At 47.4% G+C, this 121,798-nt stretch overlaps 2 protein-coding genes across 4 annotated transcripts in view; one reads left to right on the plus strand and one right to left on the minus strand.

The window, feature by feature from the left end:
• The window catches only part of LOC119169444 (carboxypeptidase inhibitor SmCI), a 39,856-nt gene extending 20,182 nt beyond the window's left edge, over window positions 1–19,674 (plus strand). The window contains exons 6-7 of the mRNA XM_037420510.2: window positions 13,897–13,936; window positions 19,406–19,674. Of these exons, the coding sequence (XP_037276407.2) occupies window positions 13,897–13,915 (19 nt within the window). The 3' untranslated portion in view covers window positions 13,916–13,936; window positions 19,406–19,674. The remainder of the gene's footprint in view (window positions 1–13,896; window positions 13,937–19,405) is intronic.
• A 9,811-nt stretch (window positions 19,675–29,485) lies between these two features.
• Window positions 29,486–120,706, minus strand: LOC119188023 (putative exonuclease GOR). 3 transcript variants are annotated; one of them, XM_075886629.1, is made up of 9 exons: window positions 120,580–120,706; window positions 120,428–120,516; window positions 104,672–104,815; window positions 85,483–85,596; window positions 72,194–72,273; window positions 68,947–69,063; window positions 43,880–43,995; window positions 40,883–41,142; window positions 29,497–30,007 (listed from the first exon to the last, which is right to left on the minus strand). In XM_075886629.1, the coding sequence occupies exons 2-9, from the start codon at window positions 120,441–120,443 to the stop codon at window positions 29,919–29,921; spliced, it is 936 nt and encodes a 311-aa protein (XP_075742744.1). In that variant the 5' UTR covers window positions 120,444–120,516; window positions 120,580–120,706; the 3' UTR covers window positions 29,497–29,918. The 3 variants fall into 3 exon arrangements, with proteins under 3 accessions (XP_075742745.1, XP_075742744.1, XP_075742743.1); XM_075886630.1 differs by lacking the exon at window positions 120,580–120,706 and having other exon boundaries at window positions 29,486–30,007; window positions 40,978–41,142; window positions 120,428–120,566; XM_075886628.1 differs by lacking the exon at window positions 120,580–120,706 and having other exon boundaries at window positions 120,428–120,566.
• Between the last annotated feature and the right edge of the window lie 1,092 nt (window positions 120,707–121,798).

The raw sequence follows: 121,798 nt of genomic DNA on the forward strand, positions 1-121,798 counted from the left end.
TGGAACGTACGTAGCCACTAGCGATAACAGCCGAATGTTCAATGACAAGTGTATAAATGCCGACATGCTTCGCCGCTTGTCAGTTCATCGATGGCCGATGGTCGGTTCGCCGCTATCGTGCCAGTGTGTACCGCTTTAATCTAACTTCTCGTTTTTTGGCCACAAGTTCGGCCCGAACAAAGAGTTCAATCTGATCATCGAGACTGCTGCCTTGGTCCACATCACGACCTCGTGACAATAAAAAAGAACACATCAGAGAAGCGAGTCAATATCTGAACGGCACGTTGTTGTGTTTATTTGTTTCTAAATATTGAGGGGACACAATTGATAAACTAGGTTCGCATTTAGGCAAAAAACGAACAGATGAAATTCAATGATCACCAACACTCGTAATCACTCCGCTCCCGATGCTGACCCAGACGACCAAGCGCATGTGTATTTAAACGCAAATATCCACGTTTTGCGATTAAACGACCACCAGTGACGCGCGCGTAACGATGTAGCACACGAAGCTAACAGCCATCTCAGACCTGCGCTTACTTCGGGTTTAGCAGCTACAGCCGCCGCTGCGCGTAGTATACGCACGGCCAGGCTGACTAAGGTCACGCTCACCTGTCCCTTCTTTTCACAGCACACATGCCTAAATTCCTCGCCCTCTCTTTCCCATTTCGCCCGTTTTTCCGCGATGATAAGGTGTGCATTAGGACACACTGCCTTTCTACTCAAAATCGCGCACTTGCCCTTTCGCCAACAGCGTATGTGTCGCAATCCGTAGTCAATATGCCAAGAAATTTCATTCAAATGAAAACAAACAAACAAAATTTAAAGCCAGCAAGATAGTAATGTGTGCTGAGAACCTCGGCTACTTTCGCCGATCCGTTCATCAGAAAAGCATAAGAAACATCACACTGAAAACAAAACAAAAAAAGCTCCTAACTTTGAGTTCGGGATAACTCGAATTATACGGGTTCATAAAAAATTGCTTATCCATGCTGTTTTGCTCTCGGCTGCAAAAATTTCTTGCGCGGATATTTACAACCAATTTTCAGAACTAATTGAACTCATCAGCTCAAATATTTGGCCGTAGCGTCCAATCTTTTTATATAGAACCGTAGAAACCTAAACAATTCGCATCGTGCACGCTATGTGGATGCAACAATAGAAAACACCCGAGAAAGTTCCAACTTCCGAACACTAAAGGCCGGTACACCCAAGTCTCTACAAAACATGTGGCACTGTTGAACAAATAAATGTACGCATCTCACTAATACACCTATGGTATAAATAAATGTGAATGCTATATAAAAGACTGTGTTCACTGTAAAACGTTCAAAATCAATGAGCGTTCCGGGGCTGAGTGAAATTAAGCTGCATGCTCGGCGAACTCGTTCGGCCACTCTCTCATCTCAGCCGATGGCATCCCGAACATGAACACGTATTTCTGTTGTTTTTGTGCGTGCGCGCAAAATTACTAGGTGATAATGCGGTCAGAACGTAAACATGAAGGCTTGCGACCGTTTAAGAGAATCCGAAAAGGCAATGCTACAAGTATGATGGAAAAACATACGGGCGCGCCACGCATCTCCACGGGTACACGAACCACATAGATCAAACGAAAATGTACGAGAATTTGTCATACGCATAATCGCGCGTTTATTTAGCTTTAAAAAGGGTTGCTTTGGCAAAAACGCCTGGCCGGCGCGGAAGGCGCAGCGCAGTCACAGTGAAAGCTAGAAGAGTGGCCTTTCAAAGCCCTTTCAAAACACTTATTGGGTAATTACTGCGCAAGCACACTTGCTTGATACCCACTAGGGCAATAATAATGAATCTTTGGGTAGTAAGCCGGCATTCACTAGGCTATTTTTCGTCATTCTTCTGAGAAGCGTGTTATCCGCAGAACACTTGCAAAGAGTTTTGTGTCAATTGTTCATTCAGTGGCTGACTACGATGAGGAAATATGGCTGAAGTGGGTGTGCACCATAGTTAATATAGAGGAACACGAACAAGCTTTTGCAAAGGGTTGGAGCATTTTCCGACCCATGCGTAGCGCTATTCACATCGCGCGACAACTGGCTGATCTTTAGCTGTTTTAAAACGCTTTATACGTCATATTAACGCAATTTCTTCCTCGACATCAAGCCTGCCTAAGGCAGGTTTGCCAACAAGTCGCAAACACCGGCGGAGCGCAGTGGTGGTATATTGGATTGGCACCCTGTGGACCTGGCCTCGAGCACCGCTGTGTCATTGATTTTTGCGCGATGTGGTTACGGACACCGGCGGCGGCGGCGGCGGACAACTGTGCGTCACCTGAGTTGTGATCTCATAACAGCTTTCACTGTAAAACTATCTACCTTACAATAGTACAAGCGCGCATTCTCGGGATTTAGATACGTAACTACTCAGAGCTTCGGCATTCATCGAGCGGGGAGAGGAGTTACCGGAACTCCCAGCAACTGCACAATCAAACCAATAAGTGGTCAGTTGCCTAGAATTTTCACCATCACAGCAGTACATGGGACAGAAGAACATGAAACGTGGTAGCTGCTTGTTTCATGGAGACAAAGGAACTTTGTTCCAAAGAGTTCGACCGTTTTGCTTCGAAATTGCTACAGTTGCAAGGACAACGTATAGACGGTACCTCGGATGACGACGAGTGCAAAAGAGACGTTCAACTTTTAACGAACTCACAGCAAGTGACGCACAAGCTAACAAAACAACTAAAACGCATCGCCACGCGGCGAATAAGCACCAGCCAGTTCCGGTGAACTTGTTCTAGTCGCGCCTGTGGAGGAAAAGGGCGCGCAACCACTGGCACGCGTCAACCGCGTTGACGCCCACACGTCCAAGGCCGATGCACAATGTTGCTTGATCTTTTGGCTTAGAACTTTCCAAGTTCAGCACAGAACGTCCCGTTCTTAACTAGAGCGGGGTTTGTATGTTTTAGAGGATATGAGAACACGTTAAAAAATTGGTAGTGCTTCACCCACCACAGGTTAGACTATTTTAGAAGTAATTGACATTCCAATGCCCCAAGTAACTGCAGCGGTATGCACCAGAAATCAACATCGGGGCGTGCGCCTCTCCCGCGAATGAACATTCGGATCTAGGATACTGTACTTATATCATAGGCTCCTTAAGGGGGGGATAGTGTACGTCTATCAAGGTTCTCTTTGAGGGGGGGGGGGGGGGCAAAAGTTAGTCGCAGTGCCCCCTTCCTGTTATGTCCATGTAGGGGCTGACTTAGCGCACCCTTTCCATTATGTTATTATATGGAGTTGACATTGAGCCTCCCCCGCTCCTCTCTTCGGTGAATGAGGCGGCGACTGCCCTCCTAATCAGGTTTTTCAAACCACGGGGTTTCTATACCTGCACTACCAAATTTATTAACAATATCGTGGATATGCTGGTACCTTCAGTACATTTACACTTCATACTTTTGAGCACTCAACTTAATAATCACGCCTGAAACTTCATGATCTGACAGATTTAAGTCATAAGACTACAAGCCGAGCCAGAGTAGCAGGCTTTCGACTGATGTGTGTTTTGGAAATATCCTCTTATGCAACAAATCACACCTGGTTCTTAATTATACAACTGATATTGGGCATAAAACTACAATCGAGGCCAGAGTAGCAGGTTTTCGGCTGATGTGTGTCTTAGAAATATCCTCTAATGCAACAAAGCACATCTGGTTCTTATTGACACAACAGATATTGGTCATAAGATAGGAACCAAATACTGCGTAGAATGCCCTTGGGCATTTTCCATAGTCGAAATGTGCTCTAATGCAACTAATTGTGCCTGACACTTCATGATGTGACAGATATAGGTCATAATATCGCAACTGAACCCCGTATGGAAGACTTCTGGATGTTGTCTTCTGTCAAAGTATTCTCTAAAGCAACGAACCGCACCCAACTGTTCATGAAGTCACAGATAATGGTCCTAATATTGGAACTGAACCCTGCATGGAATACTTCTGGACGTTGGCTTTAGTCAAAGTATTCTCTAGAGCGACAAAAAGGCATCCAACTGATCATGAAGTTGCAGATATCGGTCATAATATTGGAACTGAACCTTGTATAGAGGACTTCTGACGTTGTCCAGAAGTCTTCCATACAGGGTTCAGTTCAACAACAACCCGCACCCTACTCTTCATAATGTGACGGATGTAGGTCATGAGGCTGTAATTGTGCCCTGTGCGGAGGGCTTTCGAATGATAAGCGTATTAGAAATATCCTCTAATGCAAGAAACCGCACCTTGTTCTTAATGATGCAACAGATACTGGTCATAAGAATGGAACAAAGCACTGCGTAGAATGCCTTTGCGCATTTTTTGTAGCCAAAATAAGCTCTAACGCAACTAGCTGTACCTGAAACTTTCAAAAGACAGATATTGGTCATTGTGATGGTTAAGGACGTTCGTCACTATGTTTGTTGATAGCGGACGAAAAAGGATTAACATCAACAATGGATGCGAACAAAAGAAGCGTTATATTGTACACTAGAGAACGAAGTGGCAGGTGAAAATAAAACTATATGTCCAACCCTACACGCCAAGCGTCACGCAACATGCACGAGAGTCAGACCTCTATTATGCGGAGAGCTCGCGGCTACGCTTACTCCGAGTCTAGCGCGTAGAGTTCTCAGTTCGCAAGAGAAAAACGCTGCCTCACAGTTTGGGTCCCCGTCGTCCCGACATGATGCGATCGTCGAAGTGCGCGAGGGCAAAGGTGGCACGGCTGGAGCGGCTGGAACGGCTGACGGCACACGGATGCGCTACCGTGTGCAGCGCCGTTTAGTCAGACGTCGCGGCCAGCAGTCAGGCTCGCAAACTACTGAGGTTCAGGGTCAGGCCCCAGCTCACGAGGACCACGCCCGGTAGGCCTCTCCCACGAACCTGCTCCCGGCCACTGCACCCAGGCAGGAGCCGTTCAGCAGGCCCCGTCCTTGCACCTTGTACAGGCCGGCGGACTCGACCCCGAACGAACACGCCGGAGCTCGACCTGGCCGACACGTACGGGTCCCACGTCCGGCTCAGGAACGCTCCCAGGAACTCGTCCTCTCGAGCGGCGCACTGCTTCGTCTGCCTTCGTGGGCTCCACGCTCGAGCTCTCTTCGCACGTTCCTTCTTCTTCTCCTCTTCTTTTTTCATTTCTTGTTATCGCCTTCGTGCCACCTGCCCTCCGCTCGTCTTCTTCAGTTTCGTTTTGACGTTCCTCGGCGCTTTTAAGTCTTTTTAGCCACAAATCGTACCTGAACACAGCACTTTTGGTGTCCTTTCCTTACAGTCATATTACTGCAACCTGAACTCTGTATGGAACACTTCTAGACATAGTCTGTAGTTAAAGTATTCTCTAAAACGACAAACCGCACCCAACCCTTCATGAAGTCACAGATATCGGTCATAATACTGGAACTGAACCCTGTATGGAAGGCAGCCAAAATGTTTTCCAATGCAATAAAACTCACCCGACACTTCATGATGCAACCAATATTAGTGATCATATTGGAACCTTGCACAGCATAGAACACTTTAGGATGGTATATTTATTGATTTTCAAATATGGCAGCCCAATGTGAGGGTACTGCAGGTGTGGTGTACATATATACAAATGAAAGCATTTAAACAGTAATATCAAAATAAGTGTGCCAACGTAAACACATACCGCTACTCCCTGAGTGAACCCCGGTAAGAAATGAGAAATAGAGCATTATTATGATACAAGTGCCTCCAAAAGGCAAACACACTGGTATTAGGAACCAAGCCAAGTAGATCATTCAGTGTTGATAACTTTATTTGAACGTGTTAGAGAGCGCTACAAATGGCTTCTAAGCTAGATTGTGATTGCAGATCAGTGCTGTGTTGAAGGTTTCTGCACTTTGCTGCTAGTTTAAATATCTTTTAACATCTACAAAATGCATCTGACACTTCTTGATGAGACAGACATTGGTTTTGAGATTGCAGCCAAGCACTGTGTAGAAGGCTTTCACGTGTCATCAATAGTCAAAATACCCTATATTGCAATAAAGGATGTCCTAACTTTTTGATGGGACAGATACCTGTCATGCGATTGCACCAGAGCACCGTACAGAAGGTTTTGGCAAGTTTTCTAACATAGCTAAACTGAATATCTTGATATTTTTAATATACTTAAGTGCATGTATATATTGCCCAAGTTAATGTGTATACTAAAAAAACTGAACAGAAATGAAGCAGCCCTTGGAAACACATACAAATATTCAATGTTCGAAACCATCTAATAATATCTTCAGCTCATTACACTCTGGAGGAACAGATAAATACATGCACAGTATGAAAGGTCGCAAGTCACATGAGGTACTTATTGCATTTCTTCTACACAAAGTGCAGTACAGTACTAGCGCACTTTCATTCATTCTGTGCATATATGTGGTGACCTTCTCGTCCTACTATCGTGCCATCGTACAGCTGATTTGAAATCATGTGCTTCTCACAAGGTTTTCAGTTATCTGTCCAGCTGTAAACAAAACGCGTGTTATATTATGGTAAACTGTAAAACGATGGAAAAGCGCCATTGTATGCCTATTGCTATGAGTATCAGAATCAAAGCCCAAACCTCATAAGCGTGAAAATGCACGTGACAGCGACGAGCGATGCGACGTAGATCGTCTTCGCGCGATCAGTCGCTAGCGCAGGCAAACCTCATTCACGCGACGGCTTCGGCGAGCGAACTCCACTGTTGCTGGCATGAGGCCGTCTACTCGCAGCAAGAAAACCGCGTAGTGAGCATTATGCAATTTAAAGATAAGATATACTGTTGTTTAATGGAACGGAAAGTGTTTATGAATGCCTTGCAGCACGTTTTTTATATGCACATGCGTAAACATTGTGTTATTTTTTTTTTTGCGCACACATGACTCGGGCAGGGTCACGTGCAGTGGATCCGGGGCTCACCGGCGAAGCAAAACACCTAGTAGTCTTCGACCTTTCCGGTTTTTCGCTATTGGCTGCTTGAGCTCAGCACTTCCGGGTGATGAGCGACGGTTTCCAAATCTGGAGAAGCGAGCGATCGCGCGAAAACGAGCACGCGCGACACGTCGCGCGAACGCCCCGTTTCGTCGCTCATTGCATCGCTCGTCGCTTTCGCGTGCATTTTCGCACTTATGAGGTTTGCTTCGAACTATTAACTAAGAATGTGCGTGTTAGAATGTCTCCAAACAACGTATCTGCTACTGAGCGTGGCAGAGAAGCAGAACCAGCGAGAAGTGAAATAGCAGGCAATACCAGCAGCACTTAAATCATGCATTTTTTTTTTTATCACCACAGCAACACACGTTCGATTTTCTATCTTGCTCACGAATGGAAATGAGACCGCTGACAGCTCAATGTGTCAGCGTCGCTGGTACCCGACACGAAGTCCGATCTCACTGCTACCAACCAGCGCACGCTTGTTATTAGCTTGGCAACGCACGAAAACGATTGGCACCAAATCCAACGAATGTTTCAGCGTCATACAATTCGCGAATACACTTATATAACGGAAACTACCGTAGATTTTTTTTTCAGCCGATCTTCCTCGCATGTGCTGGTTTATACGAACTAGAGGGTAGAGGCCTACGCTGGATGCAGATGACACCGTTCTGAATTGCCTCCGCGGTAGGCGAGGGCTCATGCTCAAAGCTTCGAACCTCCGAAGTCTGTTTACACTCGTTTTTTGCACAGGAAATCACAGATCAAAGCACAAGAACACCGACATGCTCCAGTAGTCTGTGCGATGTTTTCGCTCGGCCGACGATCGCACTCGGGACCGGCGCAAGCATAGCCGGCCGGCATTCGCTGTATTTGTCGGCGTCGCTAGAACTCGGCCCGAAACCGCGTCACGTTGGAAGCACTCGCAGTCGTTCGTCGTTTCGTCGTCGTTCGAGATTACGAAGCGGTCATTCAGGAACGTTTGGAGCAGTTTCCGTGCTTGCTTCCAGCACTCGGCTGGGCCTTCGAAGCGGCGGCCATTAGGCATAACATTCGGAGGCATCGCGGCCTCTGGTTGATTGGTGCACGGCCTCTGGCTGGTTGGCGCCGTTGTACGCGTGGTGACGTAGCGTACGCGAGGCAAAAATATCAAGCCCGGCTTGATCTCTCGCGCCTCCTCGCGTATGCCCCTTTGACGCCGAGAGGCGCATTTGACGCTTTTGACGCGTAGACGCGAGCATACGCGTGCCAGTGGTTGGCACTTTAGAGCAGAGGTTCTGCGCATGTGCCGTCATGACTTGGCTGTCGAAGACGAGAACATCGCTAGCGCCCCCTAACGTATAGACATTTTTGTGGGGGGGGGGGGGGCGTCGTTTTGCGTGCGGGCAGCCTTTTTCTGGTCTGGCGACCCATCTGGCATGCGGGAAGCTCACTGTTTGCATAGAAGGTAAGCGTGCGGCTGCGTTTTTATCGTTACTTTATTAGTTTTTACACGGCGAATTTCGACTGAACTGATGCAGGTTCTTTAGGAAATGATCCTGTCATTCGTTCTGACAAGGTTTCAAGTCGTTGAGGGTCAATTGTTTTATTTTGCAGAGCCTCGAACGAGTCCGCCTCTGTTTGTGCAATATATTCACAGCACCGACTTTCTGGTCGGAGAATGCGCAGTATTTTCAGGTTTATCTTTTCCAGAATGAGCAGCACTTCAAGAGCATAGTAAATATCTTTCTTGAGCTGTAGTCATCCGCTTTTTCAACAAAATTTCTTTGTGCCACGCCATTACACCGGCTACCGCTTTTGCATGAAGCCGTGCGTCGGAGTGTGGTAGTTCATCTTTATTTCGTTGCACCGACGGTTTTTGTTAACTGGGCCTTAGCTGTTGTCTTAATTGTTTCTCAATTCTGAAGGAGTTACTTTATCTTGCTTGCTGCTTTGTTTTCACAGGTGTTCACTTAGATACAGCACTTACATCAAAAGAGGTTGACGTGTCGGTGCCCCCTTTTTATCTTCTTTTTTTTAAATTGCGATATTTCAGTGATTATCGGTACTGGGTTACTTTGACCTGCGATAGAGAGAAATATTACGGGGGGCTGTTCCTCGGGGAAATATTGTCATCATTTGAATATCTGTAGGCTGCGTACCTTCCGTTCGTAGCCGAGGTCGAACATCAGCGTCGAAGCCGTTGCGGTTCGTTCGCCTGAGAAGAAGTGCTTTGAACATACCCGAGTACCCTCGGAAGGTACAAAGTTTTTTCTGTTTAAGTTTGCAAGCCATAGAAGCCGCTGCTAATCGTCAACAGGAAAACAACGCAACTTGAAGAGTCCACAGCCGGAAAAACTCTGTGGTTGGTGATGCACATGACATGATGCTCGCTGTACTCCACAAGCGTACAGACCTTGTTCCAAAATCTTTAAAGTGGCAGCTATATTACACAATAATTCAATGACGCCTTCACTGCTGTATAATGGTTTGGGAGTGTACATCTAAAAATAATCTTGTTAGGCTAATAGGATTGCAGAAGAAAGCAGTACGATATGTAAAAAACCTCTCATAGAACGCCCACAAAGGTTCATACTTCTTAGAACACTCTGTTGTAGAGGTGAATCAATTATACGAGTTTCATTTGCTCTCTTATGTTTTTAAAGAAATCGAGCTTAATCTTTCTACATATCTTGAACTGAAATCTAGTAGCAATGGGCCTTATGAATTAAGATAGGACAATTATAGGATTCCGCTTGTCCAAACCACCTATGGAACGCACGCGCTTACATATTTACGGCAAGGTGGCAAGTTGGGCTGGTTGGATAACGTTCATGATTGAACATTTTTGTTGAAGCACACTGAAGACAGACGGACAGTCCTTGTCAGCCTCTTTTGTCTGTCTGTTTTCAGTGTGCTTCAACAAAAATTTTCAATCATGAACTTACATATTTACTCCCTGCAGTCTTCTCAACAAATGTTCACATGTTATAAAAATCGCGCAGAAATCTTTGTCTCTGAAGTCTTTCAAAAATATATGAAAGCTTACCTTCTATCCTGTTCTCAATATTGATAAGTTGTGTATATAGCAGTCTTATGTTAACGTTGGCCTTGGTGATATTCTTATTCAGTGGCAGAACAGAGAAAAAGGCGCTCGTCTGTGTGCTCTCTGAGTGTGTGTGCTTTTTAGTGCATGTTTCATCATGAAGAAAAAGTTATCGCTTGCGCAAACCACACCCTGTCGAAAGCCGAGTGTAATTATTCAGCTACATAAAAGAAATGCCTCACAGTTATATAGGCCATCAGTAAGTACCGCCCGTACTTATACGCTAGACCATTCCTGGCAATCAGTGACCATCGCTCATTGTTTTGGCTCGCGAAACTCAAGGACTCTTCTGGAAGACTTGCTAGATGGAGCCTGCATCTACAGGAACATGACATCACCGTACAAGTCCGGCCACAAGCACATTGACGCGTATTGCTTGCCACAAGCACCAGTCGAGACTTCATCCTCTGAGCATGAACAAGATTCCACATTTCTTGGAGCTGTGAACGTGTCGGAAATGGCTCATGATCAATGACCAAACCCAGAATTGCTCCTTCTCATTGAATACTTAAAGGAGCAGCAAGTCAAAATACCGCGAGTTTTCGTCTGTGGATTACGTTCCTATGCCCTCCGCAACAACTTTCTCTGCAAGAGTAACTTCAAACACACCGGTGAGACGTTAATGTTTCTCATGTCATAGTCACTGCGAGTGGAAATCTTAGAATCGTGTCATGATGACCTAATGGCAGGTTACTTGGGCATCAATAGGCATTTGGTGAGAATCCGCCAGAGATATTGTTGGCCCAAAAAGTATGGATTCTAGAGAATTATGTCAGATCATGCCAGGAACGCGAAAGGCGCAAAGTACCACCTCTGAAGCCAGCAGGTCTTTTTCAAACTGATAGGGCTACCGAAAGTTCCATTTGAGCAGGTCAAAATGAATTTGCTACGACCATTTCTGACGTCACTGTTCGAAAAGCGGTGGATAGTTTTAGCAACAGCCTACATAATATATTATGCCGAAACGTCGTCTCTCACAAAAGGAACGGCAAATTAAGTGGCTCAGTTTTTGTGACCCAGACAGTGCTGTGACATGGTCCACTTAAAGTCCTTATAACTGACACAGAAACTGTGGTCACTGCCAGGCTAGTACAGTCTGTTATGAAACTAACGCACACCGACCACAAAAGAACTACAGCGTACCATCCGCAAACTAACGGTTCAACTGAAAGACTAAACAGGACGCTCGCTGACAAAATCGCAATGTATGTGGAGGTCGAGCATCGCACTTGGGACAGCGTATTACGTACACTGCACTTGCGTACAATAAGGCAGTACAAGAGACAGCCCACTTCACGTCATTTCAACTTGTTTACGGCCAGACAGTAACAACGACATTAGACGCGATGTTGCCTGTCAACAACACGAATGAAGAGAACCCCAACATCATGAAATATGTAGAAAGAGAAGAAGAGGCGCGGCAACTGGCATGACACCGCACTATTATAGAGCAGGACGTCGACGCGCACCGTTACAATCTAAGACAAAGGGACATAAAGTACTCTGCTGGAGACCAATGGTGGGTCTAGACGCTTGTACATGCACGTCGCCTATCAGAAAATCTTATGTGGCGCTATTTTTGACCCTAACAGGGTACTCCGTCAGCTGGGCCCATTAAACTGCGAAGTGATCCTTGAAGGTGAAGTATGAAAAACACGACGCAGGAATCTCCCAGAAGTTGTACATGTATGAAACCGTAAAACGAAAGGAACTGAACAACCGAACTGACTCACGTGCTCTAACACCAAGACAAGTTCTATTCTGTGGAAACTGTCAGCCAGCTGTACGCATCGGGACGATGCATTCTATAGGAGGGGGACTGATTCCGCAGTTCGACATTCGCAGAGGATGCGTGCAACAAGTTGCGTTCGTAAAAGCCCCACCACACAAGTGACAAGAAAACGCCATCCTGCACGCGCCACATTGCTAGGCCACGGGACCGGCCCGAGCCTCGAGGGGTGAAAAAGAGAGGCCGACGAAGTTCGAGATAGCGAGCAAGGCACACTTTTGGCCGACCATTTAGTTTTACGTTTACGGACACAAGTTCGCCCTAAATAAATAGTTGTTATACTACAAGACGCTATATTTATTGGTAACAGTATTATATATAATTAAATGTGTGTATGTATGTATGTATGTATGTATGTATGTATGTATGTATGTATGTATGTATGTATGTATGTATGTATGTATGTATGTATGTATGTATGTATGTATGTATGTATGTATGTATATATGTATGTACGTACGTACGTACGTATGTATGTATGTATGTATGTATGTATGTATGTATGTATGTATGTATGTATGTATGTATGTATGTATGTATGTATGTATGTATGTATGTATGTATGTATGTATGTATGTAAGTATGTATGTATGTATGTATGTACGCACGTACGTATGTATATTGTGAGCGCTGACTATGTACTTCATCTTCATCTGTATGACCGAAGCATTCTAGTGATCATCATCGTATGTCACGCGGGCTGGGGCTCTTTGGCTCATGCATCTGGATTGAAAATATAACCTACTGCCGTACCGTACGTGGTCTCATAATCTATCTATCCATCTATCTATCTATCTATCTATCTATCCATCTATCTATCTATCTATCTATCTATCTATCTATCTATCTATCTATCTATTTATCTATCTATCTATCTATCTATCTATCTATCTATCTATCTATCTATCTACGTATACTTGCTCTCAGAACTGTTTTATTAACTCTACAAAAACAGGGCGTTAGGGAATGTTGCTAATTCATCATACTTCAGAAGCACGGCAGAAGCACGGCCACTGGATCAAGTGCGTTATGATCCAGCGGCTGTGGCAGAAGCCATACCGCAATAACAAACAACGGACAAGAAGTAGACTGGACAGTCTGCTTTTTTTCCATTGCTCGTTATTATGTTCATGTGCATTCATCATGTGTTCGTTATTGAGCTATAGCTTCTGAATTACAATTATTAACTCTAAATATCTCTACATGAAAATTGGGACTAGCTGATATGAGTGTTGAAATAACATAAAGGGTCCGTCACAGTATAGAATACAAATGTCAGAAATGCCATCTACATCATGGTTAACATCATACATGACACCGTCTTGGCGCTGCAGTGGCCGTCGCATTATTGTAACGTACGATCTAGTCGGCATAACAGGACACGAGTACATGACAAAGTAAAGTACAGCTTGTAACGCGCGTATGAAGTCACGAACGACATGACACTCGTGGCAAGGTCTTTGTGCTACCGTGATCGCTTCGTTAACTTCGTGTTTAGCAAAACTGTCATAGTCTGACGTAAGTGCATGACTAAAATGTATTGTAGGTCATGACATGAATAGCGTCACGTGCGTGTCATCCGTCTTGGAACATAATTACCACAGATTACATGATACAAGCGTCGTAATGTCGTTACAGTGGTTTCATTGGCATGGTATATGCCAAAAGGTGCGTGCGTGTATAAAAAAAGTGTGAATGATATATCTTGATCCGTCCTAAAGCAAAACAATGTTTCATATTGAGATTAATTAAGGCCACTTGGTTCATGATTGAAAATGAAAACTAGAAAAAAAACCTACCGAGAAACAGTCAGCTTTGTCCTGTCGCCACTTTTTTCTGCGTCTGTTCTTTGATCATTGTTTTGTTCTCTTTTGGTTCCTTTTGTTAGTCTTTTTTGCTCGTTTTAATCGTCAATACGGTGTATGCAACTCCTCGTTGTCTGGTTTTTATCACATTTATTCGCAAAATGCATGGGATTTGCGGGGTTTTCAGCACTTAGCCCATTTTTTTTAAACACTCATGTTAAAACAGATGTCCTGTTAATGACAATATATCTGTTTTATTTTGCAGCGTTGTTTTCGAAGGGTGAAAGTTTCAACTTTTCAATCAGGTAAGAGATCAACATGGGATTAAACAACCTTGGCAGTAATGTATGATGTCATGAAAATTGAATCAACTGCAAGAAAATTACCACAATAATAATACTGAAATATCTCTTCTTTTTTACTCATGATATTCTTGTTAGAACTTCAGAACTGCACACGAAATACTAAGACCTTCATTTTTGTTACGATAGCAGCGAGAAATAGCGAGAAAGGACATGCTAAAAGCCGACACACAAAACAATACCCCTTCATATGGCCTTTCTTTGTAGCTTTCCCTTTTAACTATTGTGTTTCAAACCTAGGTTCAGCAACAGCTGCTAGAAAAACAGACGCGAGAAAAGTGGCCCCGTACCTGAATGCTTCGATGCCGAAGACATCAAAAGACTCTTGCGCGTGGAGGCACTGCGTGTGTTATGGACGCCATCTGGCAGTAATGTCGGAAAATAAGTTTTTTTTTTTTCATATATAAATCAGAGCAACCGGTAGACGGCAACACCATATCGATTTAGCGAAGCATAGGAAACACCTGCTTTTTTGTTTATAGCATCGTATTGTCAGCGCAGCGTAATTAACACTGCCGTCTTTATTCATGTTTCAAATAAAGACGCACAATATAAAAAGCTCACGTATTGACGTAGCACCCAAATATGCGCAATATTTGCTTCTTGATTAACAATGTTCGTTAGTGTAAAGGCGACCAAAAGATCAAAATTGGCCGGCGTTTAGCAAGGGGTTAAACTTTTTTTTTACTCGGTTGGCTGAATCTATTGACAGAAAGACAGACAGAAAGACAGACAGACAGACAGACAGACAGAAAGACAGACAGACAGACAGACAGACAGACAGACAGACAGACAGACAGACAGACAGACAGACAGACGGACAGACAGACAGACAGACAGACAGACAGACAGACAGACAGAAAAAAATTCTGCGTTGAAGTATCTCGCGAAAAAATATCGTCTTTAAAAAAATTAAGCTTAAGGTTAGTTTATTTCCCTTTTAAGAGGGACACGTAGGAAAATCTCAGCACAAACAAAGCAATAAGATACGAAGAGCGTTCCACGCGTCTTCCGTACTGGGAACATGCGTCAATGTTTTAACACTTCGAAAGAACCCTTAAATTCTACAAGCGTGCAATAGAAGAGAGCACGCCTTGTTGGAGTGATTAATAAAGCACGACACGGGTAATTCAGGTATGTGGGTTCACCGACCACTTCCAGCACTAACTTACCGCTTTGTTCACTGCTTCTTTCCCTACTCCGATTTCGCGGCCTTTCACTTAAGCAGAAAACTGAGAGGACTTCGTATAACAAGCTTTGGTGTGATTACGACTTCCTGAAATTTAAGAAAATCAGATTCTCTTGCTATGTTCACTCAAAAAGTTTCTAAACAATACATTGAGTACTCATACTAATTAGGAGTTTTCGCACCGAAGAAAAAGCTAACAATTGCCTATAACAGGTGATACGAAGACGAGCCAATGTTGTCATTGTGCATTAATTAACTCATTAATTCACGAATACTGCAGGTTTCTTTCGGGCACCAGCAGGAGTGTGCACTTCACTTCAAAACAATCTGACAAGACACCGAGGTGCATGGAAGCACACATTGCATTTTAAAATCATTGTTAATTGCTGCAACTGAACATTCAAAGCAACATCAGGAGCGGGTGAATTATGCACACGTAGCAGTTCACTGCATTTCGCATTTGAGGCATTATAAATAACACAAAACGCAAAGGTGTACTGATTATTTACTTTCAGTACGTTGTCGTATATCAGTAGTTTTATCAGTCACAAGGTAAACGGTTGATCCCCCTGTCATAGGAATCAGTGTAACATGAAAGTAAGAAGTAGTTGAATATTTAGTGTGCCCTGATATAAGAGGACTTGCACAATGTCGCTCGGTGTTTAATAGTTTGATTCGCTTTACAGGGGCGGATCCAAAGGGGAGGGGGTAAAAGCTTTCTCGCTCACCTCCAAAGCCTGTCAGCTCCCCTTCCCCATCTCTTCAGTGCCTGCCGTCCACCTGCTATCATCAATCAGAACAAAATTAGTGGGACACCATTGAGCACACAATAAGATTATTTATGGTATGATAGAGTTTTTGTGATAGTAAAAACAATGAAGTAATGACCACGCCCCCTCTCAAATGTTACTACAAGCGACCGTCCACCCCCCTCCCACCCCTAAAATGATTGTCTGTATCGGGCGCTGACCCTTTAACGTTGACGCAGCGACGCCGTTTGGTGGTACATCCCGACGACAAATGTACCGATGATTAAACAAACGTTTATCGTATCTGTGGCTATTAACTGAGAGAGCGAAGTTAGAGGAAGGGGTGACACAGCCAGAAGAGCGTCGCTGATTGTCCGCATAACTTCGGCAATGGTTGTCTACTCGTGGCACGTTAAATAGTTCCGAAACACTATGGCCCGAGTGGAGAGAAACGCAGTGCTCATTGTGTAGCTCCTGTTGGCGGGCCGCTATTTTAGGCAAGGGGTGGGGGGGGGGGGGGAGTGAGCGACAAACGAGGCTAATGTCACGCTAGAGGCGCTACAAGTACATTCTAGCCAGGTTATAAAACTCTACTTCAGAAGTTCTCTTCAGCACTGTGGAGGCTACAGGATCCCTCAGAAAGCACGATTAGCCCCTCTACATATATTCATTTGCCAGGTGTCGTCTGTGTATTGTTTTCGCGGTGTATGCTTCCCGAATTGCAGTTATTATGGCAGTTAATATGCCAGTTAATTAACTTGAAATTACAGTAAAACTTTTCAAGTGGGCCAATGGATGGAAATCTCGACAGCCGCTGATGCCCAATAGCAACGGCGCGTGCAGCCTTCACCGCCAAAACAATTATGACAAAACTGTCTCGGCAGCTTCCCCTATCGTACCATATCCCGTTGGCTCACTCTGCTGCTGCTGATTACCGTATCACGCGGTGAAAGAAAATCAAAAGCACACTCATAAAGCTCTCGCTCTTTTCGCAGTGAAGTTCGAGAAGCGATGAAAGTTCCTTGCCCTTTTCTGCCGGCCCCTGAACGGCAACGTTTTGAGTACCTCAAGCAGGGCCTGCCGCACCTGTTACCATATGTCGGGCAAAACCTCTTGAGCTCACTCAGGCTCACTCATTAAGTACCCTTTGTTCTTTAGACTCGCTCTGAGTCAGACTCACTGAAATTTTCCTGGGCCAGACTCACTCGGACTCAAACACACCAAGATATTACTCACCCGGACTGCATCATATTCTGACTCATGGCTTGATCTGAGTCTAAGTGAGCTCGACTGAGTCGACTCATGAGTCTGCTAGCCTAGAATCAGCTCTCTTGACAAATGTTTCAGTGCTCTTTAACACCAACAACTCACGTAATCAGTGTGCTTTGTAGCGCCGTTTAATATAGCACCATCTAATACGAGTTACGAAGGCTCGCAAACCATTTAGGTGATTTTCTTTAAAAAAATGACGGCATCATATATATATATATATATATATATATATATATATATATATATATATATATATATATATATATATATATATATATATATATATATATATATATATATATATATATATATATATATATATTGAATTAACTTGCAGATAGCACATAAAAAAAGGATCGTATTTACTAACGTTTCGGCCGTGGCACGGCCTTCGTCAGAGTCAGGTGCCACGGCCGAAACGTTAGTAAATACGATCCTTTTCTTATGTGCTATCTGCAAGTTAATTCAATATAGAAAATACCCGGACCTGTCGTGCCTTCCCTTCAAGTTCTATATATATATATATATATATATATATCAAGACTTTCCCTGGTAGAGTTGGTTCTCCCCCTCCCTACGTGATTTGCACGACTGATCAATATTTATTTAAATCGTGTATGAATGATACTACTTTCGAATACGTGTGAATAGACATGAGTACAAACGTTAACTTGGGTAAGGTTGATAGAAGGGCTGCTACTGAGTAGATAGCTGCCACAAAGACGTTCAGCAAGAGGCTGTCATGCAAAGGTGTCGTGGCACAAACTTCATCTCACGATCTTCCGTTGTTTTTTTTTTTTTTTTTTGAGAAACCCATATTCTTTTCTTAGGCGTTGGCGAATTCCAGTGCAGTGGCTATCCTTTCATCGCAGCCACTATTAATAGCTCTCGTATAAATTGCTGCCCTCATTAGGCCTATCGCAAGTACGATGGATTTCTTCCGTTTCGTCGACGTCATTCTACGCGTTTTATGCTGTTTTCCTGTGTGTTTGTACTTCATTTTAAATTTTGGCGTTTACCGTTGCGCTTTTCGGGCTTGTCTTCGCAGAAATATGCGTATACTAGCAGAAAAGCAGGACCAAATGCCGATGCCTCTCCGTCCCCGTCGACACTGGTTGGGAAGACGATGGCGATGCGGCTGAAATTGCCACACATTTCAATCTTCTCAAAGCACGTGATAAAAAGATTTGTTTTTATTTATTTATTTACTGCGCACGCACAAAACTGCCTCTACCAGAGATGGAAAAAATCGCGCCTTTTCCAACCGATCGCAACTGCGGGAGTCTGCACTCTGTCTGAGATGACCAATATTAGCGTAAATTAGTGTAATTTAGAAATACTATTCCGTCATTATATGCATCATTTTGCTGTTTACACTGAATCTGGATCGTCTTGAAATTTCCACAGATAATAGTAGATTGTTGAAAATCTACAATGCAATAAAAATGAAAATCACTTCGGTAAAATTGTCACTTTTCAAGGTCACATCTCTTATTAGGATTCAATTAGGTTTTTCTGCTCTGTAATATTTATTCTTTATATTGCCTTACATTAGTCTTCTTATTTGTGAAGTTGTGCTTAACGTATAATCCATTTTCCCACTTGCGAATATCACTGAAGTTGCTATGGACTGCATACAACTAGGAAAACGTGGAGACAGGCAATCATTATGATATGAATGCCGCACATTGTACTTGCAATGAAACAACTGTTAATTAGGCAAGTGAAATTTAAAATTGGCATACTTCCAAGAATCGCGCACCACTGGGGTAGCCCAGTTGCAATACCACCACATTTTCAACTATGGGTCATGCGTTCTGCGTTCAATACTGTAAACAGCGCCCACATTACCGCAAAAACGTAGCGCAAAACAATTGAGTACCGTTAATTTGGTGTACATTAGGCAACCCCAAGCAGCCGAAGTTATTCCATCGTCTCCATCATGGCAGTGCGCCTGGCTCATAAGTCTGTTAATGAGAACTAACAACGATTGTGTCTAACTAACATTGTGTCTAACTAAATGAAACGAGCCCTTAAACGTCACCCTTCTGTTTTTTGTAATTATGTTGTACTTCGTGTCTTAAACTCCAGGTTTTGCTACTCTCGACGAAGTAGATTGCACACACCAGCTACACCTGCTCGACAAAGAGCTAAGCTTCACTCGGTAATATCGAGGAAACTGTGAAGGACTTTTTTCCGCAGGGCCACAGAAGCGATGTGGGCCTCCAGTGTGGACCATCTGGACGACCTTGCACTACCATCGCTCATCTGGGCCAGAACCTTGAGCAACCACATTCAGCACTGACTCACGTCACACCATGTCTGAGTGACGTATGATTACTGTGCGTTCAGAACGTATTTATGAAGAACTATAGATAAAAATGTGTTTAATACAGTTTGGTGGGGCGTTTTTACGGCCCGTTATCTGATTTCATGGCGATAATGCTCATTAAACCAATTTCTGAAGTGCAGATGGTTTCTACTTGTCTGTGTGCGTAGTTTGCGTAAACAAGAGCGTGACCCTCTAGCTAGATATTATATGTAGTGTTGAACCTTTATTTATTGAAGTCATTAGGACTCACAAGGTATTTACCCAATTCTCGAATTTCCTTAATTTGACAGAACGGGACATTTCGTTCGAGACGACATATTTATTGCCCAAGAAAAGAGGTCACAATTTTCGCCTACATGCACTTTGCGAGTAGTGGGAGCACAAAATTCACATAGCTAGCCGGTGAAATTGAAGCATCCTCGGCACCTTCATGTGCCCCAGTAAACCACCTCAGAAGGTCAACGGCATCCATCACCTGACTTGGTGGGGGCATGGAGGCGTCGACAGTGCCGGGATCGTTCGGTGCTTCAGACTCATCTTCTGGGCTGGGAACAAACCGCCATATCTCCTCATAGTCGAGAACTTCTTCTGCATCAGTGTGCGCGTGCACTTTCCCGTTGTCGTGGAAGTTCTGATCTAGGACCGCCCCTTCAAGCTGACAAAGCTCCTCCCGATAACTGGGCGTGTCTCTTCCTGCTTGTATTACAAGCATCTGGTTCCCGACGCAGCCTCGGAAGTGGAAGTTGGAATGACCAAGTTTCGCCTTAATGTGCAATTTCTTTCGCGTGTGTCTATCCCTGAACTCTGTCAATAAGTCCCGAACTTTCGTTTAAGGATAAGTCTTAGTTCTAGTGCCGAGATAGTTACAAATGTATCTGCAGACTTTTTGTGGACGGACGCAGCAGCTTCTCCGCCAGCACGTGCCCTTGGCACCCAGAACCTAGCACACTACGACATGCTGTTTGAATGTGTAGTCCGTGCATAACAGTGAGTAGAGCAAGACAAGGACGGGGTCTTTGTGTTTTCTCAGATTTTTCAGAGCGTTTACCACATTTGGGAAGTCTGTGTGGAACTTGGTTGTCTAAATTGTTTAATGTGTTTGACGGCTGCAAATATTGCGTATGCTGCTGTTGTGAACATGCTTTAATTCGAGTACAGTACCGCGGTATATGAAATGGATGGTCCAACCACTGCATGAGACACGGCACTGTTAAACTTCAAGGGCCCTTAAAGAATTCAGCGCACGTGTACTTCTGCTGCGGTTCGAGAAAGTATGTACGGATATGCACCTGAGGGATGTGTTTCAAAACTTTTTTGAAGGATACGTCACATTTTATAAATTGTCATTGCCATGATGGCAGATATGCAGCGGGGGCTATTAGAGACTGTTCATGGATTGACAGGCCCATTTCCTAAGCTTGACCCCTCACGTGGGGTAAAGCTGTGTAAATTAAGACCGGTTATCAAACTGGGCAGAAATGGACAAATCATGTGTAGTTGAGTGTGAGAGGTGTTTCTTTTCTGTGTTCACTTTTTCAAAATATGCCAAGGACATATAAAAAGCGACCACTGATTCAATTAAACGTACAGGCCTCGTCCTGAAGCCTTCAGTGGCTAGACGGATGCCCAAACTGTGAATTGGTTCAAACATTTTCAGAGAACTTGGCGCGGCAGACCGATACAGCACCTTACTACGGTGGTGCGCAAAAAAAACATGAAGGAAGACATACAATATCCGTCATTGTGTCAGTAACAGGCTATTAGGTCACGAAGCTTCGCTAAAAGGACAGCCGTGTTCTAACCTTTGTCTGTACTGTTGTGAATGCAGCTGTGCACCCTTGTTTGGCGATACACGACACTGAAATCTAGATTCAAGAGTATAGGGTATGTAGCACATGAAATCGAAGAAGCTTATCTCATAAACAATGGAGGCGATGTATATGTCATGAGACTTTCGGTCGTGTTACTTGCCGCTGAGTTATGTTTTCTGGAAACATATGACAACTTTGCCTTATCGTAGTTTTTTAACATGGTGCTCATTTAATCGCATATATGCGTATGTCTGTTATTTCCCTAAGGTTTGAGTTGATACTGTGCGCGATGTTTTGTACCCTTTCCTTCGTGTTATCATTTTGGCGCACGGCAGTTCTAGTTTAAGTAACTAACTCACCCAGCAGTCCGTATACTTCAAAAGTGATACAGCACACTGACGTACTCCAAGCGCGTCCTAACAAGACTGTTCATTCTATCGTTTCCCCATGTCGTGTGCGACATGGTGAAGTGATAGAATTCAGGATATTTGTTGTTTTTGGCACTTTTATTTAGGGTGCTTGATGGGAGGAATGAAAGACAGTCTTGAGTCAATGATAGCGCCCAGAAACGTATGTTCTATGTTGATCTGTATGTGTTGTCCATCCAGCGTAACCTCAAAAATAGATACAAGGCCTCTTTTTTGTTTTTGTTTAAAAGCACAGGAGGTTTCAAAGAGGTTTATCTCAGAACCGTTTTCATTTGACCACTTTGATACTTTGTCCAGGACAAGCTGAACTGGTCGTTTTACGAACTCGCCTTCTATCTCTTACACCTCCCTCTCGCCATGACCTCGGAGGATGCACTGCCCTGTCTCCGTGTGAGCCTGACGAGCTCTGACAAGGATCTTTCCGGTAGTTTCAGTCAGAGGACGACAGAGGATGACGGTGCAATATTGTGGGAAATTCTGTGGTACATGCAACACGGCGTACTCGGTTAGGGAACGGCACCGTCGCGCACTTTGCCTTTTCTCCTCGTGTTAGGGCGTGACGCCTCGCTGTCAAAGTAACTAGTCTTCCATATGCACCAGCGGTGTTCCTCCATCGCTGCCTGTGTAGAGAGGAAGAAGAATATGTGCCGCAGTGGGTCACGCCTTTAGCAAGAGGAGCCGAGTGCGAGCTGTTGCCCCAAGCGTTGTGTTTCCTGCGTCGGTTCCTGCCGCCCGCTTTCCGCATCAATAGACCGGCTGTGCAAGTACTACTTGCGCCAATAAACTCGGTTCCAGAGGGGTGGAGGTGCGGGGTAACTCAACCTGGAACTCCGCAACAGGAAACTACCTGCCATCCCAGACATGGCTGAAGAAAACACCCAGCAAGGTACGACCCAGCCTCCGATGGTCATCGTGCCCACTGCGCTACGCATGCGCGATCCACCTTTTTCCGACGGTACTAATGAGCAAGACGTAGAAGATTGGCTGTCGACATTTGAAAAGGTAGGCGCAAGCGACAAGTGGGACGACCCTTCGAAGCTGCGATATGTACCCTTCTACCTGAAAGAGGTGGCGAGTCTCTGGTTTAACAACCACCAGTCGGAATTTGCCACTTGGGGTGCCTTTGAGCTACGCATTACCGATGTGTTCGGTCGCCCCGAGGTACGCAAGCTCCGTGCCGAACAGCGCCTACGGGGACGCGCACAGCTTCAAGGAGAAGGCTTCACAATCTACATCGAGGATGTGCTCGACTTGTGCAAGCGCCTTGACCCTTCAATGATCGAGGCAGACAAGATCAAACATATTTTTAAGGGGATAGACGACGACGCCTTCCAGATGCTGCTGGCCAAGGGCCTACTTACCGTGTCCGAACTCGCCACTCTTTGCCAGAGCTTCGAGGAGTTGCGCAAACAACGGGTCATGACATGGCGTCCAGCGGCTACCGATGAAACTCTCGCGGCATTGAGCCTGGGTGGAGACCACAGCGCAATCATGTCCGAAATCAAACGATATGTGCGCGAGGAGGTGGCCCGATAACTTTCGTGCCTGTCGTATCTACCGGCAACGGAACCCTCTTCTGAGCGTCTTGCGCCCGCCATCAGGCAGGTAATACAGGCGCAGGTCTCTGAGGCATTGCCGTCCGTCTCTCAGACAGCACCCGTCACTGCGCCATTGACTTATGCTGCTGTTGCTGCTACTCCGCCACGACCTCTGCTTGGGCCGACTCCCCAGCCTGTACGAGTATCAACGACGCCATTTCCAGCAACACAACAACGCTATAACAGAAACCCTTGGCGCACAGTTGACAATCGCCCGATCTGTTACGCATGTGGATATCCAGGTCACGGGGCGTGCTTTTGTCACCGGCGCTTCGCAACGGGTCCGGCTGCACCTCCGAGGTACCCTGACTACTCTTTACCGGCCCCGTACAACGCGCAACGAGAACTGCCACGTCAATGCGACCGACAATCAGTGGAACGCGACCCGTCACCAACCGAACTAGACCACCGCCCTGCTGCCGACTACCGATCATTCGGTCCCCGTCGCTCATCCTCACCACGCCGCTACCGTTCTCCGTCCCCTCTGCGTCGCCGACCGAACCCTGTAGAGGCGGAAAACTGACTGCTGCAGCTCCGGAGGCACGAGCTGCGAAATCGTCGCATTGTACAAGTCCTCGCCCATCCCCCACAAACGTTCTGGAAGTGTTTGTTGAAGGTCTACGAACTCTTGCGCTTGTTGATACGGGTGCCGCCGTATCTGTGATGAGTCAGAAACTCTGCCGTTCGATACGAAAAATAACGACGCTGCTTTCCAACGTTTTGCTGAATACCGCGAGTGTGCAACCAATTCGACCAGTCGGAGCATGTACGGCGAGAGTAAACATTCAGGACGTCCTGTACCACATCGAGTTTCTCGTGTTGACCACTTGTGCCCACGACGTGATACTTGGATGGGATTTTTTGTCACGCCACCACGCCGTAAATGACTGCGCTCGCGCGCAGGTGGAGTTATCTGTGTTTTCAGATGCGTCATCTACCAACAATGAGCGCACTCCCCTGGGCAAGCTTCTTGTTGCTTCTGACGTTGATGTTCCTCCTCTTAGTGCCATTGTTGTCCCCGTCAATCGCACTGAATTATCTGGCTCTATCGTTGTGTTCTCCCCATCTGACGTTTTCAGTCGCCGCCACGGTACGTCTCTGCCATACGCCGTTCTGCCACCTCACCAGGATACTTCCGGAATTGTCGTTTGCGATCCTAGCTCATGCCCTCTCACCTTAAGAGCTCACGAAACACTGGGCTATGTTCATCCTGTTGATGAAAACGTTATTGTGCCTATTGAGTCCCACGACCCTGGCCAGCAACTTCAACTGAACGCCGTTACTCCTCTTTTTACGCGGGATGACTACTCCTCGGATATCTTCAATCGTTCCATCGACAGCAAGCTTCCTCCGGATCAACAGGACCAGGTAATGACCCTTCTCCATGAATTCCGAGATTCATTTGACCTTCCTCAAAAGGCACTGAGTCAAACTCACACCGTCGCTCACACAATCTACACTGGAACGCACCCTCCTTTGCGGCAACGCCCCTACCGTGTATCACCCAAGGAACAAAGTGTAATTGCAGAACAGGTGGATGATATGCTTCAGCGCGGTGTCACCAAACCACCTTCTAGCCCCTGGTCTTCACCTGTGGTGCTAGTGAAGAAAAAAGATGGTTCGATTAGATTTTCTGTCGACTACCAGCGACTGAACAAAATTACACGGAAAGATGTATACCCTCTTCCCCGCATCGACGACGCTATCGATTGCCTACAAGGTGCTGAATTCTTTTCTTCGCTGGACTTACGTTCAGGTTACTGGCAGGTTCCGATGGCAGAGTGTGACCGTCCCAAAACAGCGTTCGTTAGGCCGGATGGCCTATACGAATTCATGGTTATGCCATTCGGTCTGTGCAATGCACCTGCAACGTTTGAGCGAATGATGGACAGCATTTTACACGGCCTTAATTGGCAGATATGCTTATGTTACCTCGATGGTGTTATCGTATTTTCTCCTGATTTTTCCACCCACGTCGACCGTCTGCGCACCATTCTTCAGCGTCTTACCAAGGCAAACCTCCAGCTTAACCTAAAGAAGTGCCGCTTTGGGGCTCGCCAACTTACGATACTTGGTCACGTTGTGACAAAGGATGGAATTTGCCCCGACCCAGACGAACTTCGAGCCGTAGCCGACTTTGCGAAGCCGACTTCACTCAAAGAACTTAGGAGCTTCATCAGCTTGTGCTCATATTTTCGTCGTTTCGTCCACAACTTTGCAACAATATTAGCCCCACTTACACAACTACTGAACGGTCCAGCTAATCTTTCTAACTGGACCCCGGCATGCGACGAAGCTTTCCTTACACTGCGCCGCCTACTTACGTCCCCACCGATTCTACGCAATTGCGACCCAAGTGCCCCCACTGAAGTGCACACAGATGCCAGTGGCGTTGGTCTGGGAGCAGTACTCGCGCAACGAAAGCCAGGTATTCCAGAGTACGTCGTCGCATACGCAAGCCGCGCACTCACGAAAGCGGAGATGAACTACTCCGTAACTGAAAAAGAATGCCTCGCAATCGTTTGGGCGTTGAGCAAGTTTCGTCCTTACTTGTACGGACAGAGTTTCAACGTTGTGACCGATCACCACGCACTTTGTTGGGTGGCGTCGCTAAAAGATCCTTCAGGTCGCCTTGGACGTTGGGCTCTTCGACTACAAGAATTCGGCATTCGTGTCGTCTACCGCTCAGGACGAAAACACTCTAATGCGGACGCCCTCTCACGATCACCAGTGAGATCCACCGCAGACCTGCATTCGGACACCAACTTCTCCATCGCTCCCATTTCCGTCACAAGCATGTCGTCTGAACAGCGGAAAGACCCATGGATAACATCTCTCCTTAACATTCTTTCCGACTCTTCAACGTCTGCGTACCCACGCGCTCTTCGCCGCCAAGCCACACATTTCGCGATACGGGACGCACAACTATACCGCAGAAACTACCACGCGGATGGTCGTAAATGGCTCTTGGTTATACCACGCCACATGCGATCTGATGTCTGTGCGTATTTTCATGCCGACCCACAACATGCTCACGCTGGTGTGTTAAAAACATATCAGGGGATCTGCCAGCGTTACTACTGGCGTGGTATGTACACTTTTGTACGAATATACATTCGGTCTTGTTCATTATGCCAACGACGAAAGACAGCTGCCCATTCACCCAGATTATTACAGCCTCTACCGTGTCCGGCGCACCCTTTCGACCGCGTTGGTATCGATCTATATGGCCCCCTTCCTTACACTGCCACTGGAAATCGATGGATCATTATCGCCGTCGACCATTTTACGAGGTATGCTGAAACAGCTCCACTACCTACGGCTGGTGCACGTGACGTAGCCAATTTTGTTTTGCGACGCTTCGTACTGTGTCACGGGGCACCACGTGAACTACTAAGTGATCGAGGGCGTGTCTTTATCCGAAGTTGTACAACAACTCCTTCAGGCATCCCGCACGATGCACCGCACCTCTACAGCCTACCACCCGCAGACCAACGGTCTAACTGAGCGCTTCAACCGAACGCTAGGAGACATGCTCGCCATGTATGTCAATTCCGACCAATAAAACTGGGATGTCATTCTCCCATTTGTGACCTATGCGTACAACTCCGCGACGCAGTCAACCACAGGCTTCTCGCCTTTCTTCTATATGGGCGTGAGCCATGCTCCACCCTTGACACCAATCGTCCCGACGTCTCAGAGTTCAGCCCTCTTTCTGAAATTTTGCACCACGCTGAAGAGTGTCGTCAGTTGGCCCGATCATTCACTTCGGACAAGCAAGCATTCGAAAAAGACCGCCACGACCGCTACCAGCAAGGCGAGACTTTTGCCGTGGGCTCGCTTGTCTGGCTCCGACTGCCCTTCCACTCCCCAGGTCTGTCCGCTAAGTTTGCCCCCAAGTTTCACGGTCCTTATCGCGTCGTCGAACGTCGATCTCCTGTCACATACGTGATCGGGCCGGTCACGCCATCTACAGACAGGCGATGCCTTGGTCGTGAGACTGTCCACGTGAGTTGTCTCAAGCCATTTCACGACCCACTCCTAATCTCATCCCCTTGACTTGCCAGGATGACTCGTCTTCGTCGCCGGGGTATTGTAGAGAGGAAGAAGAATATGTGCCGCAGTGGGTCACGCCTTTAGCAAGAGGAGCCGAGCCCGAGCTGTTGCCCCGAGCGTTGTGTTTCCTGCGTCGGTTCCTGCCGCCCGCTTTCCGCATCAATAGACCTGCTGTGCAAGTACTACTTGCGCCAATAAACCCGGTTCCACCTGAATAGTGTGCGATAGCATCGACTGATAAAACTGCTCAAATAAGGACCACAACAAGGCAATAGCGTAGGCGGGTGAATGTCGTGCAAGAGGGTGAAGACACACTTTAGTGGGAAGCAGAACGCCTTGACGCTTTCACGGCTCAAGCTACGAACTCTGTTCTTGAAGCGCTTTGAGACACATGCATTAGCACAGGTGTAGGTTACCCTATCGCTGGAGTGGGCAGAGTTTCTCTCTTCAAATGAATATATGCGGTTAAAATGAGTGCACACAGAGTTTCTCAAAATGCCCACGAAGGGCTAAAAATGTGTTTATTATGAGCATGTTATGTGCTTGTTGTACCAGTCTCCATTGGGTGCTAGTTGATGCCATCTTTGCATGGGATTTCCCAGATGTCATTAGGTGTATGTAAGCTATTCACAGCTCTAAGACAGTTTTAGTCATCATCATGGATGCTAGCCCTCGTGATACTTATGTGTCACATGATGTCAACGTGGATGAATCAGGGTCAAAAGGTGATACAGCTGCCGTAAATCAAAAGACATTGTGCACATTCTCCGATATCAATACGATAAACTGTGTACTACACTGAAGTACTACTCTACAGAGGATTAACTGCCACCATAGTGCTCCATAAAGAATGCGACAGTATACCAATCAAGAAGGGTGCAATACAATGAGATACAATGTCCCCAATAGTATTTACCGCATGCTTAGAGGTTTTCAGAGGCCTAGAGTGGGAAGAGTTAGGAATCGGAGTTAATGGAGAGTACCTTAGTAACCTGCGCTTTGCCAAGGAGATTGCATTGCCAAGTAACTCAGGGGACGAATCGCAACTCATGATTGCGGAGTTAGACAAGGCAAGCAGAAAGGTAGGCCTTAAAATTAATCTACAGAAAACGAAAGTAATGTACAACAACCTCGGAAAAGCACAGCGCTTCGAGATAGGTAACAGTGCACTTGAAGTTGTAAAATACAGCGTCTACTTAGGACAGATAGTAACCACGGAGCCGAACCATGAGATTGAAATAACTGGAAGAATAAGGATGGGCTGAACCACATTCGGAAAGCATTCTCGAATCATAACTGGTAGATTGCCACTATCCCTCAAGAGGAATGTATATAACAGCTGCATTTCGCCGTTACTTAGCTGCGACGCAGAAACCTGGAGGCTTACAAAGAGGGTTCAGCTTAATTTGGGGACGACGCAGCGAGCGATGGAAAGAAAAATGGTAGGTGTAACCTTAAGAGAAGAGGAGGGATCAGAGTGGATCATGGAACAAACCGTGCTTAAGGATATCATAATTTAACTCAAGAATAAGAAAGGTGCATGGGCTGAGCATGCAGCGCGTAGGCGTGATAACTACTGGTCATTAAATCTAACTGACTAGATTCCCATAGAAGGCAAGCGGGTTGGTGGGAGACAGAAAATTAGGAGGGCAGAGGAGATTAGGAAGTTTACGGGTACAAATTGGCAGCAGCAAGGACAGGACAGAGTTGACTGGCGGATCATGGGAGAGGCCTTTGTCCTGCAGTGGACGTAGTCAGGCTGATGATGATTATGATGATGACTCTGAAGTCAAGGTGTTAATGGGGTTCTTATGACAGAGGAAGCAACCATGCTTTTTTTTTCATTTCTTGAGCCTTGCTTCACTTGCTGCCTGCCCGAGCTCATTTCCTCATTTCCAAATCAGTTTGAGGAGTTTTGTACCTCACTTTGTCATTCAGAATCTGAAGTTTGAAATGTGGTACACCGTAAGCTTTTTTAGTATAGGAATCTGCTATATATCCGGCCTGTATTTTACATGAATAGAAGGGTCGAATTACCTAGCTGATCTAAGGACCAGCCTTGAGCCTGATGAAATGCGAAAGGAATTGGCAACTGTACCTAAAAGCAGATTCTTAGAACGCATTTAGTCTAAAGAAATGAAAAGTCTCTGCTGGCATTTTTTTGGTGCTTTCGTGGGAGGCTGCGATCTCCCAGCCGGACCTGGTCGAGCAGCGTCAACTCATCGCTCGAGCTCGGCGGGCTGTCCAAGCCAGAGGGTTCCTGGAATAAGGGACCCTCCCACCTTCACTCACAAGCTTATTTCAATAAATGTTTTCTCTCTCTCTCTCTCATTTATTTCTACGTCGCAATTGAAGCGACTTGTCAAAAGTAATCCCTGTCGAATATGCAGGCTTTCCAAGGAGATGGTACACTTCTTTCGCTGCTAAGTAGAATAATGCGATTTCTTCTTTCTGGTGGCGGAAGCGACAACAGTTGACATCAGCGCCATCTTAAACTTCAACATTCAGGCCTTCGCCCACTTTCCAGAGCATGAGTTCTATACAGGCAGCTGCATCTTCCTGGCTGTTATGACCGCCGCCTGCACACATTTCAAAAAGTAATGCTATCACTTAGGCACAGCTGTGGACGTTCACACTTTGAACTAGAGCAAAGCATCCAATAACTAAGTTAAGAGAAATAACTTACTGGATAATATATACACATATTGAGGGCAGAAATACATTAAATCTGTATCTGTTCGAGAAACTGAAGCAAGAGGAACGGGCGTCGAGGCTTGATACATTCATGCTCAGCTTAAAACTTCGCGGTAGTGCTTGCACTTGGTAGAGAAGCAGTATCAAGCTTTCCAGGCTATCATCATTATTATCGAGACCCTACTGCCGTCTTGTAAATTTAAGCGCTCATTCTGTTTATTTAACCCAATACATTATAAGTAACCGATAGTTATGCAAAAAAAGAAAGCCGCCCGCATCTTCCCACGGGGGAGCTCGAGTAAATGCGTCGCAGAGTGATATAGGGGTATCGCGTAGATGTTGCGTGGCTGGGTATTGAGTGGAAGTTCCGCTATTCTGACTTTTTAAGCTACTCTACAAGGAACTTGTCAAAATAAGGCTTAAAGGGACACTAAGTGTAAAGGAAAATGTATATCACAGTGAAAGCTCAAGTTATGACAACGTATAAAATGGCAATATTAAAACAGCAGTGCCTTACTTGTCAAAAAATTAACCTAAATATCAGATGACGTGCACCACGAGTGGTACATTTGCGCAACAATCCAGATCGCTTGAATGCGTCCGCCCCCAATTAGTCACAAGTAATCAAACTAGCTGCAATAGGAAAGAGCTTTGTCCGTTTCTGTTTGATTTATAAAAATAAAAAAAGCATCTGGCGTTACTACGGGGAATGGCACGAATAGGTGAAAACTCTAGTTTTTGGCTTGTTCAGCTGGATAGCACCTCCACCAGATGTCACGGGGTCGTGACGTGGCCGAAGACAGGAGACTTCGTGTTAGGATTTAACTGTTTATTTGGGCGAACCTGTGCCCGGTAAACTGAAAGTCCAATTACAGCAGCAGTCTCGCACAGATAGCAGTCTCGGACTGATAGCGGCGAACGGAGCGTCGGCCTTCGATCAACAACTGACAAGAGGCGAAGCGCGTCGGCATTTATACCCTTGCCATCGAATGTTCTAGCGTTATCGCTGGCGGTGGCGTAGGTTCCAGAACAATCTGTACCGTTCGCACAGTGGGCGTGATCTTATCGAAATGATCTACTACAGTCCGGAACCTTCTCGAAACCTGCAGGCGCGGTTTGCGCCGAGAATCGTGTGGTGTTTCGGAACGATAACAAAAACTTGTGAAATGGAACGTGGCAATATCATCTAGTGGCGCCTGCAGTTACCTCCGAGATCGCAGAAAAATGTTTGATAGCCGTTGTTGCTATTGTGGCTCCTCCTACCTTCGCTCTGTTGCTACTGATGTCGGCGGCCGCGTACTGCCGGCGGGTAACGTTGGGCACGTGAACAATGACGTCTAAGAGTTCGCTTTAACACGCGGGTGATTCGAAATGCTCTAACACAATGCGTAGCATTAAAGCGAGATTTTATTTCAAAATAAGCACTCCTTGGCGAAAAAAACGAGCACTACCAGGTTTTTGAAATGCTAATTCAACAATCAGCATCGACTTAATATTTGTCTGCCGCCATGCTCGGCTTTCGGGTCTCTACATAGGACTGAGCCGGGTGCGTGACCATATTCGCGTTCCGCAGGACCAAAATAAAGTTATTTTTCTTCCTTGCTTGCTCCCTTCGTTCCTTCCTTCCTTCCTTCCTTCCTTTAGTGTCGCGACAAACTCTAGAAGTAATTAGCTACTTCAACAACATAAAGGCAACTGAAAACAAAAGTAACCTATTTTTCCGATGAGCACTAACCGAGTGTTCGAGTCTGCTGATGCTGAGGCTGTTAATACAGCTGGCACTTGGCAAGCTACTTGTTTCTGACAACCGGTTCCTTGGTGAGGTTATTGCCTTCAAATTTTGCAGGGCTAGGTTATCCTGCAATACACAGGATTCTGCTCCTCATGACTGGTTTTCATTCACGCAACCCGTACTTGCCTGAGCTGTGGATACAGAATATTCGCTTGGGATGGGTGGAGATCAAATAATTTCTTGATCATGCTGCACTTGCATTAAACCTGGAAAGTTTTGAGTAACCCGTACCTTTCGGCTTCGTATCCATGGTTGCGTCTAACAAAAGGAAACGAGCTCTTGATTCGTTTCTGATGTTTAGAAAATGATCGAGTTTCCATGCGGACATCAAAATCACATCGTCAGAAAACATCCGAGCATTTGATGTGAAAAAGGCGGAAATGAGTTGTACCAGACAGGTGTCACATAATCCCCTGGAAGATGTGATTAGCTTCATAGGTGGCACATTAGGATTTTTAATACGATGGCTCGCTGAACAGGCGCATGCTCTCCCTAGTTTCTCTCGATACGCATATGTTGCATCATGTGATAATAATTTGTATAGATCTCTCTCTCCCTGTGTGTGTGTGCGGGCGTGCGTGCGGGAGTGTTGTGGTTAGACGTCCTATATATCCTATGCAACTGTGAACTATAGGTGTGTGAATAAATGAGTTATAAGCGAATTGAATAGTTATGTACAATCAAAAACGCATCTAATGCTGTTCGAACAGTTCGAATAGCAATAAACTTTAATTAAAGCGAGTCCAGCACCTTCCTCCTGGTGAGATGGGGTGAAGAAGGAAACAATTTTCAAATAGGCCCTGAAAGACTTTTTCAAGTAACCATAGAGTGCATTTAGTAAAACAGCTTATTGCCTCAAGATTAAAACGCCGCAAAAGCTTTAAGAATCCATCCAGTACGAGCGGAGGTACAATAGTTTGTCGCATGCTGCAATAGCATTCTTCTTTCTTCCCGACGAAAGCGCTGTATGCTACGCACGGAGGGATGTCATTGGCAAGAAGATATGTCATGTACGCCTCGAGCTTCTGTTTTTGTTTGTTTGCTTGTGTTTGTTTGTTTGTTTGTTTGTTTGTTTGTTTGTTTGTTTGTTTGTTTGTTTGTTTTGAAAACGGGTTTATTGGCGACTGTTGCGACGGTGGTCCTACGATGAAACACGATCGAGAAAGAGCAACGGTCAAGCAGATGCCGGCGATGATCAGCACGAGCCGAGCGAGCGAAGCCCAGGACCCAGTACCCAAGAGGAGGCGATGTTGCTTGCCAACGATGCGTTTTCTTCTTCACAATTTTCCCCCGCCGAAAAAGAGCCATCCTGGCGACCTAAGAGTCTGGAGGCAGAGGGCTATAATATGGCTTAAGGTGGGCGACGTGGACGATGTCACGTCCACGCCGGCGCATGTCGTCCGATGAGGAAAGTGGCTCAATGAGAAAATTCACCGGTGAGGTTTGCTCCTAAACGCGGTAACGACCCTCGTACTTCGGGACTTGTTTTGAGGAAAGGCAGGGGGTTTGGTAAGGAACAGCCAGCCATACAAGTGATCCCGAGGAATAGCTGGGGCTTTGTGAAGAGTCGGCGTTGTTTTCTTTCTGGCGCTGTTGTTCTTGTGACGTAAAGGTGCGTGCGAGTTCACGGCACTCTTCTGCTTTTCGGGCAGCTTCGGACACAGAGGGGCATTCGGATGCGTCAGGACGGTATCGAAGGAGAGTGTCGATGGTGTGGGATGGTTCGCGTCCGTGAAGGAGAAAGAAAGGTGAAAATCCAGTGGTGCACTGTGCCGCGTTGTTGTATGCGAACGTGATGAATGGAAGAATGCGATCCCAGTTAGTATGATCAGATGTCACATACATCGCGAGCATATCGCCGAGTGTGCGGTTAAATCTCTCTGTGAGCTCGCTAGTCTGCGGATGGTATGCCGTGGTCTTGCGATGAACAACATGGCATTCAGAAAGCAGAGCCGTGACGACTTCTGATAGGAAGGCTTGTCCTCGGTCACTTAGTAGTTCTCGAGGAGCACCATGTCGTAGGATGAATCGATGGAGGACGAAGGACGCTACGTCCCGCGCAGTGGCACTTGGAAGGGTGGCAGTCTCAGAGTAGCGTGTTAAATAATCCACAGCGACTATGATCCACCGATTTTCATCTGATGTGGTCGGTAGAGGGCCATACAGATCAATTCCGATTCGATCGAAAGGTTTGGCAGGGCACGGAAGCGGTCGAAGTGCACCGGACGAATGAAAAGGCGGTGATTTGCGGCGTTGACAGTCAGGGCAGCCCATAATGAATTTTCGAACAAAATTATACATTCCGCGCCAGTAGAAGCGACGGCGAATGCGTTCGTAAGTTTTGAAAACTCCAGCATGGTCACATTGGGGATCGTCGTGAAAGATGGTGCATATCTGTGATCGCAAGCTGCGGGGGACAACCAAGAGCCGCTTACGACCTTCAGGGGCGTAGTTGCGTCGGTGTATCAGCCGATCACGAATGGCGAAATGAGCAGCTTGACGTCGGAGAGATCGTGATAGCGCAGTGGTTGACGATCCAGAGAGACAGTCAAAAAGGGAAGCGATCCATGGGTCCTTGTGTTGTTCACTGGCAAACGAGTCGAGGTCGAGAGATGCGACGGAGTTGGTACCAGTGGTTCCGCAGGCTGACTCGGGAGACAAAGGCGAACGGGACAGGGCGTCGGCGTCAGAATGCTTGCGTCCGCTGCGATAGATCACGCGAATGTCGTACTCCTGGATTTTCAGTGCCCACCGAGCTAAGCGGCCAGAAGGATCTTTCAATGTGGCGAGCCAACAAAGTGCATGGTGGTCCGTTACCAGGTCGAATGGGCGACCGTACAAATAAGGGCAACTTGCGAAGCGCCCACACTATAGCGCTAAGCACTCTTTTCCAGTGACGCTGTAATTGGCCTCCGCTTTGGTGAGCGTGCGACTCGCATAAGTGACGACGTATTCGGAGTAGCCTGGCTTGCGCTGGGTGAGGACAGCACCAAGACCAATCCCGCTAGCGTCTGTGTGAACTTCCGTTGCAGCTGTTGGGTCAAAATGCCGTAGAATGGGAGGATATGTTAGCAGACTACGGAGCGTCGCGAACGCGACGTCGCAGTCAGGAGACCATGGTGACCATGGTGAGATCGACGCAAAATTTTGAACGAAGCGCCGGAAGTACGAGCATAGTCCGATGAAACTGCGTAATTCTTTCAGTGTAGTAGGTTTCGGGAACTCAGCGACTGCTCGCAATTTTGCAGGGTCGGGTCGAACACCATGCTTGGACACGATGTGCCCTAAGATGGACAGCGCTCGCGCAGCGAAGCGGCACTTTTTGAGGTTCAGTTGGAGCCCAGCGTTGGTTAAACACGTCAGAACCTATTGGAGCCGAAACAGATGTGTAGGAAAATCGGGAGAGAAAACGAAAATGTCGTCGAGGTAGCATAGACACACAGACCACTTCAGTCCACGCAGTGTGTTGTCCATGAGTCGTTCAAACGTGGCAGGGGCATTACAAAGCCCAAAAGGCATTACGTTAAATTCATACAGGCCATCTGGTGTAATGAACGCAGTTTTCTTGCGATCAGCTTCTGCCATAGGGACCTGCCAGTATCCAGATTGTAAGTCTAAGGAGGAGAAGAATTCAGCTCCTTGGAGGCTGTCAAGGGCGTCGTCAAAGCGCGGTAATGGATAGACGTCTTTTCGCGTCACCTTGTTTAATCGCCGGTAGTCGACGCAAAATCGAATTGATCCATCCTTCTTTCGAACTAGAACGACAGCAGCTGCCCATGGACTGTGCGATGGTTGAATAACGCGACGACGTAGCATCTCTTCGACCTGGTCGTTGATGACGTGACGTTCTGCAGCAGAGACACGGTACGGCCTTTGACGCAATGGCTGGTGCGAACCAGTGTCAATGTAGTGGTGCACTGCCGAAGTACGACCCAACTGCGGCTGAGAAACGTTGAATGAATTCGCGAAGTGCTGGAGGAGATTAAGAAGCTCGGCGCATTCTTGAGCAGTTAAGGTGTCGGCGATGGAACTCGAGAAGGTGTCACTCGACGAGCATTCCAGTGGGGAAAGGGCATGGAGTTCGGTAGAGGCGCTACTGCACTATTCGTCTGGCATGTTAAGGAATAAAGAAGAATCAAGGTAATCCACTCGACCGAGACATTCGCCGGCAAGTAGCGTAAGCGGTGCAGAAAGGGGGTTGTGGACGAAAATATTGCTTCGGCCAGCAGTGACGTCAAGTGTAGCGAAAGGCAAAAAAACGGCTCTGCGGCTCATGAAAATGTCGGAAGGTGTAAACAATACCGTAGCATCGTTATAGTCATCGCAGCAAACCGAGACAACGGCAAGAGAGGCTGGCGGAATTTCAGTGTCCTCACGCACGACAACTTTTGGCGACCGCTCAAGGGTTTCGTGCAAAGGTTCGTCACACAGGTGCGAAAATTGAACTTCAGCGAGTGCGCAGTCGATGATGGCATGATGATTTGACAGAAAGTCCCACCCGAGGATAACGTCATGCGAGCACACCGAAAGGACGATGAACTCGACAACGTACATAGAGCCTTGGATGAATATGCGGGCCGTACAGGTGCCGAGAGGCCGAACTGGTTGTGCGCTAGCTGTACGAAGCGATAGTTCAGAGAGCGGCGTGGTCACTTTGCGTAGGGAGCGGCAGAGCTGGGCGGCTATAACAGAAACGGCAGCACCTGTGTCGACGAGGGCAAAGGTAGAAACACCATCGAGAGATATGGCGACGACGTTAGCTGGTGAAGTGCGAGGACTTGAGCATTTCGACGACGGCGCAGTTCTTGCCTCTGGAACTGCGGCGTTCAGTTTTCCCGGTTGGAGGAAGCGGGTCTAGGACGCATTGGGGACAGTGATCGCCTGCGAGGAGATGGGGAGCGGGGAGAGTGAGTCTGAGGTGAGGGCTGGGGTGACCGAGACTCAGGAAGGTTAGTGTATCCATACTGCGGTGAGGGATAGAGAGCAGGTATGTGCTTGGGCTGTGGGTCATACGGTAACGGCCGAGTAGCGTCGTGGAGTGGGTGGAAGCGACGGCGACAATATCGTGCCACGTGTCCTGGAGTACCGCAGGCGTAGCAGATCGGTCGATTGTCAGAAGTGCGCCAAGAATTGCTGACTCGTGGTGCGGCCCAAGGTGTCGAAAAAGGAGCGGAGTGGGGAGCAAGTGAAGACATGGGTGGCAAATGCTGCTGGCGGGGTCTGCTGCGTACCACCTGGGCATACGTAAGAGGCGCGGCCACGGGCTGCATAGCCGGCGCATGGGCAGCAGGCGTGGCTACAGGCTGCTGGTGGGCAGCGGCGGGAACAGCCTGAGCTACCTCTTCGGCAATAACGTCGTGGAGTGGTGAGGGCAGACGAGAGGACGGCGGCTGCTGCGTGAAGGGAATCAACGACAGTTGCCGATCTACTTCTTCACGCACGAAGTCTTTAACCTCTTGCAGGGTTGGTGAGTGATCGGGAACGGAAGTGAGACTGGAGAGCGAGTCGGCGTGTGAGGAAAATGGCCGAGTCAGGGCGCGCTGCTTGCTCAACTCGTCAAAACTTTGACACAAAGCGACAAGTTCCGCAACGGTGGCAGGATTACGGGCCAGGAGCAGCTGATATGCACCGTCATTTATTCCTTTGAGGATGTTTTGAATCTTCTCCGACTCGGGCATGGTGATGTTCACACGGTTGCAAAGACCAATAATGTCTTCGATGCAGCTGGTGAAAAATTCCGTTGGCTTTTGTGCGCGAGTCCGCAAGCGTTGTTCGGCTCTGGACTTGCGGACAGCGGGTCGGCCAAAAACGTCAGCAAACAACGTTTTAAAGATGGACCACGTCGTAATGTCGGTTTTGTGGTTGTTATACCACATTTCGGCCACGTCAGTGAGGTAAAAGATGACGTTAGTCAATTTGTCCGCGTCATCCCACTTGTTGTTTGCGCTCACCAGTTCGTAGTTAGCGAACCAGTCTTCCACGTCAGTCTCATCAGCTCCGCCAAAGGCCTTGGGCTCTCGCAAACGAAGAACGCCGGGATTGCTGGGGGATGGAGTGGAAGATCCAGGTTGCGTGTTGTTGGTAGCCATGATGGGAGGTAGCGTTCGGTTGCGCAGCTCCAGGTTTAGGCGACGGCGAATGGCAGCACCCAGGTTAAGGCGACGGGGAATGTCAGCACCCTCCACCAATTGAAAAAGGGTTTATTGGCGACTGTTGCGACGCTGGTCCTACGATGAAACACGATCGGGAAAGAGCAACGGTCAAGCAGATGCCAGCGATGATCAGCACGAGCCGAGCGAGCGAAGCCCAGGACCCAGTACCCAAGCGAAGGCGATGTTGCTTGCCAACGATGCGTTTTCTTCTTCACAGTTTTGTCTGTCTGTCTGTCTGTCTGTGTCTGTCTGTGTCTGTCTGTCTGTCTCTGTCTGTCTGTCTCTGTCTGTCTCCGTCTGTGTCTGTCTGTGTCTGTCTGTGTCTGTCTGTCTGTCTCTGTCTGTCTGTCTCTGTCTGTGTCTGTCTGTGTCTGTCTGTGTGTCTGTGTCTGTCTGTCTGTCTGTCTGTCTGTCTGTCTGTCTGTCTGTCTGTCTGTCTGTCTGTCTGTCTGTCTGTGTCTGTCTGTCTGTGTCTGTCTGTCTGTGTCTGTCTGTCTGTCTGTCTGTCTGTCTGTGTCTGTCTGTCTGTCTGTGTCTGTCTGTCTGTGTCTGTCTGTCTGTCTGTGTCTGTCTGTCTGTGTCTGTCTGTCTCTCTGTCTGTCTGTCTGTTTGCTTGTTTGTTTGTTTGTTCGAATACGTGGCGTTTTTAGTATGATCATGCGTACACGCGTAGACAAATCACGGCCTCTCGCGGTGATCCTTGTAACAACAAAGCGGGCCATGTTCCACTCAGCCAATGGCTGATAGATGGCCTTGTACGAGTGATTTTTTCAGCTTACTCCGTCATTTGTAGAGAGAATCAAAACCAATTTTTAGCTTACTTTGACAATTTATTGTAATTTCAGGCCACGTGCGGCGCCATAATATTTCGCTAGCGTTTTCTCAGGAGCCTCTACAACCTATCAGCAGCGTTTTCTGACCATGCCCAAAAAGTCTTGCAGGGCCCATTTAAGACAAACCTAGAGTTCGACGTTCTTCTTTCAACGATTACTCACATACTTTAACGGAGTAACAATCCAGTGATGAGTAACATCATTTAACCAGAAAAATACCACAACTGTTGAAAGCAAGAGAACCTTGTGTGTAGTAGCGACGAGAGAATCCGAGGTATTATAATGTACAGGATGAATAAGACGGCTATTTCGGCATTTGGGGTGGTACTCAGCCAGCAGCTTTTCCACGATACAAACTTTCGTTAAACGTTTCATGAATGAGCGTACGCGATGAATCACATGATAGTTATAGATGACTGAGGACGCATTCGCTTGGGCCACGCGTTCACCGCAAAGAATACATTTCCGGTGGTCAGTTAATATTAGATAGTACCGCAAAAGCTTGTACTATACATGTACCTTGCCAATTCATATACAAAAAAAAATAATTGATCATTCGCTCCTCTGATATGTTGTTATTTGTATGTTTTCCCGCCGGTGCTGCTTATTTTGAAATTATTCAAAAAATAAGCATTCATTTGAATATGGTCTACTTTAGTCATGCTCCATACTCGGCTGCTGACCCACAGGTCACGGGATCGAATCCGGGCTGCGGCAGCTCCATTTCCAATGGAGACGGAAATGTTGTAGGCCCGTGTGCTCAGATTTCGGTGCACGTTAAAGAACCCCAAGTGGTCGAAATTTCCAGAGCCCTCCACTACCACATCTCTCATAATCATATGGTGATTTTGGAACGTTGAACTCCACATATCATGGATTCATGCGCCGGATCTAATACGACTCTATTCTGCTCGTTCATCAAAATTTTAGAATATTCGCGAACTAGAATCGCCTAATTTTATCGACAAGCCTCTATGATTATTCAGAAAAGCGGATATGTATGCTCGACCGCGTATACTTGGAATCAAAACAAGAGTCGCTATGCTCGTGCTACTAATAGCTGTCATCCACCGAGCAGACACCACCGCGGTAGTTCAACGGTCAAAATGCTGCACTACTAAGCTCATGGTCGTAGGCTCGATTACTTTTCGTCAAGGTGGCTTCATTTAGATGGAGGCAAAACACCAAGACACTCGTATGCGTACTTAGGTCAGCAATAAAGAACGTTGTAGAAATAAATCCGGCTCTCTCATTACGACTTGCCATAATCACATCGTAAATTAGGCGCCAGAAGCTGGCGAACTATTTTTTTTTCATCAGTTAAATACCACGATGATGTAAAAGCTATGAATCTGTGTTCACAACGGCTGCGCGAGAAGCTTGTCTGAAATATTGTGTACAGTGTAGCCAAAATTTAAACAGTTTTCTTATATTTGATTTACATTTCGTGTAAATGCACCAACAGCTCAGTTTATAAACACTGACGAATAAAAGAACAAAGTTAAATAAACTTAGGCTTTTTCGGTATTTATCGCACTAGGTTCTAGACTGAGCGAGGAACCAATAAAAAAACTTGTTAAATGCTACCTCTAAGGCGAAAATCCTAAACCAGCACCTAAAACTGGCATCCTACAAAGAAGTCAAGCCCGCAAGTGATCCACCACGCTATCTTACGGTGTCGCGTTCTTAAGTTCGAGGGCGTCGATGCAATTCCCGCCTACGACAGCTATATTTCTATGCAGCCAAAATGCAAAGTCCACCCGTGTGCCTACATTTAAGTGCTCGCTAAAGAACCCCTGTTGGTCGAAACTAATCCAGCTCCCCTCACAATGACTTACTTATATAACCAGCCGAGATTAGCTATCAAGCCTTAGAGTGTGTCAGGTTAGCGCTCTAACTTGTCCAACCTTTCCTGACATGGTAAACGTGAATTATTTCGAACCACCTACAACTAAGTGCGCCAAAAATTCTTAACCAAATCACCTCCATCCTGAATGGACTTGTCCAAGTATTGCTTGACAATGCGGCGCAACGCTCGCTTGAAAGGGAAGCCCTTGTAGTGCGGAAACACGATGCACGTGTCGACGACATTTGTGTGAATTAGCCGCAGTGCTCGAAAGTCCGAGTCGAGGCTGTGACCAAGGAGCAAGGTTTCGGCCGAGAAGCGTTCGAGCAGGGCTACCTGCACGTCCCTCAGTGTCGTATTCACACCGACCATGTGCTCCTCCGTCAGGCCGTTGAACCTGTGAGGCAAGGATGGGTGCATAGGAAAGTAACGGGGTGTCACACATTTACACGGAGAATTAAAGTACACTCGTTGTACTTAGACACGGGTATCGGTAATGAAATTTCTTTGTACTGTGGTAAAGCCGTTATCTTTATTTCGATGATAAACAGAAATGATATTGTGAACTAAGAAAATGATATATTTTATTTGTTTACAACCACGACGAAAAATGGTCCTGCGTTTCTGAGACAAATAATTGAATTCATCTTACGCAATATGGCTATAAGTTGCATCATTTCTATGTCGTGACTACTTTCTTTTCTTTTTCTTGTATTGTATTTCTTGTGATCACTTGTATATGGTATTGTCCCTCCTTCATGGGCCAGAGTATTGGCCGGCAGTATTAGTAAATAATAAATTATAAAACACCGGGGTCCTTGAGCTTCGCTTTTAAATGTTGAACGCGATAATGATATTTTGTTCCTAGTGCTAACTTCAAGCATTCAGTGTGTCAAATATTTTTGAGCTTGCTATTCACCCACTACGTGAACTGAACGGTGTCGTATATATAGAGTGTTTGCCTTTTATAGTGGGTTACTGGCTTTAAACTACAAAGTCATTATGATAATTCCATGCTCTGACACCCATGGCAATGTACGCTTGTATCACACATCGCAATATTTTATGTTACAATATTTATGTTGTATTGTGAAGCATGTACGACGGACGCGTGCGTTTCTAAAGCATGATAGTTACTTTCCCTGCATTTTCAAGCAGAGGGAGCTATTTTCACTGTATTCGCAAGCAGACTAGACTTCATCCAAGAGACATTTTCGTGTCGTCTGTTAATTGTCCGCTCTGTGACGTGCCTGAAACAACTGAACATTGTTTTGTAAGCCGCAAAGATGCAATCTTGTTTTGGGAGGTGCTACAGCGAACTCTTTAAAAATTCTATGCGATATCTACGGCCAGCGAGTTACAATGACGTATCATTCTACATGTTTCTACTTGTTAAAACGCATTGCCCGTGGAAGACGAGCATATTCCAGAGAAGTGCCGAGCCAATGATTCCTCAGCAACCTACTTTATTCAAATGATAATTCAAATATGCGATGTTCACGAGAAAATGTACTTTCAGCCAGAATGGTATGTTACGTTGGTGAAGCGTTTACCCTTACCCATTCTGGGGTATGTGGGGAAAAGTTGATTGCTAGATGTATTTGTTCTAGACATGGTGAACTCTTGGGTGTCGTGTGTTAACCATTGTGTCGCAATAACATAAGAATGAGCATATTACGTACTTCTGTGTATTTGTTTTACAGCCATGTTTAAGTTGAATAAACACAGAGGGAAAAAAATAGGCGCGGTTTTGTGGTGCAGAACCCACTTGCGCCCGAACGACTCAGGTTCATTCCCCACTGAGACCCAGAATTTTTTATTATCTATCTTATTTGCATCTTTATCGATATTTCGGTCATGCAAAGATGACTTTTTGCTCACAATCAGCGACGCTGATGCCGACACCAACGTCTGGATCTCGGCGAAATCAGCTCTGTATCGCTATCACGTTAATAATAGAAAGCGTGTCAGCGCTATCTGCCTCTTGCAGTTACTACTCATTTCGTGCCTAATAAATTATTTTTCGTGGTGCCATGGAGGAATACCTACAGTGATGCATCAGCAAACTCATTCAGACACAGACTAAAGGTTCTATCTGAGGCTAAGTGAGTCCGATTGAGTAATACCTTGGTGAGTTTGAGTCCAAGGAACCCCAGTTGAGAGAAATATGAGTAAGTGTGAATCCGAGTGAATGTGGTAGAGGAAAATTTCAGTGAGTGATGATGAGGATGTAGGTAAGTCTGAGTGAGCCCTTGTGGCAAAACATATTCCCCGAATAAGTGAGCTACCCGCCTTTTGTCGATCTATGGTCGCATCTACGCAACTTCACCTGTACTACCAGCCTTATATGTCGGCTCACGTTTCTGCTCACATCTACTCACTCCAACGCAATATTAGCTGCTATACACCAGCCCATTACTGATCGTAGAGAGAGGGGTAAGTAATTTCTTTTTTTCAAAAAAAAAGTTCTTACTGGATTACAACTCCCCGATATCTTGTGCTTGAAAGTGCGACATCAAAAGGCGCCAGTTATTTCCCCGATTATATAAGATAGTGGTGTTATAATCATTATTGACACTATGGTCTTAGAAGCCGATTTGGTGCTAACGAACTCGTGAGTCGATTTCCTTACTCAGATGGAGCCATGAGTCCAAGTAATACTTTATTTACTTTAAGTCAGAGTAGGCTCAGTAGAAAAACATCTAGCCAGTGAGTCGGACAGTAGGTCCGGTTTATACAAATTTTAGTGAGCCTGAGCCCAAGTGATCCATAAGAGAAAATATAATTCACGAGTGAGTGTAGGTGAGTTCCTCGTCTCTAGGCTATGTAAGCCCACGTTGCATAGCATTAACATCTACTGCCCCGCCGTGGTTGTCTCTTGACTAAGGTACTCGACTGCTGACCAGCAGGTCGCGAGATCGAATCCCGGTTGCAGCGGCTGCATTTTCGATGGAGGCGAAAATGCTGTAAACCCGTGTGCTCAGATTTGGGTGCACGTTAAAGAACCCCAGGTGGTCGAAATTTCCGGAGCCCTCAACTGCGGCATCTCTCACGATGATATGATGGTTTCGGGACGTCGAACCCCGCATGTCATCAGCATTCACATCTACTTTCTTTCTAACGCACGCACTCACTCTGTTTTGTAGTCCAGGATCTTCCCCTGCGGCTTCACAAGCGTGTCATACACGGGCACGAAGTCCCAGCCGAGTACCGACACTCTGATCACCTCGAAGCCCTTCGCCGTACAGCACTGCACAAAGAAACGCTTTCACACTCGAGCCCTTGGGTATGAACAGTGTGTGCTGTGAAATTTGTGAGAGTTGAAGCTTCCCGGATCGACCCACAGGTGAATGCAATTCATAAAGAAGCAAGCACACGTTAACACTTACTATGGGTAAGCAAATAGGAATTTCATGGAAAGTTGTACACCAATCAATTCAAAACATTACGAATAATAATGGCTGTTTTCACGAAGCTTTTTTGAATATTCCTACACTTCAATCATTCATCCCTCGCTTGAGCTCAAATTCCAGTATTAGATGCTTCCTGTGCGTAGAAAATAAACAAGTGTAAATAAAGACTGGCCACTGGGAAAAGGCATGAATGCGCAGATTGTTTTGACAATAATCCGCCTGGATATCTGTTTCGCCGTACTTGGGAGCGTCCTGCCGTGAAGCCTGTCATCACGGCACAGTTTCCATACCACACGAACGCGACTATTCACGTAGTTTTGAAGTAACCGCGAATATATATAGGCGTGTGCAAGCTCCGGCATCAACCAGGGACAAGAATGATCGCTTAAATTCATGTGATACTGTTTTCCATCACATCGAACAAGAATAAGTCATATTAGAAATCCATGTTGATGCCCTACAGTATTCAACGCGTTAGCCAACTTAAAATCACGTGCACTCTATGCAAAACTGAGTGAAGTATTTGAACACACAATTTAATCATTTTCCCATGCGTATGACTCTTTCCAGAGTGCTAACAGCTGGTTTTCGAAGTTTACATGCAAAATTATAGCAATTTACATGCTATGTGGCCAGAACTGGTATGGCATATGGCACCGTACTTACATCAGCTTTATGTACATGCGTGCTTTTAAAAGACGAGCAACAGCGCGATGCACTGGAGGAAGGAGGGTACGCACAAAACACTGTTTCGCCTGTAGCCTCCCTTCCGTAGTGCGTTGCCGTCAGGAACAAGTCAGTAACGGTTACTGAATCTTTGGTAGCATCATGCACTATATATTCAGTGCGCATGCTTCTGGACTCAAACTATTCAAAAATTATTAGGACAACCACTGTAGGTGCGAATACCGACCATTCGAAGCGAGAACTCCTGAATCACGTAAGATGACATTGAATTCTTCATTAAATATTTCAAGTACCTCCTCATTAACAGTTTAGTTTTGTTGAAGCCCTACTTGCTTCTTTTCCAAAGCAGACTATATGTAATTGTATGCGGGAGGCAAGTCTGAAGGTTGCCCATGTCAATACGAGTGCCTGCTTACGAGCAGAGCAGCATACAAAACACACACACACACACACACACACACACACACACACACACACTCGCCAACAAAAGTAGGGCAAACCCCTGTGTCTAATAACAATAGCATGAAAACAGCATCTATCCTCCTTACATAAATCAATCGCGATGGTTGCGGGAAGATTGATCCCGAACCCTTCTAACTTCCCTTGGAAAACTACAACAGTTCTTGTGAAAGTCTACACTTGAAAGCTATCATTGAAGACGTTCCACCCAATTTCTGGCTGGAATGGCAGCGTGGCGCCGAGGAACAGCACCGTGGCTGACTACTATTCTTTTCAGGCTATAGTAGCCAGGGGATGAAGGGAGTGCCATCGTGGTACAAGTACAGTAGAGGTCACCACGCCCTCCCCCCTAAAAAAAACTATGATGAAGGGGCGTTTCACCGAAAATGAATAATGAAAATAGATGTTTTTCGTACATAATCAAGATTTTCTGCAAGTGCTCCCCCCCCCCAAAAAAAATGCTGGTTACGTGCTTGTTTGTTCCACGACAATAAAACAGGTTTGGCCCTCCTGAAGACAGTCAACAGTCATCAGTGTTACCTCGTCTTTCAGGTCATTGGGGCCCATCTTCCCACACCAATCAGTATTTACTTTTACACTTACAAACAATTACATAATTACAGCAAATACATTCTGCCGCCTCACTGCGTTGCAAAACACACAATACGCCGAAAAAAGAAACAATTACCTGAAGCGAAGGAAATTGTGGGGTTTAAATAGTGAGCTCCGCTCACAGGGCAAACAACACAGTCACGCCGTCGGGCAACCAACGCTAACACGTGGACATGTACTAACTGCTTTTCAACGTATGGCGAGCTCGGCGTCCGAATCGAATTAGTCAGCTGGTAATAAGACGAATGTCCCAAACGCAATGCACATACAACACGTAGAGAACAGCGGAAGACTTACAATGTACTGCGAATTCAGCGTCACCGCCTCACCAAGAGGCCCCACAGAATCGTGCACCACTGTGAGCCATCTGTCCACGCACACTGCCAAGCCCCAAAGAGTTTCGGGAGACTATTTTCACCGCAACAGCTCGGTGTCACGTGACCCCAAATTACAGCGTCACATATGACGTCATTGGTAAAGCGCTTGCCTTCAACTGGCTACGAGTTGTCAAGGGGCTTTAAGCAGGGGAGTAGCCAGATTTTGTATCTTTTTTTTGTGAGGGGAAGGGGTTGGGAAGGGGCAATACTTTGAAATGATCTCTTTTTTTTTTGCTTTCTGTGCTATGGCGAAAAAATTTTTGGAATAGTGGAGGGGGGCACGGATCATGTGTGCCACCACATTGTCCTGGCTATGCCCTTATTCATGAAACAAAACAAAAAAGGGTGGTAGGAAGGCAGGCCGTCATTACGCTTCGACGCTGCGTGTTCTAGCAGATTGAAGAGCCCGGCAAAGGAAGCCCGCATAATCTATATCATTCCGCAGCAGCGCTTGTGGACATGCCATACATGTAGGTCGTTGCGTAAGTATGAGAGTAAGTGTCGAGGGGAGTGCCAAGTGTGTAAGACGAAGTGTGTTAATTGATTGATTTGTGGGGTTTAACGTCCCAAAAGCACCATATGATTATGAGAGACGCCGTAGTGGAGGACTCCGGAAATTTCGACCACCTGGGGCTCTTAAACGTGCACCCAAATTTGAGTACACGGGCCTACAGTATTCTCGCCTCCATCGAAAGTGCCGCCGCCGCAGCCGGGATTCGATCCCGCTACTTGCGGGTCAGCAGCTGAGTATACCTTAACCGCTAGACTACCGCGGCGGGGGCGTATTAGAACATCAAAGTCGTCACACAATGCGCATCGTGTAACGACTGGGTCGGCGAATTCTCTAACCCTATTACAAAAAAAAGAAGAGTAAAATCTGGTACACACCACGCTGGTGGATTGGCAAGTAACCGGGCAGTTCTAATCAAATACTTCTACTTTATTGGCTTACGTCTTTTAAACTATAAAGAAGAATTAAGGGAAAAATAATTTGTAAAACTGACAAGGAGAAATCACGGATATAGAAAATGAAGCTGATAATTTTATGAGCAACAATAATATATTGTTACGGTGCATCATCGACAGGAGCAAGCGTGGCACTTTGCGAAGATGAAGAAGACGCCTATGTGTTAGGCGCTTGCGCGAGATCTAATTTCTCTTTATTTTTTAGCAAGCGTTGTAAAAAATGATCTATTATGTGGTACAGTGTGGCCAATCCCCCATGTGGGTATGAGCCAAGATCTCCTAGGAGACAACACAAGACGAGAGGCAACTCAGACATCTTGTTCGGCTGCCGATTCTCGGTGGACGCTATCCATAAGCCTAGACATTGCCCCGTCACACTGGTGGACGTGCTGAGTAACCGCCTCGCAACGGAACTTCGCAGCGGCCGTCGTTTGAAGGGTCATTCCACAACGATGACGAAAAGTACGGCGTCTGCATCTGCTCCTGGTGTTCCTGCGGCCGGAGATGATGCGGCAACTACATCTCCTTCTGTGACCACAACCTTCCTGCTTGAACCCCCGCGAGATTCTGGCACGTTCACCGGTTCCTGCGATCCAGATGAAGTTGACGTTGAAGATTGGCTGGCAGAGTACGAACGTGTGAGTACTCGATACCTATGGGGCCCGACTCTTATGCTGGCAAACCTGTTATTCTATCTTAGGGGAACAACCAAATCGTGGTATGAGAACCATGAAACAGAACTTGGGAGTTGGGCAGTGTGTAGGGAGAAAATGTTGGACCTGTTCGGAAAGCCGATTGGAAGGAAAATGGCCACGAACAAAATGCTCGCGTCTCGGGCACAGACCTCGACCGAGTCTTACGTCTCCTATATAGAAGATGTGTTATCGTTGTGTCGCAAAGCCAATGCCGAGATGCCGGAGGCTGACAAGGTTGGACATATTCTTAAGGGGATTGCGGATGACGCATTCAACCTCCTCATCTGCAAAAAGTTTTCTACAGTGGACGCCATTATAAAAAAATGTCGGTGCTTTGAGCAAGCGAAGAGCCGGTGGATTAACAGCGTGTTTACCCGCCTTCCGAATACGGCTGCAACGTCGTCTTGCGAAGACCGTGCAAGAACACAGCCGCCACCTCTAGATTCATCTGATCAGGTGACCCGAATCGCACGGCGCGAACTTGAAGCCATTGCCTCTGCTCCGGCTCACACCGCTGCAAGTGACACGACCCCACTCACTGCTAACAAGGTTCAAGCCATCGTCCGCCAAGAACTCGCCAGCATAGGTATTCCCTCGGTGTGCGCTTTGCCCAGCCCGCAGCTAGCTTCATGGCGTCCACCCTCGTCCCATCACGAGCAGCAGTTTATGACCAGATCTCGCGACCCTGCTGCGTGGAGAACCGTCGACAATCGACCAATTTGTTTTCATTGCCACCGTATCGGTCATGTCGTCCGTTACTGCAATTAGCGCTGGTCCTCGCCACCTCGGACTTCATCTCAACCTCACTACCGACAGGACAGCACCCGCTTAGCATCTGCCGCGCAGCCTTCTCCGCCAAACAACTACAGAAGGTTCAACAGCCGATTTCCGTCACCGCATGGTCGTCAGTCGCGTTCGCCTTCAGGACGTCGCCATTCATCTCGCTCACCGCAGACTCGCAGGCCGTCGTCCCAATTCAATCCCGCTCCTGCCTACCCGGAAAACTGAACGGTGCAGCGCCCGGAGGTCACGCTGCATTTTCGACTTCCTCCACAAATCCTCTCTCGACACTTCCGACGAGACAAAATTTGTTCGACGTTGACGTTGACGGTGTGCCTATTTCTGCCCTTATAGATACTGGAGCGCACATTTCTGTAATGAGCGCGAACCTTCGCCGACGCCTACATAAAGTGCTCACGCCTGCCGCTTCCCGCACATTTCGAGCCGCTGATGGGAGGACCCCTGACGTTCAAGGGATGTGCACGGCCCGTGTGTCCATTGCCGGTCATCCTACATTAGTTCAGTTTGCCGTCATTGAAATGTGTCCTCATGACCTAATACTTGGTTTGGACTTCCTGTCACGTCATTCTGCGCTCATTGATTGTGCCACTGGAGCTCTTCAGCTTGAACTGCCGCAGTTTGCCGATTTTTCAGCCCACTATTCTCCCCGTTTATGCTCTCGTCACCACGTTCGTTTGCCTCCGAAAGCTGCTACATATGTCACTTTGTCATGCTCACGTCACGTGCCCGATGGTGACTACCTCGTCACTCCTATAGTCGACGTACTGATGGCCCGAGACGTCGCCCTTGCTCACACTGTTGTCGTCGTTGCTAATAATACAGTAATTATACCACTACTCAACGTGAGTCTCTTGACTCAAGTTATTCCGCAAAACATGTCTTTGGCCACCCTATCTCCACTTGACAGCTGCAACGTTACTGGTTTGGACACCGATACTACATCCCCCTGTCTTGGCCGCAATTACGCTCTGCCTGCAGATGACATTAACAAGATGATTGCTCCCGACCTCACTGCAGCGCAAGCTGCCAGCCTCCGTTGTCTGCTAACATCATACAGAGACGTTTTCGACTTTGACCACTGCCCTCTCAGCCAAACAACTGCAGTGACTCACCGGATCAACACTGGTGATGCCAGTCCTATACAGCGGCGTCCATATCGCGTATCTCATAAGGAACGCCAAGTAATTCAGAATGAAGTGGACAAAATTATTACTAAAGACGTAATAGAACCATCATCCAGCCCCTGCGCCTCTCCAGTCGTGCTCGTTGAGAAGAAGGATGGCAGCTGGCGCTTTTGCGTGGACTATTGCCATTTAAACAAAGTGACCCACAAAGATGTCTACCCTTTGCCCCGGATTGATGACGCCCTCTATTGCCTCCATGGTGCCCAATACTTTTCGTCCATCGACTTTTGGTCCGGCTATTGGCAAATTTCCGTCGACCCCATGGATCGTGAAAAAACCGCTTTCGTTACGCCCGACGGCCTCTACCAGTTCAAAGTCATGCCGTTTGGACTGTGTAACGCGCCGGCAACTTTCGAGCGCATGATGGACTCCCTTCTCCGAGGATATAAGTGGACCATCTGCTTATGTTGCTTGGACGATGTCATCGTCTTTTCACCTACCTTTGACAGTCATATAACATGTCTGTCAGCCGTTCTGGATGTTTTTCGAAGAGCTGCTCTCCAGTTCAATTCTGCAAAATGCCATTTCGAACGTCGCCAAATCACCATACTCCGTCACCTTGTCAGTGCCGATGGTGTTCAACCAGATCCCAAAAGGTGCGAGCAGTACAACAATTCACTGAACCACGCTCAACCAAGGACGTCCGAAGTTTTGTAGGGCTATGTTCCTATTTTCGTCGATTTGTCCGCAACTTCGCCGACATCGCTCGACCGCTTACTGATCTCTTAAAGAAGGACGTTCCCTTCGCATGGGGCATCGAGCAAGCGGACGCCTTTTCGGCCCTTATCCATCTGCTGACTACGCCACCAATACTGGCCCATTTCGACCCTGCATCACCTACAGAGATTCGAACCGATGCCAGTGGCCATGGAATTGGAGTGGTCCTTGGCCAACGACAGCACGGGAAGGACCGCGTGATTGCTTACGCGAGTCGTCTTCTTTCACCTGCCGAACGGAAGTTCTCCATCACTGAGCGTGAATGCCTAGCTTTAGTGTGGGCCGTGGCGAAATTTAGGCCTTACCTGTATGGCCGAACTTTTTCCCTTGTTACAGATCATCACGCTCTTTGCTGGCTGTCATCACTAAAAGACCCATCTAGATGTCTCGGTCGCTGGGCGCTCCGTCTGCAAGAATACTCATTCGTGGTCCACTACAAGCCGGGACGCCTGCACACAGACGCAGACTGTTTGTCACGTTATCCGGTTGAAACGCCCGACTTGACAGACCTTGATTCAGACCCCTGCGTTCTCTCCATCCACGCTTTGGCTGATATCTCCACCGAACAACGACGTGACCCGTCGTTACTATCCATCATCGAGCGTCTGACCTCTGCTCCAACAGACCCTTCCGTTCGCCTGTTCGAACTGCACGACAACATTCTGTACCGTCGCAGCTTCAACGCTGATTGCCCGGAATTACTACTCGTGCTTCCCCATCACCTGCGTACCAGCGTTCTCGAACAACTACATGACGTACCTACAGCCGGTCACCTAGGCGTCTCTCGTACCTACGATCATGTGCGACGTCACTTTTTCTGGCCCGGACTGTATCGTTCTGTGGTTCGCTATGCCACTGATTGCGACCGCTGCACACGCCGCAAGCGCCCCTCTGTGCTACCGTCTGGCCTCCTACAGCCCATTGACATACCGACGGAACCATTCTTCCGTGTTGGCCTTGACTTGTTGGGCCCGTTTCCTACGTCCACCTCCGGAAATAAATGGGTTGCAGTCGCCACAGACTACGCCACACGCTTTGCCATCACTAAAGCACTGCCGACAAGCTGTTCCACTGACGTCGCTGACTTTCTCTTGTATGAAGTCATTCTTCATCACGGTGCTCCGCGGCAGCTGCTTACTGATCGAGGAAGGTACTTTCTTTCACGTGTTGTGGATGTCATTCTCCGCGCCTGCTCCACTGAGCACAAGCTTACCACCACTTATCATCCACAGACAAATGGATTGACCGAGCGTCTGAACCGAACGTTGACGCAGATGCTGTCAATGTACGTTTCGCCAGATCACCGTGACTGGGACAAAGCACTCCCCTTTGTCACGTTCGCGTACAATTTTTCACGGCACGACACAGCTAGTTATTCGCCGTTTTATTTCCTATTTGGCCGACATCCAGCCTTACCATTTGACACGCTCCTTCCTTCGGCTGCCCCCTTGTCTACTGAGTGCGCCAGCGATGTCGTTTCTCGAGCCCATGCAGCCCATCAGCTTGCCCGTGATCGGCTGCACTTGTCGCAAGCGCACCAAAAAGACCGCTATGACAGTCGCCACCAAAGCGTGCACTTCTCGACGGGGTCTCTGGTACTTCTCTGGACACCAAACCGCCAAGTCGGCTTATCAGAGAAGCTACTATCACACTACCATGGCCCCTACAAAGTTACGACAACTTAGTGACGTGAGCTACGAGATCGCACCTCTAAACAATGCCTCTTTGACCCCCTCACTCCAGACAGACGTTGTACACGTTGCCAGACTCAAACCGTATCACCCTCCTCGCTCGTCGCCGCCGTACTAAGCGCCGTGACGGCGCTTCCGTGCAGGGGAGTGATGTTACGGTGCACCATCGACAGGAGCGAGCGTGGCACTTTGCGAAGATGATTGATTGATATGTGGGGTTTAACGTCCCAAAACCACTATATGATTATGAGAGACGCCGTAGTGGAGGGCTCCGGAAATTTAGACCACCTGGGGTTCTTTAACGTGCACCCAAATCTGAGCACACGGGCCTACAACATTTCCGCCTCCATCGGAAATGCAGCCGCCGCAGCCGGGATTCGAACCCGCGCCCTGCGGGTCAGCAGCCGAGTACCTTAGCCACTAGACCACCGCGGCGGGGCTTGCGAAGATGAAGAAGACGCCTGTGTGTTAGGCGCTTGCGCGAGAGGCAACTCGGACATCTTGTTCGGCTGCTGATTCTCGGTGGACGCCATCCATAAGCCTAGACCTCGCCCCGTCACTATATCTATCTATCTATCTATCTATCTATCTATCTATCTATCTATCTATCTATCTGTGCGTGTGCGTGTGTGCGTGTGCGCGTGTGCGCGTGTGCGTGTGCGCGTGTGCGCGTGTGCGTGTGCGCGTGTGCGTGTGCGCGTGTGCGTGTGCGCGTGTGCGTGTGCGCGTGTGCGCGTGTGCGTGTGCGCGTGTGCGCGTGCGCGTGTGCGCGTGTGCGTGTGCGCGTGTGCGTGTGCGCGTGTGCGTGTGTGCGTGCGCGTGTGTGCGTGTGCGTGCGCGTGTGTGCGTGTGCGTGTGCGCGTGTGCGTGTGCGCGTGTGCGTGTGCGCGTGTGCGTGTGTGCGCGTGTGTGCGTGTGCGTGTGTGCGCGTGTGCGCGTGCGCGCGTGCGCGTGTGCGCGTGTGTGCGTGTGCGTGTGTGCGCGTGTGCGCGTGCGCGTGTGCGCGTGTGCGCGTGTGCGCGTGTGCGCGTGTGCGCGTGTGCGCGTGTGCGCGTGTGCGCGTGTGCGTGTGTGCGCGTGTGCGTGTGCGCGTGTGCGCGTGTGCGTGCGCGCGTGTGCGCGTGCGTGTGTGCGCGTGTGCGTGTGTGCGCGTGTGCGTGTGTGCGTGTGTGCGCGTGTGCGTGTGTGCGCGTGTGCGTGTGTGCGCGTGTGCGTGTGTGCGCGTGTGCGCGTGTGCGCGTGTGCGCGTGTGCGCGTGTGCGCGCGTGCGCGCGTGTGCGTGCGCGCGTGTGCGCGTGTGCGCGTGTGCGCGTGTGCGTGTGTGCGTGTGTGCGCGTGTGCGTGCGCGTGTGTGCGTGCGCGTGTGTGTGCGCGCGTGCGTGCGCGTGTGTGCGCGTGTGCGCGCGTGCGTGCGCGTGTGTGCGTGCGTGCGCGCGTGCGTGCGCGTGTGCGCGCGTGCGTGCGCGTGTGTGCGCGTGTGCGCGCGTGCGTGCGCGTGTGTGCGTGCGTGCGCGTGTGTGCGTGCGTGCGCGTGTGTGCGTGTGTGTGCGTGTGTGCGCGTGTGTGCGTGTGTGCGCGTGTGTGCGCGTGTGCGCGTGTGTGCGCGTGTGTGCGCGTGTGTGCGCGTGTGCGCGTGCGTGCGCGTGTGTGCGCGTGTGTGCGCGTGTGCGCGTGCGTGCGCGTGTGCGTGCGCGTGTGCGCGCGTGTGCGCGTGTGCGCGTGTGCGCGTGTGCGTGCGCGTGCGCGTGTGCGCGTGTGTGCGCGTGTGTGCGTGTGTGCGTGTGTGCGTGTGCGCGTGTGTGCGTGCGCGCGTGTGCGCGTGTGCGTGTGTGCGTGTGTGCGTGTGTGCGTGTGTGCGTGTGTGCGTGTGTGCGTGTGTGCGTGTGTGCGCGTGTGCGTGCGCGTGCGCGTGCGCGTGTGCGTGTGTGCGCGCGTGTGCGTGCGTGTGTGCGCGCGTGTGCGTGCGCGCGTGCGCGTGTGTGCGTGCGCGCGTGTGCGCGCGTGTGCGCGTGTGCGTGCGCGTGTGCGCGCGTGTGCGCGTGTGCGCGTGTGCGCGCGTGTGCGCGTGTGCGTGCGTGCGTGCGTGCGCGCGTGTGCGTGTGTGCGCGTGTGCGCGTGTGCGTGTGCGTGTGTGCGCGTGTGTGTGTGCGTGTGTGCGCGTGTGCGTGTGCGTGTGTGTGCGTGCGCGCGCGTGTGCGCGTGCGTATGTGCGTGCGTATGTGCGTGCGCGCGCGTGTGCGCGTGCGTATGTGCGTGCGTATGTGCGTGTGCGTGTGTGTATGTGCGTGTGCGTGTGTGTATGTGCGTGTGTGTATGTGTGTGCGTGTGCGTGTGTGTATGTGCGTGCGTGCGCGGGTGCGTGCGCGTGTGCGTGCGCGTGTGTGTATGTGCGTGCGTGCGCGCGTGTGTGCGTGCGCGCGTATGTGTGCGTATGTGTGCGTATGTGTGCGTATGTGTGCGTGTGCGCGTGCGTGCGTGTGCGCGTGCGTGCGTGTGCGCATGTGCGTGCGCGTGCGCATGTGCGTGCGCGTGCGCGTGCGTGCGCGTGCGCGTGCGTGCGCGTGCGCGTGCGTGCGTGCGTTATGACGTCTGGTTTGAGACAGCGTTCATTCAGCCCAAGGGCTCAGCAAGGAACGTACAGACCGAGACCGATTGTGCACACACCCGATGATTATTGTGGTGACCCCCAGTGAAGATGAGGACAGTGACCCAGACGGATGATGATAATTAAGATAATACATCTATAAGAAGCGCATAATGAATGCCCACACAAATTCCCCCCACATCGAAGCGGCTAACCTGGCCGTAGCAAATCAATATGGCAGAGAACTTCGCCTGAAAGGGTTCATGCGAGACACGTGCACGATCTCTGTGGAGCGGTGACGGCCGTCTGTTGAGACGACAAGTGGGACCACACGATAATTAACGGGCGAAGTCTGTTCGATAACTAACAAGTCTCTTCGAAGTCTGTTCGAAGACCTAACTAACAACAAGTAACTAACAAGTCTGTTCGAAGACCTAACAAGACTTCCAATAAGGCTCGTGGAGCACGAACCTCTTGTGGCTTTTCTGTCGTGGCAAGATCCTTCGCAGGCCCGTTCTAGTCTCGCCTTCAAGCTTGCCCGTGCTCAATCTGCTGGGGTGTTCTTGGCTGAGGATTGAGTGGTTTTAACTTTCTGTCTTAGAGTCCGATTCTATAGTTTATCTGTTTCTGAGTCTAACCATATCTCTAGTGCTCACGTCGACTACTACTCCTGGCCAGGCGCGATCTGCCTGGTCAGCGTCCCTGCCGTCTAATGAATTACCGCTAGACTCCTTTTTCCGCAGTGGTATCGACAGCATTCCCATGGCACTGGTACCTACAAATGGAGGCTTCATCAGACTTACAAACTCTCAGGCGGTTCAAAAGAAACTTAAGACAACTTCAAACCATTTCCAGACCATCACAGATGTGCACCAATTCGGGCGAGGAGGTATCGTGTGTAGGTCGCCGGATCAGACGTGCGTGCAGGATCTTCTCAAATGCACCTCCTTTGCTGCTACCCCGGTGAGTGCTTTTATTCCGCCTCACCTTGCATGTACCAAAGGCCTTGTACGGGGAGTCGACTCCAAGCTGAGTCCAGCTGAGACCCTAGACAGGCTCTCTGGAGCAGGCGTAATTTCAATTTACCGGTGTAATCACCTAGTCGACAAAGAGAGGGCACCAACCGAATTTGTCATCGCGACATTTGTGGGCACAAAATGCCCGTCGGAAATAAAATTATGGCCACTGATCTTCCGAGTAGAACCCCTCGCTTCTCGTTCGATTCGGTGCAAGAACTGCTGGAGATTCGGCCACAGTGCGAGATGATGTAAATCTAACGTTCGTTGTAGCACCTGCGGAGAGAGCCATCATTCAAGCAAGTGTACTGCAACAGCGGGAAAATGTTGTCTCTGTGGGGGCAGTCACTGCGCCTAAAAACTCTGACTGTTCCGCTCGTTCCCGGGAGGTTCAAATCCTAGAAGTTATTGACCGCCGCCGCCGTTCTCGAAGGGAAGCCATTGACATAGTTGGAGACAGGGCTTTTGGATACTCTGGTATTACAGCGCGCTGCACTTCCAGTATGGACTCAAACCTATCGCAGGCTATTGAAACTGCTGTGGAAAAGGCAGTGAGTAAGGCAATGGATAAACTCATATCTAACCTTTCCGACTGTTTGGTGCAAATTCTTTCAAGTCAGATAGGACAAACAGTACAGACTAGTACAGAACCTGCAGTATTAGATATTACCAGCGATGCCACACAGCTACGCAATGTAGTGTTGGACGAACTTTCTGCATCTGCATGCAAGGCTAAGCAGTCAGGAACACAGGTGCACTTGGACCGACATTTCTCTCAGCCGAGCACAAGTACTGCTACAGATATGGAACTCGATATACGAACTAATAAACGTACCAAGCTCAAGTCCAAATCTGAACGGAATGAATCAGCTATTTCGCGTGAAGATGCTAACAAGGGCGCGACATGCGCCTCTGCGGTGCGCTCAACACCATAGGTCAGTTGAGGGTACTACAGTGGAACTGTCGTTCTATATTCTCAGCCTCAACCGACTTACATTACTTTTGCAACAATTTTAATCTTGATATTATAATTCTCCAAGAAACTTGGCTCACACCAGATAAAAATTTCCACCTTGCAGGTTTTCGTTCTTTTCGATTACATCGCCCATCACGTGGTGGTGGTTTCATGACTCTTGTATCAAGTAAATTATGCTATAGGGCGAAAATTTCTTTCAGAATGTTGGACTTGGATTGTGAAATAATAGCATTAGACTTGTGTCTCCCCGGATACCACCCTTTTTTAATTGTAAATTGTTACTTTCCCTGCGGTGTGCAAAGCACGCGTTATCTTGACAGCGTTTTGGTAGCATGTAGAAAGGAAATTGTACTCACAGGAGACTTTAATTCACATCATTTGTCTTGGGGTATAAGGACAGATTCTTGTGGTAGGTGACTGTGGGAATGGACCATTGATCACAACCTCTCCTGTCTGAATAAAGGTCATGTAACATTTGTCCGAGGTCAAACTAGCTCAGTATTGGATTTAATGTTTTGCTCCAATGCAATCAAGGTTCTGTCATGGGCTGTTCTGGATTCAGTAACTAACAGTGACCATCTTCCTGTAGTTTTTGACATTACTTGTCCAACAATAACTTTAGATCAGCCAAAACGCACATACATCAACCATAGCAAATTTCAAGCCTGCCTCTGTTCTGCCATTTCCAAGCTTGAAAATGCCAGTACTAAGGAGATTGCTTCTACGATTGGTTCAATGCTGGAGGGATCTAGAAAAAATTCTGAATTTTCAATTCCATACAATAAACAATCCTCCTCTCATTGGTGGAACGATGAGTGTACGCGCGATTACAGAAGACGAAAAGCCGCTTGGAAAAACTTCTTAATCAGAGTCCAACAAACTGGAAGGACTATCGATTCCTTGCTGGCGTATTTAAGCGTACAGTGAACCGCGCGAAAGAAGAATACGACAGTAGACATTTTGATTATCTTTCTAAATCAAAAAATAAGCGTGCTTTGTTCACTTATCTTCGGACAAGAAAAGTACTGCCAGCACCTTTAACGTTGCAGTCATGTGTCTTGACGCCCGTAAAAATGAACACCTCTCTAGAAGACATAGCGCAAGGTTTAGAACACCACTTCACTGCTAATGTTTTGGCTATTCAGTCCGTTCTGGTAAACTTGCATTAATTTCGAGAAGTTTCTTTAGCTGAATTGAGTCAGACAGTAATATGCTTAACGAACTCAATGTTACGAACTTTATGTTGAAATGTTTACTGCAGGAATCGCCTAATCTTTTGCTAGAACTAGTGAATTATTCGTTAGGGAACGCATGTATACCTCCAGAATGGAAACTGGCCAAAATTGTATTGTTGCTAAAAAATGAAAATTATGCATACACGTTGGATAGCATAAGTCCGATCGCACTGACATCAAACTTAGTGAAATTGGTTGAAAGAATCATCAATATACGAATTAATGAACTTATTACCATGAGGTCCATTCTAAGTCCCTGTCAAATTTGGTTCAGGGCTGATTGTTCAATTTGGGATGCCCACGTTGGTTTAGAAAGTCGGCTTCAATTAGCTCGGCTACATAAAAAATATGCAGCTTTAGTTACCTCAGACATCCCTAAGCATATGATACCGTGGAGCACTGTATTTTGATAGATCGATTAGAATACCTTGATTTTCCATCATACATAGTAGCGTGGGTTCACAATTTTCTTGCAGACAGAAAATTTTATTGTTTCAAAGATGGGTTTTCATCATCTACTCATACCCAAACGAGGGGAGTACCGCAAGGCGCGGTGCTTTCCCCGGTGCTATTTAATTTACTAATGAGCACCGTCCCACGTAAACAGGATATAACAACTTATGTTTATGCAGACGAAATCTGCATTTTTTGCAATGGCAGATAACATTCCGACTTTATGTGAACGGCTGCAGACTTACCTTACTATATTGGAGAGGTGGCTCGATGGCAACAGCTTTTTACTTAATCTGAGTAAATGTGCCCTCCTTGTTTTCCCGCTGCAATACCCTATGAACATCTCTCTGTCTTACCATCATGAGGATATACCACAGGTGAAATCTGTTAAATACCTTGGAGTAATTTATCACACATCGCTTAACTGACAACCTCATGTCAAATATATCGCCGGAAAAGGTGTGCGGGCCATTGGCATATTACGTAGGCTAAGCAACTACCGCATAGGTATGAGAAGAGACACATTATTAATGATATAACACATGTAAGTTCGTTCCATTTTGTAATTTGGTTGTGTACTTTTCTCTGGAGTTCCAGCTTACAAGTTGCGGCCTCTAATTCTTCTGAAAACAGAAGCTTTGCGCTTATGCCTTGGCCTTCCCAAAACAGTTGCCAACAATGTGTTGTATCTCGAATCGATTGATTGATTGATATGTGGGGTTTAACGTCCCAAAACCACTGATGATTATGAGAGACGCCGTAGGGGAGGGCCCTAGAAATTTCGACCACCTGGGGTTCTTTAACGTGCACCCATGTATCTCGAATCGAGGGTCCCTCCGCTTTCTTGTAGAATTCGCCGTCTGACTGTTCAGACATTCTTAAGAATTTATGAATCACCATTACGACATTCAGAAACAGCCTTTATTTCCACCCCGGAATCATTTTTTGCTACTAGATGGCCGCGATTTCACACGCCACAAATTGTATTTGTGCAAAATTTACTGGAGCCTCTAAACGTACGTATATGCGACATCATGCCGAGTCGTGATAATTCAGCCCCGGTGGAAATTCAATTCGACGACAATTTTCCTAATAATGCCAAATTACTTCCCATAATCTTTTGGATGGTTTACTACAAGATCACCTGTGCCGTATTATAACGAACGTTATTATTGCTACAGACGCATCGCAATACGACGAAAAGTCAGGGGTTGGTATTTTCAGCCCGATTTTAAATTGGATTTATTCCCTTCGACTACCCGATTTCATACCCGTTTTTGTGGCTGAGTTTCTGGTAGTAGTGCTTGCCTTACGCAAGTTAGATACAGCCATTACATCACCTGTCATAATAACAGATTCCCTATCTCTCTGTGCGGCACTTTCTGTTGGTGCTGATAATCACGTAACAAAGGCGTTCCGTGCACTAGAACCTGCGCATTTGACAAAAGTACGATTAGTTTCGGTGCCTGGACATAAAGGTTTGTTTCTAAATGAAATAGCCGATTCCTTAGCTAAGTCGTCAAACAGCGAACCAATTCTACCGCTCTGTCCATCATCCGCTTATGTGACTGCTGCTTGATTCCGCAGACGTACGCTTATGCAAGTCTTTAAGGGTTCAGCGCTAACAAACTCTACAGAATATCGCCATTTATTATATCCCTGGCGAAGAGACTTTTGCCGCACTCGAAAACAAGAAGAAGGTATCACAAGGCTGCGTTGCCGGGTACCAAATCTAAATTTCTAGAAACACAGGTCTGCTCAGGCACCTTCGCCACTGTGCGCATTCTGTGATAAACTGGAAACAATAGACCATTTCTTTTTGACCTGCAGGCGGTTTAACACATTACGAAAAACCATATTAGAAATACCTTTACGTGGTATTGGTATGGACTTATCTCTGCCTGTCATTTTGTCTTTTGGAGCTTCCATTTCTGGTTTCTCTAATGCGACAGTATGGGCGGCCGTCCGGGACTATATTGATGAAACTAATAGGTTGACCTACCAGTTTACGTAGGTATTACTGATAGGTAATACCTACCAGTTTCATTATCCTAACATGTCCACAGAATTCCATACGTATAAAATCAGATTATTGCTCTATTCTAAGAGTAAATTTGTTTGTGTAAATATTTGTATGCATTACATTAAGCACCAAACTTTCCTATAGGCTATCGGTAATCTTTCTGTTATACCTCCATCATTCCAAATCTGAACAGTAAATTTTAAAACCACTCGATTCTTGGCCAATCCCCCACAGTGGGTATGCGCCACTAACAATAGGAGAACAACAGCAACAACAACAACTATGCGAGGCCCAATGAAGTGTGGCTGGAACTTGTCACACAGACCAGGTGTACGAATAGGTGTGAACAGGAGCCCCTCGTCACCAGGTCGGAAGAGTATAAGGCGATGGGATGCGTCATAAATGACTTTTCGATCTTGCTGTCGCGTTTTCATTTCATTTCATTTCATTTCATTTATTTATACTGTTAGCCCAGAAGTGGGCCGTTACAGGGTGGAAGTACAAACAATTATTTGCAAAAAAGAAGTACCGTACAGGTCTCGAGATAATTTCTCGGTATTATTGTGACCAGCAACTCGAAGTTATACATAACATACATAAATGGAACACACATGCGATGCAATACATACGCGCAGAACAGCACATGACGCATTTGAGGCGGCACTTTTGCACCGCGCTGAAGATTTGAAAGACAACTACTGCAGAATCATGCAACCAACGAAAAGTACACACACACGCCAAAAAAAAAACATATGTCACTGTTATTCGGAAAATAAACGTTTTAGATTCTGTTCAAATGATGTAAGCGAGGAACAACCAATTATAGACTCTGGCAGCATATTCCAATCTTCAATAGCACGTAGAAAGTAACTGAACTTAAAGCAATCGTTACGTGGGACTAGGGGTGGTATATACATATTATGGCGATGTCTGGAGTGTTCTTGTGTGTTGACCTGGAAGTAATCTGAATAGTTTAGTTTAAAATGATTATGAATTAACTGGAAGAGGAATTTCAGACGCTCAATCCTCGTCCTAAGTTCAGGACTATCCAGTCCAGCTTTTTTACAGAGTTCAGTAGGAGAATGATGTCGGCGATATTTATTAAAAATAAATCTCGCACCAAGTCGCTGTATTTTTGTTATTTTATTGCAGTTTGTCTTTGTGTAAGGGTCCCAGACAATTTTAGAATATTCGATAATAGATCTGACAAGAGTTTTGTAAGCAAGACACTTTATATCAGATGGGGCGGTATAAAGGTTACGTCTAAGGCTATACAATGCCTTGGTAGCCCTGGAGCATACATTATCAATATGAGTGTTCCACCGGAGGTCGGGCGTGAACCATAATCCAAGATATTTATAGTTTTGTACACGCTTGAGGAAAGCATTGCCAATCTGGTAGTTGTAATCTAGAGGTGCTTTCTTTCTAGTTATAGTCATAAAGACTGTTTTTTCTGTGTTCAAACTCATTTGCCATTCTTCGCACCAATCCTTTATTCTTTGAAGATTGTTGTTTAGATTAACTTGGTCATGTTCAGTATCGATTCTGCTATAAATAACACAGTCATCGGCAAACAACCTTATCGGGACCGTAACGCGGTTTGGTAGGTCATTTATATATAACAAAAACAAAAGGGGACCCAGCACACTCCCCTGGGGAACTCCAGAATTCACTGCAACTGCTCTAGACTGCTTATTTTTTATTTGAACAAACTGCTGACGGCAGCTGAGATAGGATGAAAACCTATCCTTCCGTGTTGATGCGAGCTCAATGGCGACACCGAGCTAGTCTTGAAAATTCCTCGCTGGAAGACGGAGACGAGTTGACGTCACTGTTGAAAAAGGAAACTTCGAGGAAGAAAGTGGGGGAACGTCCATAAACGAGGTAGAACGGCCAATAACCGGTGGTGCGCTGAACGGTCGTGTTGTAAGCAAAGGTGAGGAATGGTAGGAGAGTATCCCAGTTTTTGTGATCTGGACTGATGTAGATGAACCTCAAATGGCGTTGTGGGGCACGGAATTGGCTGTAGAGGCCCGGCCGGTGCAGTTGTCTGGATTTTACGACGCTGGCACGGGATACAGAAACCGACGTAGCGCGTGATGCTAGTAGAAATACCAGGCCAGTAAAAGCGACTTCAAATGCGATCGTGAGTTTTTTTAATACCAAGATGTCCGGCAGTCAAATCATCGTGGAAGGCTTTAAGCACGTCAAGTCGAAGAGAGTGTGGTAACACGGGGACCCAGCGTTGACCATCAGGGTGGTAGATGTGACGGTACAGGACTCCATTCTTCAGCTTAAATCGCAAGCGTTGACGACGGTGCCGCGCGTTAAGTGGATGGGAAACTCCTGAGAGCTGGTCCATAACACGCCTACAGCACGGATCAGACAACTGGCAGGAGTGAAGTGTGCGCTTGTCGTCCGATAATAGCTGGTCTATTGAGGCGAGTGCAGGCGCTACAGTAGAAGTGATGGCCGAACTTTGACCGATGCTGAGCTGGGTATTTGGTAGCGGGCAGCGCGAAAGGGCGTCGGCGTCTTGGTGTTTTCTACCTGACTTGTAACTGATATCGAAGTCATACTCTTGTAAACGTAGAATCCACCGACCCAAGCGTCCAGACAAGTTCTTCAACGTGAAAAGCCAGCATAGGGCGTGGTGATCCGTAACGATCGTTAAATGACGGCCGTGGAGATAGGGACGGAACTTTTGCACTGTCCAGACTACAGCCAAGCACTCCTGCTCAGTTATGGTATAGTTCTTCTCGGTCGCAGTAAGTACTTTACTGGCATATGCGACTACTCTCTCTTGTGAAGAGGTGTCACGTTAGAGCAGAACGGCACCTATACCACGGTCACTAGCGTCCGTATGTAGGATGGTCGGTGCGGCCTCATCATGTGGCGGAGTACAGGTTCGGACGTGAGGGCACACTTTAACAGGTCGAATGCCGTTTGACATTCTTCTGACCATAGAAAGGGCACGTCGGAAGCTAGAAGATGGTGCAGTAAAGCCGCTATTGATGCTAAGTTTCGTATGAAACGGCGTAAGTAAGAGGCGAGATCAAGAAAACTTTGCAACTGCTTCGACCTTTCGGGGCGCGGAAAGAAAAACACTGCAGCAATTTCGTCCGGATCTGGCTGAATTCCATCCTTGGTCACGACGTGGCCCAAAATCTTGATAGCTTTTGTGGCGAAACGGCAATTTTTTTGTGATGAGTTGGAGACCAGCGTCATTCAAACGTTGCATGTGCTGAGGAAACGACGAAAAAATGACGATGTCGTCCAAGTAGCAGAGACAGGCATTTGAGACCGCGTAGCATGGTATCGATCATGCGCTCAAATGTAGCGGGCGCGTTGCACAGCCCGAAAGGCATAACGTTGAATTCGTATAGACCGTCGGGGGTTGCGACTGCCGTTTTCTCTTTATCGTCTTCGAGCATAGGAATTTGCCAGTATCCGGATCGCAGGTCAAGGCTGGAATAGTATTTCGCTCCTTGTAGAGAATCAAGGGCGTCGTCAATGCGAGGCATTGGGTACAGATCCTTGCGAGTGATCTTGTTGAGCGCCCTATAACCGACGCAAAAGCGCACGGAGCCATCCTTCATGTGAACCAGAACCACCGGCGACGACCAAGGGCTAGATGAAGGGCGAATTACCTCTCGTTTGAGCATGTCAGCTACGTTTTCTTCGATGATTTTTCTCTTAGCAGGAGACACGCGGTAGGGCCGGCGGCGTACAACAGATGTTCCGATTGTGTGGATTCGATGCGTTTTAGTAGTAGCACGGCCCAACGTCGAGGAGTAAACGTCGAAAAAACTTGCGTGTTTCTTTAACAAAGCAAGTAGCTGTTGCGTCTGTGAAGGCGTCAAGTCGTCGCTAATGGCTGCAGTAAAGGCAGAAGAAGATGCAGGCTCACCCCTAGGGCTGTCGCTGGAGGAGACGGCATGAAGTGGCACGACACACGCAGGCTCGGGATCCGTCACGCATGCCACCGTGGTGTTCTGGGGAAGTAGAACTTTTTGCAGATGTCGTATTCACAGCAGTGATAAGTGCGGAACCATTGAGAAACCGGACTACACCGGAAGCGAGAATGATGCCTTTACCGACACATTTAAATGGTGGTGAGACCAAGACGTCGCCATGGTCGATGTCCTTGGAGGTAATAGTTACAATTCGCTCTTGACCTGGTGGTAATTCGGTATCTTCCGCAGCTGTCAAATGAAGTGGCCTCTGGGGGTCGTCGCTGAGCGTGCAGTCCGTGTCGGTGAGGTGGACGACGCGTTGGCCTCAGCAAATAGCTGCGGAGGCAGAAAAAAGAAAATGCCATCCTAAAATTAGTCGGCGAGAGCAGCGGGACAGGACAGCAAACTGGATATGATGGCGGATGCTGTCGATGAAAACACGCACAGTACAAAACGCGGAAGGGCGAATGACGTTCCCCTGGGCAGCGACTAACATGGGACCATCGCAAGGCGTCGTTACTTTCTTTAAATGTTCACACAAATCAGCACGTATAACAGACAATGTCGCACCTGTGTCCACCAAAGCATCGACTCGCACTCGTTCTACTTCCACAGAGACCATGTTACACGGGTCTGATGGAGCAAATTCAGTTCTAATTGCGAATGCAGTTTTTCCTCCACAAACTGCATCATTTAGTTTTCCGAATGAATATCAGAAGAGAATGAGGCGAACGAAGTGGAGAAGTGGAACGGCGAAAGGGCGAAGGCGAGCGGCGTCTCGTGTACCGGCTGTTCCAGGGTGCAGTCGATGCCGGAGGAGATGGAGACCGGTGCGGGGGAGACGAATAACGTCGACTTTGATAAGAGGCCGCACTGTAAAAATCCCGTTCACGCATGTCGTTCCGACGCTCATCTTGCTGGCGCTTTCGGCAGAAACGAGATATGTGGCCGCGATAGACACAGTAGTAGCATACAGGGCGGTACGAACGCCAGGGCGGGGAGTAGAAGGCGTTCGGGGCCCCTGGAGATAGCGCGGTCAGGTGGGCCCAAAAAGGGTCAGGGGATATCGGACGGTAGTACACTGGGGGAGCGGCAGCGACCGACGCGTACGATGCTAGCGGCAACGTCGTGTTTACCTCGCTGGGAGGCATAGCAGCGACCTGCGCGTAGGTTCGTATGGGCCGAGACGAGGGTGACTGGACGTGAGCCGGAGAGTTCAGAGATGTCAGTTCCTCCCTGATAATTTCGTGTAATGTCGCTCCCGTAGACTGTGGAGAACACGGTGGAGAAGATGGGAAACCCATGTTCTGCAACTCTTCACGTATTATGTCTCTTATGAGGTCCCGGAGAGGTCCGTTGGATTGTTTGCCTATGTCTGGTTGTAGACGAACAGAGTCCAGAGTATCGAGGCGCTGACATGTCATGACGACGTCGGCTATGGTAGCCGGGATCTGAGTAACCAGGGCATTGAAGGCCACAGGGCCTATACCCTTCCTAATGTGGCGTACTTTGTCGGACTCCGGCATAGATGAATTGGCCCGCCGGCAGAGCGCAAGAACGTCCTCGATGTACGACGTGTACGACTCACAGGAATGTTGTTGATGAGTGTTGAGGGTTCTCTTCGCGACTGCGGACCGAACCGCCGGTGTGCCAAAAACGTGACGTAGCTGCTCGAAGGTAGCCCAGTCGGGTATGTCGATTATGTGGTTAAAGTACCACATCTTCGCCCCACTGGTCAAGTAGAAAGATACGTAATGGAGCTTGGCGCTATCGTCCCAGCGATTAGCAACACTCACGCGGCTGTACTCATCGAGCCAATCTTCCACGTCTTCGCCGCGACGTCCGGCGAAGAGAGGGGGATCACGCTGGTGGCTGCGTACGTACACAGGAGGCGCGGCTGAAGACGGCGGGGGAGAGATGGCAGCAGTGATAGTAGCAGCGCCGGCAGGCTCGTTCTGTGACATGCTGCCAGACAGTGGGGGCAATCGGCGGCCTGAACGCAGCTCCAGGGAGTCGAGCGAAGTGGGAGAGGACCGAGGACCGAAAATCCACCTCCACCACGTATGACGTCTGGGTTGAGACAGCGTTTATTCAGCCTAAGGGCTCAGCAATGAATGGGCAGACCGAGACCGAACGTGCACACACCCGATGATGATTGTGGTGACCCCCAGTGAAGATGACGACAGGGACCCAGACGGATGATTATGATAATGCATATATGAGAAGCGCATAATGAATGCCCAGAATATATATATATATATATATATATATATATATATATATATATATATATATATATATATATATATATATATATATATATATATATCCATTTTGAAACAATTTAGGAGTAATATTCAGCTCTACAGAGAATTTCTTCGAACCTTTAAATAATTGCTGCAATACATCGGCAACATTCCTGTCACTGAATAACATAGAAACAAAGCCCCCCCCCCCCCCCAAGAAAGTACATTTGGAGTGTTTATAGTAGAGCGGGGTAAAATGAGGCACCGATCAAAATGCGACACCTTGATTTTGCCGGCCTCAGTAGCTGATACAAAAGTGGTTTTTCTTAGTTTCTCCTTTGCAGCGATAAGCAGTGGCCCTTGTATATCTATTGTTGTTTAAGTGTTTATGATTACTCACTGCGTATGCGTGAAAAAAATTACGCGGATGGTGTCAGTGTGTTCGCGACTCGTCAAAAAGGACGTAATTAGGCTCGGCCAAATTCAGGATCCGTGCATGAAGCTACTCCTGCGTCAGTACAACAAGTTAAATATATTGTTACTTTAGACTATACGAGCTAGATAACACCAAAAGGTTATTTCATTTGGTTCTCGGGAACAAAGCGGGAATTTTTCTGTATTCTGGCATGTGAGGGGGGAAAGAGGGCAAATTGCGACAAAAAGTCATCTAATTGCCTTGGAGAGTGTCTTAATAACTGTACCGTTGCTTACACTCAATATTTATTATTTTTCTTTGTTTGAAATGCTTCCTAAATGGAAGATAATATCACAAAGAGCTTCCCAAGAGAAAAACGACATGAAAAAGTTCTGATTATCATTAAAGGCAGGACTCCCTCCATTCTCACTGCATCGAGGTTTTTCCGTGTTTGCAAGGATGCTCTCAAGAGACGCATAAAAATGGCGGAATCTCCAAGTCATGTCATCCACGAAGACGTCTTGGTGTTGCGTTTTAGTGACCTTTTTTCATTATCCTACTAGCGTTCCACGGTGGTCGTCTGCTCGATGCGCTAATCGTGGGGACACGAACGCATGCGAAAGGCCCGCACATTAGCCCCACATATTGTTGCAATTTACAGAGAAAAAAAGAAAAAGAAAATACGTGCATATCCTCTTATTGCGTCTCATTATTTATCTCAAATTTTATTACCGTCTTCAAGCAACGAATTGCACAAACTACGCATGCATTTTATTAAATAGTTTGCGCAATGTCACGTGTCACTGTTTGCAACGTCAGAGCAGAGTCGTTTGTCTGCGTAGAGAACCAACGCCACTGCACTGCCGTGTACGTAGGGAAATTCTTACGTACACGGAATTCCCTCATTCTCTGGGCGCGCGCCTGCGAAAGGAAGAGGGAGCAGGGTTCATCTTGAAATTTGACCAATTTCTGCGGCCCGTAGCACTGCGAATTTTGGGAGACGTGATCGTGAACGCCCGATCTGCGCATTGCGCTTGTCAGCTCAAAATCGTCAAACTGTATGAGTGGTCCTTTAAGGTATGATTCTTCATCTTCGTCAGCCACAGCATAAAAACTTACACAAAATTCTTTGCAAGTGTGTAGCGGGTACCGAAGAAGAACAAATTATGGTACAGGACCCAGAGTGGATCTGAACCATACATTTAGGCCATCATCATTATCATGAATGCCTCCCTACTAAACAAAAATTATGATGATTTACATTGCAGTAGGTACACTGCTAGTGTGCTTGTGGCAGATCTAATAACCAGTTATTTTTAAAGATCTGGTTATTTCATTGAATGGAATACTTTGTCACCTGTTTTATTATTTCTATCATTGAAGTGTGGGGTTCAGCATCTTGCTAACAAAAACGCCGCTATAGTTCGTTTTCTATTAGATAGGCTGCCAATGTTAGTTTGTTTTAGACAAAACATAGTACACCACTGTTTTCGCATTGCGAGCCCTAGAGTGTCATATTGTAAAAGAGCTATAGCGATATATCCTACTCGCAATCCGCTAAGCAAGCCTTGAGACGCATGTACTCGACCCAATTAGAATTTCATATCACCCAGTAACGGAATTTTTTTAATGGCTGCTGCACCTTCTCGTTCGCCAATTTCGAGCAGCACTGCCCGTGAAGCTGAAAGTACTTACCATTTCGCAGTCGATTGCATAAACCCCAGGGCAGCCGCCGTCGGGTTGTGGACCCTTGGCAACTGTCGACACAAAGCCCGTCAAAAAACTTGGGTCAGGCCCATCGTACACGTGACCCTGTGAAAAGTAACAGTAGGTGCAGATGAGTCAGTGGGGTACACCAGATGGCAAAAAAGTAAACGTGTCTCATAAATTTTCTAGCACACATTGAGGTCATATACTACGAGCTTCCTTGTGTAAATCTAATGGACAAGTAATAATCTAGATAGAAATCAGAATGGAGGTTGGTTGACAGAAACTTAGCATCTATTTTGATAAGGTACCTTATAGGAAAGTATCGTTAGCGCAGAATTCATTGAGTTCATAGGCCTACAAGGTATTAAACAGCAATCGACGCATGACCAGAACATTTTTGGGGGCTGAAATACTAACCGTAACTATATTCATGCTTCACTAAGCCGGTTCGAACAGAGAGGTACTACGCTTTACCAACAACTTTGGCAGGACTATATAAAACTGGTGGTCACCTAATTCTTTACGGAAATTGTAAAACACACTCTTGCAGCCAACAGGCTGCAAGCACAGAAAATATTGCGCTAAGTACGACCAAGCAGTAAGGTGCGCATTTGGGGTGGTTGGTTCATAAAACGGCGCTAAAGGAGACTGGACAAGACAGGATGCGAGACAACGGCACTGACTAAAGATCAAATGTGTTCATTTTTTTTTTCGGACCGCATATGGGCCTACACACTTTACTGTTATCGCAATGAAACAACAGAATATTTAAAACTGAGCCTGTGCAGAGGCCATGCAGTGATCATTAGGCCAGCCATTCGATCTCGTTCGAAAGGCTTACAGGTGCTTCGCCGCTATTGTCTATACGATAAGCATCTGAAATGTATTATCTTTAAAAAATGGCTTATGTTGTATCTTTAAAAGATGGCTGGCAACCACAATCGTTACAGAGGAGTGATAATTTACTGTCTGTAGATTCTTTTTGAACCTTATTTGAACGCTTACGCATCCGGTCATTAGCACTTCATCCCGTTTCACTGACATAATAATTCCCGCAAAAATAGAAATCTTTATCGATGTACTATCGATGTATACTGGGTGCTAGAGAACACGCACGAGAATCAGACGGGGACAAGCGCAGCATACCACGCTGTATACATCGATGATTAATCACCGACTGGCCCAATCATCCACCTCGATTGACCTCTATATTGACATGCTACCAAGTATATAAAATTTGACCAGAAAACGAAAGTCTAATGGTTTCCCTGCCGACAACGTTCTTGAGATTCTGCAGTATACCTTGCGCTGAAAAGGGTATACTCACTCAAGTTTGCTGCGAGTACGTCCCGTGTGGAACAGAAGCTGAACGCTTGTTTCTAAAACCTGCCACACGGCCTTCGACAATGTTAGTCGAAAACGTTGCTGAGAACCCTGCAAGCTTCAGAATGCCACTCGCGAAAGAAAACTTACTTCTCATTGGTGGTGACAAGACTTGTCAAGTGCTATCTTCTTGCAAGCTCTTGCAAGCTCTTGCAATGCCCTATGTAACGATCTTCGAGTGCGCAGAGGTAAAAGGGAGAAGGCTCTTTTGAGACCTTCGCGCGTAGCCCCAACAAACATAGCGCTTTGAGAACAAAATATTCAAGTCTGAGTGACGTCTAATGATGCTCAGTGGTCAGTTTAACAGTTCTTATTTCTTTGAGAAACACGTCTTAAATTTTCATTCCAGCTGCCAGGATTTTGAGTGCTGTAAAAGGCTCAAACGTCATGCACGCATCGGATGACACATACCGTGCTCGTCTGACTTGGCTTGATCTCAAAAATACTGCCATAGCCGGTTAACAGAATGTGACTGACGATGGGGGTGATGCGTGAACCTGTGGGCCCACCTGTTTCGAGCCTATGCTCGCTATGTTTTCTCAATGTGCACACTATCCCACCTAGTAAAATCCTTGTGTTAAGCATACTGAGAAGTAAACCGTTGCGCGAAGAAAGAAAGACGTTTTCTAGAGCCGTACCCTTTCTTCTGCTGGAGATACGTACCTTTTTTTCACGCAGCTGTTTACTTCGAATACATTTTCAATGTCCATCTCCATCGCTGCTTATCGGTCGGGCAACATTGCGATCATGTTGCGAAACTTCGAAAAGGCGGACAAATTTACATCTGTCGCATTTCAACGAACCAAGTCCGAATACGCAACAGATTATAACGGCAGAAAATTCCGACGTCTACAATTTTTGGACAGGTCACATTGCTTCTACCCTGGCATCTATCGCGACGAACTCTAACAGGTCTGTTGTGTCAAGAGGTTTCTGAAGTGCCGCAACAAGTTTTTCGCGTCATTTTATGGGCATTTGTGTTGCAACCATTTGATGTCTGTTCCCGGCTGAACTATAAACCATTACAGAAGTCTTCCATCTTTCTGTTTTAACTAAACACAAATGTTTCTTCGTGCACACTTGCATTATATTTACTTCTAAAATCCCCTACACTTTCCTTGGTATCATTGTCTGCTAGTTCTCACTGATGCCTTCAGCTAGAGAGGCGTAGCATTCGAGAGATTAGTGCTCAGCTTCGAGCTCGTCTTAAGATAACGGGCTGCATGGCGCCAACAGAAAAAAAAGTGTCCCACACTCGCCGTACTGGCTACTGGCGATGCTGACTTGCGCCCTCGCGTTTAGGTGCACATATATGCCCTATAAAGTTCACGGATGAAGACCACCACCATAGCTAAATTGGTAAAGCATCAGACGCATTATTAGAAGGACGCAGGTTTGGTCCCAAACCGCGGCCACTTATCTTTTCGTCCACTTTTCTTCACATCCTCAATACAGTGACTGCTTATAGCGTCTTCGATACTTTTCTTCGCATCATTGTCTATCAGTTCTCGTTAACAAGCGCCCAAATTCACATCCGTTGCAACGACAAAAAAATGTTTGTAACGCAAGAAAAAAATGTCTGTCGCTGCATATGGAATCTTGTAGCAACAGCGCTTTCTGTTGCCCTTACGGTAATTTTGCCACTGTCATTGCAACATGTCGGTCACTCTGGCTCTGCGACTTTACTTTATTGTCTGCAGGAATAGCGCAAAGTTCTGCAACCGGTACACCAACAGATGACACGGCCAACAACGTATCCTTGCGCACGCATTGCATTCTATAGGCAGCGCACAATCTTCACACAGGCGAATCCGGGAAAAAAAGAGAGGCAGCATTCCCTGCATCTTACCTGGGACACGCAGCATCCTGTCATTGTTTCGATGCCTGAGCAGCAGGTGTAGTAATACATAGGTTGACCCGAGAGTACATCTGAAAGTGAATTGAAATATCAAATTGTATCGTCCGTGCAGTATAAAGTCGTTTTCTCTTTGTATGCGAAAACATTAACATATGAAGACAAACATTTCATTTTTATATGCTAGCGAAATTATCGTTCATAACGTGTTTTTTTTTATTCATTCTGTGGCTGAAGGTTGATTAACATTGTAGACTCAAGTATTCTGCCCTCGGTCCTCGTCTGCTGGCACTGTGTACAAACTATAACATCATTTATTCGCTTTCGAAGAAAACCATACCATCTAAAGAAACTATCGTCTGTAGATACAGCGTAACCCGCGTACATCGTACTCACGAAATAATAATAATACTAATGAACGTGAATTCAATATATGGCATCCTACGATTAAAAGCTTTCAATGAGTTTGCCGTATGTTTGGTACGTATACCCGTGAGCAAGTTGGATTCAAAGCAACGCTTGACGATAATCCAGAAGAGCTGGATTCGCAGCAATGCACGTTTTAGGGGCAAAGCAGATTAGCGTCGAGGCCCCTCCGTTGCTGGGCTTTGTTTGTGCTCATGGTGACGATGACATTGATGACGATGCCAGGTACTCTCTATACGCCATGATGATGACGATGACGACTGAAGATTAGGCGCGTTCCAGTCAACACATTTTCTTTCTGCTGCGAATGAGAACAATCGTTAACGCGCTTTTGCCCGGGAAAGGCATTTGGATTGGATAAACTTTATTTGTGCCTGCAATTAGGCACTCACTCGCCCCAACGGGGGCCTACGTCGTCTTCGGTGTTACCGTTACTCGGTGCGGGTCTCCCTTTGCCATCGCTGGCTCATTGGGTTCCTGCCTTTCGAGCACGCCACGAGGGCTTGCTGGATGGTCCAGAGCTGTTCTTCCTGGTTGTAGCTCTTTGCGGCCGCCATGAGCCGCAACGGGATTGTTCTTGATCTTGCTTCATCTGGGTGTTTGGTGCAGTCCTACAAGATGTGCGTGTGATCAGCCGTCTCTCTGCGGCAGAACTTGCGCTTGTCGGTCGGGTAAATCTCGGAGTACATGCGATGCATCAGTGCCGGGCTCGGTAGGGTCTGGAACTGTCTCAGTAGTACTGCCTCCGCTCGAGCCAGCCGTGGGTGCGGGAATGGGGAATTCCTGCGAGCCAGGCGGTAGGCATTCGTGAAATCGTTGTAGTCCGTCATGCGGTCATTGGCTTCGAACCACGTTGGATGGTCTGTCGCCGGGGCGTGGTTGGTTAGCGCTCGCGCCGCTGCGTGTGCCGTCTCGTTGTGGTTGTCATTGCTTTCCGACGCGTCGCCCGCGTGCGCCAGGATCCACTTAATTCTTATTTTTCTGTCTTGAAATTTGACCGCACGCGATATACGCTCGGTCTCTTTACAGATTTGGCCTTTGGCGAAGTTTCACACCACCTATATATAGGGTCACTCAACGCCGTGTGGCAGGCTGTGTCGGCGATGCACCAGGGAGATGGCCACCTCCTCTGCCTGCTACGCTCTGGAATTTTTCCCGCTAGCTGCCGTCCTTGTAGCACTGGTCGACGCCTCGATGACGACCGCTGCGAATGCGTTTTGTTGGTATTCAGCCACGTCCATGTACCTCACGTACGCGTCGTTGGCGTGCAGGTCGATGATAGCTCTGACACTCGCCGCCCTTCTTCCCTTGTACTCGGGATTCATGTTTGCAGCGAGCGAGAATAGAGACGTGAGAAGACGTCAAAGGCGGCCGATGTGGCCACGCCAATCTTGCTACTTTGTTTCAGGCCTCAAGAGGAGCCGTGGCGGCTGCCAGTGTCCGACACGCCAGGCACGTGTGTTCGTTCTGTTCTCGCTGTTGACGAAAGCTGCCACGTAGTCTTCAGTCATTGTAGCAGCTTCCCGGAAGTTCAGCCGTAGCATGTCGCGGGCCGGAACTTCAGCTGCGGGAGACGTTGAGGTAGATGGTGGTGACTGCTTGCAAAACGTACAACGCGTTCAGTTCGGTGGAGTCACCTTCGGACATTGTCGACGGCGATGCCTCAGCGATCGGAGGGGGGGGGGGTGCAATAGCGGGCATGAGTATGGCCGTAGTCGTGGCAGACTCTAAGGCGTGCGGCGAGCTTGCCATCGTGGAGCCTGACCTGCCTGAGTTGTCTCGGGCGGTGCAGGTCGAGGAAGACGTGCAGGTGGCAGGCACGTGCGACGGACCTGCGTTCGTGGGCTCCAAATGGACGCACCTCTCGGTGCTGAGATCAGTCGAAGTGGGAGCGTCGTCTATTTTGTCGTCGTAGTCAGGTGCAGGATTGGATGTCCCTGCGACCGGATCTGAGGTAGGGGGAGTCGTAGCAGGGATAGCAAGGTCGCGGTCAATGGATGGTTGCAAACCGGTGGATAGCGCACGCTGTGACGCAGCGGCAACCCCGAAGTCACAGGACTCCGGAAGAGGGCGATACGTGAGGTCGTAGCAGGTGAGCAGCACAGTACAGAAGGCGTCATATGTCTGCGAGCTTGTGTATAGATTTCTCAGCAAGATGGCTTGCATAAGCGGCTGGTCCGCGACGCCATCCACAGTGAGAACGGCGTCGAGCCGCATGAGCCATGCCTGGGGTAAGGTCGGGTGGAACGGCGGCACTGCCAGGAAGAGTGGTGGAAGCATGGTAGCCGGTAGCTCGTCGAAGGGCATTTCCTTCGGGCCACCACTGTAGCGCCGAGAGAAGAGAACGAGCTCCCGCGCCTGCGTGTCGGATGCTGGCAGCCGCCATGGCTCCGCTTCAGGTCTCAAATAAAGTGGCGAGAGCATCACGGACCCGTCGGCCGCCTTCGACGTCATCTCACGTCTCTCTACTGTCACCGCGACAATGTTCTTCGGAATGGGGTAGCTTCTAATCTGGCGTCGGACCTTTTCGGGAAAGGGGAGCTTCATGTCTGCTTCTCTCTAGCATCTTATTCCCAGATTTTCCAGTATCTTCCTCCCGGCTTTGGTTGTGGACAGCCGCTCCAGTTGAGCGGTTCATGGCGCTTAGACTATTTCTTCGAGCATGTGGTGTATCCCGAGTTGTCAGATGCGGGTCGTGCTCGTGGACACGAACAGGCCCAGCGCCGTCTTATACGCTTTTCTCCTGATAGCGTTGAATTGTTGCGTTCGTATTGCAGCCAATCTGTGGTATGCTGCAACACACGCGGGGTGGCTGATGGTTAACATTTGCATGATCAACACGCACCGTACGGCGGCCTACCCAACGCGAGGCTCGATTGTGCTATCGACGTCTAGAATGTACGCGAGGCCCTGCGTGACCTCAACAGCCGGTCGGTGGTTGGCCCAGACCTCGTCACGAACAAGGCTCTCAAGCACCTCGACGAAGGCTTGATTGAGAACCCACCAAAATACTTCAACAAATGCTGACGAACCAGTGGAAGACAGCCAAGACCATTCTGAATCCCAAGCCGGGGAAGCCACTGGATACGGACAACCTCCGGCCCATTTCGCTCACATCCTGTGTGGGCAAGGTGGTGGAGCACGTCCTGGAGCACAGAGATGTGCCCGTCAATGGTAATCGGCTACAGACAGCACCTGATCGTGCAGCTAGGACGCGATGGTGCAGCTCAAATGCCAAATCATCAACCGGGCCGGCTGCTCCCGCGATAACAAGGCAATCCTGGGGCTCAACCTGCAGAGCACCTACGACAAGGTGAAACACTCGGCGATCCTGTCCTAAGTCTTCAAACTCAACATGGGGGAAAGATCTTACAACTATATTAAGAATAGCTGGGAAAGGCAACATTTACGCAGGCAGCAAGCTACTCCGGAGCACCGGAGGCAAGAGCTCGGAAAACAGCGGTAAAACGGCAACGCCGACAACAGCTGCTACCCCGAAGTTGAGGGCGCGGGAAGCGGTGGCTTAACGACAAGAAAAAAAATCGCAGCATATCCACGGACTGAATCACGATGAGCGGAGCGAAGCGCCTGATTGTCTGCCCATCCGTCCGTCCGTCCGAGTCCGTTCGTCCGTGTCTGCCCGTCCGTCCGTGTCCGTTCGTCCGTCCGTCCGTCCGTCCGTCTGTGTCTGTCTGTCTGTCTGTGGATATGCTGTGCTGGATACGCCACCGGAAGGACGCGGGATTGCCGCAGACCATAAGGAGCTTCGTCCCTAAAACATTGCACGCATGTATGGTCACTCATTTACATGCGCGAGTGGGCAATGTCATGGGTGATTTACGGTAAGAACGATTCTATGTGCTTCACCTACTAGTCATCATTCACTTCGTGATGATGCCTAGATATCTGTTTCTTTTTTCATTTCCTTGCTTTAGTTGGAGGCAACGTTTCCAGATAGCTAAAAGCAATCTAACAGCGTTTTATATTGCTAAAAAATCTTTTGAAAAGCGAGATAAATTTACACTAGCTATGTGAAGCTTAAACATGGCGTAGCTAGGTGACCACAAGGTCTTAACGTGGCCTTCTTGACTGACTCTAGGTCTTTCCTCGGCGTAGACAAAGCAGAGTCGAACTGTATACAGACTAGCATAGATCATTCAAAAATGTCTAAACTCCAGCACCAGAACTAACTTCCATAGCTGGCTGAGGTACACCCGGTAGAAGCGCGGGATTTTCGGAACCCGTACTCGGCTCGCACGGTGAGCAAACTCGGTGCGGCGGATGTACGGAATTTCTCCGTCGATGTGCGCGGCTGATAAGCAATTGTTGCGAAGGGTTTTTTGTGGAAAAACTGCGTTTTACTTCGAGATTTAAAGAGGCACTGACCTTCAATTTCAATATCATAGTGTGCCGTTCATTCGATTGCTCGGTGTGCACGGGTCTTCTTGACCAGCCACTTTTTAAGTGCGTCCATCGCGTGGACGTTTTGTCTCAACTGGTGTGCACTGTGATTTTCCATATAGATCCCACTGCTTGTACCGGAATACTGTGTACGTCATAACTCTCATATTACACCCGGGCGAGCATGGCCGAAACATGCGTCTGAGGGCACCCCTTCATTGCTGCTTGGAAGGGCGACCGTTTTGGAACCGCTGTTATGCAAAGGGTCGATAGAAGCAAAAATGATTCACGACGTCACGAAATGCTGCAGTTTCAAGCTCCAGACTATCGTATTCAACCCTAGTCGACACTTTTTACAGCAACGACGGCAATGCTGGTGACAAAACATGAATGAACGGGTGTGCCTAGTAGAAGAAATGTTAGCCGATCAGCTGAACAATGCGTCACTCCTTTCTGTGCAGAAGTGGTCAGCTGTGGCACAATCTTGAGGTGATCACGAGCCCACCATTTTAGCCAGCGCTAAAATGGTGGGCTTGCCAGCCGTTTTGAACTGTTCAAGATACCTAGGATGTAAATCATTAAACTAGATAGCTGTTTGTCCCTCAGTTGCGTTTTGGGTCGCGAATCGCTACTCGGAGGTCAATAACTAGATGTGTGTGCGAAAATTTGGCCATGATCAAATGTGATGTCAGTCCTTCTTTACGAGCTTCACTCTTACAAACGTTGGCTGCGAGTTGCTTATACGCGAGAAAGTACGGTATCGCTTTAAACAGCATCTCAGAAGTTTGATACGTCACTTTGCGTACTCTTTGTGAACCCGATGTCCATATTTCACCTTGGCTCTGATGTCGGCCTTCTTCAACACCGCATTCACTGTGCTTCTAGAATGCTGTACGCAGTGGCAACGCAAGACTTTTCTACATTTGAATCGGGTAATTATCGCCCGCTTTGTGAAAAAATCAGATTTCATGACCTAAGCATCTTATGCTCACACTATGTCTGTTGTCGCCGTCGTCGTTGTAGGTCTCCGTCGGCCGTCGGAACAGCTGCAGTAGCTGCGGCGCCACTCCGAAACCCTCCCTCCGTTATAGAGTTTCCTATAAGTATGCACTAGATGGAACTCTGGCGCAAGTTCCTATAGGAGCTTCAATACACGGCGCTTGAGCGACCATGGGAATAATGGGTAGCAGATTAATTTACTTCCTATCTTCCCTTCCTCCGTTTCTTTCCTCCTGCCGAAAGAGTGAACAGGCATTGCGCCCCTCTAGGTGGCAGTTGCCCGCTTGCTCCCTCCTTCTTTCCTCTGTGTCCTTGTGTATCGGTGTATAGAAATCAAATAAATAAATATACATAAATTTGCCTAATTTTCGTACATTCGGCTCCATTTAGCATCGCGTGTCTTGAAGCGGCTTTGTCACGAAACCACAAAAAGCAAATGCCAAGCAGTTGCACTTCACCCTATAAGCTCTCCCATTCAAATCGAGTAGCGGAGTTCAAAACGCTTTATTTTTTTATTCTAAACAAAACCGCAACACCGCATAATAAACGAAGCCACAAACGCGTTCGAAGATAGCAACCACAAAGACTAGGCAGATCCATGTATTACCCATCGTTGCCGTGGTCGCTGAACAATCCCGGTGCCAGAGTCTCGTCTAGTTAATTTTAGAAAACTATGCTCGCAGGAAGCGTATCAATCAAGGTCATGACGTCGTGCGCAGAACAATACGCAGAGCGTACGCAGCGTGCAAACCGACCACGCACAGGTGTTGCGCCGACGCCGCACCGCTCAGCGCGCATACAAGCCGTATACAGCGCGCTGCATTACTTGCAAGCCACTCGTATACGTACACCTCGCAGCGCTAGCGCATCGATCAACTGCGCTAAGCTTTGTAAAACACGATGACGCAGACTGGCTTCAAAACAGTCTCGCTCAATCATCAGCCTTCACTTCGTAGATCTACAGTAATTTTATTTTACAGCGAAAGCTTTTATGGGATCAGAACACGGGTCACACGCGGCGCCGTAGTTGTCCACCGCCGTCGGCGTCCGTAACCAGTATCGCATTGATTGATTGATTGATTGATTGATTGATTGATTGATTTGTCGGGTTTAACGTCCCAAAACCACCATATGATTATGAGAGACGCCGTAGGGGAGGGCTCCGGGAATTTTGACCACCTGAGGTTCTTTAACGTGCACACAAATCTGAGCACACTGGCCTACAACATTTCCGCCTCCATCGGAAATGCAGCCGCCGCAACCGGGATTCGAACCCGCGACCTGCGGGTCAGCAGCCAAGTACCTTAGCCACTAGACCACCACGGCAGGGCAACCAGTATCGCAAGAAGTGAGAAAAAAACTCTGTAAATAAAAAACACCAAGAACACAATGGTATTCAAACCCAGGTCCGCTGCGTGCCCAGCCCATTATTCTACCACTGAGCCACGCCGGCGCTTGCAACTCGTTTCTAAACTGGCCTTGGGAAGCATTAATGTCGGGAAAGGAATCACGTTAATATGACTAATAAAGCGATTTGGAACATCAAAGGAACAAGCAGGCGCCACACGATGCGGATTGCCTAACAGGTGGGTCGTGCAATGCTCCAAACCACTAGAAAACTTGTTCTTGGTCACCTAATACCTGTGGCACAAACCCACTTCAATCATAATTCTTCACCGTCGAACACGCGTTTCTTTCAAAAATCTTCCCAGTAAGTACCTAAATGCCCTTTTGAAAGACCACCTGGCAAAATTAGAAATAAAGATTGTAATAGCAACCGATGCTTTAGTTTGCGAAGAGAAGGCAGGAGTCTCAATTGCATCTTCGGTGTTGGTTTCGTCTTTTTCAATTCGTTTATCTGGTTTCGCACCTATTTATCAAGCGGAATTACTTGCAATTCTTTTAGCATTACGGAAATTGCCTCAATCCATAGCAGGTGTTATCATTCTTACAGACTGCCTGTCTGTCTTCGTTAACTGCGCCTAATTATGTCCAATGCTTTAAAAGTGTTTTACGCCCTTGCACCAAGACATTTACGAGTCATTCGTTTGATGTGGATACCAGGGCATAAAGGTTTAATCCTCAATGAATAGGGAGATTCACTTACAGTGGCCTCACATAATTGTCCCATAATTTCTATATTGCCGACGCTGCATTTATTGCCGTGGAACGCTTTGAAAAACTTATCGTATCAGAAAATTTTGAAATATCTCACTTGACAACATCTGATTTTTCTTTAAAAAATCGGCAGTGCCCCTCTAAAATGGCGGAGATATCAATTACGAGACTACTACGCCAAGCCCCCCCCCCCCTTTCTTTTTAGGGGCGAAGCTCCTTAAAGCAGCACCCGTTCGTCCCTCGTAGTAGTGTGTGACATGTCTTACGCTTTGACCATTTTGACCTGTTTTGACCTGCACAAGAGATTTCTCCTGTTCATTGATGAACAATAAAAAAATTCGCAGACTGCGCGTTAACTGAAAGCCGAATCCTCCTGTCTCTCATTCCCCATTAGCAGCCATTGCCATGTACATTGAGCACTATCTTATAAGAAAGGGTTGCTACGTTTTACTCGCTGGGCGTGACCCCCTTGGTTTTAGAAAGGTTTAGCGAGCGTTGGGTCGCAGTGCCATTATTACAGTGAACTAGTATATACCATGAACTCGGGGTGGTTAAAGGTGGGAAGTAGACACGAAGCGCAAGCCGTAAGAAAGTGTGCCACCTCTCGTTTACTCCTTCGAATGTACGCTAGATGGCGGTGCTTCTATATGCGGAATATATGATGAAGAGATGCGAGATGGTGGTACTTGGAGTGCTGACTAGATGGACGAACGGACACACAGACAGATGCATGCACGGACGCATGGATGTCTGCACGGACGGATGGACGCATGGACGGACGCAGGGGCGGATGCATGGACGAACGCAGGTGCGGACGCACGGGTGGACGAGCAGACGCACGAACAGGCGCACGCGCGGATGGGAGGTTGGGCGGATGGACGGTCACACAGACGGACGCATGGACGGATGGAAGTAAGAACGAATGGACGGACGAATGCTTCGCCCCACTCTCCATCATTCAGCCCATGGATATGCTGCCATTTTTATGTACACAGGTCCGGTCTGGCACAGTCTACTCAATGCCTCCACTGCAACGAGAGTGAATTTCTGCATCATACCCTCTTAAAATGCAGGTCATTTACAAAACAAAGAAAACATCTGTTGGAAGAACCTATCCGTAGGTTTGGAGCAACTGAAAAGGGATTAAGCCACAGGAACGTTTGCGGGGCCATGTTCGATTTTCTAAAGAAATCAAAACGATATAATGTTAAGTTCGAATATTATGTTAATATAATGATCGGGAACCTTCCTCGTTCTTGGACACTATCCTTACCACCCAGACCTTTCAGAATTGATAACTTTTGCCGAAGCCGCCACTTATGCCGAAGAATGTCGGCAGCTCGTACGTTCGCCTACCACGCGCGATCAGATTCGCGAGAAGCACTCCCATGACTGACGCTCATCCCCTTCGTCATGCACGCCTGGAACAATCGTGTGGCTCCGCGTGCCATCGTCTGCCCCCGTCCTTTCCTCAATATTCATAACCAACAATGACGGTCAATACTTGGTCCTGCACTAGACATCACCAGTAAACCCCATTGTTGAGCTTATTGAGCCATCTGCAGATCAATGGGGCCATGTGCGCAAAACTGTGCAAGTCGACCGTTTGAAACTTCACTACGACCCGCCAGTTCTGCCTGTGCCATAGGTTGCCAGGATGGCTCCTTTTTCAGCAGGGAATCATTGTAGGGACAAATACGGGCACTGCTATAGGAATGACCAAGAAGACATTTGGTGTGGGGGAGGCTCGTGCTGCTTGTGCTAAAACCGCTAGCTGTTGTCTGGTTGCCGTCCGGCACACTAAACGGTTGCCTCACCTAGGCGTCTAAAAGTATTCGTACAGGGCAAAATTTACTGGGGCCTCTCAACGTGGCTAAACACTACCAGTTGAGTAGGCGGTCATTTGCTCCTTCACTCAGCAAGTTGTTTAGACCACAAGCAATCACATTTGAAATGCTCCAGACCAGGTCCTATCCAAGGGATCTTTCCTCAGCATTGTCTTCTCAGAGGCTTTTGCCTCTACTTGTCCTGATTGTGGCGAGGTCAGTGACTTCGAACGTATGCTCTGGCAGTGCCCCTCGTTACGGGGCCCAAGTCAACTCACAGAAGAGGATTGGGACTCTGCCTTACGAAGTTCAGAGTTACTACCACAACTTCGGGCTGTCCAGTGAGCCTACAATGCGGCGGTAAGGCTAGGCCTCTTCATTCCTACGTGGGAGTGGCTCCCGACGTTGCTCTGAAAGAGTAGAGTTTCTCAGGACCCAATAAAGTTCTGTGTCTGCCTGTCTGTCTCAACGTACGTAAATGCAATATAATCTCGACTCGTGATGATATATATCTTATGGAAATTCCATTTGACAGCATTTTTCCTAATAACGCCAAATTACTTCTCTAGAATATTTTAGATAGTTTACTACAAGATCATATGCACCGTATTACAACAAATGTTGTTATTGCTACAGACGCATCACAATGTTACGAAAAGTGAGAAGTTGGTATATTTAGCCCAAATTTAGATTGGCCTTATACCCTTCGACTAGCCGATTTCATATCTGTTTTTGTGGCTGACTTTTTGGTAGTAGTTCTCGCCGTATACATATGCAAGTTAGACGTGGCAATTACATGAGCTGATCTAATAACATATTCTCTCTTTGTTCAGCACTTTCTGTTGGTGCTAAATCTCACGTGATGAAGGCGCTCCGTGCACTATAGTAGCTGCGCATTTGAGAAAAATTCGATTAGTTTGGGTGCCTGGACATGAAGGTTGTTTCTAAATGAAATGACAGGTTCTTTAGCCAAATGGTCAATTAGTAGAGCAATTTTACCATTGTTTCTATCATCATCTCATGTGACTACTGCTCAAATTTGCGGCGTATGATTATCGAAGTCTTTGGAGACGCAGCACTGACAAACTCCACCGAATATCGGTATTTATTGTATTCCTGGCGGAGGTCCTTCTGTCAAACTCGTAAACTACAAGTAGCTATCACTAGGCTGTGCTAGTGGGTACTAAGCTTAAATTTCTACAAACACAGGTGTGCTCGGGCACCTGAATTCACCACTGTGCGCGTTGTGTGGTGAGCTGGAAACAATGGGTTTTTTTTTATTGCGATACGAATTATATGAATACGTTTGGCTAGATTTTGCCGCCAGCTTCAGCGTCAACATCAACGTCGCCGTCATTCACCGTATATGTATACGTACCTATATATATGAAAACGCAAGAAAGAAAAATGATCCAGAAAAAGACTCCGGCGCGCGGAAACGAACGTCCCACATCTGAATTGTGAGTGCAAGCGTTAGCCACTGTGCCACGAAAGAGCACCGTCTTCAGCGTTGAAATGGCGAGCTATATATATCTACCACTTACCGCTGGCGAGGGGCATCTTGTGAGAACTATCGTGTTTATAGCATTACCAGCCAGATAGTGCAATGAGCAAGCATCGCCAGATCGTCACGGCGTAGCGGAGCGCACTCTCATCTCTCACGCGTACTTTGTCCCGTAGAGAGGGGATGCTGACGTGAGCACTCGCTTATCACGCGGTGAGGATAATCATAGTATATTACTTCTAAGGAAGATATCGTACACATTGGGCTTTCACTGGAACGATTTTGTTGTAGTTACCGGGCGCACAAAGATCCCTGAAATTGTTGCACAGCCTCCGTTGGCGAAAAGGGCGCGCTCTTCAGACACAGCGAAGTAACTGAGACGCTTATTCGCGTTCATCTGTATACCTGTGAGTAACTTTCGTGCATTTGTGCGTGAGAAACGTGGGGCACGTTTCGATCTCCTTGCCATTCTTCGCGTGACCTTCAAATTTGCTGCTATCGCGTTCATTGCTGCACCTTTGCGGCAAAGATGTGACTTTTTTTTACGTTCAGGTGGTTTACTGCAGTATGAAAACTATTTTAGAAATACCGTTACAAGGTAATACAGCGAAATCATCTGTTCCTTTAATTTTGTCTTTTGGAACCTCTGTCCAGAACGAACATCTTCGTGGCTGTCAGGAATTACATTAATGAAACTATTCGGTTGACTAATTTGCATTACTGTCCTTACGCATGCACACCATTATATGTGTATGAAAAATAAGTATATAGCTTCATTTTATTAGCTTTTATTTAGGACAAAATGTTTTAATACGCGTATACAATGCATCCAGCACCATAATTTTGTCTGTATTCTACAATCTTTCTGTTATATAACCTCCATTATTCTAAACATCACACTTCAAAAAAGCGCTTAATTATAAGCCAACACTCTAAAAAAAAAAGAGCGAGTAAAAAGGGTGTCTTTTTGTCCCACAACAATAATCGTCATCTATATTGCGCTCCATCCTTCCGCTATGGCCCCACGCCCAGTACATTCCGGTCACGATCGAGATGCCCATTATCAGGGTTACATTGCATTCTCGATAGGAAAGTGGCCAGCGCCGAGTTTTCAAGAAAGGAAGCGCACGCAAGCCTGATGGTTATTGTTGTGGGTCAAAAAGACACCCTTTTTACTCTATATTTTTTAGAGTGAACCCTCTAAAGTGGGTATACGCAACAGTTAGTAGGTGAACAGGAACAAAGACCGAAAGTTCAGCCAGTCCTCGAAACAATTACTTACTCCATGTTAGGAAAGTGGCTAAGGGGAATAAAAAATTATAGAAAAAAGGATCTTACAAAAAGAATAAGATACAAAATGAGAACACGCTAAAAGTCGCTACTTCAAATGTGTCTCCAAGGCCAGTTGCCCTAAAAAAGCGCAACAAGGCCTTGCGCCTAAAACGGTCCTGACCAGCGCACATGTCTTAAAAACATTTTCCTACAATAACGGACAATTGTCAAGTCTATGTAACACTTCGGAAAGTAATTTTTTGGCGCAATGGAGCACGTACACTAACAAATAAAATAGGCGATTGTCCCCATGTATATATACAGTAATCACATGTCGGGTTGCTGGCCATTCCGATCCAACAAGAGCGAGCACTCGTGACCACACGAGCGTCCTTTCAGCTCGATTCCCGACTGAGACGGAGATTCAGATTCGGGTTCAAGTTGTGAACACGAGCGTTGGCAAATTCCGCCGAGTTCCACTGTGCCAGTGTATGTGCTCGTGTGAGCGAACGCACGCGTCACTTCTTTAGAGGTCGTATATGCTGAGGCATAACCGTTAACGGTCGCTTGAGTTGTGCAAAGTACGGATGATTCTTGACATGTAAACATTATAGTTGGGATGGCGATAACACGGGAAATCATTCCAAAGCAGCCACAGGGCTGCTTTAAGCGGTGAAAAATGAACACCGAAAAAGAAAAGTGCTCGTGCGACCACGGTGAATTGCAAGGACACTCACCGATGTTATATCGAAGGTGACCCCGGTGGTAGACGCACTCCTCCGGGTGCATGTAATCCCCTTCTTCTGTCAACAAAAAAGTTTTCGGGCATCGATTGCACTGCAGCACCGGGTCTGCGCAAAGGAGCACACCAGAAGCCCATTAGTAAACCAAACCTGCGCCAAATATACTCGCGGCAGAAACGTTCAGAAATGGCCATTGTGACGACATGGTTACAACGCACCGTGGTCAAAAATACCAAAAAACTGTACTTTGCGCACTTTTAAAGCCTTACTATGGCCCAGCCACACTTTTTATGATGGTCAAAAAACACTGCCGAACGGTAGGCTCCCGAGAACTCACGAGTAATATATTACACCGCGCGGCCTGGAATTCACAATGAGTTCTCGTAGTCAGCTGAAATTGTTTTTTTTTTTTGTCCATACAAATGACGCTACAAGCTCAAAAATAACTCGTCACAGCCATTGTACCAGCCATTGGCTTATTTGAGCATGGCAGGCTCGGTCGTTACATGGGCCACCATGGGATGCCATGACTTGTCCACTCGTGTGCACTATATCGCAATGAAAAGCCACTTATTCGAAAAATAGAGAAAGAGAAACTGTGCTCAAGATCCTGAGACGCGCGTGACGCATTTCTTTCTCCATGTTATCTCTCCCGGCTTAGCTTCAAGCGCTCTTGTTGAGACAAGAAAGGAACTAATATAATTGCAGCCTGCGACACACCTTTGTACCTCAGCTCGTACTGGACGAATTCTAAAGATTTTTGTGGTGGTGAATTCATTGACAGTAAGCTTCTTTATTGAATTCATTGACTGGCTGCTTGAAAAAGTGTTGCAGGGTTCCCTTAAAGCCCTGTTTCAGATAGCGCGAAAACAATGGTGCGGGTAGACCTGTGGTCTGTTCCACATGGGGGGGGGAGGGGGGGGGGGGGGGCACATATAAAAAAAAATGGCAGCATATCCACGCGGTGAATGATAGAGAATGGGGCGAAGCATCTGTCCGTCTTGGTTCCGTCCGTCCATGCGTCCGTCTGTGTGACCGTCCGCGCGTCCACCCGCCCGTTCGTACGTGCGTCTGTTCATGCGTCCGCACGTCCATCCGTGCATCTGTCCCTGCGTTCGTCCATTCCATGCATCCACCCCTGCGTCCGTCTATGCGCTATGTCCGTGCAGCCATCCGTGCGTCCGTCGATGCATATATCTGTGTGTCCGTTCGCCCATCTAGTCAACACTCCAAGTACCACCATCTTGCATCTTTTCATCATATATGCGTCCGTCTGTGTGAACGTCCGTGCGTCCATCCGTCCGTCCGTGCATGCGTCTGTTCGTGCTTCCGCACGTCCATCCATGCGTCCGTCCCTGCGTTCGTCCATGCGTTCGTCCATGCATCCGCCCTGCATCCATCCATCCGCGCAGCAATACGTGCGTCAGTCCGCGCAGCTGTCTGTGTGTCCGTTCGTCCATCTAGTCAGCACTCCAAGTACCACCATCTCGCATCTTTTCATAATATAATCCCCATATAGAAGCACCGCCATCCAGCGGACATTCCAAGGACTAAACAAGAGGTGGCACCCGCACACATTCTTACGGCTTGCGCTTCTTGTCTACTTCCCGCCTTTAACCACCTCGAGCTCATGGTACATACTAGTTCACTCTATTCATGGCGCTGCGGCCCAACGCTCGCTAAACCTTTCTAAAACCAAGGAGGTTACGCCCAGCGAGTATAACGTAGCAACGCTTTCTTGCCAGATAGTGCTCAATGTACACGCCAATGGCTGATAAAGAGGGAATGAGAGACAGGAGAATACGGCTTTTAGCGAACGCGCACTCTGCGAATTTTTTATTGTTCAACATCGAGCAGGAGAAATCTCCCACCGGCACCACCTTGCAGGTCAAAGCGTATAACTGGTTACTCCCTACGACTATGACGAGGGATGAATGGGTGCCGCTATAAGGAGCTTTGCCCCTAATATCATGGCATAACCACGAATTTAGTGATGATTGGGCGAAGTAGTGGGATCGTTTGATGTTGTAACCCCCAAGCACTCGTGGAACGTCTTTATTCCAACGGCTCCATAATCACACACACACACCCACACACACACACAAAGCAGAAACTCGCATATTAGTGTCCAAGAACACGCGCAGCCACACAACCGCGCATATACACAACAAACAAACAAACAAGTCCACCAATCCTGATAGCGGCACGGTCTTTCACGCGAGAATGTTTACTATCAAACGAACCGCACGTGTGATGCAATGCCACAAAGCGTTGGATCAGCGCCTCCTCTATTGGCTGGATGCAACACTCCTTCACTCTTACTTAGAAGCATGGCTATAACCCCAACGGTACGGCGGTCACTGCTCTCGACAGCAGCTTCTTACGCTGATCGGTGGAGAATAGTCAGGGCTGGGTGATGCCTGTGCTTGTTTTGTTATCAGTTGGGCATCCGGGGACTCAGTTGCATTAGGCACTGATGAACTGGGCACAAACACTTCCGCAGCATGCGGCATCTTGGGTTCACTATGATCACAGTCTCTGTCTGTCTCCAAAAATAACTTCCGCAAGTGATCGGCATGCACCTACCACACACGGCGTTGGACAAAAACCAAACACGTGCATGGCGATTTCACACATCCACTTTTCCTAGAAACCATTTATAACTTCACCTCGAACTGAGTACACTAAAACAGCATCACCAACAGAAAAAATACCGCCGTACTCCCCTTCGCTGGTCTGCGGACAGTTTCACTCTTTTTCCTTTGACATCTCCGAACATTTAGTTGCCGCAATGTTAGCACGTCCTATATTTGAGTTTCACAAAGAGTTCAGCAGGTGTTTTATCCGTGAAGGTATGGATGGGGCTTCGTACGGTACAAGGACCAAAAGTTGTCGATCTTTTGTTGTAGCGATCGGCTTTTCCCCTTCTCTTCATCATCAAGAAGCTGTTTTAGAAGTGTTTTCTTCGCAGTTTGCACTGCTCGCTCCCCGCATCATTTGGTTGTGGGTGGTACGGTGGAGTCAGCGTGTGTTTTACGCCATTCACCTTTAGAAACACCTCAAACTCTGCTGCAGTGAATTGAGGGCCGTTATCGGTAACCCCCTCCGCTGGAAGCGCATGTTATGCAAACGGAGAACCTACAGCTTACTCAGTTTTTGTAGCTGTCGTTGAATGCATTATTTTAGATGCGGAGCATCTTATACTCGCGCCTTGTAGTGCGCCGTCCGCGCCGTCCGCACCGCTTCTCGAACATTCGACAGCTGACGCGCGCGCATGCGCCGTCGCGCCGTCGCCCACTCTTCCACCATCTGTGCATCCCTTCCTCCTCTACACACCGCGCGCGCTTCACTCCTCCACCATCTGTGCACCCTTCCTCCTCTACACACCGCGTTCGACATCTACAATTCTCCTGATTCTCCAGTGGACGCGCATGTGGCGTCGCGCTTCGAGAACATTCAACAGCTGACTGTGCATGCGCCGTCGTGCTGTATATATACTCAAGGTCGGCGCTCGCTCGCTCAGTTGCCGCTCGTCGGTAGGTTTGTACGGCGCGTCGACGTCCAAGGTCGCGGTGAAATGAATTCCAACGAATCCACAAACACAATGATCGACGTCCCTTCGACCAGCGCCGCCCTTTCGCATACGTGTGTACGTGTTCACTCATTTAACACCCCCTCCTACAACCACGTTAACCAATTTAGCCATCGACCCAAGTAAGTCGCAATTTAACACCCCATTTCACAACCACGTTAACCAATTTAGCCATCGACCCAAGTGAGTCGCACTTTAATACCCCGTTAACCAATTATATGGTCCGCATCCTCCTCAGTGTTCCCCCGAGGGAAGCTGCGGGCAATTTTTTCACTTCAAGCCATTTTTAATATGCCTCCACAGCAATCAAGAACATGTGCCCTTCCTTAGCCGCAAAATCTAAATGCACTCTTTCTCATGGGAATTCACTAAGACGCCACTGGCATAAAGGCGCTGCCTGTGTTGTCGGAACTATACCAACTGAAACGTTTTACACTGATGAAATACTTGTTCTCGAGCATTATCGATACCTGGCAACCACATCATTCAACGTGCTACGGCTTTCATTTGGGTGATCTCCAAATGCTACTCGTGTAAAAGAGCTAGAACCTCAGCTTGCAAACTTTCTGGTATTACGACCATGTTCTTCCAAGCAATACAGCCATTATCAACAGCAAGTTCCAACCAACGAACCCAAAATGGCTGTAGGTCATTCGAAACGTTTTTTGGGCAAGCGCGCCATATTGGCCGCAAGGGCCTCCACTAGAGAGGTCAGCGCTGCGATCGTTTTGACGTCACATATTTTATTTATTTATTTATTTACAATACTGCCACTCTCTTTCGAGAGCGTGGCAGTTGGGCTGTACAATAATTTTTCACACAAAAACTAACGAAATAAAACATTAAAAACAAACATCCAAGCATAACAAGAGAATATGAATATTGTCAATGCAATCGAAGAATGTAGAAGTTGAATTTAAAAATAATTCACATGAAATCACCACAAAATATATTGGAAGTTCTAAATATTATGCAATGCTGTCATCAAACTGAGTGCAAAAAAAAGAAGAAACATATGGCTCTAAATGAAGGCTGGATAAATGTAATTACGATAACTTTAGTATCAATACTTAAAATGTATTAAAAACTTGATAATCACTGAAAGCTTGTTTGAAAATGTCTAAATTATTGTTGAGTGCCGGTGTAAACAAATAAAGAAGAACAAAACCTGAGTCGCTTTGTAGCTACCATGGCCCTTCATACATAGCTCTTGTTGTGCGCGCACAGCTTTTATATTTTTGACAAAAATTCAGGTAATGATTCTGTGTTGGTGATAGCAGCATCAAGTTGATACCATTGTGCTATTGCGAGCGGGAATAATGAATACTTGAATGCATCGTTTTCGCATACGTATTCTGTCAATGTGTGCGCATGCTTATTGCGCGTTTTCCTAGCCTGAAAACACGAGACGTATTTGGAAGTGTCTATCATGTAGTATGTTTTTGAGTTGATGGAACAGAAATTTTATGCGAGCTTGTTTCGCTCTTGTGGACAGTGTTTGTAAGCCGGGCTGGATCAGAAGATAGGCTGGCAACTATAAGCGTCTGTATATGTTGTGGATAAACCCTACAGCCTTCTTTTGTATTGCCTCTAATTTGCCAATGTTAGTCTGCGTATGCGCCAACAACACCGTGTTAAGGCTGTTCCACATGCCGCGATTGCAGCGAAAAAAATTGTTCCGTTCGCTCCAATCGCACTGTTCGCAACCGTCGCTAACGGTGGTTTCGTTTCACATGGACCGCGAACGGTCCGCGATTTTCGCTCTGCGAATAGAGCGGCGAGTTCTTGCCACCACTCATTTTACAGGCACGAATGCAATGTAATAATATGTGCATTATTATGTCATGAAGTTACCATGAGCGGTAACGAAGGGTCCACTTGTTTCGTCATTCCAGTCTGAATTCATTTTAAAATGCACAGCATCGGCCATTACCAAAACAAACACGTCGACTATTTCGACGGCTTGGCCGGACGAGCCCTATTTCGACGGGTCTCGGCCAAAAATCGCTCCCGCCGCTGCGATCAGAGCGAAAATTGCGAACATGTTGGAAGCTCGCCATGGACCACTGCTGCGAGAGTGAACTGCCCTTTTTTTTTTTCGCTGCGAGCGAATTCGCAGCCTCAAAATCGCTACTTTTGTGTCATGTGAAACGGCCTTTAGCGTATTCGAGAATTAGCCTCACAAATGATGTGTAAGCCAACAGCTTTGTCGATGTTCTTGAGAGCACTAGATTTCGTTTAAAAAAGAGTTTGCGTAGTGCCTTCGAAGTAATATTATCTATGTGTTTGTCCCATTTAAGATCAGAATTGCGTGTAACTCCAAGATGTATATGTTCCTCAACTTTATTAAGTGGAGTGCCGTTAATAGTGTATGTGTAGTTGGATGATTTTATTTTTCTGCTTACAGTCAATACCCTGATTCTTGTATGTTTATTTTCATCTGCCATTTAGAGCACCAATCAGCTAAGAGGGCTAAATAATACTTAAGCTTGATATAATCGTTGTAAATATTATTTCTTTATAAATGACACAGTCGTCCACGAATAACTTTATATTGCTAGCAACGTTATCAGTAATACCATTGATATAGATTAGGAAGAGCAGAGGCCCAATCACAGAGCCCTCAGGAACTCCGGATGTTACTGCAACTGTGTTAGAAAACATTTGTTCGTGAAGTACCAATGGTGATCAGCAAAATAATAAAACTTTTATCAAAGCAGCAATTTTTCCTATTGCAAAAACTTTCGATTTGATCTATTAGTTTGCTGTGACGTACACAGTCAAATGCCTTAGACAGATCGATTAAAATTAAGTCAGTTTGACCACAGTTGTTAACTGTAGCAGCAAGGTCGTGAACAAGTTTATTATGCTGGGTAACTGTCGACAAGCCACTTCTCAAGTTAAGGTGATTCGGAGAGAAACATCGATGTGCTATAGGAAAAATGCCATGTGTTTCAAGATTATGAGTTCGAAGAGTTTACATGAAGTGCTGATCAATGCGATAGGTCTGAAATTTGAGGGTAACGATGCGTTGCCTCCTTTGTTCATTGGTATGACTTATGGCACTTCCCAATCGTTGCGCACTTCTGAAGTCTTAAGTGATTTTCGGAAAATGACACCTCGATACTGACCTTACCATTCTGCATACTTTTTTAGGAAACTGTTGGTACATCGTCGGGGCTGCTACCTTTTTGGGGTCGAGTTTTAGCGGCAGGTTGAAATTACCAGCATCAGCAATATCTATTTTGTCGATTTTTATGCCTTGTTGTTGAATAATTGGTGGAATAACATTATCATCTACCGTAACACTGATAAAAGAATCGTTATATGTGTTGGCCTTAACAGTTTTTTCTGCAGGGAGGAGGTGCGATGTTGTTTTCTTGGTGCGAAAGGGATTCCAGAACCTGCGGGGCTTATTGAACAAAAAAGTAAGTAACGTTACGTCGAAATAACGCTGTTTAGCAAGCTAAGCTTTACGCTTGAGTTCCCCGATGGCATTTGGTAGCTTCCGAATTCTTTATTCTCCCTTGCCTTTCTTTTTTATTGCTCTGCGTAATCTTTTCAAACGCCGCTGTGCCTGAATGACGTCGCGTATGATCCAAGGATTATTTTTTGGTGGGCGCTTAATCTTTGTTGGTACGTAATGAGTGATACAAAAAAGTACAACAGATTTGAAGAGAAGCCAAAGGTAATCCACGTCCACTGGGGTATTCGAATTCATTTCTGAGAAATTCTGAAACTCATGAGCTAGGTGAGTTTGTATGCTATTGTCATCAGCTGTTTCGAAGTCTTTCACAACAGATGCAGAAAAATGTGTGTATGATATCTCCAAGCGGGACGACGCACACCGGTACGTCGGGGTCAGATATTCCACTGGCTGCATCGACTCTTATGTTCTAGATAGGATAGTAGCTCCGCATTGCGACAGCTTTGCTTTCGCGACACCACTTGCATCGTCCCCCATGGTTGCACTGGTTTTCAGTCGTCATTTCACGATGCAAGTTAGACACGAGAGTGCCACCAGGGGCTCCGATTCGTAGTTTGCTTACCCGTATTATCAGGTCTTACCGCTTCTTTAAGTACTGAGCTGCCAAACTAAGGGAAACACTCACGGGGTTCACAGCGAAAACGCAGAAAATGCGGTGTTCTAGCAGACAACACAACCTGGCATCCTATGAGTGACGTCATCACGTAGGTGGAGCCACGGTATGTCCTTGAGGCCAATGTTTCGAGCGCTTGTTGGGAGCCTGTCGCAGTCTGTTGCGCGTTCGATGTCTTTGGCTGTAAGGGGCAAGTCAGTTGGAGCAGAAAAGTAAAAACAAAATTATTTCTTCGGCCATCTATTCTGAATGAGATAGCGGAAGGCGGGAGAAAGCGTCGGCATGAGCAATTAATGTCCCCGGTTTATGCATTATTATTATGTAGCGATAGTTAGCCAAGAAGGGCAACCACCTACTCTCACGGTAGCCGCAGCGCTTCGCTGTCTCTTTAGGTCGAACAGCACTGTCAGGGGCTGATGGTCTTTTACTACCGTACACGTTCTTCCGTACAGGAGTTTATAGAACGTTTTGACCCCAATTACAATACTTAGGGCTTTTTTTAATGTGCACGTAATTCCGCTCTGACAATGTGAAAGACCTTGAAGCAAACGCTATCAGTTTCTCGACACTATTCTACACGTGCGACAGTACAGCTGCGATGCCATGGACCAACGCGTCACATGTTATTTAAATATCTTTGCTAACATCGTACAGCTGCAGAACACTGTCATCGGTCAAAAACTCTTTGCACTTATTGAATGCATTGTCACATTGACGTGACCAGTGCCATTTGTTCTCTTTGCGTAGCAGCTCCCGTAAAGGTTCTAAAACCATTGCCAAATTTGGCAGAAGTATTGAGGTAACATTTACAGAGCCCAAAAAAGCTTTCAGTAGTGTCACATTTACTGGTTTGTGTGTGTTTATTGTGGCCCTTTCGTTGTCTTTAGCAGGATGCAGACCATTTTTATTATGTTCGTGACCAAATAAGTTACTTTCTCCTAAAAAAACTTGCCTTTTCCGCCATTGACCTTTATTCCACGCCTGTTTAGGTGTCTGAGCACATGATCCACTCTTTCGAGGCGCTGCTCGTATGTCTGAATAGCTATGACGATATCGTCCAAGTAGCAGGCTGTTCCTGCTACGCCGCCAAGGATCCGGTTCATTACTGCTTGAAATAGGGCAGGAACGCACGCGACGCCGTAAGGCAGACGCTTAAACCTACAAAGCCCCAGGTTTGTATTCACCTCCAGCAATTCTTGTGCTTGCTCATCTAACTCAAGCTGTAGGTAACCCTTTGATAGGTCAATTACCGAGAGGATGGTTCCGCCTTGCTGGGTCGTGAAAATGTCCTCTGGTAAGGGCAGAGGGTAGTGGTCAACTTCAAACGCCAGATGCACAGTGACGTGATAGTCGCCGCATAGGCGCAGCCCTTTATCTTTTTTAGATACAATAACAAGAGGAGTCGCCCAAGCACTGTGCCTTACTCTGTACACTACCCCTGTTTTTTTCTATGTTCAACAATTCCTGCTCATCCTGCTCCCGAAGAGCATAAGCCACTAGCCGCGTCTTACAAAAGATTGGCGTAACACCTTTGAGCTTAGTGCGGGCTTTAAATCCCTTTATAGCGTCATAGCCTGCTTCAAACACTTCACTGTACAATTCTGTTACAGTAAGTGAATTTGCTGAATGCGCATGACTTCATGCCATCCAGTTTTAATTTTGTTTATAGCCAGTGCCGACCAAGCAACGTTGACATTCTAGCTCTTCCAGCAACGTTTGCTATGACGAGGGGTAAAGAATAGCGTTGCTCGTAGTATCGAGCATTAACATCTGCAGTGCCTCTGATCTCGACAGGCGCTGTTGTTGGCAACTAAGTTCGCATAAGCTTGTCTGAAGCTAGCTGAGGGAAAATCTTTGTGCACTCAGATTCGGACATAACCGACACAGGAGCACCTGTATCCAACTCCGTGCAAACTTCTTTTGTATTCATTTCTAGCATAACTGTAATAGCTGGCGTGCCGGAATTTGTATCAGTGTGGCACAGCGTAGGCAACTCATTTTCGGCAGCATCACAGTTTAAGTGCCTAACGAGTTTGGTTTTACACATTTTAGCTAAGGGACATTTTTTCTGACATTTGTAACAAGTACGGTTAACAAATGGGCAACTCACTAGCAAATGTTGATCCGCGCAGCAATGACAAGCTTTAGTCCCATGCTGCGTGGTTTTAAATGCGAAGCATTTCTTAGCGAACTTCGGCGACATTGAGCGTTTCTATCTATCTATCTATCTATCTATCTATCTATCTATCTATCTATCTATCTATCTATCTATCTATCTATCTAGCCGCCTACAACATTTAGCTCTCATGGCCGTTTTAATATTGGTAACAATGGTATAACATAGCATGACTGTATGAAGAACATGTTTGACAAGTCATAACACGAAAATCATGACATGTTTGTCATGAATGTCATGATTCTGCAGCTCTTGCGGGGGCATCGTTCACATGGCATGTTGCAAAAGTGGTATGGTATAACATAACTGCACGGCGAACACAAGCGACAGACCCTAACATGAAAATTATGACATGCGTGTCATGCAACAACATGACTACATGCCACGCTCATGATGCGCTCGCGGCCATTTCGCTAGCGTCACATGTACCGAATTTGGTATTACGGTACGTGAATGAATGACGAAGGTATGTAGCTGGTGCAAACATGATAATCATGAGATGCATGTCATGTAACAACATGACTACATGCCACGCTCATAATGCGCTGGTGGCCGTTTCACTAGATTCACTTATACCAAACTTCGTATTACGGGACTTGAATGGATGATGAAGGTATGATACTGGTGTAAACATGATAAACATGAGATGCATGTCATGTAACAATATGACTACATGCTACGCTCATGATGCGCTCGCTGCCGTTTCGCTAGCTTCACATCTACCAAAGTCGGTATTACGCGACGCGAACGGACGACATAGGTAAATGACATGTCCAAACATGATAATCACGACATGCGTGTCATGTAACAACATGACTACATGCCGCACTCATGATGCGCTCGTGGCCGTTTCGCTAGATTCACTTATACCAAACTTGGTGTTACGGGACGCCAATGGATGATGAAGATATGTGACTGGTGCAAACATAATTACGAGATGCAGGTCATGTGAGAACATGACTACATGCCACCATCAAGGCGTCAATACATTTCGACGTAACGCGGTGCGCGTGCTCACCGGCGTTCATTTCGTCGCATCATGCCGGCGTTGCCACACAGGCGCTGGTCCTGCCACTCGCAGGCGCGCGCCGCACTGCGTTGCTTTGACGCATGCGCGTTTCAGCGCGTCAGGCATCCCTCCATCACATCACGCAAAGAGGGAGACACAGTGTTATCTACCCATCGGCATAGGGTAATGTTACCCTATGGCATCGGCACGAAATGCAGCATGTCGCATTTCGTGCCGTTTCCCGTCGGGCCACGCCGACGCACGCTGGTCGCGCCTGGCGTCAGGCTTAGAGTACTCGCAGTTTGCTAACGTAGCGTCGCTGAGCCCAGCGTGCGCGCGCATTAACGCTACATTGGAGTATAACGGATCCTTCTTGATGCGCTCACGGCCGTTTTTCTAGCTCCACATAAACCTAATTCAATGTTACGTGACGTCAATGGATGACAAAATATATGACTGGTGCAAACGGGATAATCCTGATTGATATGTGGGGTTTAACGTCCCAAACCACCATATGATTATGAGAGACACCGTAGTAGAGGGCTCCGGAAATTTCGACCACCTGGGGTTTTTCAACGTGCACCCAAATCTGAGCACACGGGCCTACAGCATTTCCGCCTCCATCGGAAATGCAGCCGCCGCAGCCGGGATTTGATCCCGTGACCTGTGGGTCTGCAGCCGAGTACCTTAGCCACTAGACCACCGCGGCGGAGAAACATGATAATCTTCACACTCGTGTCATGTAAGAACATGACAACATACCACGCTCATAGCGTGCTCGTGGTCGTTTCGCTAGCTCCACATATACTAAATTTGGTATCACGTGACGCGAATAGATGAAGGTAAATGACACACCCAAATATGTTAATCATGACACGGAAGTCATGTACGGCATAGTTTACTTCTACCTTGTAACATTGGGCTGATCTTAATGTTACATATCAAGATTTCTCATTCATGCTTCGCATATCATCGATTCCCAATGTACATGGAATCTGCCAATTTTTTCAGCCTTCGCGAACATACTCTTAGCGTTCTTGCTGTCACACCTGTCCCGTTTATTAGGGAGGCGATCGCCGGGCTAATTCCAAGAGCCGAAGTATCGGCCCCCCGAACCGCACCACGAAAGCGTGGACAATTTAGAAGTGGTCCTTATTGGTGCGCCAGCGGACGCCGGCTGTGGCCCAAAGAACAAGACAGAGCCGAGAGTTGATAAACAAACAAAATTATATTCTCATTAACGGCAGATCAAAAACAATACACACGTATGCACACTCCACAATAGTTACATACAATACGTCACCAAACAGACAATGTACTACACAGTACAATCAACCACACTTGAAACAACGGACACAGACAACAATACGCACTACAATGCAGTCGCATGCATTGAACAACCAAGACACTTAAAGACTAAAGAGATATAAAACCTATTCAGTCCAAAGTCCTTGGAACAAAAGTCTGAATGATACTCTTCCGAGAATCACTCACTCAAAGTCCAGCGTTGTTGTCGTTCCGCAGCTCTCGAAGTTCTCTCCCAGGAAACCTCCCGTCTTCAATTGGCCACTCTTCAAACTTCAACTTCTTCGCCGGAACACGTCGGCTTCACACTCGCAGCGGTTGCCACGGGTCTTCGCTCGATAGCGGTAAACACACACTCTTGCCTGTAGCTCGAGCCGTCCCTACGGACCACAAACTTCGCCGACTACACGGCGGACTCTGTACGCACTCTGGCGCTCACTTCCGTCTCCTCCTGTTCTGTCACTACGGGCAGAACCTTCGCCGACTACACGGCGGAATTCCTACGCGCTCCGGCGCTAACTTTCCGTCTTCTCCTGATTTCTCGTCTCGGCCGCTCGGTTAAATACCTTGCGCGCGACATTCCAGATGTTTCTCGTCATTTCGTCGGCGCGATACGCAGCGAAGGCTGGGGAGAGGCACGAGACGGTTCGACTGCCCTCTCCCGAGGATGATTCACTCGGTCTGACTCCGCCTCCTTCGTTCGAGAAAAATCGCGGTCTTGCTGGGCCGCCGATGTGGGGTGAGGAGGATCGTCTGCGAAGCCGTGCTTCTGCGGGGAGAGCGCGCGCCCGGGAGCCCTGGATGTTTGCTTTCTTTTTTTTTTTCTTTTTACCTCGCGGCGTTTCTGCCGCCCGTTGTCGCAAGGATTTGGCGGCGCGCTCTTGTTTAGTGCTCGTTCTGTGACACTGCCCCCCACTTTAAGAATATTATCTCATAATATTCAAAACCACACAAACGAGCGCGAACAGTCACCACACATTCTCACAGACTGTAACACAATCCGTCGCTCATGACACTTCCCATTCACAATATATCACTCAATACAATCGTACATTGTAGTTCAATTCCACAACACATGAAATATAGCCACAGGTACATGCCTACAACACTTCATCACACATTCTAAACAATACAAACGTACAAAGTTCTGTCTATCCAACAATTATACAACACTATACATCACACTATCGCACAGAACACTGACTCACTCGACATACACTTGAGACACAGGATAACAAGAACATTAACACAACATATGTCACTCAGCCCTGCCGAACACATTCTGATTCCACCTCAGCTCCTATCTTGAGTACTTCGAACAGCGCTTGCGCCCCTTTTTGCGGTGCTCGCTCGATCTCTTCTTGTGCTTCCACGTTCTTTTTCGGCGAGCCCTTTCCAACGACGATATCTGAGGCGTCGTCTCAGCCCCCGCTGTCTCTTCCGACACCGTTAACGCGTCATTACATTCGACGGGTCCTGTCTGTTTATTTACCCGCTTGATAATGCCTCTACATTTTTCCCGGCTGGCCAACTCCGTCTCCTTTACACTGTCGGTCGGTTGAGGTCGTGCCGACGTAAGTCCGGTTGCTCGGCCCGTGAACTTATTCGACACGATCGTCTTCTCCTTCGCTGTCTCTTGCGCCGCAGCTTCACCTTGGGCTCTAGTGAGATCCGTCACGGGATGCTCCTCCACTGTATCTCGCGGCCGCTGTGTTGGCGAGGGCTCTATCTTCGGGTCTTCTCCCAAACATTCTGGATCACTTGGCCCCCGCGCCCCATCGATGTTTCCGATGACAAGGTCATACAAGGGGGTCGTCATGCATAAAGCAGTAACCTTCCCGCTGAAGTACGGGGTTTCAACTTCAATTTCTGCTTCGGGAAGCATCCGGACCGTACGGTCAATTAGGCAAACCGGTCTCGTTCTGCCTGTCAACTCTCTTTCCCGTACCAAATTTCTCCTCACGATAACCGTGGAGCTACCGGTGTCTCTTAGAACCGTAATCTTCTTGCCTGCAATCTTTCCAGGAAGTGTTGGCATTCCCTTCGTAACACCGGTTGGCTGTTTTGACATTACAGCACCCACAATAGGAATTTTCTCCCCGTTCTTCAATTCTACGAATCCGTCGGTGACGGCATTATTATCAGATTTCGGTGCTGCTTGCACACAGGATACCTGGTGAGTTTGGCTCACTCCGTTCCGACATGCATCTGCTTTATGCCCAGTCTGACCACACTTAAAACATTTTACTGCCGGAGGGCTCGTAAAGATCGTTCGACAGTTTTTCGCGCGATGACCCACTCGGTTGCACAGAAAACATCGTGGAATGCTCTCTGGTGCACGCTTCTTTTCTTCGGGAGCCAATTTCTTCGAATCATCGGGACAATCCATCTTGACCTTGGCCAAATTAGTTCCTCCTTGCGCTTCTAAGAATTGATCAGCCAATTCAAGCATTCCTTCAAATGACTCCGCCTTCCTCTCTTTCAAATACAGCGACAGGCTTGGGTGGCAACTAGTAAGAAATTGTTCTTTAATTAGCAGCTCTCTAAGCTCATCGTACTCCTGTGCTGTCCCTGAAAGTTCAATCCATCTGTCGAAATAATGGCAAAGTCGGGCGGCATACTGCGTAGCTGTCTCACCATCAGCTGGCTTTCCTGTCCGAAATCTGTCCCGGAATCCTTCCACAGTGAATCTAAATCGCTTCAACAAAGCAGCTTTCACCTTTGCGTAGTTGGCTGCATCGGTCGGCGTCAGCCTATCGTACACACTGAGCGCTTCACCACTCAAGCAAGTACTCAAAGCAGTTGCCCATTGCTGTTCCGGCCAATTCTGGCTCTTCGCAATCGTCTCAAATCGGTGAAGGTACGCGTCAAGGTCGTCCTTCCTTTCATCGAACGCTACAAGCAGCTTGCTTGGGTTCAAGCGGAAGCCGTGATCTTCCCGTTCGCTGCTTTCAACTCTAGCTTGGACGGGAGTTTCGCTTGGCTGTTGCAAACGGAGCCGCTCGAGTTCCATCTCGTGCTGCCGCTGCCGTTCCCTTTCAGCCATCTCCGCTTCTCTTTCTTCTCTCGCCCTTTCGGCTGCCAACTTTTCTCTCTCCAGCTCCAACTTCAATTGCTGCTCTCTTTCTTCTTTCGCCCTTTCAGCTGCAAGCTTTTCTCTCTCTAACTCCAACTTCAATTGTTGCTCTCTTTCTTCCTTCGCCCTCTCTGCCGCCAACCTCTCTCTTTCCAGCTCGGCTGCTTTTTCTTCTTTGGCTCTCTCTTTTTCTTCTTTTTCCTTCTGGGTGACCCACTTCCGTAGTTCCGCGCCAGAAAGACCCATCTTTTCACCAAGAGCAACTAACTTTTCGAGATCCATTGTGTCTCGCAACTCGCAGCAACTAAAACCTTGCCGCGTGCAAAAAGTATCTGCCTAAATCAGTCTATCGGAACACTCTCCTGCACTCGTTAACGAGAACACTAAACAACACACAAAATCGTTCCGATAGCACTATCAACAACTCGAGGCTCTTTCTCACTACTTTGGACACACTGTGCACCAAAAGGTCCTGTCGCGGACGCCAGATTAATTGTCACACCTGTCCCGTTTATTAGGGAAGCGATCGCCGGGCTAATTTCAAGAGCCGAAGTATCGGCCCCCCGAACCGCACCACGAAAGCGTGGACAATTTAGAAGTGGTCCTTATTGGTGCGCCAGCGGACGCCGGCTGTGGCCCAAAGAACAAGACAGAGCCGAGAGTTGATAAACAAACAAAATTATATTCTCATTAACGGCAGATCAAAAACAATACACACGTATGCACACTCCACAATAGTTACATACAATACGTCACCAAACAGACAATGTACTACACAGTACAATCAACCACACTTGAAACAACGGACACAGACAACAATACGCACTACAATGCAGTCGCATGCATTGAACAACCAAGACACTTAAAGACTAAAGAGATATAAAACCTATTCAGTCCAAAGTCCTTGGAACAAAAGTCTGAATGATACTCTTCCGAGAATCACTCACTCAAAGTCCAGCGTTGTTGTCGTTCCGCAGCTCTCGAAGTTCTCTCCCAGGAAACCTCCCGTCTTCAATTGGCCACTCTTCAAACTTCAACTTCTTCGCCGGAACACGTCGGCTTCACACTCGCAGCGGTTGCCACGGGTCTTCGCTCGATAGCGGTAAACACACACTCTTGCCTGTAGCTCGAGCCGTCCCTACGGACCACAAACTTCGCCGACTACACGGCGGACTCTGTACGCACTCTGGCGCTCACTTCCGTCTCCTCCTGTTCTGTCACTACGGGCAGAACCTTCGCCGACTACACGGCGGAATTCCTACGCGCTCCGGCGCTAACTTTCCGTCTTCTCCTGATTTCTCGTCTCGGCCGCTCGGTTAAATACCTTGCGCGCGACATTCCAGATGTTTCTCGTCATTTCGTCGGCGCGATACGCAGCGAAGGCTGGGGAGAGGCACGAGACGGTTCGACTGCCCTCTCCCGAGGATGATTCACTCGGTCTGACTCCGCCTCCTTCGTTCGAGAAAAATCGCGGTCTTGCTGGGCCGCCGATGTGGGGTGAGGAGGATCGTCTGCGAAGCCGTGCTTCTGCGGGGAGAGCGCGCGCCCGGGAGCCCTGGATGTTTGCTTTCTTTTTTTTTTTCTTTTTACCTCGCGGCGTTTCTGCCGCCCGTTGTCGCAAGGATTTGGCGGCGCGCTCTTGTTTAGCGCTCGTTCTGTGACACTTGCCAGAATTTGCTTGCGAAAGCCGTCCTTATGCTTGCCCTTGCCAGTGCAAGTCGGAGACTCTTACTGCGGCGCCTTCCCTTGTCGTAGGACCATCTGCTGCGTGTCTCTCGTAGCGGCTTCACAGCGATGGTGCAGGCACCTTCCCAAGTCGGCTCAGCGTCTGGCGTGGCCAGTAGATGACAGCATACTGGGTCTGCTTGAAGACTGGCGATTAGTCGGTCCTGCAGAGCTTCCTCTAGAAATGTGCCAAGCGTACACCTTGCCGTCAGGTTCTTCAGCCCCACGATGAAGTCTGCCACGCTTTCATGTTTTTAGATGCGGAGCATCTTATACTCGCGCCTTGTAGTGCGCCGTCCGCACCGCTTCTCGAACATTCGACAGCTGACGCGCGCGCATGCGCCGTCGCCCACTCTTCCACCATCTGTGCATCCCTTCCTCCTCTACACACCGCGCGCGCTTCACTCCTCCACCATCTGTGCACCCTTCCTCCTCTACACACCGCGCTCGACATCTACAATTCTCCTGATTCTCCAGTGGACGCGCATGTGGCGTCGCGCTTCGAGAACATTCAACAGCTGACAGTGCATGCGCCGTCGTGCTGTATATATACTCAAGGTCGGCGCTCGCTCGCTCAGTTGCCGCTCGTCGGTTGGTTTGTACGGCGCGTCGACGTCCAAGGTCGCGGTGAAATGAATTCCAACGAATCCACAAACACAATGATCGACGTCCCTTCGACCAGCGCCGCCCTTTCGCATACGTGTGTACGTGTTCACTCATTTAACACCCCCTCCTACAACCACGTTAACCAATTTAGCCATCGACCCAAGTAAGTCGCAATTTAACACCCCATTTCACAACCACGTTAACCAATTTAGCCATCGACCCAAGTAAGTCGCACTTTAACACCCCGTTAACCAATTATATGGTCCGCATCCTCCTCAGTGTTCCCCCGAGGGAAGCTGCGGGCAATTTTTTTGTTTTTGTTTACGTCGGTGGAAGCAATACATTTCTGGCCCACGGAGTTCTTAAGAGCGTGGTGCTTTTTTAGTGCATTTACGGCATCCTCGAATGCCATTTTTATCGGCGTCTCCGGAAGAATCAAGCTTCTGAGCGCCCCTTGAGCCTTTTCGCCAATTGTATACATATAGTCAAGAATACTTGCAGTTTCTTTTCCTCTGCAATGTCTTTGACGGCGATGAAGTAATCGAGCCACTCCATGCAGACCTGGGAGTCCCCGGTGTCTGGTTCGAACTCCGGCAGCTTGCCAAGTGTAGCGCCCAACGAAGACATCTTCACGGTATCTTGCCGTATGCCATCTTCATCACCAGTTTATTGTAACTCACACAGATAGAGACGTCTGGTGTAACGTCTTTATTCCAATGGCTCCATAATCAAAATCCATACTCAATTCAAGAAAAGTGGGCATGGCGTCAACACGATGGCAACGTTGTCACGCTCCGTGTTCATACGGACAGCCACATGAAGACACAGTAAAAGATGTGCGACAATGCGCCCGGCGTGCATCGTGGTCTTCGCCTGTTTTGTCTACTTGCCTGCAGCTAGGTAAGAATACTATCATTGCTTTGTAAAGTGCGTGCTGCATTCGTTATTGAATCCTTAAACTAACATTTCTCGCATTGTGCTGTTCGGTGCAGAAAGCTTTTTTGTGCTCTCCACTTCGCGTAATATTTTCGTGGATTGCTTCACACGAAAAAACAAAAATTGTTTAAAAAGCTGCGCAGTACGCTTGCGACAAAATTGAAAATTGTTCCTTGGCTCACGAAAGTGAGTAGCCGCTTGTGTCGTTGGGTTTCATTGTGCCGGTATACATGTATTCGAATTTACTGCATGAGTCAGATTTCGTTAAAAGTGCAGTTATACTTAGTATCCTTATCTGTGGCGTTCGAAAGTTGTTGAAAGCTCTAAATAGCGCAATAATAGAGAACAGGTGAATCTAGAGAAAAAACCCGTTATCTAAAGCTGGGGCGTAATCACTGTGTGAACACTCCTACCCCTTTAACAGCTCACATGCCAACTAATTGCTTTGTTTTTGCTGCAGCGACTGCTTGTGACTTTTTCGCGAAAGAGCGATGTGAAGTGTCTCTGGACCGGCACAATCTTTCAGCATTCACCAAATATTCCTTAGTTTCTCAAAGCCCTAATAAAAGAGACAAACATGAGGACACCTTCGACGAACATGTGCAAGTCAAAGCGGGCACAAGAAATACTGGGCTGGTCTACAGCCACAGGGACTCACCATTGAGATTCGAGTAGCGATGCGTGGCGTCTCCCGCGAAAATTGCGCGGCCTGGATTCGTCGGATGTCGACGAGGGTAGTTGTACTGTGCAAGCTGTTCTGCTGTCATCCGATACGCCTGCAACAGCTCGTAGAAGTGGGCTTCTGCAATGCACCAAGAAGAATATGCGGTCACCAGAAACTAAAACCTGATAAATCGATAAAGGTGAGTCCAAAGCGAAAATTAAAATCCACGCAGAATCTCCTTTGGGAGTTTTCCAAGTGACGCGTAAAGTCAGTTTTGTGGTTGCACTCAGTGGCACATCCAGAAGTTTCATTCATGAAAGGTTCGCGCCTGCAAATTGGTCACAGCTGACAGGACAAAGGAATTCGGCAGATCAGACATATTACGGTAATCGATGTTATGCGAATCATGTCGAGGGAAGGTGACTGTGATGTTGTAGTTTTTTACTGAGCAAAACATTTCGAAATGACGCTAAATGTATCTACAAATGTTGTTCACACAAACATATATTAAGGAGTCGCCTGTTTACTGTTGCGTAACAAGGTCAACAGCAACATGAGTATCGGAAACACTAAATGCGGTAAGCCAATAGGTAAGCTGATAAGTAGCGCTTGTGCCAGCGCGAATGCCGATCTTGGACGCTGCTAGATAAAAGCTTCAGTGGAAAGCGCTTCACTACAATTATGGTTAACCCGACATGACTGCTGAGTGACAGGATCACGTTTTCGCTGTTTATAGGATTGGATAGCCAGCACTGCAACCACAACTGACGTTATGATCTACTTTAAAAGTAGATCGTATGAACACTATAGTCTACTTTAAAAGTAGCTCCGAGACCTGGCGTGGACTTGCGGTATAGAACACTTCATTGCTATGCAGAATGCTGGGGTTTGATTCCTGGCGCGACCATGGTACTTATACTATGCGTTCGTTGTGTCAACGCTGTCGATGCAGGCTTTTAGGCTCGAACTTCCTTAGGGCCGACGTAGTTGCCGTCCATCACGCCCCGAAAAATTTGAACCAATACTGAACACCTGCACAAGAAATTTCTTTAATTTAGTTTTAAAATTGTCAGTTAGAAAGCTAGAAGATATGGTATCCGTGGCGTTGCAAACTTGTTGTTTTGGTCATATATTTCTGAGTGGACTCGGTTCGTTGCTATTGAAAAAATCTGCTCCCCTTATTGTGAAATTAAATGGGAGTACCGCAGGGTAGCGTATTGGGACCAACACTATTTATTGTGTACGTAAATGATATCGCTCAAATTGTTAGAGATGCGTTCATTGTGCTATACGCTGACGATACATGTTTGTTTGTATCTGGTCATGATCTTGATGGTGTGTTTGCTCCCCGAGTGTGCTCGTGATTGTGTGTACCTTCTCATCTTTCTGCAACCTCTTTTCTCCCCTTTATCCCTTCCCCAGTACAGGGTAGCAAACCGGATGTGCGTCTGGTTAACCTCCTTGCCTTTCCTTGCATCTTTATCTCTCTCTCTCTCTCTCTCTCTCTCTCTCTCTCTCTCTCTCTCTCTCTCTCTCTGCAGAAATCCTGCAGTGTTCTTTCTAACCTGTCAGCATGGTCTCGTAATAATGCGCTAACGAATCACAGCTCAAAATCAAAGGCCATATTATTTAGGGCTAAAGGGAAACGGCCTTGTTTCAGTGAAGAATTATTCTTGTATGGTGCTCCCATTGAAATTCTGATGAAATACACAGTATTGGGCGTTCTGTTTTCCCGAAGATATAAATTGGGCACATCATGTGGAACTACTTGCAAAATCGCTGTCATCTGCCGCTGGTGTGCAATCTCGCTGTCAACAATTTTTTTTTCGGAGAGGGTAAAACCGCAGATTATTACGCCCAGCTTGAATCGCATCTCAACTATTGTGCACTTGTGTAAGCCACCACCACTAAAGGCAACATCCGTGCACTTCTTCAACTTCAAAAACGCGCGCTTCGACAAATAGCGAATGCACCTAATTTTCATTCCACTGCGCCACTTTTTCAAAAATATAAGATATTACGTGTGACAAGTCTACGAATACCGACTTCTATGTTCATTTTGTTTCGGCTCCTACAATATTGAATATTTTTTTAATATGCGTCACGGCTTGAATACAAAAATAGTGACTCGCGCACTCGTAGTCACGACATGTGGTCCGTACCATACAGGCGCACAAATTGTCTCATGCAATCCCATAGGCATAGCCTTCCTTCGTTACTAAATAAACTGGAAAGGAAAGGATTTATTCCAAATGTTTTGATGCACAAACACATTCGAGAATACTTTTGCAAGTATGAATGAAGAGATAAAGAAAACAGTTTTATACAAATGGTTTTCTTTATGTTGTCTCTTCCACTGTTTTTATGTAAAGGAATGCCTTAAGCCATTTCCTCTTTCTAAATGCATTATATTTGTATTTTTATAAATATCATGTTTGTAACTGTTATTCAATGTCTTCGTTTTTTTTTCAATTCCACTAAAATCGGGATTTTTTACCTCGATATAGACTTGAAACATGTACGCATTCTTATTTCGATGTTACTACTGCTATGTAAGGGCCTTCAGGCACATTCAAGCTGTATGATGCAGCTTTTCACCTGACGCACCCCCAACAATTTTGTTGAATAGAAAAAAAAACGCGAGAAAATATATGTAAACAACCGTCTTTATGCGTACATCAATCAACTCAACGACAGCATGATACATGATCGCCCACGTCGTCCGTCTGTCCATGCCTGTCCATACGCGTCCGCCCATTTCTCCTTCCGTCCGTCCGTCGTGCATCCTTCCTTCCATATGTCCGTTTACATGTCCGTCCTTTACACTGTTCGGGGACTTCAACGTAGACATTATGGACCTTAGGACCTATTGCTTTGCACACTAGTTGTCATTCACTTCGTGGATATACACTGACGTATTAACGCTCTCGAGTTGAAATTACCGATGTCTGTTCGCGCCATTCCTTGGTTGATACGGACTGTGAATCACCTTTAGGGCACTCCGCTTAACTGTGGTTGATCTTAACCTAACATGCAGGCAACGTCGTAGGGAGCAGATATAGAATGTTTATAAAAATTGGATAGCCATCACTGCGCCCCAATGGACACTTCACGAACAATACGGTCTACTTGAAAAGAAGTTGCGAGACCTGGCGCGGCTCTGTGGTAGATTACTTGGTTGCTACGCACAATGCTGGGGTTCGATTCCTGCTATGACCCTGACATTTCTTCTTTACATTCGTCAGTTCAAAGCAGTCGATGTGAGCTTTTTTTATTAATGCCCACGCATTCGGATGGTTTATTTGTGTTCTCGCCATCCCTGCGTAGATATGAAGTATGACTTGTGGCCATAGGTCGGCGACCTCCCTCATGAGTCGACTCACTCGGAGCCAAATCAAGCCGTGAGTCAGAGACTCCAAGTGAGTAATATTTTTCGTGAGTCTGAGACCGAGGGAGTCCTGTTTCAGAATGTTGTGATGAATCCGAGTGCGATTGAGTCCAAAGCGCAAAATATATTTCTTGAGCGAGTCTATGTGAGTTCCACAGTTTGTTTGTTTGTTCTTTTTTTTTGCTGACCTACGATCCTATCTAGTCATATTTAGCATTACTATCAACTGTGGAGAGAGGTCTGCTAAAGGCTTACCCTACAAAACGACCAGGATTCTATGCGATGCTCTCCACTGCCGTTGCGCACAACGACGCTACGGCCGGGTTCGTCGACTCTCCGACACGGCGCAGAGCCTAATGATGGCACTCGAGGGCGGTCGCCAACAAAAACAGGTTTATTTACCCAAGATACAGCACAGTGCGAAAATCTTGGGCTTGCGGGCTGGTGAGGAACTCCGCAAAACCGACTGAGTGTACGCTTGTGCTAGGGCTATCAGACAAAAGACGGTAACCGAGCACGCTTACGAGTCTAGTTCTTACGCAGGCCTGTGATAATCTGCCCGGCGGCGGGTGAGCACTAAGCAAATGCAAGCTGCCGGGAAAGGGAGTATCATGGGCAGTCAATGACGATGAGCAAGTGATTCTTAAAAGAGAGAAAAGAAGATTAAAGTGAGCCCCGTAACTGTCTGTGCCATAGTGCGACACCTCAACAGTGGCTCACGAGGGATGGGGGTAAGTAGGGATTAAACGGGATAAGGATAGAAAATGGATAGGAAAAGAGGATACCGACATACACAAGTAAAGAGAGGATAGACCAACATGGACACGGTTGAAGGAGTCCGAGGTTGGACACCACTCAGCGAGAGTTTCACGGCGTTTAGAGATGGCGCAGGGCGAGCCGGTCGGTCAGAGCTGCGCTGTCGTCGGAGATCGCGGGGCGCAACCGGTCAGCACTTAATCCAGTGAGCGAGTCTGCAATGAGGATCGGCCAGACACCTTGACGCGTCTTCCGTGACACAAGGGGGACGCATTGTCCAGGCATGTTCAGACAACTATCTCCGTGCAAGAAAAACCAACACGCGGATCGCGCCAGACAAAAAGGCCTGGTCGAAACCATGGTGGCCGTGCTGCCGGCACTCGAGCCGTACACGGCCAGCATTCGCGCAAGCTAGGGAAACGAGATGCCAAAGGGGAGGGCGTGCTTGATTCTCACATTCCTCCTTCCTAAAGACCGAGGCCAGCCTGTCAAAGCGGCTGTCCGAGGCCAAGTAGCAAGGTCGGCTCAGCTGCAAGGGACTGCCCAATGGGGCAATTTACAGCAGGAAGATGTCTCCGCGGAGGCCAAGATAGCGGAAGGGTGCCGCACAACACGGAGAAATGAGGTAGTCGCTTCCGTCGACACAAGCCCATGGTCGGCCAAGATCACACCACTGTGCCGCCAATAGTCTCAACAGTCTCAACAAACCAGGAAGAACTGACTGCTAGGAAGAAGGTTGGCAGCCGAAAAGGAACAGGGCAAGACTGCACAACGGGCGGTATAGGCCGCTCACTGGAAGTTCGGCTATCTGAAGATGGCAGCCATGAACGTATGAGGAGTGGCTGCGAAGTGCGTGCAGTAGCCAACTGCCGAAAGTCGCTGGGACGAGGGCTGGCAGATACGGCCGGCAACCAGGAATGGAAGCCAAAGCGATCACACCAAGGCCTTGGTCAAAGCTTAAGCGGTTCAACCAACCGCCGAAAGCGGCTGCACATGCCGCCAGGTGGCCTGAACTGGACGGAGGTGTCAACAGGCAGAAGAAGAGAACCAGGCCACAGCAGAGAAGACCAGGGGATGGCAGGCCACCGACCAGGAACAGGCAGGTAGCACTGTAGAGCCAGGCACTCTAGGAGACGACTGGGTGACGAAGAAGCGAACAGGAACGCCCCAGGCATAGCTGGCTTGTCATAAAGAGTGCTGTATTCACGCGCATAATTTGCGCCCTCACATAATTTACGCACCCCTAATATTTTGCCAGCATTTCGGGAAAAAACATTTACTCGCATATTTCACACTCCCCGACCCACCCAAGCCAACTTGCCGGCGCGTGCACCCTTGGACCTCTCTATGCTTCGGCTGGGTGCGCACCACGCCAAGTATACGAGCGCAATCAAAAATGCTGCGAGTGCGAAGTCCCTTCTTCCGAGGACGTCCCCTGAACTAGGATCCCGAAAATACCGTACCCTAACACAAAGCTGTTGAAGGAACCACTCGAGCGTTTGTCTCCCCCTATCCCCCAATGTCTACCTACCACTGCGATAATGGCAAGAATGCACGCTCGCGTCACTGCACGGACGACTTTCTGCATCGCAGGCGTGCGAGGGAATGTCGTGCCAACTATTCCCTCGGTCTCTATGTCTGCGCAAGGGTGCGGGCTGCAACGTACGCTTGGTCGGTTTCGGAAGTTTAGATTTCGCCATCCGGCCAACTCGTTTTGACGGTTCTCTTGCAATGTGCTACAGTCATTATATATACGGCGAAATTCAAGCTCGCTGTGGCAAGAGGAAGCGTGCCGCCGCAAAGCACTTCAAGCGGACGTACGTCAACGAGACGATCGGCACGATCGGCATGCGTGAAAGAAGAGTGCGCACTTGCTAATGCAAGTTCCCTGCAATTGAAGGAGGCCTTTCAAATTATGTGTGAATGCTTAGTTCTTCCGCTATCGCCGGGTCATGGGACCGAGTTTCTCCCAGCATTGTCTAAAAAGCTTTAAAAATTGGGGCGTTCGAACGTGCTCGACTGAACCGAGGACGATGCTCTTCGGCAACGCGGTGGCAGCAGCCGCGGCGATGATTCCCAATCGGACTTTGCTATCAGTGATTCCCGGAAGACCACATGTGACGGGATCTGACTGGTTAAGGTACGCGCTAATCTTTTCAAAATTAAGAAGTAAACTTCGTTCATGCTGCAATTCATTTCTTCTTTTTTAGTGTATATACTGCGCGCGTTAAGACTGTGACAGAATAGTTCGTATGCGCTCGTGAAATCGCCGCGTACTTTGCGCGCCCCCTTCTCGGGGCCCCAAAATCGTGAAAAAAAGTGCAGCGAATTATGCGAGTAAATACGGTATCTACCTGACAGTGCTACCCAAGAAAGGGGGTGTTTGCCAGAGTACAGTCGGACTAGAGGAGCGCCACGCGCGCAGTGCGTGCGTGAGTCCGGCCGTGGCTATGGGTAAGGCTCGGTTGGACGACACATAAGAGGGCGATTTCATCTAGGTGGCAATTCTACCACTTCTAGACGTGTGTCCACGTACCGCAGCGCTTCTACTCCCTTTACCAACGTGGCCTGGAATAAAGTGCAGTGAGCCGCTAGAAGGAGAAAGGTTACAAAGTGCGTTTGCGTGGGTTGTACTGGTGGCGTGACTTGATATATGGTCAAGGGCCGGGATTTATATGGGTGTAATGGCGGTGCTTTCGTGGACGGATGCAGCAGGCTGATCCGCCATCATGTTGCCTTGAATCTCACGGTGCCCTGGCACCCAGCACACAACAACATGTTGGTTGAGTGTGTAGAGTGTGCATAAAATGGAGTAAAGTGAAACGAGGACAGGTTTTTTTTTTGTTTTTTAAGACTGTGCAGAGCCGTTACCACACTGAGGGAGTCTGTATAAATTACTGATTTTTGTATTTGTAATTGTTTGATGTGTTTAGCTGCCACAAGTATCACGTAAGCTTCCGCTGTGAATATACTTGTGCCTAGATATAGAAGGCCAGCATCCGAAAAGGAAGGGCCAACAGCAGCGTAGGACACAGAGGAGTTAGGCTTAGAGGCATCTGTAAAGAACTCAGGACGTGTGTATTTGTGTTGAATTTCCAAGAGGTATGTTCGAATATGGGCAATAGGCGCATGTTTTGTAACCTCTAGAAATGACACATCGCAGTCTATAGTCTGCCATTGCCACGGTGGCGGACATGCTACAGGAGCCATTAAACTGTGTTCAAGTGAGACTCCAGTTTCCTCAGCTAGACTTCTCAGGCGAACTGAGAAGGGCTGCCTCATCGAAGGCCTGTTATGAAACAGAAATGAGCTCGACAAATCATTAATAGTAGAGTATAAGGGGTGCCTCTTGTCTGCTTTCACCTTAAGGAAATATAAAAAAGACATGTAAGTTCTTTGCAGATGAAGCGACCACTCATTTGACTCAACGTAAAGGCTTTCTACGGGGCTGGTGCGAAAAGCACCCGTAGAAAGGCGGATGCCACAAGGGTGCACGGGATCCAGCATCTTCAAAGCACTTTTAGTCGCAGACTGAACACACTTTTATAACATTCATGGCTTTCAATTATTTTGTTTTTAAATACTTTATGTGTGGTACGAAGGTCAACTTGTTGTCCAATATTAAGCCTAGGAATTTATGCTCCGCATTCACAGACAGACGTTAGCCGTTCAGTTCAATGTCGGGTTCTGAGTGCATGCCTCTTTTTCGGGAGAACAAGACACACGTGCTTGTTCCTGGGTTCAGCCGGAATCCGTTTTCCTCTGCCCATTTGCAGACCTTGTTTAAACCTAACTGAACCTGCCGCTCACACATTGCTAGGTTGCCTGACTTAAAGCCAAGCTGGACGTCATCGACATATGTGGAATAGAACATGTTGCAGGGGATGGACAGGTGCAAGGAATTCATTTTAATAATGAAAAGTGTGCAACTAAGTACACCACCTTGCGGTACTCCCGTTTCTTGCACAAATGTTTGCGAGAGAGTACTGCCCACACGGACGCGGAATTTCCGATTGGACAAGTAACTCTCGATTATGGAAAGCATTCTACCGCGCACACCCAGGTGAGACAAGTTTCTTAATATGCCAAAACGCCATGTGTCGGAGAAACACTGAGAGGAAGTACTGTTTGTGGACGAAAGCGTCTCGGATCTGTGCCTCGATACGCACCAGATGGTCGGTGGTGGATCTACCCTCTCGAAACCCACACTGAAATTGGTCGAGCAGATTGTGTGTTTCAATGAAATGTAAAAGTCGGCGGTTTATCATTTTTTCAAAAAGTTTACAAAGGCAGCTGGTTAGTGCAATGGGCCTATAACTTGAAACTGAGGAAGGGTCCTTGCCCTGTTTCAAAATAGGGATAACAATAGCCTCTTTCCAGGAAGCATCCAGGAAGCAGGGATGGTGCCTGAAAGCCAGGTAGCATTTTATAGAGAGAGTAAAGTTTTTTTTGCGTTTTGAGCGGCAGGTTTTTCAACATTTCATATGTGACACGGTCGTAGCCTGGAGCGGAATTACTGCAAGTGTTTAGTCATGTTTGTAGCTCAGCTAAGTTGAAAGGTTGGTTGTATGCCTCGTAATTTGTGCACTTGAATTCTAGTTTCTGCTTTTCTATCTTTGCTTTGTATCTTTGGAATGCTTCAGTGTAGTGTGACGAGCTAGACACCTGCTCGTAGTGTGCACCGAGGAAGTTCGCTTGATCTTCCAGGCTGTTACCCTGTGTGTTTACGAGTGGGAGTGAGTGTACTTGTCTTCCTGCTACCCTACGAACCATGTTCCAGACTTTAGCTTCTTGTGTATATGAATTTATCCCTGATAAAAACTTGTTCCAGCTTTCTTTTCTGGCCTGCCGACACGTTCTCCTGCCTCGAGATTTTATTTTCTTAAAGCTCTCAAGAGTTTCCGCTGTCGGCGAGTTCCGCAGCAACCTCCATGCCCGGTTCTGATCCTTTCGCGCATTCTGACACTCAGTGTTCCACCACGGAACGTGTCGTTTGCCGGGCAGTCCAGATGTTTGTGGAACGCACTTGGTTGCTGCGTCAGTAAGAAAAGCCGTGAAGTACTGCACAGCTTCATCTATGCCTAATCCGCATATGTCAGTTCAATTTAAGTGAGTAAGCTTTTGAAATTGTTCCCAGTCGGCTTTGTTTACCAGCCATTTGGGAACATGTGGAAGACATTCATTTATTATTGGTGTACTCAAAGCTAAAGGGAAATGGTCACTTCCGTATGGATTATTTATGACTTTCCACTGAAGTAATGGTACAAGTGAAGGAGATGCGATACTGAGGTCAATGGAAGATTAAGTTTTGTTGGCAAGGTTATAATATGTTGCCTCTTTCCTATTCAACAGACAACCACCCGATGAAATGAGGAATTGTTCAATGAGACGACCTCGTGCATCACAGCGAGAGTCACCCTACAGACCATTATGTGCGTTCAGGTCCCCAATGACCAGGTAAGGTTCAGGTAGTTCGTCTAATAAAGGCTGGAATTGAAGTTTTTCAAGATGGTGGTGCGGAGGTATGTACAAAGAGCAGACTGTGACAAGTTTGTTTAGAATAACTGCTCGGACAGCCACCGCCTCGAGGGAAGTTTGAAGGGGTAATTGTGTACATGCTATACCTTGACTAACTATAACCGCTACACCACCGGATGGTGGCATGGCATCATCTCTATCCTTTCGAAAGGTTACGTAGTTACGTAAAAAGTTTGTGTTTGTTCGTTTCAAGTGTGTCTCTTGTACACACAGCACTCTTGGATTGTGTTCATGGAGGAGTTCTTGTAAGTCATCAAGGTTTCGAAGAAGGCCTCTGATGTTCCACTGTAATATTTCTGTCTGCATATTTAAACAAGAGAGATGCTGCTGTGTGTACAAAGAGTTTCCTGTGTTGGAGTGAACTCGTTAATACAGGTGCCAGGACGATCGTCCGGCCCCGTTATTGGTTTTTTTGTTTTTCTTGGCGCCTTCCAAGGAGGCGCGCCGCTCTATCGGTACCAAGGGTACCGTTGTATTCATTGCCTCCTCAGAGGCACTGGATGCCCGCACATGCGAGCTGGTGGTTTGGATTTTAGGCCTCGCCTGGTGAGGTGAGTCCTTGAGACCAGAGGACCCTGGAGTCTCCGGCATCAATTTGCTTGGAGGCGGAGTAGACTGAACTACTGCCGCCTTGGGGGCAGGCGCCACAGCCGATGGCTCGCTCTGCGCGGGCCGAAGGGGTGGCGAGGGCTGGTGCGGCGTTGCCCCCTGACGCGCCGCATGAGCATATGTTGCGCCGTAAAATGGCGACACTCTTCGTCTTGCTTCTTTGAATGTGATGTTTTCTTTGACTTTAAGAGTGATGATTTCTTTTTCTTTCTTCCAGTTAGGACACGAACATGAATACGCGGCGTGTTCCCCGTCACAATTCACGCAGTGAGGCGTAGTAACACAGTTATCAGATGTGTGGTCGTGGCCACCACATCTTGCACAAGTTTCCTGACCCCGGTAGTTCTGCGAGCCATGAACAAATCGTTGACATTTATAACACTGTCTTGGATTGGGAATGTAGGGACGGACAGAAAGTTTGATGTAGCCTGTGTCTATAGATGAAGGCAGTGTGCTAGATGCGAAAGTGAGTATTAAATGTTTGGTAAGTATTTCTTTGTTGTCGCGTCTGATGACGATTCGTTTCACATCCGTGACATTTTGCTCTTTCCACCCTTCAAGCAGTTCCTGTTCAGACATTTCAAGAAGGTCTGCTTCTGAAACAACTCCGCGTGTGGTGTTCATTGATCTGTGAGGTGAAACAGATACTGGGATATCACCAAATGCTACGAGACTGCCAAGTTTTTCATAGTGATGTTTTTCAGGCAGCTCAAGGAGAAGGTCGCCGCTAGCCATCTTTGTAACCTTGTATCCTGGGCCAAAGACATCAGTCAGAGATTTCGCAACAAGAAATGGAGATATGGCTCTGGCTTGTTTTGTTGAATTTTCGCTGTGCACAACATGGAATTTTGGAAAGCGTTGTCTGGGTTGGCTGAAAATCGATATGACATCGTGCGTCCCCTCTTAGGCGGGGGACGATCTAGGAGACGGGGAAATGCAGGTGTTCCCATAGTAGTGTACTTTTTTTCGGCAGCAATGGCGACCACCCACCATGGAGTCCAACCAGGGGACGCTGAAGCACTTAATAGCATAAGGCTGCAGACGCCAGCCGTACATTGCCACTATAACCAAATATAACTACTCAAGGTTGAGTAATTACACAAGGTTAACCCTTGCCACCAGGAAAATTGGAAGTAAACAGAAGAGAGAAGTAGACAGGACAGACTAAAAAAGAGAGAGATAAAGACGAAGTTGTAGGGAAGAGAGATAGGAAAAGGTGACTGCCGATTTCCCCTGGGTGGGTCAGCCCAGGGGTGCCATCTACGTGAAGCCGGGGCCAAAGGGGTGTGTTGCCTCTGCCCGGGGGCCTTAAAGGTCCAATCACCTAGCGTCGGCTCAACCCCCAGGATCCCCTTTTCCCCGGACACGGCAAAGCCACGCATGGCTAGGCGTGGGAGGGAGTCAAAACTCCCACGTTAGGTCCTGGTGGCGTGACTTAGGGCCAGCCTTGCAGTCTTCCTGCGGTTGCTTGACCTTGCAGTCTTCCTGCGGTTGCTTGGCCTCCCCAAGTCGCTTCTGTTGGTGGCGAAAGGGTTTGAGGGTCTGTATGCACCCAAAGGGCTTGCACGCACGAGACTTCACGCATTGTCACACGTCCAATAAAGAGCGTCGTGCTTCATGCCAGGCAAGGTAGCAGAACAGCACAACTTTTAGAAAGTCTTACGGCCAAAAGTGTCTTCGGCCAGCCGCTAGTCATGTAAGAATCTTGGGATGGCTTTCTTGAGATTGCAGGGTATCCCCACCTTCGAAGGCTCCTGGGGAGCTTCTTCGGGCGAGATGATGGGCAGGAAAACGATGACAAATAGACGCGAATCCAGCGTGCCCGCAGCAAACCAGACCGTGTAAACGGCACCCGGCGCCGACAGCGATAACCAGACTGTCAATACGCACCCGCTTCTTGGGAGCGCACTAAACGGATCACACTGTTGTAGCTTTGGTAGTTCGTGCCTGCTTAGGCGATACCGACACAAGTGACGCGCTCACACGAGCTGATTGACTCGAAAGTTACAACACCGTCGGGGTTCGTGCCTTTCGACCCATTGGAGCCAGAAGCCTCGCAGTGCCTGTGTGGTGCGATTTATCTCAGCAGTAGCGCGCACACAAGTGTAAAACTCCGAAACAAGGACACTTTTCAAAGGCGAGAGCCACGACGTTTAAACTACCTTTACAGTAGTGCGCAACAAAGTTTCACTGCTGCAAAATCAACGTCCAGCGTGCGAGGCGGCCTCGGGCTCACAAAAGCCCTTAAGCCAGACGAGCGTCATAGCCCATGGGGTCCGTTTTACCCTCAAATGACACTCCATTGTCACCAGTCAAGCTTCCGGAGGGCGAAATCTCGATTGACGTCCCGAACTTAAAGGCAGTGGTAGCCAGGGTCGCAAATGGTCGTATGGCGCCGGAAGGGACGATCCTGATGCCACCGCTTGGGAAGTCATGCCTGTGAGCACGGGGAAGTCTGGCACGGAAAGATTAGGGTAATGCACGCCGAGGGCGCGCGTGATTCACCCAAAGGGGGATATGGGATGGACAGTCTTTGAAGTAAGGGAAATTCAGAGCAAAATGAGATGTGAAGAGAGGCTTGGGAAAATGGAGGAGAGTAAATGGCCAGGGAAAGCGTTCAGGTATTTATGTAAGAAAAGTCTGGACAGAATATGGAGAAAAGGAACTAGGAGGCTCACCAGTAAATATACGGCTGGCCGTGTGGCCGATAAGGCAACAAGGAGCCTTAAGCGAGAAGTCGAAGAGGTGGAGCAGATTTATTGTATGAAAACCATGGAAAAGAAGCCAACCCTCAGTAACTACCGAAATGGCAAGAGCGAAATAAGGCGGGAGAGGTTTTACGATAATTCAAGAAAAGTCGCTTTACTGTCCGAAGCGAGGTCGGGTTGCCTTAAAACGCGTAGTCGTAAAGCAAGGTTCAATAAAGAAGCAGAATGATGTACAAGCTGTGGGGGAGAAAGGAAACGATGGAACATGTTCTGATTGAATGCGGTGATATCCACTGAGGTATACGTGGATATCACCGCGTTCAATCAGAACATGTTCCATCGTTTCCAAGCCTACATTTTGCTTTGGGTTTTAGGGACCAACATGGAAAGCTGGGCACGTTCGCGATAAAATCAAGAGACGGTTAGAGTATTGATGGCAGAAAAGTAGTAATTTATGACAGAAATTGTGGGAAAATGAGGTCATTCTGCCTGAAGAGGCAGAGAGATTGAACATAAATTTATATTTTTCTTAGATATAATAATATCAATTGAATCGAAGTAGGTAAGGCATGGGGCTAATATTAAAAAAAGGTTTTCTTTTCAATTTTTTCTTGCGAACCTGGTGCCACACATGTCACCGCCCCGTCTTAAAGGGGACGCTTATAGCACCCATTCATCCATCACACAACTAACGGGCCAGCGCCGCGTGACACAACGGGGCTGCTTGCGAGGTGGAAAGCAGTTTTTTCCGGAGCTTTTTTGCAGGGGGAACAACTGAAGACATGATCTTTTTTTAACGCTGTTTCATCTTGAACCACAGGTTGGGAGGTTGAGGCAAAAGGACACAACTGGTGCCTCTATTTATTTTTTTTAGAAAATTTCGAACTGTGGAAACTTGGTATATAAGCTAGGTAGCACATACCTTATACCCAAAGGAAACTTTCTGCATTGACGTTTGAAGGTAACGAGTGAAATAAAAATGTATGTCCACTACTTTCAAATTTTTCTTTCATTTCGCCCGACCGTATGCCTATATTGTGTGCTACAAGTTTCATTAGAAAACTAGTGAAGTTGTCCAGAAGGACAGCACCAAACAAACGTGGCCCGACTGGGCCGCGCCACCCATACAGCAGTAGCAGCAGACAAACGACATTTACAACCGTAAAAGCGCACATAAAAATCAATCACTACACTCTTTACAGTGATGAACGTACTGAGTGATTCGGTGATCATAGTGGGCCGATTTCTGCGAGGGAAGGACGAAAGCCATGGGGCTCCCAGTTCGAAATAACCGTAATAGATACCGACGCGTTCGAATTCTCGGAAGTTTTCCCCCATAGAAATACATATATGGTTGTGCCGGGACCAGAGCGTCAGTTCTAACTAAGTTCAAATAATCCAAGTTGGAAATAACGAGCTTTACTGTATTGATAGGTTTTGTACGTGCCCTTTCAGTGGCTTCGATCACGGTTGGCCTCACTTTGCAGCACTCGCAATCCTGCATGTAGTGTTCGAAGAGTGGGTGGCAGCCTCAATCTCGACCAAAAGGATCACATGGTGTCCGCAACTGCACTTTTGAAGTATGATCACAATCCAGGGGCCTGTTGAAGTCGTTTCACCAGCACCTGGTCTCTACGATACGGATTGCTTGCGCGCGACATCATCGACGCACGACATGACGGCTTTGGTGACGTCGAGACAGTATAATCACGTAGTGATTAACATGCATCAGCGTTATAACGACGGCATCGGAACGTTATTGCGCCTCTGTTCGTGAATAATGGGGGAATAATAAAAAATATAGAAAACTAGAGTGCGCGCGGTACACGCTGCAGGTCGTTTAGCGTACTGCGCATGCGCATTGGTGTGCCGCTATACTCCGCTAAAATATAACTTTCTAATGTTCGGAACAGAATGCGCACGTGGATTCTGCACCGTTTGTGAATCACAAACCAGCTACCGACAAGACGTGGTAACGCGAAATTTGAGAACCGAATAATTTAAGAATTTAAGAAATGCTTCAGCCTACAGTTGAAGTGCTTAATTTTCATGAAGCCGTTTCACTAGTGTTCGACCAGGGAAACGCCATGATATGATTGTAGGGCGCGTCGTGGTGAAAAATCTGGATCAGTTTTGATTAGCTGGGGTTTCTTAACACGACCTAAATGAAAGCCCACGTGTGTTCTTTGAAATTCGCCCCATCGAATTGCGGCCGCCGAGAATCGAACCTGCGTCCTCCCGCCGACACCTTTCCGCCAATTCGCTCGTAAAATACCTCGAGGTTCCGGTTACTGGGCTAGCGTCGTCACCGTGAGTTGTCTCATGGGGGACACCACGGAGTTTTAGAATAGCGCACCGCGAACCCTTGCGGTGCGGTTGCTGCCACTGCGCAAGCGTCGTAATGCAAGCCGTCGTTCGCGGCCCGCCCGTAGAAAATTCAAAATATCGTGCGGCAATCGCTGCCCACGAGGCCCGTGAATGGCTGTGTGTATCTTCCGTGCATTTGGGTTTGCGGTCGGGGTGAAAGTCTTTAGACTTCCCGGGGGGAGCAAACGCTATTCTAAAACTCATATGCCGTCCGCAACTAAGGCAACGCCCGCAACCCCTTCGAACGTTATTCTAAATCTCTTTACCGACGGTGCCGTACGCTCCAGCGGTACAAACGAAACACGAATATTCCAGTGCCGCTTTCCTCACTCGTACCATAAACATGTCGATGTCATCAGCCGCGAATATTAAAACATTGCTCACCTGAAGACGGCGTCATTTCACACGAAAGTCCGGGAATACCGCGCCTGCAACTTTGCCGTTGCCCTTACGGTAGTGGAATGCGGATGGCACTGCACCGAATGACAACTGCAATTAGAGTTCCTTGCGCAGGCGCAAGGAAAGCATTTACTAACCGAAGTGTTGTTGATTAGAGGCAAGTTGAACCCTCGTGCCAATTTTCTTATCCAACAGACATGACTTTTTTACCAATCTAGAATATCACCCAACCCCTGTCTGTGAAAGTTTGGAGACAACCGTCGAACGATCGGCAAAACAACACCAACCCCGTGTGTGATTTCCAGTTTAGATTAACATATGTGCACTGTAGCGTTTATAAAAGAAGCAATAAAAACGGTTCATTTTGCGCCGTATCTGCGTTGTTCTGGTGCATACCCCGCGTAGTGTTCTGAAATAACACGTCATTATTTTTAATACCTCCGTCCCACTCTACCCAACAAACAAAAAATAATAAAAATAATAGAGATCTCATAGTTAGTTACACAAATAAATACCAATTCAAAATATTTACATTCACATAGTAGGGAAGAAGTTCGCAGGCAGTTATTAGAAATCTTACAATATCCTTCGTGCAGCGGACTCTGTAATGAAGTCGAGAAATTGCCTATGTCCCGCAACATTCATTAAAAATTATTTTACAAGCATTTTACGATATGAACGACAAGCATGCCGTCAGATAAAAGTCGTTGCCCCTGTATCTGGTACCTTTAATAGGTAGGAAATCCACAATCGCCAAAAAAGAACGAATTCAATCTTTCCGCAAACTCAGCGGTCCGTGAGAACCGTTGTAGTTGTTTACGAAATTGTAATATCGCGAGAGGCGTCACATTTCAGGCAAATGGGATGTTTTGTTTGCGACCGTGCCAAGAAACATGAGCTCCCAGGTAGAAGTGAAGCTCACGCTTATTCGCCTGCGCGTTGTCGATCCTGCGTGCATGTTGCAACTTTTTGGAAGATTATTATCTTTGAAAGCGTTCGCATGTGATACCGTGGGCTCGTAACTCGAACAGGACGTAAGTATTATCAAGCAACAACACTGTTTCTTTTTTCTTCTTTCTTCTTGCACTCTGTTTGTCGTGCTGTTTCCCTAGCCAATCAAGACTTTACGTTAAAAGGTCTCTCTAACACTTTTCACGACTTCATAGTTTTACATGTTTTTTTTTTTAGTTAGTTGCGCGCACTGACAGCTTAACGGATAAGTGCAGCAAGAAATGCAAGAAACGCAGTGCAAAGTTATTCAGCGTAGAGGTATCAAAATACAATAAAATCGATGCTTACCCTCAACTCGATTTTCGCGGGCTCACCTCGCCATGTTTCCCTCGCCATCTGACGTCG

This window comes from Rhipicephalus microplus, chromosome 2 (genome assembly GCF_043290135.1).
Source record: "Rhipicephalus microplus isolate Deutch F79 chromosome 2, USDA_Rmic, whole genome shotgun sequence".
Lineage (NCBI taxonomy): Eukaryota > Metazoa > Arthropoda > Arachnida > Ixodida > Ixodidae > Rhipicephalus > Rhipicephalus microplus.

Coding starts and splice junctions, on each gene's coding strand:
- LOC119188023 (XM_075886629.1), bottom strand. Junction 69,064..72,193: donor CAGGATGCTGCGTGTCCCAG/GTAAGATGCAGG, acceptor TACTTTTCACAG/GGTCACGTGTACGATGGGCC. Junction 30,008..40,882: donor CAAGTCCATTCAGGATGGAG/GTGATTTGGTTA, acceptor AAATGTGTGCAG/GCGGCGGTCATAACAGCCAG.